This window comes from Miscanthus floridulus, chromosome 15, assembly GCF_019320115.1.
Source record: "Miscanthus floridulus cultivar M001 chromosome 15, ASM1932011v1, whole genome shotgun sequence".
Classification (NCBI taxonomy): domain Eukaryota; kingdom Viridiplantae; phylum Streptophyta; class Magnoliopsida; order Poales; family Poaceae; genus Miscanthus; species Miscanthus floridulus.
In genome coordinates, this window is record NC_089594.1 from 56,929,059 (window position 1) to 57,054,134 (window position 125,076).

Genomic DNA, 125,076 nt, shown 5'->3' on the forward strand with positions numbered 1-125,076 from the left:
CTTTCTTCTTTAGTAGTTTAAAGAAAGGTAACCCTTTTTCGCCGAGTCTTGATATGAAGTGATTGAGGGCCGCCATGCAGCCTGTTAGTTTCTGCACATCTTTGACACTTCGAGGAGGGCCCATCTCTATTATGGCTCAAATTTCCTTGGCACTTGCTTCGATTCCGCGATGACTGACCAAGAATCCGAGTAGTTGTCCTGAAGGAACCCTGAATACACACTTGTTCGGGTTCAATTTCCACCTCCATCTTTTTAGGTTTTCAAAGGTTTGCTTCAAGTCTTTAATTAGTGTGTTCGGGTTCTTTGTTTTTACTACTACATCATCCACGTATGCCTCCACATTTTCTCTAATCTGTTCACCGAGGCATGTTTGTATAGCTCTTTGATAAGTGGCACCAGCATTCTTTAGTCCAAATGACATTGTCTTGTAGCAGTAGGCACCGAATGGAGTGATGAAAGATGTCTTGCTCTGGTCTTGTTCCTTTAATGCGATCTGGTGATATCCTAAATAGCAATCGAGAAAGGATAATAGGGTAGATCCTGCTGTTGAATCAACTATCTGATCAATGCATGGTAGCCTGAATGGATCTTTCGGGCAGTGTTTGTTGAGGTCTGTGTAGTCGACGCACATGCACCACTCGTCCGTATTCTTTTTCTATACTAGAACTGAGTTTGCTAGCCAATCTGGATGAAGGATCTCTCTGATGAACTCGGCCGCCATTAGCTTTGTGATTTCTTTTTTAATTGCTGCCTTCTTGTCGGGTGAGAATCGTCGTAGCCATTGCTTCACAGGCTTGGAGCCTTCATTGGTATCAATTCTGTGCTCAGCCAACTCTCTTGGGACACCTTGCATGTCGACCGGCTTCCAAGCGAAGATATCTTTGTTATCCCGAAGAAAGTTGGTGAGCACGAGTTCCTATTTTGTCGAGAGGTGGGCGCTGATGGTTGCTGTTTTGGAGGGATCACCGGTGCCCAAGTCGATTTGCTTGACGTCGGCTTCTTTTGGTGGTGCGAGTATGCTGGGTTTTTTAGCTGGTATCTCTAGCTCTTCTGGGCTTATTTCTGCTGCAATAGTGGCTATTTCTTTTCTACCATTGTCGGCTTGTGCTTTTGCTGCAATTTGGATTGCCTGAACGTCGCAGTCAAAAGCGCACTTCAAATCACTTCGAAGAGAAAGGACACTGTTGGGCCCTGGCATCTTAAGAAATAGGTATGAATAATGCGGTATCGCCATGAATTTTGCTAGTACTGGGCGCCCGAGGATTGCGTGATATGATGAATCGAAGTCTGCATCTTTAAACTTGATGAATTCTGTACGGTAGTTCGAGGGAGTTCCAAAAGTAACTGGTAGAGTGATTTGTCCAAGTGGCATTGCTTCCTTGCCAGGTACTATGCCATAAAAAGGAGTGCTCATTGGTGTAATCATTCCATCGAGTTGTAGTCCCATCTTCCTTAGAGTTTCTGAAAAAATGATGTTGAGTCTGGCTCCCCCATTGATTAGTACTTTTATGACAGTCATTCCGGCAATAGTTGGATCTAGAACCAGTAGGTAATGGCTTGTGTTTCCTATGCTAGTCCATTGGTCTTCTCTTGAAAATTGGATTGGATACTATGACCAATTGAGATATCTTAGAGTAGCCGGTTCTGCTGCCATGATGGTTCGTAGTGCTAGCTTTTCTTGATGTTTGCTTCTAGAATCTGGAACACCGATGAAGATCACTACTACTGTCCCCCTGGATTTTTGGAATCCCTTGTCTTCTTCTTTTTCCTGATTGTCTTCTTTAGTGTTCCCCTTACTATCTTTCCTTGTGTATCGATCATTGAAGGTGTAGCAATTTCCGATGGTGTGATTTCCTTTGGGGTGCAAGATGCAACGCATGTTTTCAATGTCGCCATACCTTTTGGGTCTAGAAAACTTCCTTGATTTGTCAGTTACCGCAACAGTGTTGTCTAGTCCACGTTTTCTCCCTTGATGTCTGTTGTTTCGATAATTTTGCTTGTCCAGGTTGTCTCGGTTGTTTTTATCCGGGAACCTTTCTCATGTCTACTCCTCTGCAGTAATCATCTTTTCTATTATTTGTCTGAATTCTTCATTGTTTCTCGAGTTTTCTTAGCAGAAGTCCTGAAATTGCCACCTAGCCATGATTCCATGAGAGAAAGCTTCAATTACTTCTCATTCGGTGATGTCATGTACTTGAGCACGTAGTTCGCCAAATCGTTGATAGTAATTTCTAAGACTTTCACCTCCTTTTTGCTTGAGTCCTTTTAACTCTGCATGGGTGATTGGGTGTGTAATCATACCCGCGAAATTTTCATAGAAAGCTCTTTGCAAGTCCTCCCAATTTCTGATTGATCCTGGATTCAATTTGTTGAACCATTGGAAGGGCATGGTCTCTAGGGCCATGGGAAAGAACAGGGTCTTGATATCGTTGTCTCCTCCGGCCAATTCAATCTATTGTGAGTAAATCCTTAGCCACTGCCTTAGTTTGGTCTTGCCATCATATTTAGAGTGGTTGGATAGCTTGAACTTGTGAGGTAGTCGTATTAAAGCAAGTCTGTTTGCAAAGCAGGGGAATCTATCGTGCGTTTTGGCTTCTGTGTATTCTGATTCAGCACCCCCTTCTTGCCAACTGTTGTCTTGGTGAGAGTAGTTCTGCGTGGCTGTCTGAATAGGTGCTTTGCTTCTGACCTTTCTTGGTTGTTCGACTCGGTCATTTTGAGTATGGTCTCTTCTACTTTCTCTGTTGTGACTTCCACTTGGTCCAAGTCTCTTGAAAGTGGACTTCCTTTGATTTTGATCTTCCTGCTCATGAGATATTGACCTGGCAGGTAGTCTTGAGCGGGTCCTTCTATCGTGTGTTCTTAGGACTGTTGATCAGAGAAAGTCCCGGAGCTATTCTTGCTTTTCACTGGGATGTGAGGTCGCTCTGAGTTCTTCTAGTGCTTCTCGAATCTTATCATAGGGAGTATTCGTTGTGCGTCTTTCTTTGACTTCTCGTTCTGATTTTCTTCTATTGTACTCGGCCAGATCTGACTCATATCTGATCCAAGGTTCCTTGCGCTGCCTAGCATGGTGTTGATGTCCCTGTTTCAATTTGTTCTTTCTTTCTCTGGCTTGCTTCTGATTCTCGGTCTCACCATCGTGCCGCTGGGTAAAGGGTGATATGTTGGACTCAGATTCATCTGATGACCTGATGTCGGGCGCTTCTGGGGGGACCAATGGTGATCGAGGGCGGCAAACCATGAGTACTTCTCGTGCGTGAATTGCTCCACTTTCAGCATCGGTTTCCACACTATCATAGCAGTTGATAACTTTAGTAGAGGCTTCGAGGTCACAGATCGAGTCTCCTTCCTGGTAGGGTAGAATTGTTGTTGTCGTAGTGCCGACTAGTTGGGTGCCGCTGTCCTCAGGAACGGAACCTAGCCAGTGGATGATGTAGTCTTGAGATATTATAGTTAGTATGAGACCTTCCTGAGCTCCTTTCAGTGGCATTCTAAGCACCGGATCGAGGAATCCTTCGGGCCATGTCTAATAAGACGTTGCCATGTTGTGGAGTCCGAACAAAAAAGGACCCGACTTCTTGAAAAGACTCTGAGTGTACTCCAAGTTGTATTCTTGATAGGCCAAGGCCGCGTTCTTAAGCCCCATCAGAAAAGAACTCGGTTTCTCGGAAGAACTCGGGTAAGACTCCATTTCGGATGCAAAACCTGAGTTTGAGTCGAATGCGCAAAGTCGTGAAATCTGAGTTGGATCAGACATCGCGAGCTGCGCAAATCTTCCACCAAGTTGATCTGTCGTAGTCGCCGAAATAGAATGGTCTTCATGGTGATCCAAATCTTCGAGGAGACAACTTTGGAGCCTGCCATTGTCATCTGCCTCGTAGATCCATGAACCGAAGATGAAGGTTGATCCCATTGGGAAGATCATGTTGTCGAGGTCCATCGAGCTCTCGGATGCAAAGTCGTCGAAAAACCCCTACCTAGCACGCCAGCTGTCGATGTTTGACCACCGATAGCCTACCACGGGGGTACCCAGGGCAGTATGTTTGGGCTTTAGTGTATGCGGAACTCGATGGTAAATGCAAGAGACAGTCGATTTATCCTGGTTCGGACCCTCGATCGTAGATCGAGTAATAGCCCTACGTCCAGTTGGCGTTAGCCTTTGCATTGGATTGATTGTAAAGTGTTGTGTCATCTCCTCTCTAGGAACCCTGCCCTCCTTTATATAGCCAGGAGGTCAGAATCCTAGTCAGTTTATAATGAGAGTTCCTAGTAGGATTATAGAATAATAATACTACTAAGATTACATGGGAAGAATCCTAGTTGGACTAGATCTTCTTCCTTCCTTGCGGGGTATCCCATGGGTCCCGTACCGACATTGTCATCTCGATAAATCTCATTAGTTCTCTAATTGCATGGTCATTATCATCAAAACACACAATTAGGGCTTGATTGCACTTTTAAGGTGGGGGTCGGGGCGCTAGGTACGAGGTTCACTGTAGCCACTAGCAGCCCACCGAGGTTCCTAGCCCTAGTCCAATCTAAAAGGGCGCGCTATAAGCAACAGAAGTCCACACCGCCTTCACTGTCGCCACTGGTCTAGGCCTGTGTTGTTGCTACCGTTGATGACCTAGCGGGCGCCTGCATGGCTTCCCCTACACTAACACGTCGTGGCCACCTTGTTGGCGGCACCACGGCCGCAACTACACTCAACGAGGTATATTTACAAGTCTGCTTATCTAAGTTAAGAATTTCCCCACTGATCTGCACCTAGAGGTCCTACAAGTCTATCAATGGTATCAGAACCGTTACTAGGTGTAGATCTAGCTTTTGGGGTAGATCAGAATGAGAAATTTAGAATGAGGTGATTCAAATCGGATCAAACTCCAACCCTAACCCTAACCCTAACCCTAGAAGAATTGACGGAGAGGGGAGGGATCTACCTGGTTTTCTTGCCGTCATCACCACCATCATCGCGTGGGAAGAAGCCCCACCACCGCCTCGCTTGCACGCGGGGAGATAGCCAAGCCACGCTTGTCGTCATACGCGCGAGCTACGGCCAAGGGCACCATCACAGGACTGCTCGACGACGGTGCGCTCACCCACTGAGGAGCGCGCGCTCCGATAAGGGGACCCATGGCGACGCCGCACTTCTTGTCTGGTGTCTGTTGCACTGAGGGATGACAAAGGAGAAAGGGAAGGAGCTAGGGTTTAGGGCGAGCCCCACCGCAGCGCGTGTGGGGGACTAGGGCACTGTTGTCCAGACCGCTCGATGGCGGCACACTCATCCTAGGGCGAGCGTGTGCACCGGCGAGGGGACCGGCAGCGGTGCTGCTCCGCTGCTCTTTCCTTTCCATGTGCATTGAAGAGAGAGAAGGCAGGGGAAGAAATGAAACTAGGGTTTGGGTGACCGGTGTGGCGGGGTTTTTTTATTCCGCCGAGATCATCGCCCAACCGTCCGATCGCGATGAACGGCTTTGGGCGCTTGGGCTAGATTCGGCTCAGTCGAGCGAGGAAAATCCCAGCCCAGGCCAAGGTTGTGCCCTGGGCGCGGGGAAGCGCGGCACGAGCTACCGCCGTGAGCCAGATTTTGCTACTAGGCCGCGACAACGTGCAGCGCGCGAGTGTGTTTCGGCCCAAAATGCATAGTAAAGTTTATGAATTATTTTATCATTTTTAGAAGCAAATTTTTTATTATTTTTGTTTAGTTTAAATCTCTGTCAAAATTTGAACCAACGGGATAATTTTTTAGAGAGTAGATGAGTACAATAAAATGCTTCTGAAAAGTAGATCAATTATTTTTTATATTTCCGCTGCAAAGTTTAATGCCGATTATCTTCTAATTAAATTCAAACCAATGGAAGAATTTAATTTGAAGAGTAGTTACTTTTAGTAAATTATGATTATGTTTATCCTCTAATTAGGAAAGAATAGCAACAAAGAAAGTCAACTTGAAGTCTGATCTTTCTTATGAAGAGAAGCCCGTGCAAGTTCTGGATACTCAAGAAAGAGTGACTCGTACACGAGTGGTTAAATTATACAAGGTAGTTTGGAGTAATCATAGTGAACGGGATGCAACTTGGGAGCGGGAAGATTATTTAAAGGAAAACTATCCAGCTTTCTATACTGATTGGTACGCTTTCCAAATCTTGGAACGAGATTTTTCTAAGGGGGAAGGCTGTAACACCCTAGGTGTTTGGCTTCCACTAATTGCATTTCATTTCATAAACATGTGCATCATCTATCTCATCATGCCATTATCAGTGAAACATACATATGCAACATTTTAAATTGTATGTGTTTCATGCTTGATTGCTTAGAGTGGTAGTAATGTGCCAAGTATAAAATAATCACAAAGTCATGAAACATGCGAAACATTTCATTGCAACCTTGGGTAAATTGCTTGTTTTTGATTGTTTCATCACAGGTGATCAATTGAAATGGTATAACAATTATGTAAAGTGGTTGATCATGATCTAATACCCCTTAACTACACTTAGAGTAATTGTTTGGACATTGTTCATGTAGGTCAAAATGACAAAATTGCCCTTGAATGGAGGTTTGACTAGAATTTACCCTAGGAGTCTCACTGTTTGACTGAGTCAAAAGTCAAACCTAGAGACTTTGCATGGCTGTACACTCTTTACAAAAGTTGTAGCTAATTTATTAAGGAACAAAAGTTGTTTTATGATCATCTCATGAAAATGGCTAGAACATGCTCAAACATGGCCCACAAGTCAGAAATACATGCTGATTTCAACACTGAAAAATATGCTAAGTCTTAACTGCATTTCAGTTGCATCGAGCTCACTTTGGCTTCATGTAACTTCTGATCCATGGCGAATAAGAGGATGGTCTTTGAAAGGAAATTGTAGATGGATAGTAGGTCTACATTTTTCATGTACACAGTTTGTGCAAAGGATCATTGATTAAGCCGTGTTGATGTGTTGAAATGGCGCTGTCAGTCACCGTCGATGTTTACTGAATCACGATTTTTCAGAAAATGGTCAGTGACCGTCATGGCTGACCGGCGCAGAAGCTGGACGCTGCGTGTTCGACACCCATCGCCGGCCTTCTGTCGCGCAGGCCACGCGCCGTGGATGCCCTGGCACGGACAGCCGCGTCTTGAAGCCACCCCGCGCCTGCTCACCGAGTCGCCGCTCCATTTCTCCCTTCCTTCGCCTCCTCCGCTCACCGTAGCTCTGCTGGATCACCGAAGCTACCGAGCCAAAAATCCACTATAACCAAGCTTCATTGCCCGATTCGTCCAAGCCATAGCCCCGCAGTGAGCTTCTCCCCCTCCGCGACCACACCATCACCGCGTTTTCGTGCCAGGTAGAGATCAACGTGTAGGCGGCTCCACCGGGTCGCCATGACCGCCACCGGCCGAGAGCGCACGTGGCCGTGCTGCTCAAGCCCCTTCCATCCCTTTCTCCCCCTTGTGCTGGCTTCTGTGAACCCTACTGAAGCTCGAAGAACCACCATGTAGGTCCTAGTCGCCGTAGCGTCGTCAGAGCCGGCTGTGCCATGGCTGAGCGCCGCCGTGACCATCGCCACCCCCCCTAGTTGCATCAATAGCTGCAAATAAGGGTTCCCCTAGGTCTGCTAGGATGAGGCGAGCACATAGACACCCTTGCCTTCGCCGGAGAAGCTACCGACGGTGAGCTTCGCCGCCGTCTCCTTCTCCTCTCCTGCCTGTCTCGCTGTCACGCGGGACCCGGCTGTCAGCCACCGAGGCTCAGGCGGGAGTCCAGCGTGGGCTGCGCCGCGTCTTGGGCCACGCCAGCGTTGTTCGCGGGCCACCGTTCCTCGGGCCGGCCCAATAGTAGTGAAAGAAATTCTTGATTTGTTTTGTTTATTTTTGTTTTCACATATTTGTGTGCATGATTCAAAAATATGTATTTCCTAGTTGGTAGATCCAAATGCTATGGTTCCAATTTTGTTGAGTTCCTAGTATTGTCTAGTATTTAATAAAAATATTATATGAGCACATGTTTTAGAAATTCTGGATGAATTAAATAAGACTTTGAAAGGTGTTTTTAAATGCATGCAAACTTGTTTGAATTTTATCTTGAGTTTCTTTGGTCCAAAAATTATGAAATTTTGTGGGTCATCTATGTTTGCTTAGTAGAGTCTTTGGTTAAAATTTCAGAGCTAGTGCATGTGTAGTTTTTAAGTTATAGAAATTCCTTTTATTAATGGATGGATCTTGTGTGAATTTTCATAATTTTTCTATAGATCCAGTATGGGTAAAATTTGGTGAGTAAGGTTCTTATGCTAGAATGATGTTAGGAAAAATGTGAAATATGTTGCTTGACACTTTTCATTAGGGTTTCCTAATTATGCTCAAACTAGACATGTCATCTGTTATTTTGGATACAGCAAGTTATGTTTGTCCTATGGCTTTGAAATTTTTATGATGTTCTATGTGCAGCATGAGATAGCTACTATAATGTTTGTAGATTTTTATGAATAGTTTTATTATATATTGCTTAAATCACCTAATTAACTAAATAAATTGAAAAAGGATATTAAATAAATTATTTAGAAGTTGGCACTATACTTTCTGATGTTTCTTAGGTATGAAAAACAAGTTGGTAAACTTGGTTTGATCTAAGTATGCTTTTGCACAATCATTAAATAATTACGTTAGTAACCCTGTCATTTCTGGATAGATTCTAGGTTTACTGGAATTTGATTTAGTTAATGTAAGAATCATGTTGTGATGTTTACAAATGAATTGTAGAGAATTTTATAAGCTTTCCATAATATCCTCATGCAAGTCAATTGGATTTATAGAACTCAGGTTATGATTGAATTAAGGAACTACTTGTGTGCATATGAAACTTTAAATGTTGATTTATGTATGCCGTCACTATTTCTAAGTTTGTGGTAATGTTCCTAGGTGTTAGGCCTTTAACCAAAGATGAGCATCTTTATCTTAGGTTATGCAAGTTAGGTAAGTTGATCTTGTTCTCTAAGTTAAGTTGGATACATGCTTAAAGTGATTTGAATAGGGCTAGTCTTACTCGGTAAACGAGTGTCCAGTGATGTTTTCGGTAAACGTTTACTGTGATTCATTCATCATGAGCATCATGTCATTCCTTATGCATCCATGGTATTTATCTTTTGCATCGGCATGCAATAGGTGTACCGGAGGGAGTGACCCTGCGGGAATTCAAGGAACCGAGCGAGCAGCAGCAGCCGACACCGGATATTCAGGAGGAGCAGCCTTCAGGAGAAGTGCTAGACGAGGTCGCCGTTGAGTGCCCGGATCACCGTCCTTGCAACTTTGTGAAAGGCAAGCCCCGGAGCATATTAAGCCTCCTAATTTCCAAAATGCAGTTACAGTATTATTATTACATATATTGTTGCATTAAGTTTAGGTGTTGAATGCAAACACTTGCTGCATTGGTTATCCGATCCTTGTCCAGATATTGTTACCCTGAATCCTATGTAGCTCAGGCTCGTGTAGTGCTTAGCCCTGCTTAAAAACGGTAGAAGTCAGGTGATTTCCTGTCACCTGTGAGATATAGGAAGATACATATGGCACGGTTGGCTATATTTGCTATCATGGAAAAGAACCAGTCTTAATTTGAAATGAAGACCGGGCGGAGGCTTGCCGGTTTGTAGTGACTCCGTCTGTGTCGCTTAAGGACTGATTCTTGGAGCCTTTCCTATTCATGTTGAACGCATGCCTCTCTCTTAGTTGGCCGTGTCCGATGACCGACCGCAAAGCCGAGTAGCTCAACTCAGGCCAGGAGTCAATAAGTATAAAGTACGCCTCAGAAGGGAGCCGTAGGCGTGAGTCCAAGGGCAGATGATTTAAAAGTCCTGATCATCCTGGCAGAAGGGTAATCCCTGAGAGCACTGGCGCTGATCGAACCCGCGAATTTGGTTCCTGAGTTGTCCCAAAGGTAACCTATGGCTACCCTTGCTAAGTATGCCAGGGTGAGAGTTAGGAATACCCCCTCAGCTGAGTTGTAATTCGATTTGAGTCGCCGTCTCTCCCGGTTAGTGAGAACTTGACGGGCTTATCTCCAATGTAGATACACTTAATAACTTAATGGTTCAGAAATGATGATATGATGATGACAACCTTATTATACCTGCTATGGTTAATATTGTTTGCTCCTAATAAGTGAGTGCTCTAGTACAGGTGCTAATCTAGTGGACAGGTAAATAATGATAAGCTTGATGCTAAGTTTAAATTGATTACTATAATCATAAGCTCTTTTATGCAACTGTGTCAAGCTAGCCCACCTGAAAAGCCTTGCATGATCCTTGGTGTCTTTAATTTCTGGTTTTGGCAGGTAAGTCTAGCTGAGTACCTTCTCGTACTCAGGGTTTATCTTCCACCTGTTGCAGATGACCAGTTCTACTTTGGTTGCTGCAAGTACTGCCTTCTCCCAGCTGGGGATGAAGACTAGACCGTTGGGCGTGGTCTCTACTAGTTCTCGTACCTGATAATGCTTTTGTGGGACATGACTCAGACTTGGCAATGTAATTAAAAACTATGATGTTTGTATCAAACTATGTTGCTTCCGCACACTCAAACTTGGTTTGTAATATTCTATTTCAACTCTGATGGATGTAATCCGAATGCTACTTGTGAAATGTTGTAACGGATGATGTGTTGTGTTGAATCACTATGATCTTGGTTGTATGTCAAGAGTTGGTTGAAATCCTTCGTGATTTCTGGACTACCAGGATTATGGGAGCTTAAGTACAGGAATTTGATCACTCCGGTGATTGTTTTTGTACTTACGTTCTTATGATTTGGTCGGTTCTGTTACAGCTGGCATCAGAGCAAGATTTGACACTAAACATGTCATTTGTGTATTTAAAACAAAAGTATTTGTGAAAATCCTAAATTAAACACTAAGTATTGCCAGTGGTCATATCCCTTATGCCCAAATAAGGACTCTTAGGTGGCTTAATAAAGTACTAACTTGGGGGTTGGGTGGTAATGTATGGATCAAAATACCTCTACGCTCTGGTAAGTGGGAGTTGTGAGAGCATGACCGTCCAATCGTCAGTCTAGGGGAGAGTAGTGGTGGTTGCTCGCATACTTACATGTTCAATCATGTATCTATGAGAGTACTTAAATGTGGGTATCTCTGACGGGTAGCTGTGATACTAGAGTATATGCATCAGGGGATGTATGTATGAAAGTATTTAGTTTACTACTTGCTTTATGCATTTTGGGAAATTGCTGGGCTGAGATGAAATTTTCTGCAGGTACACTAACAACGTATCGTTGTAGATCGACTATCTACCGTATACGAGAGAACGTATGTATGCCACCGTATATTTCGCTAGCCTTTAAATTTTCTAGGTTTGTGAGGACGTACGGATCGTGCATGCATCATGTTCAAGCATACATGGCATTCTTGCATTATTCCCTCCCTTAAAATTTGATGGTCCCGACTAATTAAATTTCGTATCCCTTAAATGATTCTCCCCTTACGTTGCAACTTTTTGCTACAGATGGCGCGCACGAAACGCACTGCTCGCAAGTCCACTGGAGGCAGGGCGCCTCGTCACTGGTTAGCTCCTCGTGAGCCCTGTCCTGAGCCTACGGAGGTGGAAAGGCTGAGGACAGAGCTGGCTCGGGTGACTGCGGAGAGGACTGTAGCTTAGCACCATTTGGAGCAAGTAACACAGGAAAGGGACCAAGAGACCCTTGAGGTTCAGAGGTTGACAGTTGCTCACCGCAACTGTGAACGCATGTTGATTCACGTGATGAACCAACGGAATGAAGCCTGGCACGAAGAGAATGTGTTGAGAGCGCGACAGATGGAGCTAGAGCAGCAAGTGGCAGTTGCTGAAGAGTACAATGACAATCTCCATGAGGAGGTCCACCTGTTACACAATCAACTTCACCCTCTCCTGCCACCTGAGGATGAGGATGAGATGGGTTCTAGTGTCATCATGGCTGAAGGTGATGATGACATGGAGGTCAATGGACCCGAGGACGTCCCACCTGATGAGGAGGAAGATGAGGAGTTAGAGCCTGCTAGTGATGAAGATGGAGGAGAGATCTTCGACACTGACTCCGAGGACGATGCGTAGTTTAGCTTACTACTTAGCTAATGCGCTAGAGCTAGTCTTTTGTTGATCCTCATGCATGAACAAGTAGCTTTGTATCAAGTTAATCGTTGGAATGTAATATCGAACCCTATGTTACCTTGATGTAAGTTTGGAACCACTGGCTTGGATGTAACCTATCGAACGTGTTGTGCTCCACGTATGTGAGCTTTTGCTGAATTTCGTCCTTGCGATCTATGGATCTCGTTGTTGGTTAAGTTCATCGCATTTATGTGTCAATTGATACGCTTGATGAGTTGTGTGATTGTGATGAATGATTGTGCCTCTGTCGATTATAGAAATGCATTCTCTCCAATGGAATCAGTTTGGCATAATTATATAATTCATCTACAAAAATTTCCACATCGTCAGTGCTCATTGGCTATACCTTTTGCAGATGGCTTATAACCTTTGTCGTGGTCGTAGCATGGGAGATGAGTAACAACCACCTCCTCCACCGCCCACACCAGCTGAGCTAATGCAGACGGTCGTGGAAAGTCAGCGCATGCTAGCGGAGGCGATGCGCCAGATGGCTAACCGTGAGGATCGGCATGTCCACCAGGGACCCGAGCCGAACCAGTACAGCAGCTTTAAGGACTTCATGGACACAAAGCCTCCTATCTTTCATGAGGTAGAAGAACCCTTACAAGCGGATGAATGGTTGAGCACGATAGAGCAAAGATTTGGATTGCTCCATTTAACTGAAGGCATGAAGGCTTCGTATGCAGGACACCAGCTCTAAGGCCCTGCAGGCATCTGGTGGACCCATCACAGGACCACCTTCCCTGCTAACATTGAGATCATTTGGAACCAGTTCCAGGCAGCCTTTAGGGGACACTTTATCCCTCCTGGTCTCATGGCCATTAAGCATACTGAGTTTATGAAGCTCACCCAAGGCAATAAGAGTCTCAATGAGTACCTCCAGGCATTCAACAACCTGGCAAGATATGCTCTTGAGTTCGTCGATACTGACGCCAAGAGAATAGCTAGCTTCAAGAGGGGACTTTCCCCAAAACTGATGAAGTCAATGGGCAACTGCAAGTCTGTCACCTTCAATGAGTTTATCAGTGACACTCTGACTCAGGAGAACAATGACAAGATATATGCTGCTTCCAAGAACCATAAAAGGAACTTTGAGGCTGGTGCTTCCTAGTCCAAGGCTCCAATGGTATCTAAGACCCCATACCGTTCACCCAATGCTAATGTTCGGTACCGCCCACCTCAAAAGAAGAACCAAGCTAAAACTGGTTTCCGCAAGGGGTATACAATTTCCTTGCCGAAGAATACATCTGGGCAGGGTAGCTCCAATGTTCCACCCACAAATAGGCCATGCTGGAATTGTAACCAGCCTGGTCATTGGGCAAATAGATGTCCCCATCCTCCCAAGAATGCTCAAGGAAACGTCCGTCAGGGGCGTGTTCACTATACTACAGTGGAGGAAATTCCTGCTGGTGGAGTGGTCACCGCTGGTAAGTTCCTTGTTAATGATCACCCTGCAGTTGTGCTCTTTGATTCGGGTGCTTCGCACTCCTTTGTGAGTTCTACTTTTGCATCTAAGCATAATATGAATGTGATTACAATTGTTAAGGGTGGGTATTGTATTAGTGCTGCTGGAAATAATATCCTGACTAACCAAGTAGTTAAAGATGTAAAGATTGAGATTGGGGATCGAGAGTTCCGTACGGATCTTGTGGTTCTACCGGGGGTAGGAATTGATATAATCCTAGGAATGAAGTGGATGAGCGGGAATGGAGTGTTGATCGATACATCAACCCATGTGGTAATGTTGAGGGATCCTGTGGATAAGAAGGGTTTTCTAGTGTAGTTACCTCGTGATATCTCTATCCACAATACAGCCAATGCTACCCTAGCCAAAGCCATTAAGGATCTACCAGTTGTCTGTGAGTTTCCAGATGTCTTTCCTGATGACTTGCCTGGATTACCTCCGGACCATGATGTAGAATTCAAGATAGAACTCATTCTAGGTATGGCTCCTATTTCTCGAAGGCCCTATAGAATGCCACCCAATGAGTTGGCCGAGTTGAAGAGTCAATTGAATGAGCTATTGAAGAAAGGGTTGATTCGGCCTAGTTCTTCTACTTGGGGTTGTCCGGCTATATTTGTGAAGAAGAAGGATGAGTCTCTACGCATGTGCGTGGATTATCGCCCCCTCAACGCTGTTACTATCAAGAACAAATACCCTCTTCCTCGCATCGATATTCTGTTTGATCAGCTCTCCAAGGCTAAGGTATTCTCCAAGATCGATTTGAGGTCTGGCTACCATCAGATCAAAATTCGTCCTGAAGATATACCTAAGACAGCTTTCTCTACTCGTTATGGCTTGTTCGAATACCTCATCATGTCATTCGGGTTGACAAATGCTCCGGCACACTTTATGTACCTGATGAATTCTGTATTCATGCCAGAATTGGACAAATTTGTCGTCGTGTTCATTGATGATATCCTGGTATATTCTCAGAATGAAGAAGAGCATGCTGAACATCTGAGAATTGTTTTAACTTAGTTACGTGACAACCAGCTTTATGCTAAGTTCAGCAAGTGCGAATTCTAGTTGAACAAGATACCTTTTCTAGGTCATGTATTATCTGGTGATGGAATTTCGGTTGACCCTACTAAGGTGCAAGAAGTCCTTGAGTGGAAGGCACCTACTACGGTCACAGAAGTCCAAAGTTTCCTGGGATTGGCTGGCTATTATCGTCGCTTTATCCGGATTTCTCAAAAATCGCCAAGCCCATGACTCGACTACTGCAAAAGGATGAGAAGTTTGTGTGGACTCCGAAGTGTGAAGAGGCTTTCCACACTTTGCGGACCCTACTAACCTCTGCTCCTGTATTGGCACAGCCTGACATCGAGAAGCCTTTTGATGTCTACAGCGATGCATGTGGCACCGGTTTGGGGTGCGTTCTTATGCAGGAAGGCCGAGTAATTGCTTATGCTTCGCGCCAGCTCCGAAAGCATGAAGTCAACTATCCTACCCATGACTTAGAGCTAGCCGCAGTTGTTCATGCCCTGAAGATTTGGAGACATTACTTGCTGGGTAATGTGTGCAACATCTATACTGACCATAAAAGCCTCAAGTACATCTTTACTCAACCCGAGTTGAACATGCGTCAACGACGATGGTTAGAATTAATCAAAGACTACAACCTTCAAGTGCACTACCATCCTGGTAAGGCAAATGTGGTTGCTGATGCCTTAAGCAGAAAGGCCCATTGCAATTCCTTAGTTAGTGAAGACTTTCATCTGGCACACCTCCTTCATCCTGTAGTACTCCACAATATCACTGTGGATTGCTCTCTTAGAAGTCGAATTATCGAACTCCAGAAGACGGATGTGGGTGTATTTCACATCAAGCGGAAAATGAAAGAGAAAGAGACCAAGCACTTTAGGGTCGATGACAAGGGAATTCTCTGGTTTAATGATAGGCTTGTGGTACCCAAAGATAAAGAACTTAGAAATCAAATTATGGATGAAGCCCATTCTTCAAAATTGTCCATCCATCCTGGTAGCAGTAAAATGTATCAAGATCTCAAGCTGTATTATTGGTGGACCAAGATGAAGAAAGAAATCACAGCTTACGTGGCAAGGTGTGATAACTGTTGCAGAGTCAAGGCTATTCACATAAGGCCCGGACTATTGCAGCCACTCTCTATTCCTGGCTAGAAGTGGGAAGAAATTAGCATGGATTTTATTGTTGGACTACCCACTACCAAAAAGGGTTGTGATTCCATCTGGGTTATCGTAGATCGTCTAACTAAATCTGCTCACTTTATTCCGGTCAAGTCTACCTATCACCCTCACAATTATGCTGAGATTTATTTTCAACAAGTGGTACGTCTCCATGATGTACCCAAATCCATTGTTTCTGATAGAGGACCTCAGTTCACGGCTCGCTTTTGGGAGAGCTTACATCAGAATCTTGGCACTCATCTAATCCGTAGTTCTGCCTACCATCCGCAAACATTAGGACAGACTGAGCGTGTTAATCAAATTCTTGAAGACATGCTTAGAGCTTGTCTTATCTCTTGCAAAGTTTCTTGGGAAGACTGGTTACCTCTCGCTGAATTCTCTTATAACAACAGTTATCAAGAGAGTATCAAAATGGCTCCTTTTGAAGCTCTTTATGGCCGCAAGTGTAGAACTCCTTTGAACTAGGTGGAACCCGGAGAAAGAAGATTCTATGGTATTGACTTTGTAAAAGAAGCCGAAGAGCAAGTCCGAACTATACAGAAGAATATGACTGCCGCTCAGGCTAGACAAAAGAGCTATGCTGACAAGAGAAGAAAACCTATTGAGTTTGAAGTAGGTGATCATGTTTATTTGAAGGTATCCCCTATGAAAGGAGTCAAGCGCTTTGGAATTAAAAGGAAGCTTGAGCCTCGATATGTTGGACCCTACCGCATTATCGAGAAAAGTGGAAGAGTTGCCTATAAGCTCGATCTACCACGTGAGATGGGAGCTATATTCCCGGTATTCCATGTGTCCCAGCTGAAGAAGTGTCTTCGCATTCCTGAGGAAAGAATAGCAACAAGGAAAGTCAACTTGAAGTCTGATCTTTCTTATGAAGAGAAGCCCGTGCAAGTTATGGATACTCAAGAAAGAGTGACTCGTACATGAGTGGTTAAATTATACAAGGTAGTTTGGAGTAATCATAGTGAACGGGATGCAACTTGGGAGTGGGAAGATTATTTAAAGGAAAACTATCTAGCTTTCTATACTGATTGGTACGCTTTCCAAATCTCAGGACGAGATTTTTCTAAGGGGGGAAGGCTGTAACACCCTAGGTGTTTGGCTTCCACTAATTGCATTTCATTTCATAAACATGTGCATCATCTATCTCATCATGCCATTATCAGTGAAACATACATATGCAACATTTTAAATTGTATGTGTTTCATGCTTGATTGCTTAGAGTGGTAGTAATGTGCCAAGTATAAAATAATCACAAAGTCATGAAACATGCGAAACATTTCATTGCAACCTTGGGTAAATTGCTTGTTTTTTATTGTTTCATCACAGGTGATCAATTGAAATGGTATAACAATTATGTAAAGTGGTTGATCATGATCTAATACCCCTTAACTACACTTAGAGTAATTGTTTGGACATTGTTCATGTAGGTCAAAATGACAAAATTGCCCTTGAATGGAGGTTTGACTAGAATTTACCCTAGGAGTCTCACTGTTTGATTGAGTCAAAAGTCAAACTTAGAGACTTTGCATGGCTGTACACTCTTTACAAAAGTTGTAGCTAATTTATTAAGGAACAAAAGTTGTTTTATGATCATCTCATGAAAATGGCTAGAACATGCTCAAACATGGCCCACAATTTAGAAATACATGCTGATTTCAACACTGAAAAAATATGCTAAGTCTTAACTGCATTTCAGTTGCATCGAGCTCACTTTGGCTTCATGTAACTTCTGATCCATGGCAAATAAGAGGATGGTCTTTGAAAGGAAATTGTAGATGGATAGTAGGTCTACATTTTTCATGTACACAGTTTGTGCAAAGGATCATTGATTAAGCCGTGTTGACGCGTTGAAATGGCGCTGTCAGTCACTGTCGATGTTTACTGAATCGCGATTTTTCAGAAAATGGTCAGTGACCGTCATGGCCGACCGGCGTAGAAGCTGGATGCCACATGTCTGACACCCATCACCGGCCTTCTGTCGCGCAGGCCACGCGCCGTGGATGCCCTGGCACGGACAGCCGCGTCTTGAAGCCACCCCGCGCCTGCTCACCGAGTCGCCACTCCATTTCTCCCTTCCTTCGCCTCCTCCGCTCACCGTAGCTCTGCTGGATCACCGAAGCCGCCAAGCCAAAAATCCATCGTAACCAAGCTTCATTGCCCGATTCGTCCAAGCCATAGCCCCGCAGTGAGCTTCTCCCCGTCCGCGACCGCACCATCACCGTGTTTTCGTGCCAGGTAGAGATCACCGCGTAGGCGGCTCCACTGGGTCGCCATGACCGCCGCCGGCCGAGAGCGCGCATGGCCGTGCTGCTCAAGCCCCTTCCATCCCTTTCTCCCCCTTGTGCTGGCTTCTATGAACCCTACTGAAGCTCGAAGAGCCACCATGTAGGTCCTAGTCGCCGTAGCGTCGTCGGAGCCGGCCGTGCCGTGGCCGAGCGCCGCCGTGGCCATCGCCACCCCCCCTAGTTGCGTCAATAGCTGCGAATAAGGGTTCCCCTAGGTCCGCTAGGATGAGGCGAGCACGTAGACACCCTTGCCTTCGCCGGAGAAGCTACCGATGGCGAGCTTCGCCGCCGTCTCCTTCTCCCCTGCCTGTCTCGCTGTCACGTGGGACCCGGCTGTCAGCCACCGAGGCTCAGGCGAGAGTCCAGCGTGGGCCGCGCCGCGTCTTGGGCCACGCCAGCGTTGTTCGTGGGCCGCCGTTCCTCGGGCCGGCCCAACAGCAGTGAAAGAAATTCTTGATTTGTTTTGTTTATTTTTGTTTTCACAGATTTGTGTGCATGATTCAAAAATATGTATTTCCTAGTTAGTAGATCCAAATGCTATGGTTCCAATTTTGTTGAGTTCCTAGTATTGTCTAGTATTTAATAAAAATATTATATGAGCACATGTTTTAGAAATTCTGGATGAATTAAATAAGACTTTGAAAGGTGTTTTTAAATGCATGCAAACTTGTTTGAATTTTATCTTGAGTTTTTGTGGTCCAAAAATTATGAAATTTTGTGGGTCATCTATGTTTGCTTAGTAGAGTCTCTGGTTAAAATTTCAGAGCTAGTGCATGTGTAGTTTTTAAGTTATAGAAATTCCTTTTATTAATGGATGGATCTTGTGTGAATTTTCATAATTTTTCTATAGATCCAGTATGGGTAAAATTTGGTGAGTAAGGTTCTTATGCTAGAATGATGTTAGGAAAAATGTGAAATATGTTGCTTGACACTTTTCATTAGGGTTTCCTAATTATGCTCAAACTAGACATGTCATCTGTTATTTTGGATACAGCAAGTTATGTTTGTCCTATGGCTTTGAAATTTTTATGATGGTCTATGTGCAGCATGAGATAGCTACTGTAATTTTTGTAGATTTTTATGAATAGTTTTATTATATATTGCTTAAATCACCTAATTAACTAAATAAATTGAAAAAGGATATTAAATAAATTATTTAGAAGTTGGCACTATACTTTCTGATGTTTCTTAGGTATGAAAAACAAGTTGGTAAACTTGGTTTGATCTAAGTATGCTTTTGCACAATCATTAAATAATTACGTTAGTAACCCTGTCATTTCTGAATAGATTCTAGGTTTACTGGAATTTGATTTGGTTAACGTAAGAATCATGTTGTGATGTTTACAAATGAATTGTAGAGAATTTCATAAGCTTTCCAGAATGTCCTCATGCAAGTCAATTGGATTTATAGAACTCAGGTTATGATTGAATTAAGGAACTACTTGTGTGCATATGAAACTTTAAATGTTGATTTATGTATGCCGTCACTATTTCTAAGTTTGTGGTAATGTTCCTAGGTGTTAGGCCTTTAACCGAAGATGAGCATCTTTATCTTAGGTTATGCAAGTTAGGTAAGTTGATCTTGTTCTCTAAGTTAAGTTGGATACATGCTTAAAGTGATTTGAATAGGGCTAGTCTTACTCGGTAAACAAGTGTCCAGTGATGTTTTCGGTAAACGTTTACTGTGATTCATTCATCATGAGCATCATGTCATTCCTTATGCATCCATGGTATTTATCTTTTGCATCGGCATGCAATAGGTGTACCGGAGGGAGTGACCCTGCTGGAATTCGAGGAACCGAGCGAGCAGCAGCAGCCGACACCGGATATTCAGGAGGAGCAGCCTTCAGGAGAAGTGCTAGACGAGGTCGCCGTTGAGTGCCCGGATCACCGTCCTTGCAACTTTGTGAAAGGCAAGCCCCGGAGCATATTAAGCCTCCTAATTTCCGAAATGCAGTTACAGTATTATTATTACATATATTGTTGCATTAAGTTTAGGTGTTGAATGCAAACACTTGCTGCATTGGTTATCCGATCCTTGTCCAGATATTGTTACCCTGAATCCTATGTAGCTCAGGCTCGTGTAGTGCTTAGCCCTGCTTAAAAACGGTAGAAGTCAGGTGATTTCCTGTCACCTGCGAGATATAGGAAGATACATATGGCACAGTTGGCTATATTTGCTATCGTGGAAAAGAACCAGTCTTAATTTGAAATGAAGACCGGGCGGAGGCTTGCCGGTTTGTAGTGACTCCATCTGTGTCGCTTAAGGACTGATTCTTGGAGCCTTTCCTGTTCATGTTGAACGCATGCCTCTCTCTTAGTTGGCCGTGTCCGATGACCGACCGCGAAGCCGAGTAGCTCAACTCAGGCCGGGAGTCAATAAGTATAAAGTACGCCTCGGAAGGGAGCCGTAGGCGTGAGTCCAAGGGCAGGTGATTTAAAAGTCCTGATCGTCCTGGCAGAAGGGTAATCCCTGAGAGCGCTGGCGCTGATCGAACCCGCGAATTTGGTTCCTGAGTTGTCCCAAAGGTAACCTATGGCTACCCTTGCTAAGTATGTCAGGATGAGAGTTAGGAATACCCCCTCAGCTGAGTTGTAATTCGATTCGAGTCGCCGTCTCTCCCGGTTAGTGAGAACTTGACGGGCTTATCTCCAATGTAGATACACTTAATAACTTAATGGTTCGGAAATGATGATATGATGATGACAGCCTTATTATACCTGCTATGGTTAATATTGTTTGCTCCTAATAAGTGAGTGCTCTAGTACAGGTGCTAATCTAGTGGATAGGTAAATAATGATAAGCTTGATGCTAAGTTTAAATTGATTACTATAATCATAAGCTCTTTTATGCAACTATGTCAAGCTAGCCCACCTGAAAAGCCTTGCATGATCCTTGGTGTCTTTAATTTCTGGTTTTGGCAGGTAAGTCTAGCTGAGTACCTTCTCGTACTCAGGGTTTATCTTCCACCTGTTGCAGATGACCAGTTCTACTTTGGTTGCTGCAAGTACTGCCTTCTCCCAGCTGGGGATGAAGACTAGACCGTTGGGCGCGGTCTCTACTAGTTCTCATACCTGATAATGCTTTTGTGGGACATGACTCAGACTTGGCAATGTAATTGAAAACTATGATGTTTGTATCAAACTATGTTGCTTCCGCACACTCAAACTTGGTTTGTAATATTCTATTTCAACTCTGATGGATGTAATCCGAATGCTACTTGTGAAATGTTGTAACGGATGATGTGTTTTGTTGAATCACTATGATCTTGGTTGTATGTCAAGCGTTGGTTGAAATCCTTCGTGATTTCTGGACTACCAGGATTATGGGAGCTTAAGTACAGGAATTTGATCACTCCGGTGATTGTTTTTGTACTTACGTTCTTATGATTTGGTCGGTTCTGTTACAGTCATGGTTATTACTAATCAAAGGATAAGAAAAAGATGCAAGCGTGACTTGCAAAAGTACAATTAATAAAAGACCTCATCGAGTTCTTGAAGTGGAATGAGAAAAGTGTACCCCTATACGGATCAAGAAATAACTTTATTTACATGGCATAATCATGTGAATGAAGTAAGTCATAAGTGTCTCCTCGTTCACAGCTTTCTGAATAGTTCTCGAAATTATGGCAGTATAGTTCATGCCATATTTTGAGGTTGGAGAATTGTGAGATAAATTAAGAGTAAGAATTAAGATCAATTAAGAAACTACTCTTCATTAAGAGTGAGATAAAGATGTTGATGAATGTGGCCGTCGGTCATAACAATGATACCCCTAAGCAGAGAAACAACTAAGTTCCTAGATTTTTTAAAGTTCAGAGAGGAAGATAGCATAGTCACCATCAAAGATATTAAAACGATGCTTAAAGCGCCATATAAGGTTTTAACAAATTGAACCCAAATAAGAAATTGGAAGATACACTATCTTTATAAAAGATGGGACGATCTGGGAGAGTACGGTATGTAGAGACCTATGACTTGAAGAGAAGCGAGACTGTGTGCCCACTTCAGTGATTTAAAATAACGAATTTCTCGATACCTGTTGATGTTGTATGACTTATACAACACCTGTTGTTAGCTCTTCGAAGAAGATAAATAATGTAAACAAGGATCTTGTGATACAGGAGCCTGTAGAATCAATTGTCTCTTGGCAATGAAGAGCAACAACAGCCCCACATGAAAGTGCCAATAGTAGAGGCCCTAGAAGGTCTCAAAGAATTAGTAAACTAGTTTTCTGATGACTATGAAGTCTATGTTAGTGAAGAAATTCAAATAAGGGTGATCCCACCTCATTTGAAGAAGCCATGAGAAAACTTTACTCGTTTGAATGGCAAGAAGCTATGAAAGTTGAAATGAATTCGATGAATACCAACGATGTTTGGGACTTAGAAGAAATTCCTAATGGAGCCAAAACAGTAGGCTGTGAAAGGGTCTACAAGACAAAATATGACTCCAAAGGGAATATGGAAAGATATAAAGCATGACTTATAGCAAAAGGCTTTACGCAAAGAGAATGAATAGATTACAATGAGAGTTTTCTCTCTAGTCTCATGCAAGGATTCTTTTAGAATCATAAGGGTGTTATTGGCACTTTATAATTTAGAGTTACAACAGATGGATGTAAAGATGGCATTCCTCAACGGGGATTTGTATGAAAACGTTTACATGGCACAACCCAAAGGTTTTGTCGTGGAAGAAAAAGAACGTATGGAATGCCGCCTGTAGAAATCCATTTATGGGTTAAAACAAGTCTCTAGACAGTAGTATTTGAAGTTGATGAAACGATAAGAAAGTTTGGGTTTAAAGAAAATGAGAAGGACAATAGTATTTATGAGAAGTTCAAGAATAGAAAATTCTTTTCCACATCTTGTGTATAGATGACATCCTACTCACTAGTAGTAATGTTAATCTGCCATTGGAGAAGAAGTCTTTGTCCTCAAGTTTCAATGTGAATGATCTTGGTGAAGCCTCATTGATTCTAGGAATTTAAATTCACCGAGATAGATAAAAATAGGGTATTAGGACTATCGCAAAGGCATACTTAGAAAATATTCTAAAGAAATAAAGTATGCATGTGAGTAAACCTACGCCTGCTCCCATAGTCAAGGGTAATAGATTTGAGAATTTTTAGTGTTCTAGGAACCGATATGAGATCGATCAAATGAACATGGTTCTATATGCTTCAGCTGTTGAAAGCTTAATGAATGTACAAGTAAGAACTTACCCTGATGTAGCTTATGTATTCGGGATATTTTGGTAGAAGTCCAGTCCAGATATAGATCACTAGAATGGAGTTAAGAATGTCTTGCAATTTTTGCAAAATATCATAGGCCTCATGCTGAGTAAGAAAGAACAAGTACTCTCAAATAGTTGTGGGTACAAATGTTAAGTTTTGGCGAGATGTGTAGTGAAATCAACAGTAGTTGCTAACACTCGCAGTTAGAGTATTATTGTGGAAAAGCTCCAATAAAACAGTTGTGGTATCATCAATAATGCATACCATAGTATAGCTTGTCATGAGGCCTCAGGAACAGGCAAAAGTGGTTAAAGGAATATGTACCCGGATTTAACAATGATAGTCAACGGCAATAAACATTTAAAGTAGTAACTCCTAAGACAACAGGTCAAGTGTGCTGCCAAATACATTGACATTAAGTTATATGTTGTAAAGGAGAAAATCCAGAATTATTTTGAAAGCATTGAGCATATAAGTACCAAGCAAGTACTTGTGGATTCGCTTACCAAAGGCTAACCACCCAGTGCGTTCAGAGAACACACAGTCGACATGAGTTTATGGGGAAGCCTATGATTTCTAGATACTAAGGGCCTAGTTGAGAACCTGTTTCAAAACAAAGAGGTGCATTGTAGCTGTTTAATCTAATGGCAACTGACCGTGACGATGAGGTACGCTCTATGCACTGATCTGCGATGGAATGGGAAAAAGATAAAGTAAGTTAAGTTTAAGTCATAAGGTGAGATCAAGGGGGAGAATGTTAGATTGATCTCCACCAGTTGGCCCAACGGCCAATTGGGCCCTTAATCCGCGCCCTGATCGAGGGCGCCAGCCGTTCTCCTGGCTGCTGGGCCCCGTCGCGCAGCGCTATAAAGAGGAAGGTGGGGGCCGGGGTGCAAGGTATGAGGTTCACCGTAGCCGCCAGCGTCCCACCGAGGTTCCTAACCCTAATCCGATCTAGAAGGACGCGCTGTAAGCAACAGGAAATCCACACCGCCTTCATCGTCACCACTGGTCCACGCCTACGCTGACGCTACCGTCGATGACCTAGCGGGCGCCTGCATTGCTTCCCCTACACCGACACGTCATGGCCACCTTGTTAGCGGCGCCATGGCCGCGACTGCACTCGACGAGGTACATTACCAAGTCTGCTTATCTAAGTTAAGAATTTTTCCACTGATCTGCACCTAGAGGTCCTACAAGTCTATCACCGTCCACTCGAAGAGCTCGACGCCGGTGGTGGTGTACTCCACGTGCTCCGGCCGGGGCTGCAGACGCACGGCGGCACAACCGCCCTGCTCGGCGTCGCCGGCGTCGTGGAGACGTCATCCCACTCCCACGCGTCGACGCGCCCCGCGGCGTCCATTGTGTACACCGGCTCCCGTCAACATTGAACTGGCAGAACGGCGCCATAGTTACCTGTAGTTTGCTAGCACATCAGCATTCTGAATCTGAAGTAGGAAGACTGGATGAGAAGAATTTGATCAGATCATTTAGGCTTTGTTTGGATGCGCATGTATTCATCTCAATCCACGTGTGTTAAAGTGGATTAGAGTGAAATTAAACTAAGTTCCATTACAATCCACTCCAACACATATGGATTGGAGTGGATACACATTCATCAAACAAGACCTTAACTGTGTAGGAAGCGTTCTTCTCAGGGTAATCCACGAGAACATCTATCTATATGAAAAACACAGAGCGCCACCGAGCGTAGAATGCTGAAAGCAAATGATATAGATGAGAAACGGCTTAGCAAAGGCGAATTTGATTAAACAGCAAGCTAAATTTATGCACAACTTGGCATGTTCCTTCAATATGTCGTCTTCGTACATCGCCCAGTTTTTTCAGAGAAGAAGAAAACGCAGGTTGCCACAAGAACAAAGGACTGGAGGGCCGTCATGTCGGTACCGTCGGCGTCGGCCGCGTCGTGCCTGCCGCGCCGCCCGTGCGAGAGCTCCACGAGGTACTTGCGGCACCCCGCCGACGTGGCGCACGAGAGGGCAGAGCAGACGCACGGCGGAGCAACTGCCCTGCTGGGCGTCGCCAGCGTCGCGGATACGTCGTCCCACTCCCACGCGTCGACGTGCCCCGCGGCGTCCATCGTGTACACCGGCTGCTGTCCGCGCCGGAGGACAACGCGGGCACGACGTCCACCCAGCACCGCCCGAGCGCGTCGGCGTCGAGCAGCGCCCACTCCGAGCCCACGGCCCACGCGATGGCGAGGCGGGACAACAATAGGGGATGGCAGATGAGTAGCACGGCGTATCCTCGCTGCCATCGTCGGCAAAGCAGAACCGCAGCCAGATGCTCTCAGCGCAGCCGTCCACGCCGCGGCGAGCGGGAGGAGGACTTGCGCGCCCGTGACTAGGTTCAGGAGGCTCAGCGGCGGCTGACGGATCAGGTACGCCCGGCCCTCCGCCACGCTTAGGAACCACGCCACCGAGAGCTTGGCGCTCCCGTCGTCGTCGCCGTCGCCGTCGCCGCGGCTGGCCTACGCCAAAACGGTTCCCAAGAGCAACGTACTCTCGGCGGTGTCATACAAGGAACCACTGAACTTTTTGCATGACACGTCAGCAGAGGGCAGAATGGACATTTCATCCTCCAGTTAAGGCATGTTAGAGGCAAAGTTCACGGTAGTGGCTCATGGGGAGACGAAATATGTGAAGCGGTGGTTCACAAGGAAGAACTTTTCCGGTGTCGTATAAGAAAGTTATATCTTTTATAATGGTCTAGAGAATTCTCTAAAAAAACCTGAGACGTCCTCTTCGTAAGAAAAATAAGCCATTTTTTCAAACGGGATAATGTACAGTCATGGACTCATGGGATGGGATACATATGCATTGGCATTTTCCTTAAAGGCTTAAACCAGCGTTACCTGTGCACAGTACAATTTCTGAGGCCTTGTTTAGTTTTAAAAAGTTTTCTTAAAAAGTGCTACAGTAGGCATCACATCGAATCTTGCGATACATGCATGAAGTATTAAATATAGACGAAAAAAACTAATTGCATAATTTGGTTAAAAATCGCGAGACAAACGTTTTAAGCCTAATTAGTCCATGATTGAACATTAATTGCTAAATAAAAATAAAAGTGCTATAATAGTGAAATTCCTAAATTTCATCCGACTAATCCAAGCCTGAAACGGCCTTTCATTGTCCAATAAATATTGCAGTGCAGCATCGACTCCATCGACTGTAGCAGTACTATCACATGTGTACTAAACTTTTCTCAACTGTTTGTTCTAGCACAAATAATAAACATAAAACTTTTGTTAAAAAAAATCTTTTTTTGTTTAAAAAAATAAACATAAAACCGGGTACGTACTGTACAGCGGAGAAAAAATCGAATATATCCAGAAACCGAGGGCGAGGGTACGCCAGCCCTTGACTTTTCCGTCTCGATTCCTTCTGTTTTTCTCAGAAGTCTCCCAAACCACGCAACGTCTCGTCGTTTCACCGTTCTGCTAGGGCCATGTTTAGATGGTAAAAAATTGCAACCCGATGAATAGTAGTATTTTCGTCTTATTTAATAAATATTGTTCAATCGTGGACCAACTAAGCTCAAAAGATTCATCTCGTGATTTCCAACTAAACTGTGTAATTAGTTTTTTTTTTACCTATATTTAATGCTCTATGCAAGTGGCTAAAAATTAATGTGATAAAGAGAGTGAAAAAACTTGAAATTTGGAGGTGATCTAAACCAGGCCTAGCTTTTGCCGCCTGTTCCCTGTTTCCTGCGTGGGCCACCTCCCCATGCACAAGAAGCTGCCAAAAGCCGGCGCGCGCACAGAGGCGCGTCGTCGTCCCTCGTCCGCCGGCGTGGCGTCGTCGCGACGCTGAATCTTGCCGCGCGTCGACTGGCGACTGGCGGTGTGCCGGGGCGCGAACCCGCGGCGGACAGGTCGGCGCCGTCGCGCGTGCCGAGGCGAGGTCGATCTGACACGCACACGATGGGGGCCCAGGCGACGTTTGCGTACGTGGGCTTCGGCCGTTTTGGTTCCGTGGATTGGACGCGCGGGCAAACGGCAACGCATGCATGTGTCCCTGTCCCGGTGATGATGCATGTGTGGCTTCGACGCACGCTGGCAACTCCAATCGGAATCCGAGGGACGTCGTCGATGGGCGGGTCACGGTAAGGGGTTCGCATTCTTTACCTGCTTCCAAGTCAAAGCCTGCCTCGAGTCTCGGGCGTCGACGCAGTTCTCTTGTCGCGAGAAATTTGGATGTCGGGACATACAGTCACGACTAACGAGTGCTCAAACACTTGGTTACCCTTCTTCCTCCCTTACTTTTGTTTTTGAAAACAACTAGTACTCCTATACAAATGTTCCTTTAACGATCATATACCAAATTACCAGCCATACATTTATCCAAATTGTATTACAAATTTAATATATTTGCAAATACTCCCTATGTTCCTGAGTAGATACCTATAGTTGTCTTAAGTCAAACTTTTTAAACTTTGACTTAATCTGTAGAAAACCCAATCCAGATTTAAAACATCAAATTAGTATCACCGATATACCATAGAATATATATTTTTATATTATACTTATTTTATATCATAAATATTGTTACTTTTTTCTATAAAGTTAGTCAGACTAATTTTTTTTACTTGCACGATACCATAGAATATATATTTTTATATTGTACTTATTTTATATCATAAATGTTGTTACTTTGTTCTATAAAATTAGTCAAACTATTTTTTTTACTTGCACGGATTTAGAAATTAATTTATTTGAAGACGGAGGAAGTAATTTGTGTACCAATAGGTTCAGGCAATAGCGGATCCAGAAACTTTTCAAGGCTAGGCCACTTTTCAGTTACAAGTACTACTCCATGGAGGTGAAATGATTGGAAACGATCGATAAAAGACTAAGGGGGTGTTTGTGACTGGTCCACTCTATATTTTTAGTTTCGCTCCACGTTTTTTTAGCTAGCTCCATGCACTCTGCTTGAAGAAAATATGTGGAGTTGTGACTTGTGAGAGCACCTAAAGGGGTGCTCCACAAACTTCAGGTTTTTTTGTGGAGTTGTTCCACGGTAGAGTCATGGAGCTGAGTTTGTGAAGGAGTCTCAATCACACCCTAAATCATGGAACAGTTGTAAATGATCAATAACAGGTTAAATCACTTTTAGTTTTAATTTTATTTAAGATACTGTCAAAATGAGAGAGAGAGAGAGAGAGAGAGAGAGAGAGAGAGCAGCGTTGGTAGTCCAATAATATTGGAAACAAAACAATCTTAGGGGTCGTTTGGATCACTTTATTCTGGAGGAATTGAAATCTACATAATGGATTAGACTATTTGGCTTGGAATTTGACATTCCATAACAATTCAAGCTCACAAATAAGTCTATCTCAAATTCATAAGGTGGGAGATGAAAATGGATTCTATAGATCACTATACTATAATTCTATTCTCCAACTTATAGCACACTCTTCAACTCACTTCCTTACCATAGAAATGCAACATATAAGTTTGTCCCTTATATGCCTAACAATAAATATACAAATATATTCCATATATAACTATATTAGCGTAATTAATCTATGTCTAAATTATAACTATTAGAATGAATTCAAATTCAAGATCCAAACGGGCCCTTATTGAAATCACATCGATAACGATCCAAAGCAATAAAAATGGTAATATTCTTGCTTCGTTAGTTTGTTTCATTATCTTCTTTTAACCAAAATTGTTTTCAGTCTCTTCAATTATACCGGCGCTGAGCTGAACACCAAATCCCCAATTTCTTCTCTCTCTATATTAAGGATGAGAACGACCACTCCTGATTTCATATTTTCACGTGAAAATGGAAACGAAATAGAGAATGTCAGTCGGGAAAACAGAAACGGGAAACTCAGAATATCGGAAAAGAAACAATTCAGTCGAATATACGTCAATAACGATCGAGAACGGTAATTTAAATCAGAACATATAATAATAATGTCAAACATATAAATAATAAAAACTACAAATGATATATGACAACACAAAAATGTTTACATAAATTATTTTAAATAGTATGTTGTCACAAATCAATTGGGACGTTGAATATATCAACACAGGAAAACAATGTAACATGCCCAATTGACGCATGCATACAGCCATGCATGAGGCTGTCGGTTGTCTTCTGTTATCTACAACACAGACTACAGAGCTCTCCAGCTAAGCACGGTAGCCGGTAGCAACAGCAAACAGGCCGGCAGATCGTGCCGGAGCTTCCTCGTTCCTTCTATTCCACCTCGCGCAATCAGTCCAGGTTGAAGAGCTGACAATCTTATATAGGGTCTATTTAGGACTACTCTAACAACTCTACTCCACAAACTCTATCATGGAGCTACTTAAAAAAAACTTGAGTTTCTGAAACGCCTCTTTAGATGCTTGAATTTGCGAACCTACAAAACTCCGCTACACCATGCTAAAAAACATGGAGTGAAAAAGTCCTAATAATACGCGGTACGTAGGAACAGGACCATGACAGAGCCGTATACAAAGCTGTGGTGTTCTTCTACTACTAAAACGGAAAACGGTCAGAAAGAAAAGCAATCAGGAAACCAAAAAACGGTGACGATCGGGACGGGAATCTACCATCCTGTTTTCATCCCTGCTCTACATGAAGCAACGTTCGTAGCTTAACACTTGCTACCCAAAGATAGCACAATATAGATTCCCAACTCTATAAAACACCGGTTTCTCTCTCATAAGACACAAATGCAAGCTCCTCACGACCAAAATTGATTTGTCGCCCTTCCACACCTCCGTCTGTACGACTCTACCTATTGCTGCAGCCATAAACCCCACCCCCACTATCAGCCGATGCGTTTGCTTCACCTTCACAGCCAGCCGTCCAAGGTTGAGCCTTCACTTCATTTCAATCCAATTGAATTGATACTAGTACAATCACGTCTGTAAATGGTTGGGATTTGAAAATTGGAGTAGAAAAATACGTCAAATGAGGCCGAATCTGTGCTCTGCATCTGTGTGCCCGCTGGTCTCCATGAAAATCTGTGCTCTGCATCTCTGTGTGCCCGCTGGTCTCCATGACCACGAGCCACGACCGAGGGTGAGCAGCCGAGCAGTGCGCACGAATCGATCAGAGCGCTGGGCGGACTTCCATTGGATAGACAGATGCAGTGATCCAGCGGCCGGTGGTTGAGCAGCGGAGGCATCGGCACGGGTGTAGGTCCCTGTTGATTGAGCTGTGGCTGTGAGAATAAATTGTTGTGAACTGTGGACGGTGGAAAAGCTGTTGTGGGATATCAGCTGTGAGAAAGCTGAAAGCCGTTTGCCTGAAGCAGCTGTGGACAAGCTGCTATGACGGTAAGCTATGTAAAAGGTCTATAATACTTCGGTCTATTTTAGACGCTGTTTGTATGCAAATTGGTTGTAAAATACTACGTTATTCATTGATTCGCTATATATAGCAATTTTAGAAAAGGGAAATTAATTTTGTAAGTTTTGTATAGAAATGAAGTTCTGAACTTGGACATGCATTCCAATTGGGTATCAAATTTACCAAACTTTGAAGCTCTAGATCTCTCAAACCGTTGAGAATTCGATCTTTGCCCTTGAAACAAACTGGTAGAGTTATATACAAAGAACAAAATTGGTTAAGGTCGATTAAGATTTTTACATGCAAATTTGAGAGAAATTTGAGAAAGAACAGCGCCACTGCCTCTCCTCTGAAAAGAACAAAGCACGCTGCTGCTGCCTGTCCGGGAGCTGGGCACAGGGGAGGAGCCATGGCGTCGCCTCCCCATGGTGGGCGCGCAGGAGCCCTATATTTTTCCATTTCGCACTAACACGATGGGCCGGTCCAGGCACGGCACGAAAAAGCATGGCCCAAGCACGGCTAGCATCGTGGCCGTGCCAGGCCCGGCCCGGCCGTAGTGCCGTGTCTGGGCCGCTAAGTCGGCCCGCAGTACCGGCCCAAGCACGGCACGGCTGCGGCACAGCTCAGAGCCATTGATCTGCCTCCCCCGCTCATCTCGACCATTGGATGTGCCCGTTAGAGGGGGAGGGATATATAAACACCCTCGCCCCGTATCCCACCTAAACCCTAATTCATTTTGAGCGTCACTCTCTCTCTCCTGTCTCGCTCTCCTCTTTGGCTCTCTCTGCTGCGACGGTGACTCTCCTCTCCCGCCTCCAACCTCCTCTCTTCTTCTCCCCCTCCGGTGGCCTCTTGAGCCACCGGTGGCTGGCACTGGCACACGGCACGGCATAGTACCCCACTCTTCTTGATCTCGCATCGTCGATGTAGCCTCGTCCTCTCCTTGTCGTCCTCCTCTTCGTCTCCGTCGACCTCACCGAATGCCGGCTGCTCTGGTGCTCCGGATTCAAATCCATTGAGGAACCAGAGGGACGGATCCGTGTTTCATCAATGTCGTCGGGGATTCTGGTGCTCCGGCTGCAAAGGTAAGCCTAACCCTAACCCTAACCCTAACTTGCTAATCCTTGCTAACCCTAACCCTAGATTTGTACTGACGCTTCTTTTTTGTAGCTGTTGAGGAACCGGGCGCCGGCGAGTGACGATGCCCGGCTCCGACGACGAAACGGTTGAGGTCGGCACCAATGAAGAGAGGCAGTTGTGCGGGTTGGCCGGAGATGACGATGAGGACGACCTGTGCGAGGACGCCGAGGAGCTGTTCGGCCGTAGCGCTCAGGCTCCCATTGATGTCGGCGATGGTCAAGAAGGCGGGGCAGCAAACGACGAGCAAGGTGAAGAGGACGAGAACAGCGCCAAGCGCTCTCGTCCCTCTACCTCGATAGTGTGGCTGGATTTTAAGAAGCTCTTCAAAAAAGTCAACGGTAAGAAGGTCACGTATGCCGCTAAGTGCATCCATTGCTCTAAGCAATATTCTGCTATCTCTAGTGGTGGCACTGGTCACCTCATCCGACATAGGGATGAATGCCCCAGGGGTTAGATTCAATACGGCCAAAGCGGAATGACTCCCACCAATCAAGTGCAGCCCCCTGCTGTTGCCCAGCTGCATACAACACTTTCTCTTTGTCATCACATTGTGCAATCTCAAGTTACCTCTCAACTGCACGTAACCAGTCATCAGCTTGGAGAGGGTTAGTGGAATGCTTGAAGACAGGCGGATGTCCCTTCAGAAACTCTCTCCTCATGTCTCTAACTTGAGGGGGGTGCATTCCCATTCCCATTATTCTGCATGCTCTAAGCCATCTGCTGAAGCAATTGAGTTTGCATCATCATCAGTTGCTCCATGGTGATAGGGGGTGGCGGTGGCAAGTTCTCGCCTCCTTGGTTGTTCCTCCTGGTGTTCACCATCTGTAGATACATTATATAAGTCTCATATGTCCAAAACATATAATCTTTAAGAGATAATGGCCTAATGAGAGTAGGTATCACAAGATCAAGGACAAGATATATATATATATATAGAGTATACAAGAAGATAATTGTTCTGAACTTTCCGGCGAGTTGGACAAACAGTAGTACAGTAAAATGAGCATATCTCACTCTTTTGTTTATCATCTGAATGCAAATTTTACCTTTCTGGAAAGCTTAAGGAATTATCTACAACTTTCATTTCGAACACACTCTCAGATTCTACGTTTAATCAGGCAAAAATAGATGACAAGCAGTACTGCTCTATATTTCTGACAGCACAGAAACATCAACTTACAACAGCTGTATCTCACAATTCGTAATAGGTATTTAGGTGATTCTAGAGCCAAAAGAAAGATGTAGAAGTCTATTTATCACCATAAAATTTTCATGACCATTGAACATCCAGAGCATGAGATATGAACTGATAAAGGTGGACTGCTCAGAATAATACAGAATAGACAACAAGATAAAAAAAGAAACCCAACTATTTATTCATATCATCCTTAAGCCCTAGTCTTAACTAAATGACTATGGACATAACCATAATCATCACAATCATGACAAAAATCCAAATCAAACATTATCCATCATGACAATCATCCAACCACTCAATTAAACTCAATTAACAATTGTTCTACCATTGAAAAGAAAAGAAACTAAACACACTCTCGCACATCTATGCATGTTTATTACATTTTTATGAGAAATCCTCCTATGGGTCGATGTTGGTGCTGGTGTTGGGGTCTCCATAGCCTCCTCTGTTCCTTGGGGGTGATTCGGTAGGAATTCTTGGCATCTCCACATCAGGACCACCTTGCTGCTGCTTCAACGTAGCATTCTCAAGAGCAAGTTGTAGGTATGCCTTCCCCATGACATCTAGCTCATCCAAGGTTTGATCCAAGTCAGTGTTGGTCTGGGCCAAGCTCACCAGGGTAGGCCTAAGCCTATTGTTCTCCTCCCCGAGTTGTGCGGCGATGTTGTAGGTGGATTGGCCGCTTCGACGGCGTGGAAGATAACGATCCTCCTCCCATGCAATGTCGTCGAAGTGGCGGTCACGATTGACCATCAACGCCTGTCGAGCAGCATCCCGGATGATGGCTGCACGTGTGAGCTGTGCAGTGATAGCATGGTGGATGTAGCGCACCTGACTCCCTTCGCGGATGTACACCTCTATCTCCTAGAAGCCAGTTTAGTCGGGGTGGGTCCAATGCTCCGTCTGGTACTGCACGGTGCACCTGGTGTGGTAGCAACGTACAAGGGAGAGAAGCTTTGGGTGGCAGTAGGCATCGCCCTACAAATCATAGTGGATCTCCACGGTCCACCCCTTAGCCAACAGTGCGGCATGGTAGTCATCACCATTACCTCCACCATCTCCTCCATCTCCGTCACCATCACCATCATCATCTCCACTGTCATCACCATCATCACTACCATCTCCATCATCACCACCATCCCCTATCATCAGAATCAGAGTTGTCAGAAGCATCACCATCCATAAGATCACCAGCTCCGTCCTGACCCCCCTTGTTCATCTTCCTCCATGGGCTCCTCCTCAGATTATTCTATCTCTATAGGCTCCTCATACATGGGCCCCTCTTTAGTCTCCTCATCTATATATCCTCCATCATGTCCTCTAGAGGTTCCTCCATGGGCACCTCCATAGGCAGTTTCTCCCGGGGCTCCTCCGCCATGTTCCTCAATGCCTCAACTAGGTGTGGAGACCTTTATAGTAAATTAAAAGTAGCAAAATAAAGATAATGTGATCCTAAAACGTCTATTTCTAACTAGGTTGATCGTCCTACAGTCAGTTATAGCTCTAATACCAATTTGTCATAACTGACTGTAGGAGGTGCCCATGGAGGAACTGCCTGTGGAGGTGCGTTCCTCCACACCTAGTTGAGGCATTGAGGAACATGGCGGAGAAGCCCCAGGAGGAACTGCCTGTGGAGGTGCTCATGGAGGAACCTCTGAAGGACATGATGGAGGATGAACCTATGGATAAGGAGACTAAAGAGGGGCCCATGTATGAGGAGCCTGTGGAGATAGAAAAATCTGAGGAGGAGCCTATGGAGGAAGGTGAACAGGGGGGTCAGGATGGAGCTAGTGATCCTAAAGATGGTGATGCTTCTGACAACTCTAATTCTGATGATGGAGGGAATGGTGGTGGAGAAGATGGTGATGACAGTGGAGATGATGGTGGTGATGGTGATGGAGATGGAGGAGACGGTGGAGATAATGGTGATGACTACCATGCCGCACTGTTGGCTAAGGGGTGGATCACGGAGATCCACTATGATTTGTAGGGTGATGCCTACTACCACCCAAAGCTTCTCTTCCTTGTACGCAGCTACCACATCAGGTGCACCGTGCAGTACAGGACGGAGCACTGGATCCACCCTGACTACACCAACTTCTAGGAGATAGAGGTGTACATCCACAAAGGGAGTCAGGTGCGCTACATCCATCGTGCTATCACTGCACGGCTCACATGTGTAGCCACCATCTGGGATATTGCTCGACAGGCGTTGGTGGTCAATCGCGACCGCCACTTCGATGACATTGCATGGGAGGAGAATCATTATCTTCCCCGCCGTCGAAGCGGCCAATCCACCTGCAACATCGCTGCACCACTTGGGGAGGAGAACCATAGGCTTAGGCCTACCCTAGTGAGCTTGGCCCAGACCAACACTAACTTAGATCAAACCTTGGATGAGCTAGATGTCATGGGGAAGGCATACCTATAGCTTGCTCTTGAGAATGCTACATTGAAGTAGCAGCAAGGTGGTCCTGATGTGGAGACGTTAAGAATTCCTACTGAATCACCCCCAAGAAATAGAGGAGGCTATGGAGACCCCAATACCAGCACCAACATTGACCCATAGGAGGATTTCTCAAAAATATATAATAAACACGCATAGATGTGCGAGAGTGTGTTAGTTTCTTTTCTTTTCAATGGTTAAACAATTGTTACTTGGGTGGTTGGATGATTGTCATGATGGATAATGTTTGATTTGGATTTTTGTCATGATTGTGATGATTGTGGACATGTCCATAGTCATTTAGTTAAGACTAAGGCTTAAGGATGATATGAATAAATAGTTGTGTTTCTTTTTTTATCTTGCTGTCCATTCCGTATCATTCTGAGCAGTCCACCTTTATCAGTTCATATCTCATGCTCTAGATGTTCAATGGTCATGAAAATTTTATGGTGATAAATAGACTTCTACATTTTTCTTTTGGCTCTAGAATCACCTAAATACCTATTACGAATTGTGAGATACAGCTGTTGTAAGTTGATGTTTCTGTGCTGTTAGAAATATAGAGCAGTACTGCTTGTCATCTATTTTTGTCTGATTAAACGTCAGAATCTGAGAATGTGTGCTAAATGAAAGTTGTAGATAATTTCTTAAGCTTTCCAGAAAGGTAAAATTCGCATTCAGATGATAAACAAAGAGTGAGATATGCTCATTTTACTGCACTGCTGTTTGTCTAACTCGCTGGAAAGTTCAGAACAATTATCTTCTTGTATAATCTATAGGCCATTATCTCTTAAAGGTTATATATTTTGGACATATGAGACTTATATGATGTATCTACAGATGGTGAACATCAGGAGGAACAACCAAGGAAGCGAGAACTTACCACCGCCGCCCCCTATCACCATGGAGCAACTGATGAAGATGCAAACTCAATTGCTTCAGCAGATGGCTTAGAGCATGCAGAATAATGGGAATGGGAATGCACCCCCTCAAGTTAGAGATAAGAGGAGAGAGTTTCTGAAGGGACATCAGCCTATCTTCAAGCATTCCACTGACCCTCTCCAAGCTGATGACTGGTTACGTGCAGTTGAGAGGTAACTTGAGATTGCACAATGTGATGACAAAGAGAAAGTGTTGTATGCAGCTGGGCAACTGCAGGGGGCTGCACTTGATTGGTGGGAGTCATTCCGCTTTGGACATATTGAATCTAACCCCATAACTTGGCAAGAATTTCGCAATGCTTTCTGCTCTCACCATGTTCCTGCTGGGTTGATGAAGCTGAAAAAGAAGGAATTCCTTGCTCTCAAACAGGGAGGCATGACCATGGCTGGGTATCATGACAAATTGATACAATTGTCACGGTACGCACCTACTGAAGTGAAAGATGATGAAAAAAGATAGGAGCTGTTCATGGAAGGTCTGAATGATGGTCTCCAGTACCAACTATTGTCATATACCTTTGTTAGTTTCCAGCAGCTAGTGGACAAGGTCTTGGTTGTAGAGAACAAGCACCATCAAATGGAGGACAAGAAGAGGAAATTCTAGGGGCAATAGCCCGGGAGCAACACTCATGTCCGCACTATTCCTCAGCAAGCCTACCCACAACAGCGCTATCAAGGTCAGTCCAGTCTGATCAACCGCAACTAGCAACTACAGCGTGCATAGCAGCAGCAGCAATACAGGGCACTAGTTCAGCGCCAGCAGCAAGCTAACAATGTTCCTATGAAGGGCAATGTTCCTAATGCTCCACCAAAGAATGGCGCACCAAAGGCGCCAAATGCAGTCAATGACAACAGATGTTTCAACTGTGGAGAACCAGGACATTACTCCAACAGATGTCCTAAGAAGACGGCTAATATGCAGTAGAACTATGTCCATGGAAAGATCAATCATGTGACCGCAGAGATAGCTTAGGAGGCACCTGATGTAGTGATCGGTACGTTTTCGGTCAACTCAAACTCAGCTACAGTTCTTTTCAATTATGGTGCTTTGCATTCCTTTATAGCATATACTTTCATAAAGAAGCATGGTATTCTCATATGTGTTATGAAGAAGCCCATGTTAGTAAACTCACCTGGAGTGGAAATAAAAGCAAATTGGATATGCTTAGCTTCTAGTCTCATCATAAGGGGGTAGAATTTCAAGCCAACCTTGTAGTCATAGGCTCATCTGGAATTGATGTTATCTTGGGGATGGATTTGTTGAGGTCCCGGAAGGCAGTTATAAATTGTGGAAGAGTTCCGTGAATCTAACCACTCCATCTAGAGAGAAAGTTGAGTATGTAGCAACAGAGTTAGCCTCGGAAATCTGTCGGGTTAATCAATTGAAGGGCACAATCATAGAGGATATACGGATAGTAAATGAGTATCTAGATATCTTCCCTGATGAGTTACCATGTATGTCACTTGAACGAGATATTGAGTTTATAATTAAACTTTTACATGGAACTGCACCCATAGCTAAGAGACCTTATAGAATGGGAGTGAATGAATTAGCGGAACTTAAGAAATAAATAAGGGAACTGCTAGATAAGAGTTATGTCCAACCTAGTTCTTCACCTTAGGATGCACCAGTATTGTTTGTAGAGAAGAAAGATGGTACACAAAGAATGTGCATAGATTACAGGTCACTTAATGAGGTCACAATTAAGAACAAGTATCCACTGCCTAGAATCGATGACCTGTTTGACCAGTTGAAAGGAGCTTATGTATTTTCCAAGATCGACCTCCGATCTGCATACCATCAGTTGGGAATAAGATGTTCGGACATTCCCAAAATCGCTTTTGTGACCCGATATGGATTATATGAGCTCACAGTCATGTCTTTTGGTCAGACAAATGCACCTGCTTACTTCATGTATTTGATGAATAAAGTATTCATGGAGTACCTTGACAAGTTTGTTGTTGTGTTTATTGATGATATATTAGTCTACTCTAAGAATGAAGAAGAACATGAGGAACATTTGAGGCTAGTATTGTAAAAGCTTAGAGAACATCAGCTCTATGCTAAGTTTAGTAAATGTGAGTTCTGGTTAAAAGTATCTTTCTTTGGCCACATAATCTCTAATGGAGGAGTAGTAGTAGATCCCAAGAAGGTTAGAGATGTGTTGAGTTGGAAGCCACCTTAGGATGTTAGTGAGATTTAGAGTTTCCTTGGTATGGCTGGGTACTATAGGAGATTCATCGAGTGATTCTCTAAATTAGCCAAACCTATGATTGCCCCGTTAGAGAAGAATGCCAAATTTGTATGGTCTAGATAATGTCAGGATAGTTTTGAGGAGTTAAAAAAGAGACTGACTTCTGCCCTAGTGCTTGTCTTACCTGATCTTACCAAAAGCTTCTCTATCTATTGTGATGCCTCACGGCAAGGTCTAGGCTGCGTTCTTATGCAAGAGGATAGAGTTGTTGCCTACGCATCCAGACAACTAAGAAAACATGAGTTAAATTATCTGACTCATGATCTAGAGTTAGCAGCTATGGTACATGTTCTCAAGATTTGAAGGCATTACTTCATTGGTCACAAGTGTGAGATTTATACCGACCACAAGAGTTTGAAGTATATATTCACTCAGTCAGATCCAAATTTGAGGCAGCACAGGTGGCAAGAGTTGATCAAGGATTACGACTTAGAAATACACTATCATCCGGGAAAAGCTAACGTTGTAGCAGATGCTTTGAGTAGGAAGAATTATGTTAACATGGCCTATGCAACTCAATTACCTAGAGAGTTGTGTGAGGAGTTCGAACATCTAAATTTGGCTATTGTGGCTAACACTATGGAGTTAGAGGTAAAACCTACTTTAGAATGAGAGATCCGTAAGGGACAGTTGAATGATGAGAAAATCAAAGATATTGCTGAACGTATAGTGATTCGTAAAGCCCCAGGTTTCCACATGGATGAACAAGAAATAGTATGGTTTGGTAAAAGGAATTGTGTGCCAGAAGTGAAGTCTATTAGAGAGTCTATTCTGAGGGAAGCTCATGACTCGGCCTATTCTATACACCCAGGGAGTACTAAAATGTATCTTGATCTTAAAGAGAGATATTGGTGGTACGGACTAAAAAGAGATGTAGCAGAATATGTGGCCATATGTGATACGTGCCAAAGGATAAAGGTAGAGCATCAGAGGCTAGTAGGTTTACTTCAACCTATGAAGATACCCGAGTGGAAATGGGAAGAAGTTGAAATGAAATATAGTGGGATTACCCCGTACACAGCGAGGATATGACTCTATTTGGGTAATTGTAGACCGTCTAACAAAAGTAGCACATTTCATCCCTGTCAAGACAACTTACTCTGGAGCAAAGTTAGCAGAGCTATACATGGAAAGGATTGTATGTTTACATGGAGTACCGAAGAAGATTGTTTCAAATAGGGGTACACAGTTCACATCTCATTTTTTTACAGAAGTTGCATGAGTCCATGGACACGAAGTTGAACTTTAGCTCAGCTTATCTTTCTCAGATAGATGGGCAGACCGAGAGAACAAATCAAATTTTAGAGGATATGTTGAGAGCTTGTGCTTTATAGTACGGGACAAGTTGGGATAAGAGTTTACCCTATGCTGAATTCTCTTATAATAATAGCTACCAAAAAAGTCTTAAGATGTCACCATTTGAAGTGTTGTATGGCAGAAAGTGCAGGACACCACTGTTTTGGAATTAAACGGGGAAAGTCAAGTCTTTGAACCAAAAGTTTTGCAACAGGCGGAGAAACAGGTACAAACAATAAGGCAAAACTTAAAGGTCGCACAGTCTCGACAGAAAAGCTACCCTAACACAAGAAGAAGGGATTTGGCGTTTGAGATTGGTGATTTTGTTTATCTCAAAGTTTCACCTGTGAGAGGAGTTAAGAGGTTTCATACCAAGGGAAAGTTGTCACCCAGGTATGTCGGACCCTTCAAGGTCATCAACAGGAGAGGAGAAGTTGCTTACCAGCTGGAATTACCGGAACAACTCTTAGGTGTTCATGATGTTTTCCATGTATCACAGCTTAAGAAATGTTTGAGAGTACCTGAGAAACAGTTACCTTTGGATGAACTGGATATCCAAGAGGATCTCTCATATAAAGAATATCCAGTGAGAATTTTAGAAACAACTGAGAGAATCACAAGGAGCGGGATTATAAGAATGTGTAAAGTTTAGTGGAACAGGCATTCGGTGGATGAGGCAACCTGGGAAAGAGCTGAAATCTGACTATCCTAATCTTTTCGAATCATCCGAAGCTCGGGGGACAAGATTCATCTTAAGGGGGTAGGTTTGTAACACCCTAAAAATTTATTACAATTTAGTAATTAAAATTGAGCATTTAATTAATTTTTATGCATTTTAAACTAGGCTAAATAATAACTTTTGGCTAATTAAAATTTACTATAAGATTTAGTAACATGATTGCCGCATTCATGCCGAGGCATTTTGGTTTTTGTCTGAGTGTAGGGTTAGAGTTGAGTGGCTTTGAATTCAAATCTAATTTGAATTTGGAGCAAGTTTGTAAAAACCAGAAAATAAAAAAGTTTTCTTTTTTCTATCTTCACCCACACCCCATTCCGGCCCAGGGCCTGCTCGACAGCCCAGCCCCGCATGCCCTTCCTTCCCTCCTTTGTGCACGCAACCCGGCAGCGTGGCCTGCTCGACGGCCCGCTCCAACGCCTTCGCTTCGCACGCGCGCGCACCGCGCCCTAGTTCGGCGTCGTTCGGCCCAGGCGAAGCCTGCTCCGTGCCCACGCCCACACGCTGCTGAATCCCCCTCTCTCACTACATTGCAAGACCCCCACGTTAGTTGCCCCCTTCCCCTTCCTTCTTCATTCCTAGTGATGGCGCTTGCCATCCACAACAACTCGCCTGGCGCGCCCGCGCCAGCCATGCAAGGCATTCAAAATCCATTGATTCCGCAGCTTCGCCACGCCTGCTTCCCATTTCTGTCGCGCCTGCTCACCCATAAAACCCGCTACTGAGCCCCTTCCTCTCCCCTTTTTCCCCATCCACAGTCGAGCTCGCACCGCCACCTCGTAATTCGCCCACTCCGGTGCCCAATCGTCGTCGCCGTCTGTCCCAGGAGCTCCGCCGTGCCTCGCCGCATCCATAGGTGCCTTCCTCTCTTCGTTTTGGTAACCAATCGCATGGATTCACACTCACCGGCAATGGTTTCTCCCTCCACCTCGCCGTCCCCGTCGACCAGATCCTTCGGAGCCCTCCCGGACGCCGCGAACACCTTCCTCGAACTCGCGGTGAGCCACTCGATCTTCCCGTACCCTCCTTTCTGTGAATGTCGCTCTAGAGCACCGTATCGCGCGAGCTCTAGATTGCGCCGTCCATGGTGCCGCCATAGGGCCGTCGTCCTAACGTGCTTCCCTGCCCTCCGTTTATGCCATGTCGGACTCGCGTTGTTGCGCTCGTCACTTCTGTGCCCTTGGTTGGGTCTGAGGCGGCCAGAATCGCCATACCGGTGATCACCGGTGAGCTCGGGTCGTCGGCATTCATGGCGCCGTCGTGCTAGCACTACATGCCGGCAAGGGAAGTCCTCCCTTTCCTCTGCGCCATTCGATCATGGATAGACGGCTCAGATTAGATACCCCTTTGGAGTATGTAATCGGTCCACCGTGGACCATAGACATGGTGCACAGCGCCCACGTCAGCAAGTCCACCGCACACATGGTGCACTGAGCCAATCAGAGCACGCCACGTGGCACCCAATCAGCGGCCACGCGGGTCAACCCGCAGTCAGCCGTGCACTTTTGCGGTTTAGCCCCTAGGTTTTCAAGGAATCAACCCGCAGTCCAGCCGTAGTTCAAAATCATTTCTATTCAGTCCTGTTTTCTTTTGATTTAGCCCCTGTATTTCTAAGTAATAGTGCGCACAGTCCAAGAACACGTTACAGTTCAGTTTTATTCAAATTTGAGTTTGTTTTATTTACAAGAATGCCACTGGAACCTTATTTCATGCATAACTTTTGCGTTTTAAGTCCAATTAGAGTGATTCTTTAGCTCATGTGTTCGTAGCAGTACGTAGATTAGTTCTATAAGCTTTTCGGTCTATGTTTCTACTGTTTGGTGTACTGTTCTAATAGAAGTCTATGCATGTAATGATTGGATTGGATGCTTGATTGGTGGATTTGATCACTTATAGGAGGTGAACAAGTCGAGTTTGTTGAGGAGCCCGCCGCCGATTAGTACCAAGAGAACTTTGAGGAAGGCAAGTGTAGCAAAGGCCCCTTGTACCTATGAGCTCTACAATTCATATACATGCATATGTTTAAATTTGAAGTACCTTTAATGACTTTACCTAGATTACTACTTGTACCACATATCCTTGATACCTTTGGTTTGGGATGCATTTTGGATAGATGCTGCAGCGCTCAACATAAAATAATTGTTAAACATGGCTAAAGGTATTATGCAATATGTTAAAATGGAGCTTTTTAGCAACAATTAGGGGGCTAGAGTACTGGGTTGAGTGCTCTAGTGCCTCTCCATAAGGACTTAATGCTGAAGTGGCCACCTAGGAGGTTTCGTACAACCCCGAGTGTCATATGGCTCTAACTTTAACCTGTTAACTAGATTGTACTAGCTCGTCTGTAGCTTTTCATAAGGGCAAGAGGGGGACACTAGTTGGTATGTTTCTTTTCCTGCTAGGGTGTGTACTGTGCCGCGACCATGAGTGCCACTCCTAGAGGAGGGCCACATACGGCTAGACGGCTGAAACCTTAGCAGCTACGACTTGTTAGTGCGACTAGCGAAGGGTTACGTAGTGAAACCCTGCCACACTTCCTAGGTAGAGGTGATGTGGGCTTTGCAAACCCTGGCATTGGGAATCATAGGTAAAGTTGTACAATTTCTGCAGAAATATTTAACCTGTTATAACAGCCGTGCTCACGGATACGAGCGATCTAGATCATTCATGATTAGTGGTTACTATGGATGGTTGGGAATTGACATAATCTTGAATATTCATTATTACCACTTGGGTTGGGTTTACTCACTAAAGTAGTGATTCAGGATGCTAAAACTTGACCAACTAAAATTGCTAACCGCAGCCAAACCGTGTCTAGCCTTTGAGCCTCATAGATCCCTTTGATATACTTACTAAGCATGGTGCACTTACACTTGTTTACATTCAATGAAAATCCCGAATGGGTAACAGATAATACATATGAAGAGTTTCCAGAGGATGTCCAGGACTACTAGGAAGATGTCCCCCAGTTAGAGTCCCTGTGGCATATTGGGCTTAATTATCTACTCTATGTAATAATATTGCCGACGAGCAAGACTTGTGACAATTATGTGATGAAATTATGCGATGTAATAAAGTACTTTACTTTGATATTATTGCAATTTGAGATTATATGTGTGTTTGACATCCTGGGCGCATATATATGAGCACTTGGTTTTGTTATACAAAATTGAGTGTGACAAATTAGTAGGGGGGGAAATTAGCATGAAGAAAAACAAAACCAGAAAGCACCTTTTTTCTTGATATAATGAATGAGCCATGGCCTCAGAGTTTACCTGATCAGCCATCCAGATCAGATTGTTAAGAAATCCCAATGGCTTTATCTGCATTGCCCTTGCACTACAAAGGAAAGGACCAACCCTCAACAGAACTCTAAATATATGGTTAGACAAACCCATTATAAATATGTATCCCTTCAAAGAGTAGTACCACAATCCATAGCTGGCTGGATTTAAAATAATATCATATGCATAAATATTTGAGCTGTCTCAGACAGGGAAGTCCTAACAATTTTTCAACTGAATAAGATTCTTAACTAACCCTGAAGCTACTTTCACATGTCCTGAAATATTAAATGGCAATACTGGTGTCATGTGCGGACGGGCTTACGCCCGGCGCAGGCGCACCCGCGACATACGCAGGGCTGCCGAGCGCGCGTCCCAGGCGCGGCACGCGCCCAGCGAGGCCGATCAGGCCATCGTGGCTGGGGGGCCTCAGTTGGAAAGTTATCAGGATTAGTTTCCTTATTATTATTAGCATCTATTTGTTACCTTAAGATTAGGAGTTTGGTTTCCTTTTGTTGGCAGCCGCAAGGCTATATATATTATTGTAACTGGACTTAAAGAAGGCAAGCAAGATTATTATCCTATCTCCTATCTAATCTCAAGCCTACGGTAGAGGGGCAAAACCTCACCGGAGAAGACGGCCGAAGGCTACGAGCTTCGCAGCCGAGGCCCTGCGCGTCGAGGGTTCGACGCCCTTGACAGCCTGGTATCAGTGGTCAGCCGCTCATCCTCACAGTCCGCCGCGCCAGCCACCTCCCGCAACCAGCCGCCGCCCACCCACAAAACAACCAACGCGCCCAGTCAGTCGCCGTCCATGGCCGAGCCTACCCTGACCGATCTCTTCAATGAGATGAAGAAGGTGTCCGCCAAGATCTCCACCCTGGAGGCCGATGTCGCCTCACTCAAGGAAAAGGCGCCCACGGCTGAGAGCTTCGACAACCGTCGCACCAACAATCAGCGCGATCTCGAGTTCCATCCGAAGCACAAGAAGTGGGATTTTCCCCACTATGATGGCACGTCCGACCCCATGTCGTTCCTCCACAAGTGTGAGGCGTACTTCCGGCAACATCTCACCATGCCGGAGGAGCGCGTGCGCATGGCGGCCTACCACTTGGATGACGCCGCACAGCTGTGGTTCATCCAGCTGCAGGAGGACGAAGGCACGCCGTCCTGGGGGAATTTCAAGGATCTCCTGGACCTGCGCTTCGGTCCCCCCCTGCGCTCAGCCCCCATGTTTGAGTTGGCGCAGTGCCGCCGCTCCGGCACCGTGGAGGAGTATGCCAACCGGTTCCAAGCCCTGATCCCTCGCGCTGGCCGGCTCGACGAGGCACAGCGAGTCCAACTCTTCACCGGCGGCCTCGGACCTCCGCTCAGCAACGCCGTCCGCATCCATCCATCCGGACACCCTCGTCGCCGCTATCAGCCTTGCCCGCCAGGTCGAGTTGATGGAGTTGGACCGCCCGGTGCTTCCACCCCCGAGAGCAGGCGCACGCGGGCCTCCACCGCCTCCACCGGCCGCGGCCAGAGCCGCCCTGCCGGGCCCACCGCCCCTCCTGGCTCTCCCTGCGCCGCCGGCGGCTGCGCAGCCGGGCCGACCCGAGGGCTCCCAGCGCCGTCTTACGCAGGAGGAGATGGCCGAACGCCGCCGCCTCGGTTTGTGCTTCAACTGCAATGAGAGGTACACCCGTGGCCATAACCGCTTCTGCAGACGCATCTTCTTCGTCGAAGGGGTTGAATTGGAGGCTGAGGGCGAGGACGCCGCCGCCGTGGACAACGCCGAGGCGCCCTGTTTCTCCCTGCAGGCGCTGGCTGGGGTGCCGATGGCGGGCACCATGCAGATCACGGTGGGCCTGGGGCCCCTGTGGCTCGTGGCTCTCCTCGACTCGGGCAGCACGCACAACTACATCGCGGAAGACGCAGCAAGGCGCTCCGGCCTGCCCCTCCACTAGTGCCCTCGCCTTACGGCGCTGGTCGCCAACCGGGAGCGCGTCGCGTGCGCGGGCGTCCTCCGCGCCGCGCCCCTGCTCGTCGACGGCGAGTCATTCCCGGCCGACCTCTTCGTCATGCCGTTGGTGGGGTACGACATCATCCTCGGCACGCACTGGCTTGGCGCGCTCGGGGCCGTCGTCTGGGACCTCAGCCGCCAGCGCCTATCGTTTCAGCGCCGCAGCTGCACCTTCTCCTGGACCAGCGTTGCCCCACCGTCATCTCCGGCACTGCGCGCAACACTCGACACCGACTCCCTCCTCGAGGCGCTGCTGCTCGCGTACGGGGGGGTCTTCGCCGACCCGACCAGTCTGCCCCTGTGCGCGCACACGACCATCGCATCATGCTCAAGCCGGACGCGCAGCCGGTGGCCGTCCGACCCTACCGGTACCCGGCGACCCACAAGGACGAACTGGAACGCAGTGCGCCGCCATGATGGAGCAGGGCATCGTCCGCCGGAGCGACTCCCCATTCTCGTCGCCCGTCCTCCTCGTCAAGAAACCAGATGGGTCGTGGCGTTTCTGCGTCGGCTACCGGGCGCTGAACGCGCTGACAGTCAAGGATGCCTTTCCCATCCCGGTGGTCGATGAGCTCCTCGACGAGCTCCACGGGGCTCAGTTCTTCACCAAGCTGGACCTGCGCTCGGGCTATCACCAAGTCCGCATGCGCCTAGAGGACATCCACAAGACGGCGTTCCGCACCCATGACGGCTTGTACGAGTTCCTGGTCATGGCGTTCGGCCTGTGCAACGCCCCGGCGACCTTTCAAGCCCTGATGAATGATGTGCTCCGGCCGTTCCTCCGCCGCTTCGTTCTGGTATTTTTTGACGATATTTTGATCTACAGCACGACGTGGGCGGACCATCTGCGACACCTCCGGACCGTCCTCGATACACTCCGCCGCCACCAGTTGTTCGTCAAGCGGTCCAAGTGCTCCTTCGGGGCGCCCAGTGTTGCCTACCTCGGCCACATCATCTCGGCGGCTGGGGTGGCCATGGACCCGACGAAGGTCCAGGCGATCGTCGACTGGCCCACTCCTCGCTCCCCCCGGGCGGTGCGCGGCTTCCTCGGCCTCGCCGGGTACTACCGCAAGTTCGTCCACAGTTATGGGCCGATTGCGGCACCGCTGACGGCCCTGCTCAAGAAGGAAGGATTCTCGTGGGACGACTCCACCGCAGCGGCGTTCGTGGCTCTCAAGGCCGCTGTGACGACGGCGCCTGTGCTCGCCATGCCCGACTTTGACAAACTCTTCATCGTCGAGTGTGACGCCTCTACATCCGGGTTCGGCGCCGTGCTGGTCCAGGAGGGCCATCCCGTCGCATTCTTTAGCCGGCCGGTGGCGCCCCGCCACTCCTCGCTCGCTGCGTACGAGCGCGAACTGATCGGGCTGGTCCAGGCGGTCCGGCACTGGCGGCCGTACCTTTGGGGGCGGCGCTTCATAGTCAAGACCGACCACTACAGCCTCAAGTACCTCCTCAATCAACGCCTCGCTACGATCCCCCAGCATCATTGGGTCGGCAAGCTCCTCGGGTTCGATTTCTCGGTAGAGTACCGGTCGGGCGCCACCAACGTCGTCGCCGACGCCCTCTCGCGGCGCGATCAGGAGGACGGGTCGCTGCTGGCCATCTCTGCTCCTCGCTTTGATTTCGTCGACCGCCTCCGTCACACCCAGGCCACGGATCCGGCCTTGGTCGCCATGCACGATGAGCTGCGGTCGGGCGCCCGTTCTGCGCCGTGGGCGCTGCTAGATGGCATGGTCACCCACGCAGGGCGCCTGTACATCCCGCCGGCGTCGCCGCTGCTGTAGGAGATTGTGGCCGCCGTCCACAATGACAGTCACGAGGGGATCCACCGCACCCTCCATCGGCTCCGACGTGACTTTCATTTTCCCAACATGCGTGCTTTGGTGCAGGAATTCGTCAAGGCCTGCGTCACCTGCCAGCAGTACAAGGCTGACCACCTGCAGCCGGCCGGCCTGCTGCAGCCGCTGCCGGTGCCATCGGCGGTCTGGGCTGACCTTGGCATCGACTTCATCGAGGCGCTTCCCAAGGTCCAGGGCAAGACGGTCATCCTCTCCGTGGTGGATCGCTTCAGCAAGTACTGCCATTTTATTCCTTTGGCACATCCCTACACTGTCGAGTCCGTCGCATCCGCCTTCTTCGCCGACATCGTCCGTCTCCACGGGGTGCCGCAGTCCATCACGTCGGACCGCGACCCGGTCTTCACATCGGCGTTCTGGCAGGAGCTCATGCGGCTCACCGGGACAAAGCTATACATGTCCTCCGCCTTCCACCCACAAACGGATGGCCAGACGGAGGCCGCCAATCGGGTCATCGTCATGTACCTGCGATGTTTCACCGGCGATCGCCCCCGCCAGTGGATCCGATGGCTGCCGTGGGCGGAGTACACCTACAACACCGCCTTTCAGTCGTCCCTGCGTGAGACCCCATTCCGTGTGGTTTACGGCAGGGACCCGCCGACCATTCGGTCCTACGAGCAGGGCGAAGCTCGGGTCGCGGCCGTCGCTCAAGAGATGGAGGAGTGGGCCGCCTTCCTGGACGACATTCGTGTCCATCTGGAGCAGGCCCAGGCGGTCCACAAGCGCGTCTACGATCAGCATCATCGTTGCGTCATCTTCACCGTTGGGGATTGGGCGCTGCTGTGTCTCCGGCAGCGTCCTGCTGCGTCCATGCCCCGTGCGGTGCGTGGCAAGCTGAAGCCGCGCTTCGTTGGCCCGTATAAGGTCACCGAGGTCATCAATGAGGTGGCCGTGCGCCTGGAGCTACCCCCGGATGCCCGTCTCCACGATGTGTTCCACGTGGGCGTCCTCAAGAAGTTTGTGGGGTCAACGCCAGTTGCTCCACCGGCGTTGCCGCCACTCTCCAATGGTGCTGTCGTACCCGTGCCATCACGAGTGACACAGGGTCGCCTGGCTCGTGGAGTTCGCCAAGTCCTCGTCGAATGGGAAGGTCACGACCCCGCTGCAGCCTCCTGGGAAGACCTCGACGATTTCCGCACTAGGTTTCCTTCGTTTCAGCTCGAGGACGAGCTGGACTTCGAGGCGGGGAGAGATGTCATGTGCGGACGGGCTTACGCCCGGCGCAGGCGCACCCGCGACATACGCAGGGCTGCCGAGCGCGCGTCCCAGGCGCGGCACGCGCCCAGCGAGGCCGATCAGGCCATCGTGGCTGGGGGGCCTCAGTTGGAAAGTTATCAGGATTAGTTTCCTTATTATTATTAGCATCTATTTGTTACCTTAAGATTAGGAGTTTGGTTTCCTTTTGTTGGCAGCCGCAAGGCTATATATATTATTGTAACCGGACTTAAAGAAGGCAAGCAAGATTATTATCCTATCTCCTATCTAATCTCAAGCCTACGGTAGAGGGGCAAAACCTCACCGGAGAAGACGGCCGAAGGCTACGAGCTTCGCAGCCGAGGCCCTGCGCGTCGAGGGTTCGACGCCCTTGACAACTGGTGTCACATCAAAATTTCTATGATTGAACCATTTCATTTCATACTTGAAATAGGAGAGGAGAGGTCAGCCCATGCATTATATTTGCTAAACCACTGATAAACATCTGTGCATGACACAACAATGCATCTGTACATAGCAACCAAAAATGGACGGACAAGAGTGCAGGAGCAATCGAGCTGCACCATTTCTGTTCCAAGGTTGTGCTTGGATAAAGCAGGTGGTCCGTTGTGCCCAGCTGCTGCTAACCATAAATAAATTTTTATCAAGCAAGCGGCATGAAGTCGCAGCCAGCGAAGAGGACGCCAGGTGTTCAGGCGGCAGCTACAACAGATGCGACCCCCACCAAAAAATGCATGGGAGGTTTGCAAATTCTAGATCTTTTCTTTTAATGATATTGCTGAGAGAATTTAATGAATGAAAGATAGGCAGTGGTTACAGTTTAAGTTAAATACAGGTGATATGTTCAAAATTTCTTAAGCAACATCATTTTGTTGAATGACTTGTTTCAGACCATGTGCAAACTTTGGCAAACTAACTTCCAAAACAAGAATGACAAAAAAAAACTACATTCATTTCAGAAGTGGAAGAAAAAAAAAAGATTCAGATATTAATGTGCAGGGGGGTAGTTTTAAATAATAGTTAATATAGATGATGATAAGTTTCTGTCCTCGCCATTGGCCTAACCATATATGTGGGATAGGCGACGCGAACATTACACACCCCAAAAAACCAAAAGACCATGCTAATAATAAACAAGCGTAGACATGCACATGTGAGGTAACACGTCGAATAGCTTACCTGCGCTGAAGTCGCCCTCCCTAAGTCCCTAGCAGGAAGTGAAACATGATGCAGCTGGTGGCCAACATCTCAAAAATGCCTCGTCGCATTTTGGAGTTCTTTAAATGGGATTCAATGCTTCACGGTGTTAACTATCTATGCCCTGCAAAACAACTGTATTTAGCAAATCATATTGGGGGAAAAATCAATATTACAGCCAGCCTCATAAGTCACGAATGCAAATCATATGTTCAAATCATGTCTGTATACTTTAAAACTGAAATTGCGACACATCTAGGTGACCAGTGTCAGTAAAATGAAAAGAACCAGCTCATGCTCAATTCAAGATGACGAATACCAACCTCATGTGAGTGACTTAGCACGTGCTGCTTCAGATGAGCTGGTTTCTGGAAACAAGAGGCACACTCTTGGCACCTATGGTCCTCGTGAACAATGTTTTCCCCATTTGAGTTGCATATTTCTAATTTATCCAGTTCATCCTGCAGATAAATTTTGGGGAAAAATTAGAGATGCTATGTATTGCTCTAAAACAACAGTAATACAAAGGCAGACATCAAAAGGTAAATGATGCATCATGATATAGATGGCTCATAACTATGTAATCAGACAAGATATATATTGACCAATGCATCTATATGTCACAGAATGCTTATACCGTATGATGTGCAACCATGTGAGCTTGAATTAGGCATTTCTTTGATATGACAAAGGTGCCAAACTAACGTTTGTAACGCCTTATATCCTTACAATCCTTCTGTCCAACACTTGTATCTCCGTCAACATCAACTTCAGAACACACCTGACATTGAGGAAATCACAGTTAAAATTTTTTGACGCGCATAATCATGTATCATGCTGTAGGGACGAACCATTTATTTCCAGGTTTAGAAATTAGAATACAATGCAATAAAATAGATAAAAAATCTTGATATTTAGACGAAATTTCTCTGTAATCCAGAACTTGCAATTTAAAACCTTAGTAAGTTTGTATAACTTCTGACTGGCGAAAGTAAATCCAAACTCAACATATATCTAAATATCTAACAATTTCTTGCCACCAACTTACAGCAGTGAATTTCTACACTATAATCTTGATCTAGAGACACCGGACGCTGCGAGAGGACGCATCCCTCGACGCCGGACGCTGCGAGAGGATGCCACCAAGCCAGATCCGGTGGGGGAACAAAGGATCCGGCCATGGAGGCCCTGGATCCAATCATGGATGCCCCGGATCGACCCAACAAAAAAAGGCCGACAAGCACAGACCGACGCTCGACCCCGGCGCCGGCGAGTGATGGAGAGGAGGAGCAAGGGAGAAAGGCTACCTTCACTTGGGTCTGCTCGCGCTAGAATCCTCGCGTGCTGGCGGTCGCTCGCGCCCGAGATGCCGCGTAGTGCTTGCCCACACCGGGGCGCCACCGCACCAAGAGACGCCCGCGCGCAGCACCGCGCCGGGGGTGCGCTCGCCCCGCACCCATGGCCACTGGGGGGGAGAATTTTTTTAACACTTTTTATAAACTAATTTTAAATCTAACATTGTTTATTTTTTATTTTCAAAACTAACACTTTTGGCCGCGCCTATTGCCATGGCGCGGCGAAACGCCTGTGCCACGCCATGCATGGTGGCACACGCGGGAGGATGACGTGGCGAAGACCGGGGGCGCTGACCGGTGACGTGGCAGGGCTTGCCGCGCCATCGATCTTGGCGCGGCACTGACGCGCCCTGATCGGTGGCGCGGCAGAGCCGGCTAAATAGCGCCCGCGAGCCGCCATATGGACGCAATAATGGCCTATTCCAAACTCCGAAGGGACTAGACCGTAGTTGAATTTAACACCACATTCGCACTTGATTGTAGGTGCTTTGTAAATTAACATTTCTTTCTTCTTTTGCTTTACCTTTGGCGGTTCTTCCGACCATTGGTTCTTAGGACCATACAACTACTCCTTGAAACGATACTTCGTCATTGAAAACACCTAAATAAGATGACATTAGTACATGAACACATATAGCTCAGCATTTCAACACATACACTTTGCACTTACTTCATGCTTGTTTGGACACACAAACTCCAACGTATTCTTAGGGTTTATCACAGCTCGATCTCTGCAATCGCACAGAGGAGGTTCATCAAGTTGTCTAACTGTGGCTAAGTGCTTCTCCTTAGCCGTCATTGGAGGGGGGTTAGGGGGAGGTGGAACCCACCACTCGAAGTGCTCTCGTGGATATTGTCCTCTCCACCAATCGTCGAAAAGGAGGTACCTAGGGTCAAACTTGTCTGCACCGTCGATCCACTGAAAGAAAAAGCACCTCTCATAGGCCTACACAACAAAATTCCAACAAAATATTAGTAACCTAGTAATACAAATGGAGAAAAAAACATACGGAAACAATTAATTACATTAAAACGACTGCATGTGTAGAAGCAACGAGCCGTTGTGTCTGGATGCCTCGATTGAAACACGTCGGCCGGACGACCACAATCACAGTTAGGGACAAGGAGGTCAGGAGGGACGGGGACATCTTTGCTAGACTCGTCGGGGTACAATTCTCTAGGACGATCCCGTTTTTGCCACGACTACTCCCAAAACATGTCTTCCATCTAATAAAACAGTTCAAATTAAGCATCAATCAAAATAACGCAAATTAATGTAAAATATAATCATTTGCATTGCAACTAAGCTTGGGCAAAATACCCGATACCCATTACCCATACCCGAATTACCCGAACCCGGACCCGAATTACCCAAATCTGAGGTACCCGATCCCAAATTCAGATAGCGATTTTGATTATCCGAAATTAGTTCGGGTAATTCGGGTAATATCCCTTTGTACCTAAACTAACCGAACTATCCAAACATTTGTCCATGTCTTTGTATTTATCATGTGCTTTTAGTTGAACACTTGAACTTATCACTTTATTAGAATATAATTATCTCTGTTTCAACAAGTGACTGTAATACATTATTCTTTACAAAATGCTATTGAAATTCTATACAAATTGCTGCTGAAATTATATATAAGTTGCTACTAAAATTTTATGTAGTTTGTTGTTTTGTGTAAATTCAGGTATATCGGGAATACCCGAACCCGAACCCGAATTATCGGGTACCCGAAATTGCGGGTAATGTTTTTTCGGAATTAATATCGGGTAGTAGTTTTCATTACCCGAATTTTGAATTACCCGAATTATTCGACCCAAAAAAAATCAGGTAACCCGAACGCCCAGGCCTAATTGCAACTCAAATAATATAACCAACACTTATAGCAACAAAAATATACACGGTAAACATACTTCTAACTAAATAATTAACCTTAACATTGACAAAATCAAACTAATATCTTCCTCCAAACCATAGCCCATAGTTCCTGAACATAATTTTTCTCCTAACCTTAACTCCCATTCATAATATTCCAATCCACCATTCAAACGAAAATAAAAAGTGCGTCATTACCTTGAACGAGGCCGAGGAGCGAGGGAGGTGGCCGGGAAATGGAAGGGAAGGGAGGGAGGGAGGGAGGCAGCAACGGAGGGCCGGGCGCCGATAGCACTTGGGAGTGGCGGGAGGGCGCGACGCGACGGGTAGGCGGGTGGACGCAGCGGGCAGACAGAGCGAAGGCGCGGCGGGCAGGCAGGATTGGTCCGCGCGCTATTTAGCCGGCTCTACCGCGCCACCGATCAGGGTGCGTTAGTGCCGCGTCAAGATCAGTGGCGCGGAAGGCCCTACCACGTCACTGGTCAGTGTCCCCGATCTTTGCCACGTCATCCTCCCGCCGCGCTATGGCGCGGCACAGGCGTTTCGCCGCGTCATGACAATAGGCGCGACCAAAAGTGTTAGTTTTGAAAATAAAAAATAAACAGTGTTAGATTTAAAATTAGTTTAAAAAAATGTTAAAAATAAAAAAAAATTCCCGACGGAGCCCACACTGGCTCCTTCGCCAATGGGTGCTCGACAATGGCCTTCTGGCCAGGCTTTTCGGGCCAGAGGCTGTCCTCCGGCCAATCCTTGGTCAACCAGAGGGCACAGGCCAGCTGATCGAGCTCTGATCCAACTCCATGGTCAACGAAAGCACCACCGATCATCAGGAATCCAATGGCCGGCATTTGATTCATCGACGTGGCCATCCTGAGGCCGCGCCGGCTCCTGATGTTCTCTTGTCTATAGATGGTGATATGAGCAGATTTGTCTTTTTCTGAGCAACTCCAAGAGACTAGTTAAAACATTTTGTAAAGCTAAATATGGCTATTATTGAGGAAAAAGCTTCTCCAACAGATTGTGCAAATGCCTCTCCAAAATAGCTCGCTGTCCATCCCGGAAATTTCGCTCGCTAGCATTGGCTAGCCAATGTCGCTCGCTATCGTGGCTCTGCGTGCGCTCGGCAGCCCGTTCCCGTGTATGGTCGCCCCTTCCCTCGCGAACGCGCCTCGATCGCACGCTTGACTGGTTATTACATACGCACGCTCCCGGCTGGCCGGAAAGCAGCCATCGGTGCTTCGCTCGTAGCTTCTTCTCTTTGTTTCTTCCACTCGATTCGGAGCAGTGGCATCCATGGTGTGGCCTCTTCGTCTTGTTCCTGTGCAACCACCTCGCTGGCTCCCTGCATGCACGTACGTATGCATGGGCATGGCAGACAGGCATGCAAAGCTGTCTACCGAGAGCTGTCGGTCAAGCAAGCATGCTATGCACGAAGAACGACTGCCGGTGAACAGAGCGACGGAGCCTTGTGGCGGAGAAATTCCTACGCGATGCTATGATCCGAAAAAGTCCACATGACGTGGCAGCTTTGAATATACATAATGAAAAACTTTTACAGAGGCTTTTGGATTGATCTAGTTTTTTTAGGTGGATTCTATTTTAGAGAATAGCTAAATTAGTAAATTTAGAAAATATTTTTAGATAGTCTTGGAGATGCTTTTAGGTGCCATTCACGTAAAGTTTTAATTGGCCCAGAAGAAAAAGGACAGCCCACTAGAAAAAATCTGCCATCAGCAGCCCACGCGGAGGCATGGTTGGCACGGTGCTGGCGCGTTTTTCCTGCTTAATTTGGGTCTGGGCTGTCCGGAACGGTGGAACCGAATTCAGGGCTTGTAGATTGGCCCGGCCCGGCCTATCAGAGGTCTACCGTCTGCATCATTTGTTTCAGGGGAAATTCACGGCCGCGTCGCTTGCACTTGCACGAGCACAGGGGTGGAGCGGATCGCCGCCGAGCACTGCACGACGCTGGGGTGGTCCCCCTCCCTCTTGGCGGATCCCCATCTCTCCGTCTAGTTGGGGGCGGGGAGATCCGAGTCCAGGTGAGGTCTGCTCTGGTCATCTCCGGTGATCCTCCTTCCTCGCCCATCTCCAGGTCCTCGTCAATTCCCTTCGCTGGGCGCTCAGAGATCGGCGCCCTCCTCCCGTCTTCCCACACTTGCGGGTATGCTTCTGCTAATCCTAGTGTAGCAGCGGTTCCTTTCTGTATAGATAGTTCCCGCAACGGTGCCAGCTTTGTTTGATCTTTTCCGTGATTCGGCTCAGCGAAATGGATGGAGATTTGATTTTTCTGATTCAGCCACTTATGATGTATAATTCTACCTTCAAGCATCACAGAAGCCAGAAAACGTTGATGCAATTGGCCATGGCTAAGCTGTAGCATAGCCTTCTTTGGATTTGCCCGCATGAGTTCAGTTTAATTTCAGTTCAGTTCAAGAACGTAACATGGATGGTGGTTGCAAAACCATTTTCTTCTTCAGCGTAAAGCACAAATTGGCAGATGCATTAGTCAACCGTGGGCTTGGTTTTGCTCTCAGTGAATGCTAAATTTCGCCATTCTTTATCTCCATTCAGATCCAGTTACTTGTGGGTTTGGTGCTGCTGCCTTGGTGTTACCATACTGATGTAGTCCAATCCATGATCCATTTAGTAGTACCTTGTCCGACTGGACTTGAAAATGCTGTGTTAAAAATGTCCTCTGTTTTTTTATTATGTGACGCTAAACTGCAAATTACCAGATCAAGGTGTGGATCTGTCTGTTTACCCTTCTGCTGTCATTTGCTCTGCAGGGGCTAACTCGAGTAGTGTCGCTCAATGAATTTCCTCTACCGAACTACGCAGCCTGCAGCACCTGAGCTTCCAAGAATTTCAGAGCAAGATCAACTCAGGGATGCCTTACAAAAGCCGACTACAACACTGGAGAGTCTCATCGCGGACGATTCATACCAGCCCTCCTCCACCCACAGCGAAGATGGTGCTGCTAATAATGGTTCTAGGGATATCAGTGGGGATCCTTCATCTCTAGATTCGAAAAGCCTGGTCCCCAGTGGGACACATGCCGATGTCGCGGAGGATGAAGGATGGATAACAATTCCATGCAGTTCGGTGCTTTTGACTTGCTCGTTTCGTTTTTTGTTATATATCATAAAGGCATAAACACACCGATGCTTTTTATTAATCAGACCTATCTTTCATCAGCCAAGTGATCACTCCTTAGTCCTTATCTCCATCCTTGATCTGCATTGCATAATTAAGGTTATATAGCTTTTTTTTCCTTTACTACTAACTAATTGACCATTAATTGTTTTCAGTGTGGAAGTGTAACCCTAACAGTTACCTGCTAAACACTTTAAGTCCAATAATTTGTTTTCCTTGTGACATGCTACTGGTAGCTTCTTCATGCTAGTAAAACCATCTTAACATCTCAGCGAGTTAGTAACATCTACAATTTTCTTACAGAGGCACTTCCTGAAAGTTTGAATGACATATCAGAAATGGTTCAGTTGCAGACTCTGGACCGTTCCTTCCTTTTCCCTGGTAAATGTGTTTTCCTTGTGACTTTAGTACAAGTTTCTGGTTCTATTGCATCTTAGTTATTACATATTTTCTGGAATTGACTTGGTTCAGTTATCAGGCGAGCAGGTCCATATACTGGTGTGCCTGTCAGCTTCTAAGCAAGATGTACAGGTTATATCCCCCTTTAGAATTGCTGCAGTGATGTCTAAGAATGGAAATTCTTTGCAAAACTCTACAAATAAATCTAGCCCTGTCAGTGCAAATGGTCATGATAATGGAGCAGCTGGAGAAAGTGGCTATCAGGATGTTGAACTCAATGGTGAAGCCTCTCCTTCAGAACATGATATTTTGGAGACTCAATCTCTCCTTCAGATGGAGGACCATAAGCAGCAGATCGAACATGTCTTGCGAAGATTTAGGGAATCCAATTTTTTTGTCCGGATTGCGGAGTCAGATGAGCCTCTCTGGTCCAAGAAAAGAGTAACTTCAGCTACGACGGCAGATAAACGATCAGATAACCAGGGAAATAGTAAGAGCTCAAAGAGTAATGTTTACAATACCATTTCTGATAAAGGGATTTTTGATGGTAGCACATCTGGGGGAGTCGCTCGAGATGTTGTCAAGTGTTATTCTCTGCAGAACGGAGACATAGTGGTATGTTTTGAAGGGTTCTTTTTAATTACTGTGTGACATTGTATACTACAACTTCTTGTACTGCATGATCACTGGCCACTAGACATTGATGGGCATTGCATAAATAATAACTGCAAGTTTTGTGCTCCAACCTAAGCTTAGCCAAGCAGCAAGCACCTACTGGAAATTGACTTAAATCTGCTACTAACTCAAATTCAATGTCAATTGTCAATCACCCAATTTAATTTATATTTTTACACTTGTCATTTTGATTTCTTTAGGCAATATTTCCTTTAAATGGCTTTACTAAATGGTGGGAAGTATAAATATCTTCCCAATTAATAAGGGCAAACATGTAAAGAACTTGCCACCTGATGCTATTGTAGACTGGAATGGCACATTTAATCAGTTTTAGCAATTTAGCAGCACTGATCAATCTTACTGATGTGTTCTGGAAACTTTTAAATATCACATTGCCTTCTATAAAGAGTTAAATGCACCATAGGTCCATTAAATTTTGCCTGTGTGTCACCTAGGTCCATGAACTTTGAAAGTACAGTCTATAAACTAATTAGAGTAAATTTCAGAAAACTACACTATAGGTAGAATAAATTTTGCAAAACTACACGACACTTCTTGCAACCAATTTTGCAATACACTTATATTCTCATGCATCACAAAACTACACTTCTTAGAATTAATTCAAAACAGTGTACTTTTTTCACTTCATATTGCAGAACTACACATTTCTTGGTATTCCATATCGTGAAACTGCATTTTTGTTTGGGCTTAAAAATTAAACGCGTAGTTCTGTGATATGTGAAACAACATGAAATGTGTAGTTACGTAGTATGCAATACAGTATTGTAATAGAAGTTCAGTTTGCAATTTTTATTAAAAATGTTAGTTTAGCAATATAGAATGCCAATAGAAGTGTAGTTTTGTTAAATTGATTCTTGTCGTTTTGTGATTGTTTTAGAAACTTATACCTTACTTTAGTTTTCTCAAATTTCTCAATTAATTAAGTCATTTTTGTAAAATCTATGTGAATCCTTCTATGCTACTACATATGGAGTAATACATTAATATATTAGATACAGAGAAAATAATGATTTTTTAAATTAAAAATAAACGTGTATAAGAAGTTAGTGGTGTTACTATTTGGCTATGTTTTTTTTGTTGTAATTCTCGTTGGTTTAAATGCATGCTGATTTAGTAATGATGTTTTCTGGTGGAAGGATGCAGGTTGTTTTGCAAGTGAATGTTGGCATTAACAAATTGGAAGATCCTGTGCTTGAAGTCCTTCAGTTTGAGAAAAGTATATCGAACAATTGTATGCCTCAGAATCTTGTGGATGGACTTTCTGACAGTAATAATGACCCATGTCAGGAGCTGCTTAGTTGGCTGCTCCCTTTAGATCGCACATTACCGCCTCGTTCTTTGGCACCCCCTACTCTCAATCCAAGTGTATCACACAAGCAATCTTATTCTGCTTCTGGTTCTCAAATATTCAATTTCAGAAGTTACTCCATGCCTTCAGCCTCTTCTGTTCAGACACCGAATAATATAAGACCACCACCAATATCTGAAAGTCAAGAATTTATGCCTGAAAAACCTGCAAAAACCCCAGACATTATAAATGATGGGCAGCTTTCATTTAGAGGAGTTCCTTTAGAACCTGAACGGTATTCTGTACGTTGTGGTTTAGAAGGTGTGTATCTACCAGGGAAAAGATGGAGGAGAAAAGTTGAAATCATTCAACCCATTGAGGTTCATTCTTTTGCTGCAAAATGTACTGTGGAGAATCTTCTCTGTGTCACAGTAAAGGTGTGTGGAATATTATCAAAACATCTATTCATTTTTCATTTTGTGAACTAATGTTCCAAAGATAATGTTTATATCATGAATTCCTGTTGCAGAATATTGCTCCTACTCATGCGAAAGATATAGTTGTATTCATTGACGCAATTACTATTGTATTTGAGGAGGCATCCAAAGGAGGTGCTCCTTTGTCATTACCAATTGCTAGTATTGAGGTTGGACATGGTCACAGCTTACCAAATCTAGCACTCAGGTATATGCAAGTTTTCTAATTGATTCTGCTCATGATCTACCTGCTATTACAGCTTTATGTAAAGTTCAAGCACAACATGATTACAAGCAGAAGAAATTTTATTCCCCTTGGAAAATGCTAAAGCTAGCGGCTTAAGATACAAAATAACAACAACAACAACAACAACAACAACAACAACAAAGCCTTTAAGTCCCAAACAAGTTGGGGTGGGCTAGAGTTGAAACCCAGCAGAAACAATCAAGGTTCAGGCACGTGAATAGCTGTTTTCCAAGCACTCCTATCTAAGGCTAAGTCTTTGGGTATATTCCATCCTTTCAAGTCTCCTTTTATTACCTCTACCCAAGTCAACTTCGGTCTTCCTCTGCCTCTCTTCACGTTACTATCCTAGCTTAGGATTCCACTACGCACCGGTGCCTCTAGAGGTCTCCGTTGGACATGTCCAAACCATCTCAACCGGTGTTGGACAAGCTTTTCTTCAATTGGTGCTACCCCTAATCTATCACGTATATCATCGTTCCGAACTCGATCCCTTCTTGTATGACCGCAAATCCAACGTAACATACGCATTTCCACGACACTTATCTATTGAACATGTCGTCTTTTCGTAGGTCAACATTCTGCACCATACAACATAGCAGGTCTAATCGCCGTCCTATAAAACTTGCTTTTTAACTTCTGTGGTACCATTTTGTCACATAGGACACCAGATGCTTGGCGCCACTTCATCCACCCTGCTTTGATTCTATGGCTAACATCTTCATCAATATCCCCGTCTCTCTGTACCATTGATCCTAAATATCGAAAGGTATCCTTCCTAGGCACTACTTGACCTTCCAAACTAATATCTTCCTTCTCCCAAGTAGTAGTGTCGAAGTCACATCTCATATACTCAGTTTTAGTTCTATTGAGCTAAAACCTTTGGACTCTAAAGTCTTCCGCCATAACTCCAGTTTCTGATTCACTCATGTTCGGCTTTCATCAACTAGCACCACATCGTCCGCGAAAAGCATACACCAAGGGATGTCCCCTTATATGTCCCTTGTGACCTCATCCATCACTAAGGCAAACAGATAAGGGCTCAAAGCTGACCCTTGATGTAGTCCTATCCTAATCGAGAAGTCATCCGTGTCTCCATCACTTGTTCGAACACTAGTTACAACATTGTTGTACATGTCCTTAATGAGCCCGACGTACTTCGTTAAGATACAAAATAAGACCATAATTGATCCCCCCCCCCCCCCCCCCCCCCCCCCCCCCCCCCCCCACACACACACACACATGCACACACTTCATTCCCTAAATTTCCACTTTCTGCTTTTAAGAACTCAAAAATTAACTTCTTATGGTGGTGCAGAATTGTGGTTTCTTCAATGGTGGAGGGAACAAAGTCCACAAATGTTGTTTCCATATCCAAGATTCACTTTATTGTCGTGTGCTTGTAATAAAGTGTGTGACAATTGTTTTAAACATTCTACATTATTTCTTATCTTTCTAGGAGGGGCGAGGAGCACTCTTTTATTCTCAAGCCAGCAACTATGTCCTCAAGGGAACGTAAGACCAGCGGTTATGCACCTCCAGCCTTGTCACTCCCAACGATGACCGGTGCTACTTTAAATACTCATACACCAAAGGTTGGTGAGCCATACGCTGATCTAAGCGACCAATATGCTGTACTGGTATCTTATCGCTGCAATTACACAGGTAAGCTATTAAAACAAATAGATTCTTCAAAACAGGAATGGAGTGGATTTTTCTGATTAGCCCTTTTATCTTTGTAGAATCTAAACTTTTTTTCAAGCAAGCAACAAGCTGGCGACCCTCTGCAGCCAGCGATCTTATGATCTCTGTATCATCCGAACTGTCTTTACGAAATCCTAGTCTTGGTGCTCGAGTTCCTCAACTTCCCGTGCAGGTTATTGCAGTATCTCCTCACTTATTTTATGAAAATTCTCCAATTTATCACTATGATAATGATATATCATTTCCTGCAGATACTAACACTCGAAGCTACTAATATGACATCCGAAAACCTTACATTAAATGTCCTTGCTCCTGAAGCATCTGGTTCTTCTTCAGTTGTGTCCTTAAACTCAGCCCCAACCACCCCAAATGGTTCTTTTGATGGTGTTAATGAGTCAGCAAAAAGATCTGGGCTGGGAAAACATGGAATTGGCTTTCGAAGATTGAATTCTGTCCTAGCTACATCTCCAAAAGAAGGTGATAATGGAGGAAATAGAATGAGTAATGCTTCAGGCTGTACTCATCTGTGGTTGCAAAGTGCAGTGCCCCTAGGGTATTGACCCTTAACTGTTTTCACTTACTTAAAAGAGCCAACTCACAACTGAGCTACCTATATTCCAAAACATTGCAGAATGACATTTGGTTGTGATCAATGTTTCTAACAGGTGTGTTCCTCCTCGTTCAAGCACCACTGTCAAACTTGAGCTGCTTCCATTAACAGATGGAATTGTCACACTTGATACACTGCAAATAACCGCAAGGGAGAAAGGTAATATTTTCATTAAAAAAATAAATTTGCAAAGAAGTGCTGATTTGGCAGCTAGATGTAGACTGTTACCAACACAGCAAGTGGTACTTTTGCAGCTAGACATAGAGTGGACACAGATTGTCAATTTTAAGAAAGGAGTTTGTTATTTGCATCATCCTGGCTTGAAGTGACTTGGGAATGTTAATGCAGTGGATTTAGTAGACTACCAAATGTCTTGAATACATTCAGTGCTGTGGCTGGTTCATACCATATATTTTTTATCCTTTTAAGACTTGAGAAGTGATTGTTGTCCTGCAGGCCTTGCTTACGTACCGGAGCATTCCTTGGAGATACATGCCACCTCTGGCATGTCATCAGGAAGGTCATAGGATAGGAGAACATCAAGTATACTGTTGTATATATTGGGGGTCTGGGACTCGGCCTGTCCAAGAGACAACCAGGCCGATCATGTTTTGCTCATTTATATTGGATGGACATAGGCGCTCACCTTGGAGCGAAACTACTCCAGAATCCAGATATTTGATGCCATTATTGTTGTTGTGGTGTTCATTTTGTCATGTTGCTGAGTTGTACCATATGCGGGCTCTGACTCTGATCATAATATACTGGAGAATTAGAAACATGTGTATCCATTGCTCATCTTCATAATAGTATATCAGTTGCTCATGATTTTTAATCTTTGCCGCGCTTCTATTAGATTTGCTAATCTAGATTTGCAACTCAGCCTCTTGAGTGTGGCACGCAGTATTCTTGGCAGGCAATGACCACACAGCTGCCCAGCTGAGTGCGCTTTTGGTCTAAACAGTAGTAGCAGACTCCCAAATCATGGCCTTGGATTGAACCGTAGTCCATCTGTTTCAAATTATAATTCATTCCAACTTGAGTCGAAGCATCTCAAATTCGACCAAATTTATATAATAAAAAAATAACATTTATGATACCAAATTTATATAAGTATCGTTATATTCTTCATTAATTATATTTTTATAGTTCCAACTTGAGTCAAAGCATCTCAAATTCGACCAAATTTATATAATAAAAAAATAACATTTATGATACCAAATTTATATAAGTATCGTTATATTCTTCATTAATTATATTTTTATAGTATACCCCATTTTACGATTATTGTAGTATACTTATTTGATGTCATAACTCTTCGTAATTATCTCTATAATTTTAAATTTGAGATGTTTTGACTCTCCAAAAAAGCTGGAATGACTTATAATTTGGAATTGAAAGAGTAGGAGGCTAAATTACAATAACTGTTACGGCGTGGCTAGCGCCGGGGCAGGGAGGCAGCGGCCTCACGCCGCGCCTGGCAGGGCCGGTAGCCGAGCGTCGCGACTCACAGGCGGTTGCGCACCTGGCAGGGCCGGCAACCGTGCCGCCGTGACTTGCAGGTAGCCGCGCGCGCATCTGGTAGGGCTGGTAATCGAGCGCCACATGCGGGAGCGGAGCCAACGCCACGTGCGGTAGCGAAGCGGAGCGCATCGAGGCGTGCAGGAGTTGATTTTGGTTTTTTTAGGTGAGCGGCACACGTGGTAGTGAGTGGAGTGAGACGTTGGCACAAGTGGTAGTGAGTGGAGCGAGACGTCGGATCTTTTAGACGTTTTATGGTAGCATTATATTGAAAATGTAGTTGAGGAAGGTTACAAAATTACAGGAGGAAAGACGATACACAGGCCTTTCTATAAGTTGATCAACTGTAAGATCGTTTAAAGCAATTGAATTTTAGCATCTTGATTATTTGAATTTGAATTTGAATAAAGGAGCAACACCAATGCACCACGGTAGCAGCGCGGTGCCGCCGCCACCTAGCGCTCGTCTGCACGCCGTTGCACTCCTGCCCGGCCTCGCCCGCCGCGCGACGACGCCGGCGGCGGCGAGGCAGCTCCAAGCGCAGCTCCTCGTCCGGGGCCTCCCTCTCCCCGCCCGCGCCGCCGTCGCCCTCATAGCCTCGGCCCATTCTCCGCGCCACGCCCGCGCCGTCTTCGACAGCGCCGTCCCCGCCGCCTCCGAGAACGTCTACCTCTGGACCGCCACCATCGCCGCTTACGCCAGGCACGCCTCGTCCTCGCCGTCGGCGGCCGAGCAGGCGCTCGCGCTGTTCCGGCTCATGCTTCGGCGCGGCGTCCCTCGCCCGAACGCCTTCACGGCGAGCTCCGTGGTCAGGTGCTGCTCGGCGCTGCGGGCCGTACGAGTGGGGATCCAGGTGCAAGGGTTCTTGTCGAATGCCGGACTCGGACGCGCAGCGCACGTGGGCGCCGCGTTGGTTGACATGTACGGCAACCTTGGCCGGGTGGCGGATGCGAGGAGGGTGTTCGACGAAATGCCTACCACAAGCGTGGTCCTGGGGAATACCATGGTGGCGTGCTACGTCAGGTCAGGGGATGTGGAGGCCGGGCGGGCTGTGTTTGACAGGATGGTGGAAAGGGACCCAATCTCTTGGAACACGCTGATGATGGGGTACTTGCGGCAGGGGGAAGCAGGTGCGGCAAGGGGCTTGTTTGAAGAGATGCTGGACAGGAATGTGAACAGCTGGAACATGGTGATTGCTGCATGCTCGCAGGAGGGGTCGTGGGCTGATGCGGTCGCAGTGTTCAATCGGATGCGCCTCGCAAGGTTCCAACCTGATCCCGCTACGATGGCGGTGCTGATGTCCGCCTGTGCACAGCTTGGTTCTCTGTCAGTTGCAAGTCAGGTGCATGGGATTTTGAGGAAAGGCTGTGTTGAAATGAACTTCCATGTGCTGAATTCATTGATCGACATGTATGCTAAATGTGGTAGTGTCAGCCAAGCTTATTTGTTGTTTGTTGAGACACGTCTAAAGGACACAGTGTCTTACAATGTGATGATCTGTGCTCTTGCACACCATGGACATGGTAGGGATGCACTTCAGATCTTTAATGAGATGGCTGAGGAAGGGTTGCAGCCAGGTGCGGTCACTTTTCTTGGCGTTCTGTCAGCTTGTGCTCATGCTGGACTAGTTCATGATGGAAAGTTATACTTTGAATCTATGAGAACAAATTATGCAATTGAGCAATCCCCGGATCACTATGCGTGCATGGTGGATATCTATGGCCGAGCTGGACTCATTGAGGAAGCATACCAGTTAGCACGGGCGATGCCAATGAAACCACATGCAGGTGTCTGGGGAGCCTTGATCAATGCCTGCAGGAAGCATTGCAATGTTGAAGTTGGTAAGGTTGCAGCGAGAGAGCTCATTGCTATTGAACCTGGGAATCCTGGAACCTATGTACTCCTTGCCAACACGTTGGCTCGTGGTCAGCAATGGGATTTTGTTGAGACTGTGTGGCAGTCAATGAGAGGAAAGGGTATTGAGAAAACGGCAGGGTGCAGTTGGCTTGAAGTGGATAATGTTGTTCATGAGTTCTTGATGGGGGAGTCCAGCCACCCTAATTCCGATGAGATTTACAGTATCCTTGAGCATCTGTATCTGCAACTGACTTAAGTTTGGTCTTTTGCTGTGAAGGAGTCTAGAGGTGATCATTTCTTATGCTGGATGCCTCCATGCATATGCAGTGTCAGGATGTACAAAGAAATTTGTATCTGCCAATTTTAACAAGTAGGAGTCTGAGATGTTGAAGGCTGGGACTTCAAATGTAAACTTCTAGGAGCAGCTGCATCAAGGATGGTTTCATTTCAAAATGACTGAAGATACATGATTATTTCTTGAATTCAGTCTCTGATAGATGCATTTAAACTTCAGAAGTTCGTAGTTTTTCTGGTAACTTTCCTTCACCTTTTTTTTCCTCGATATCTTTTGTGCAGTATTACATTTGTGGCATCTAGCTAGTGATTGTTTTCTGCTGCTGTAAGCAGATACTCTGCCACAGAACTTTACATAGCAAGAGCATGGTATTATTTTTCAGGACATCATGGTTCTCTCTAAAATGTTCAGACATTTTATCCCATGCAGAAATTATATAGCGATGTCTCTCTTTCCAGGTACTACTCCATTACTAGTATGATTCAAGGCATTCTTTTTGGTAGTAAGAGGGAGCACGCCGAGTCCAATTTTTGTATCAGCTCTACCTCCTCTGTGAGATGATCCGCGTCAATGGCATGGGCTGGCAATCGAGCAACTTTGGCATATGCTGAGCAACCAATCTGCAGGATTTTCCATGACCTGATGCCGTGCAAGAGCATGGTTTCCCATGAGTCCATGCAGAGCAGAGCTGAACATCCTGAAGCGGCGAAGCTCCTCCCATCCACTGAAACTCCAGACGATAACATAATGGCCGCAGTCGATTAGTCTTGTTGCCGCAGAAAACTTGGCGTCAACGGCAAATTGACGGCATCAAGGAGGCAGTGGTGACCAGTGGTGCTTGGACCTTTGATGTCAGTGGCCACTGGGCTTCAGATCAATGAAACCACATGCAGGTGTCTAGGGAGCCTTGATCAATGCCTGCAGGAAGCGTTGAAATGTTGAAGTTGGTAAGGTTGCAGCGAGAGAGCTCATTGCTATTGAACCCGGGAATCCTGGAACCAATGTACTCCTTGCCAACACGTTGGCTCGTGGTCAGCAATGGGATTTTGTTGAGACTGTGTGGCAATCAATGAGGAAAGGGTATTGAGAAAATGGCAGGGTCGTTGGTGGGCGCCAAGCACGTCTGGAGAGCTGCCGTTCCGCCCAAGGTGAAATTCTTCTTTTGGCTCGCGTTACACGGTCGCTTGTGGACAGCCGAACGCCGGAAACGCCATGGATTGCAGCAAGAGGTCATCTGCATTCTGTGTCATCAACAAGACGAAACCACCGACCACCTGCTGGCGTCGTGCACCTTCACGCGCGAGATCTGGCACCGCCTGTTGGCGAGAGCAGGTATGCAGCACTTGGGGCCGGGCCATGGATCGTGCTTGTCCGTCTGGTGGCAGCAGACACGATTGGCCGTCCCTGAGATCCTCAAGCGCGGCTTCGACTCGCTCGTCCTACTCGTCTGTTGGGTCGTCTGGAAGGAGCGCAACAGGCGGACATTCGACAATGACGCTAGTTCGCCGGCTCAGGTCTTCGCCATCATCTGTGAGGAGGCCGGCTCCTGGATCGCCGCTGGGTACCAGAGCTTGGCGGCGCTGTTCGCAGCAGTCAGCTAGTGGGCTACGGTGCTGCTACTTAATCGCAAAAAACTTGGTTTCTTAGTTAGAACGCATTTACAGCACCACCGTTTGAGCCGGTGACCTTTGTCAGTGTAACTCCGGTTGGCGGCCACGACACCTCGCCGTCGTACTCCGCCGGTCTGTGTATGGACCCACTCTAACCTCTCTTAATGAAGCACGTGCCAAGCACGCTTTCGAAAAAAAAATGGCAGGGTGCAGTTGGCTTGAAGTGGATAATGTTGTTCATGAGTTCTTGATGGGGGAGTCCAGCCACCCTAATTCTGATGAGATTTACAGTATCTTGAGCATCTGTATCTGCAACTGACTTAAGTTTGGTCTTTTGCTGTAAAAAGGAGTGTAGAGGTGATCATTTCTTATGCTGGATGCCTCCATATGCCGTGTCAGGATGTACAACCATGAAGAAATTCGTATCCATCAATTTTAACTAGGAGTCTGAGATGTTGAAGGCTATGACTTGAAAACTTGAAATGTAAACTTCTTGGAGCAGCTGCATCAAGGATGGTTTCATTTCATAATGACTGAAGACACAGTGCAATGTACTTGAAAATGTCGCAAATAGTGGTATTCTGCAGAATCCATGACACAGAAGGATAAAACCAAGTCAAGGTATGGTGCTGTGATATTGTGTTTATTGTGCCTAATTTATATCAGAACTGCACATTCTTACTAACTTTCTAAAATAAAGCTGCATTGCAGAAAATATTTTATCATTTTTATGAGCAGATCAGCAGACATTGTAGAGAGATTGATAAATAGAGAGTAGCAGATATTCATAACCTGTTTGTGTTTCATATCTTTTGCGATTCAGGTTTCCATTCATCTTTAACTGCTCTCATGAGGTGGAGGTTTAGAACCTGAGTCTCTAGTGGAGCTGACATTTAGAGCTGGTGGATCTTAAGGCAGCATTAACACAGATGGATTCAGTGCTTCAGATTTCTTGATTTTATCTTGGCACAACTATGGAAACCTAAATAGAAGAAAATTTGGCACAAGAAACATGGTTATTTCTTGAATTCAGTCTCTGATAGATGCATTCAAACTTCAGAAGTTCAGAGTTTTTCTGGTAACTTTTCTTCACCTTTTTTCCCTCGATATCTTTTGTGCAGTATCACATTTGTGGCATCTAGCTAGTGGAATATTGTTTTCTGTTGCTATAAGCAGATGCTCTGCAACAGAACTTTGCATAGCAAGAGCATGGTATTATTTTTCAGGACATCATGGTTCTCTCCAAGTGTTCAGACATTGTATCCCATGTAGAAATTACATAGCGATGTCTTTCTTTCCAGGTACTCCATTACTACTATGATTCAAGGCCTTCTTTTTGGTAGTGAGAGGGAGCACGCCGAGTCCAAAGTTTGGTATCAGCTCTACAGCTCTACCTCTACCTCTTCTGTGAGATGATCGGCGTCAATGGCATGGGCTGGCAATCGAGCAACTTTGGCATATGCTAAGCAACCAATCTGCAGGCTTTTCCATGACCTGATGGCTGATGCCGTGCAAGAGCAGGGTTTCCCATGAGTCCAAGTTGCTTGTTCGAAAGCTAATTCGCGTGTAGGCAGCGCTGTCTGTCTACCGTTGACTATATCTATTGGAAAAAGTTTACATAGCCCCCCAACTATTTAGGGTGGACTACTTCACCCCTCAAACTATAAAACCAGATTTTCTATCCTCTGAACTTTCCAAAACCGATCAAATAACCCCTGGGCGGTTTTGGACGGTTGTTTTGCTACAGTGGCTGTGGTTTTGTCTTTTTCTTTTTTTATTTATTTTCACTGAATCTTTGAAAAATCATAGTACATCACCGAAAAATCATAAAATGGAAAATCCAATTTTGTTGGACTCTACATGAGTAGATCTACGCAGTGAACATATAATATTGTATGCTTTAGTACAAAGTTTTTGTTGTAGCTTTATATTTATACTTTTATGTAATTAAATAGAATAATTCATAGCTGCAGCTTCTATGGTCTAATTGTGGTGAAATTTTTATGATGGACTAATTATTGTATGCTTGAATTATAGTAAACATTTCATACTCATTGGATCAAGTATAACTTAGTTATAGATAAAGCATAGATTTATAGATGACCAATTAAGCTGAGACCAACGGCAAGCATGCCGCCGCCGTGGGTGCTGCTGCAGACTCGCAAGTAAAAACAAGCTGCCAGCAACATTTTGCACTGGACAGCGGACATGGCGAAAGAGCATTTCTTTTCCTTTTTGCAATTTTATTATTTTGAAGGCCACTTATTAGCTTTGTAGAACTCTCTGTATTTTGTGCCCACAGTGTCTTTCTGCCTTTTCAAGTTTCAAACACAGCTTGGACAACTTCGAGCGGTTCGCATCTTTCTCAATTGGAGGTTTGTTTCTTTCATCTGAGAACTGCTGGCGATTATAGCGACACTAATAATGTGATTAGCAAATAGCAAAACGGAACCATCTGACACCGAGGCTTGCCTCCAGATTCGTGTGCAACAAGGATAGAGGACATCTGGGCTGTTAAATCAGGCTTGCGTTGCCAATTGGGCCCAGCCCATGGAGCCCATAGCGCGCTCGGTCCACTAGGGTTTTGGGGTGGCATATAAAGGCTGCGCTCCCGACCTAGCGCCACTCCCAGCGACTCCGCCACAGAAGCGGCGGCGGCGGAGCAAGAGGAGGAGGAGGCGAAGGCGAAGGCGAGGGCACGAGGGAGGGAGAGGAGCACCAGCCATGGTGCACGTCAACTTCTACCGCAACTGTAAGCCCGCGCTGAAGATCCTCCCTCACTCCTCTCTGTCCGTTACGCTTCGTTCCCCTTTCATTTTCGTTGCTGGGGCGCCGTGATCTGGTGCCGAACGGGGGGCGCCTAGGCCTAGTGCGTCGATTTCCTGGCTAGTCGGCTGTACCTTACCTTTGTAGGACTTGTCTCGGTTTGAGTCCCCACCTGCGCCGTACTTGCGAGGCGAGTTGAATGGTTTTGACGGCGCGACATGGAGCTCGGTGATTTAGCGTGTCCACTGCTCTTGGTGTCAGTCGATCTGATCTGAGTTTTGTAGATCAAGGCGTTGCTCTGGATCTGATTCATGGGAAGTGATTATAAGTGGAGGTTAGCTTTGGTCTGAGATGGGCTTTGAGGCCAATTCTTTTGTTTGCTTATGTGGAGTAAAAATGTTATGGTTGAACTGTTTGGTTGTGCACATCGCCAGGTAGTAAATAGCCCTGGTATGCTCTTGCAAGGGGCCCTGTTAGGCTTGCGTCAACCCAAAAAAAAATTCTATTATGGTGCCAGTTTGTGTTTGTTTAACAAACAATTAAGTTATTGGGTTATGTCACCTGATTCTTTAGTATGGTCCATGCTGCTGTCATATCTGAATGCCAAAATTAAGCATTCTATGTTAGGTCATCATGAAACTTGATATTCGTTCAATATAATGTTCCGTTTTGTAATTAAAATTGCTCATATGTACATTTTGTAGCTTGTTTGCTCAAATGGTTACTTAATGCTCTCTAATCTGTTCATTGTGATTGAAAAGGATATCTTTAAACTAGCTGTCCATTTAGTTTCTAGCTTTTTGCCCTTATTAAGCTTTTTCGTATGTTTCATGAATATCCCTAGTTATGTTTATGGTGAATGGCTTTTTTATGCAGATGGTAAAACATTCAAGAAACCAAGGCGTCCTTATGAGAAGGAGCGTCTTGATGCTGAACTGAAGCTGGTTGGTGAGTATGGTCTGAGGTGCAAGCGTGAGCTTTGGAGGGTCCAGTATGCACTGAGCAGGATCCGTAATGCTGCAAGGCACTTGCTCACCCTTGATGAGAAGAACCCCCGCCGTATCTTTGAGGGTGAGGCGCTTCTCCGCCGCATGAACCGCTATGGGCTGCTTGCTGAGGGTCAGAACAAGCTTGATTATGTCCTTGCCCTCACTGCTGAGAACTTCCTTGCAAGGCGCCTTCAAACACTTGTCTTCAAGGCTGGCATGGCCAAGTCCATTCACCATGCTCGTGTCTTGATCAAGCAGCGTCACATCAGGTATGCTTATGTGGCTGCTTGTAATAAAATTGTATTTGGTAGTGTTTATCTGAAAACCTGGATTTCAATGGAAGGGCCTGATGATAAGAATATGCAAGTTATCTCACAGTACTTTTTGATGCCAAAGAAAAAAAAACTCTGAAGCCCATTTCCCCTTTTAATATATACGAGTATAGGGAGTAATAATGATGCTGTGTTCTGATAAATGAGTTCGTCAGTTATTATTCGCATGTCTTGTCATTTCATGATTTCTTCGTTCCCTGCTTGTCTGTAAATGCTTGTGCCAATTTGGTACTGGATTCTGGACTAGATTATATTGCCTATGTATGTCTTTCTCAAAGCAGCACATTATTTTAGTTTATCTTGTTCATTGCATCATTGACCATCCCCTGAATGTTTTCTCATTTTTATAAGTAATTTTGTACTCATTTCATGCAGTGATTAGAACAATAGTTTTATGCCCGTATCTGTGTTTCTCTTGAGCTGTTTCTGAAACTTTGAAGAACTAGTGATATAACTTTTTTGAAAATATTGTCATCTTTAGATTAAACTAGCATGGTTAGCTGTCCCTTGAATGTATTATCTCGCTTAATGTTTCTAAACTGTATGTTAAAGTAGATATCAATGTTTCTTTCAAACTGTTCCTTGATTGAAATTTCTGTTTGTGGAACCTTGCAGGGTTGGCAGGCAAATCGTCAATGTCCCATCATTCATGGTGAGGGTGGAGTCTGAGAAGCACATTGACTTTTCACTGTCAAGCCCGTTCGGTGGAGGCCCACCAGGCAGGGTGAAGAGAAAGAACCAGAAGAAGGCAAGTGGCGGTGGTGGCGATGGTGGTGATGAGGATGAGGAGTGAGGATGAACAAGTAGCATCACCCAATATAATATTATCTAGTTTTCATAAACATGTTCGTATCATGAGTACTTAGCTGTGTGACCTGATGCTCAGTCCCCAGTGCTGACTCTGCGTCATGGATGGTTGTCATTTTATCTTGTGTTATTAGCCTATACTTAGCTGCTATGTTTGGAGATGTTTAATCCTGTTATTGGTTTTGACTTAAGCTCTGTTGCTATTAAGCTGTTCCTGTTTTCTTTCGGCCAATGATTTGCTGGAACATCGTTCATAATTTGCCTCGGTTTCTGGTTGTATTGATCGTGGTACATAGGGTGCTGAAAATTTTGTTGCTGTGAGAGTATTAACGACTGTTTGTGAACATTTAATGTCACCATATACTTATGTGTCGTTGTAGCATGCTGCGGTCGGATGTGGCTGTTTTGTGTTGGTTGATCATTGTAGCATGCTTCTGTCGGATGTGGCTAATGTTTTGTGTTGGTTGATCGAAGTTAGCCTTGAGTGGTCGGCAAGGGCAGTGTAGAAATGGATACTGGAGTGCTAGTTCTTTTTTTTATGAGTACTACAAACCTACTATGATATGATTACATTGACAAAATATCATTGCGTTGACAGTGTACTCAGTGTCATTAGTATATTGCACATGCTAACGCTATGGGTCACATTAACCTCAAAGTTAATTTTGAAGTACTTAGCTAAGCCGCACCTTCAACTGAAACCTTTTACTCGGCCTTGTCCCAGAGAACAGAGAGATACGGATGGTGCCAGTGCTCTCCTCCTTCACCTATGTCATTGTTGGCACTGTCCACCACATCTTCCATGCCTGGGCACCAAGAGATACAAGTTGTGAATATGGAGAGACGAGAGAAATTTCATGTCGACAATGGCCAAGTGCAATCGAGCAAGCATGTAAAAATGGAGTATCATTCACTGTCAGATTAATGCTAGATGCAGCATGTAATTCCACAAATCTAATAACGTTATAAAAATCACGTTGGCATGGCATCATTCTATCATAAAAGCACGATCTTATTGCAAATTCATTAGGTCCATGACATTAGCATAAATCAACATGTCTAACTTCGGAATTTCTATATTCTTGAACCGTGACACTTGTGCTCTGGATCCTCGATAAGCACAAAGCTACAAATATAACGCACAACTTAACATGACACGGACATGAGAAATTTCATGTCGACAATGTTCAAGTGAGAGCAAGCATGTAAAAATGAAGTATCATTCACTGTCAGATTAATGCTAGATTGCGGCATGTAATGCCACAAATCTGATAACGTTATAAAAATCACGCTGGCATGGCATCATTCTATCATAAAAGCATGATCTTTGCAAATTCATTAGGTTACTACCATGACATTAGCATAAATCAACATGTCAACTTCGGAATTTCTACATTCTTGAACTAGCGTGACACGTGTGCTCTAGATCCTTGATAAGCACAAAGCTACAGAGTATAACACACAACTTAACTTGACACGGACATGGTCTCTAAAATTACATTTTGATTATCTTTTTTTTATATTATTTATACTTGTAAGCTTATGGCAATTGGATAGTAGATTTACTTACAAATCTAATCATATCAAGTTTGAGTTATAATAATTATTGGTCACATATTTTGAAGTTTGAATCTTGATATGTGTCCGCGCTTTATAAAAAAGAATGGAAGTAGTAGATCTGTTTTTAAATTGATTTGCTTAATATAAACAGAGACACGTAAGACTGAGAGTGCTTGACATGTAATAGAAATTATGTTGAAGTCATAAGGCCTGTTTGGTAGAGATTATGGGAGCTTCACAAAAGAACTACCACATCAAAATATCATTTTCACTACCCAACAAAAAGCACTTAGCGCCAAAAACATAAGGCATGTTTTTCTTACACGATCATGGACTCATGGTAAAACCAAAACTTGAAACAAATGGTTGCAGACGCTATTTTTTGTAATGCATGTGCCATAAAGGCTACTAACCACCAGAGAAGTGAGGAGAGGAGTTGCTTGATCTCAACAAGGAACGTTCTGAAACATGAAGAAGAAGAAGAAGATGATGTAAATTGCAGATACAAATGACATGGTTCCAGCATGTTTAAAAATAAATGTTCTAATTTTGAATATAACAATCAATTTACTTATAGCATAGCCAAAGAAAATGTCACGTGCAGGACCACGATCATTTAAAAAGCTTGTATAAAAGGAATACATCTACTCGAGATCATTTCAGCATTTATCATGGCAAGTACATGAAAAAGTAGATTAAAAACATAAACATTGTCGTTTATATATATTTTGCTCTGAAAAAAACTCGACCCGCGGGGAGCAAGACAGCTCATGGCGCCGCAGCTCCCGTGAGACTAGGCTGGCCTTAGATCAGTGCTTTGGCATAGGGCAGGCGATGGAATTTTTTTTCAACGCGTAGATAAATTGCGTCTCTTCCGACCAACAAATCCGCCATCGAGGTGGTTCGAACTCTGGACGGCAGGATGCAAAGCGCATAGCCAGACCAACTAGTCTAGTGTTCACTTGCTTTGCTCTCAAAACAGTGGGTTGTTACTCTCTATATGAGCAAAGTTTTTGTTTTTAGATGCACGTACGGCTTATGAGCAAATTTGAGACAAAACATGTAGTGCGAAAACCTATGTATAGGTGGAAACATAGACTCATTTCAAAAATATACTTTCAGCGCTTGAAAATTTTTAAGACAATGCACATCCAAAGTGTATCCGTGTATGTAGTTTGGTGCAAAACTTGGAATTCAAATTGAATCTAGAAAATAATGCAAAACTGACAAAATAGGAACGCATGTACACTAGAAGCCAAAAAAGAAACTAGAAATTAGTGTCAAGAACATGCACTTGAACTTTTACAAGCTGTTCAGCATTATTCCATAACTGATAAATCAGATTGATAAGTTCAAACGAATTAATTTTTCTATAAATTTTTATAAATGAGTTTGAATCCAACTTTTACAACAAAACACATATTTTGAAACTACAATGAGTACACTATAGATGTACATCATTTAAAAAAAAATCTAAGTGATGAAAATATGTGTCCACCTTTAAAATAAATTTACATATTTCCACCTTTGCACTGCATATTTTGTCCAAATTTGACGATGCTTGCGTCAGAAGCCACAAGCTAGCTGTTCAGACTCCAGACCCGAACCCAAACTACGTAAACTGTCGACCTATGCAGGAACTTAAACATAAAATAGGTCTCTTACATAATATTTAAAGTATTCGACACTAATTTTAGGTATTAGGAGAGACATAACCTAAATCTAAGTATCATCTCTTCTGGAGACCCTTTTGTAGAAAGGGGTGTCTTTTGGGTCTTGTTGTTGGAGAAGACAAAAAAAAAAGTATTGAACTATTTGCCTGTAGCGCTACCTAAAGGACGAATGTGTCTTGTATTTTGGATCGCGGCAATAAAAACTCATATGGACATCAAAACTCAAAATGGGTAGCAAGAGACCTAAAATCAGCCTTCAACAGAGTACCTATATAGGAGATTTATTTTGGATTGTCTGAGAGGTACACCCTAAATATGAATATCCTCTTTCCTGAAAATCCATTTACAGAAATAATCCTTTTTTGAATCTTGGGCCATGTTTAGATTGCAAAAAATTTCAACCCGATAAATAGTAGCACTTTCGTTTTATTTGGTAAATATTGTCCAATCGTGGACCAACTAAGCTCAAAAGATTCATCTTGTGATTTCGAACTAAACTGTGCAATTAGTTATTTTTTTACCTATATTTAATGCTCCATACAAGTGGCTAAAAATTGATGTGATGAAAAAAGAGTGAAAAAACTTAGAAATTTAAAGGTGATCTAAACAAGACCTTCGTGCCGAAGAAGACGTTGAATATGTATTGAATGTCTATAATGTTACCGAACAACGAATGTATCTTATATTTTGGGCGCTCCTGTTCGAGACAGCCTCAGCTCCCCCTCTTTGCATACCCGCCCTGTTCCTCTCCTCACCGCGCGCGTACGCCGCCGCCGCTGCTCACCTCACCGAACCCTAAACCCCAACCACCGTCTCCCCCCGCCCCGAGGTCCGCCGCTCCGGACGACACCCTAGGCGTTGCCGGAGGCCCCCGCGGCCGGGGCGCGCGGCGGAGGAACCCGGAAAGCGACTCCCCCTCCCCTCCCCTTACCGGGGGAGGGAGAAACTAGTGGAGGAGGCGAATCAAGGCAGAGGGGGGCAAGATGAGGATCATGATCAAGGGAGGCGTGTGGAAGAACACGGAGGACGAGATCCTCAAGGCAGCCGTGATGAAGTACGGCAAGAACCAGTGGGCGCGCATCTCGTCGCTGCTCGTCCGCAAGTCCGCCAAGCAGTGCAAGGCCCGATGGTACGAGTGGCTCGACCCGTCCATCAAGAAGGTAACCGATTACTCGCCTGTCTCACGGATCTTTCATTCCTCTCTCGGTAGACTAGCCTCTCAGCCCGGTCGCCATTCTATTACTGATTTTTGCCGGTGTATGGAGTGTCATTCTGCTAAGGACGCCATTCTATTACTGATTTTTGCCGGTGTTTGGAGTGTCATTCTGCTAAGGATCTAGTGGTACAAGCGCTGTGAGGTGTGAACTGCTCATTTGTGTGGAGTGAGATGCCAATCTAACGATTTTGTGCTATTTGAAACCTTATCTTCTCTACTATATGCAGTGTTCTAAAAATCAGTAGCTGATATTTGTTGGGATTGGCTGGGTTACCCTTCTGATAGGGATTATATGTGGTAATTAGGTAGCACACTTTCCTTTAAAATGGGTCTAGCAGCCACGTTTAGAACACTGTCTTTATGTTTTTCTGAATCCTGCTGCATTGGCAGGGCCGCAATTCACAATGAGAGTCAGCTGTCACTGGATGGTGTCTGGTTCACCCAAATCAGTAGAGATGCGATTATTAAGTATTCTGGAGTGGTGTTGTGATGACACAGTTTAGTTGTTTTAAATTAAACTTTTCAGCAGCCCAGCATGTTGTGTGCCGAGAAAGTAGAAAGCACTAGAAGTGAATAAGTGATTTCCTCCTCTGAAATCTTGCGTGCTTAATACTTGACTTAGGCCCTGTTTAGTTGCCAAAAATTTTTGCATAGTACCCGTCACATCGAATCTTGCGGCACATGCATGGAGTACTAAATGTAGACGAAAAAAAAAACTAATTGCACAGTTGGGTGAGAAATCACGAGACGAAACTTTTGAACCTAATTAGTCCATAATTAGACACTAATTACCAAATACAAACGAAAGTGCTACAGTAGCCAAAACCCAAAATTTTTTGGATCTAAACGCGCCCTTAGTTCTTTGCACTTTCGTGTCATGATGCAAAGTAGCCAGTGGACTCTTCCTTTATCTTGCTTTTCCCATATGGCTGACCAGATCCCTCCCAGCCTTTGTAACAATGATCCCTGCATGCTAAAAGGAAAAAAAAAGACATGATTTTTTGTATGCATTTATGCAATGGAACAACAACATGATTTATGTTCTATGAACCTTGTTTAGTATGCTGGTTATGGATTGTGACAATCTCTATCATTGGATGACTAAGTGTTATCCTTTTGCAAGCATCCGAACCGGCGAACGTTAGAATCAGATAAAAGAATATCTGCTTTCATCTTGAACATCTGCTTTCATCTTGAACATCTTGAGCTTCAAGTTGTTGGTAATATAAAATATTGGCATCCTTACTTTAGTAGGTTATTGATTCTAATGCCTTTTGGAGCCAGATAGCAAATTGTTTTCTTTTTGTTTTGTCTTGGTAAGCATCCATGTTTACATGCTATGGATTCAGCATCAGCTTATAACATCTATTATTTCTACTAGCTAGACAACTTACATTTCAACATAGATATTAACTAAATGAAAAGTTTTAGTCAATTAGTATAGTGGTCACGATATGTAACTGGACTAAGCACCTGAATCATTTTTTTTTCTTGCCAAAAGAGAAATTTTGCACTGTTTTAAGTAAAATTTGATATTTTGGTTGCGAGAAATGTCTATAGCGGATGTAAACTACTAAAAGAAGGTTTGGTCCACTGGGTAGATTATTTTATCTGAAATTATGCTGAAGGACAGCTCTTTTAATTGGATTTGGTTATTCAAAGTGGTCCACTGTGTCGCGATCAGCGGCATGCCACTTCTACAGTTAGGTTCTCAGTGACCAAATAGCTTTATCAGCAGCAGTGGTTCCATGCTGACTACCTATTGTAATCTGTCTAAAATTTTATCATACTGTGAAAATGCACCTAGATAGTTTATTAAGTTTGAATTAATAAGGTAAACAGGCTGATACAACACTTAATTGGTAAAGTGAGTTCTAATTTTACTTTCTATAGTCTTAATGTATTTAATTGCAAGAACAGGGTGAAATATGAATATTAATTAATGGACCATTAACATACTGTAGTTAATAAAGAGTCTACTTATCTTGTTTTGGAACTGGTTAGCTTCTGGAAATTTTTAGTGTTCATAGATTTCTAGTTGTTGCTGTGCAAATGATTGGTTATTACTGGCTGCTGGCTTGCAGCTATTTTGCAAATGTCAGTTTTTAATTGACAAGTGTTCCTTGGTAACGCAGAGCTATTAAACTTTTTCACGCTTTAATATTTATAAGATGAATGTCTGCTGTAAGTTTATCAGTCAATATTTTTCTGATATATAAAATCAATACAACCTATAGCATTTTCATCATTGTATTGATAATTTGATATAACTTGGAATGCTACTAGCAACAATGCTTCATATTTATAAGCAGTGCATTAACGACGCTTATAAGAAGTACTGTCTCTATATTTTTATCTCTTCCTGTGACTATTCACGTTTTTGCTGCTTAAAAATAGAAGACAAAGCCTTTCAGTTTTCTCTTAGGATATTCTGTTATGTGTCCAGAAGATTGCTATATTTGATGCAGCTTTTGGTTTCTTGCTGTGTTGAGTGTTAATACTTAATACCTTTTCCATGTAACATGCTTTTACACTGTTTATTTTTTTTTTTAATAAAGAAAACACATATTTGGGTCCACATGTGAAAGAACCTCATGAATGTTGAAGACTGCTACAGAGTTGAAACACATTCCAATATTTGAATTCTGCAGACCAGGACCTATATCATTGCCAAGATAAACGCCTTTTCTTCATTTATTGAAATGTGGACCCATGTTGCTAAAAGTATAATGCACCCATTAATGCCTTTTTCTTAATAATACGCTCTAAAATCTAAATGAATGTGTGGTACACTAGTATTTGTAATTTGTAAATATGGTGTTGGATTACAATCATCTAATTTTTAACTTTACTGAAGTTCTCGGAGTTCATGTTGTCTGCAACGTATTGAAGTGAATGATTTAAATAACCCATAACCTTCAAAATAGTTCTTTCATTGGTCATGCGCTGTATTATGGCATAGGTCTGTCTTGTTTACTGATGTCTGTCATGAAGATGATTCTTTTATCATTCGCTCACTGTGCTAACTCATCTATGTTAATTTCAGACCGAGTGGACAAGGGAAGAGGATGAGAAGCTACTTCATCTTGCTAAACTCATGCCTACCCAGTGGAGGACAATTGCACCTATTGTAGGTCGAACACCATCTCAGTGTCTTGAACGTTATGAAAAATTGCTTGATGCTGCATGTGCAAAGGACGAAAACTATGAGGCCAATGATGACCCTAGGAAACTGCGGCCTGGTGAGATTGACCCAAACCCTGAGTCAAAGCCTGCACGTCCTGATCCTGTTGATATGGATGAAGATGAAAAAGAAATGCTTTCTGAGGCTAGGGCTCGCTTAGCTAACACTAGGGGTAAAAAGGCAAAACGGAAGGCAAGAGAGAAACAACTTGAAGAAGCAAGACGGCTTGCCTCACTACAAAAAAGGAGAGAATTGAAGGCGGCTGGTATTGATACACGCCACAGAAAAAGAAAGAGAAAGGGGATTGACTACAATGCTGAGATCCCATTTGAAAAGAGACCACCTCCAGGTTTTTATGACACTGTTGGTGAAGACAGGCCACTAGAACATTTACAGTTTCCAACAACCATTGAGGAGCTTGAAGGGAAGAGGAGAGCAGATATAGAGGCACATTTAAGAAAACAAGATATCGCCAGGAACAAGATCCTGCAGCGACAGGATGCCCCTGCTGCTATAATGCAAGCGAATAAACTAAATGACCCAGAAGCTGTCACAAAGAGGTCAAAGCTAATGCTGCCACCTCCCCAAATTTCTGACCATGAGTTAGAGGAGATAGCAAAGATGGGCAATACTGGTGATCCTGCTTTAGCTGATGAGCTTGGTGAAGGAAGTACTGCCACAAGAACTTTGCTTGCCAGCTATTCTCAGACTCCAAGGCTTGGTATGACACCATTGCGAACTCCGCAACGAACTCCAGCTGGGAAGGGTGATGCAATTATGATGGAGGCAGAAAATCTGGCACGTCTTAGAGAATCACAAACACCTCTATTAGGAGGTGACAACCCAGAGCTTCATCCATCAGATTTCTCTGGTGTTACACCACGTAAGGAGATACAGACACCGAATCCAATGGCAACACCTTTGGCAAGCCCTGGACCTGGTATTACTCCAAGGATTGGTATGACACCATCTAGAGAGGGGCACAGTTTTGGTTTAACACCAAGAGGAACTCCTTTTCGTGATGAACTGCGCATAAATGAAGAGGTGGAAATGCAGGACAGCACTAAACTTGAGCTTCGTAGGCAAGCTGAACTGAAAAAAAGCCTGCGATCTGGTTTTGCTTCTATTCCACAGCCAAGGAATGAGTACCAGATAGTCATGCCACCTATTACAGAGGATGAGACAGAAGAAGCTGAAGAGAAAATTGAAGAGGACATGTCAGACAGACTGGCACGAGAAAGGGCTGAGGAACAGGCTAGGCAGGAGGCATTGCTCAGAAAGAGATCCAAAGTGTTGCAGAGGAGTCTACCTAGGCCACCTGCTGCTTCAGTAGAAATTATCGGGCAATCTCTTATTAGAAGTGGAGAAAGCAGAAGCAGAAGCACCTTTGTGCCTCCTACATCACTTGAACAAGCTGATGAACTAATAAATGAGGAGCTCCTTAGGCTTCTTGAGCATGATAATGCAAAATATCCTCTTGATGAAAAAACTCAAAAAGAGAAAAAGAAAGGGAGCAAGCGTCAGCAAAATGGGGGAGCTCTTGTCCCTGAAATTGATGATTTTGATGAAGATGAACTAAAAGAGGTGCTATTCTTTTTCTCTGCTCTCCTATTGGCATTTGACTATTCATGATGAACTCTTATCTCCTCTTTCCTCGTAATTTTGCCATTATTTTTTTAGACCCACCAGTCCACCATACGTACAGTTTCACGGTAGGTGGACAAACAGTAACTTGAGAACCTATGTGCACATCTGCCTGTATCTCACTGACATCATAATGTTCGTTATTTGCATTACTTAATTACCAATCACATTGAGTTTGTTGAACCGAGGTCAAGTAGATGCACAATGAATTATGAAAACATGCTTTTCAAGTTCTCATTTTGATTTAATAGCAAATGCATAGATTTGTGAGTAATAAATATCCTGTAAGGAAGAAGACTTAGTTAACATAAATTATAAGAAATTTCAGGTATAGCATATTCTTTAAGAGTTAAGATAAATTATAAGAAATTTCTGGTACACAATATTTGAGCATATTCTTTAAGAGTTACGACATTTATTTTACAATTAGAATCTTCTCTTTGAGTGCAGATGACTAGAATTGTCATATGCAAGTGATGTGTGAATTAGAACTGTCATTTTTATGACATTCAACTTTGCACACTAGACTACTAGAGTACTCTATATGCACTGCAATGTTGTCAACTATAGTTTGAACTTTGCATTCTAGTTTTCATGAAATTGATACAACATACACACATGTATTTGTGTTGAAATTCATGCCAATAACACTAAATTAGACATTTCAATGGATAAAAGAAATACAGAGATTGCAATACTTAATCTACAAGCATGGTAGTTATCAAACCATTAGTGCATAAGTTTGTATGCTCCTTCATTTTGATTGTTGTTCTCTTATTCTATGGGATGATGGAATAAGTTGTTTAAATGGCTTTAGTTTTATTTTTTAAATTGACAGGCTAGTTCTATGGTTGAAGAGGAGATTCAATATCTTCGAGTGGCCATGGGTCATGAAAATGAATCTTTTGAGGACTTTGTGAAAGCACATGATGCATGCCAAGAGGACCTTATGTTTTTTCCTACCAACAATAGCTATGGTTTAGCTAGTGTTGCTGGAAATGCTGATAAGATTTCTGCTTTGCAAAATGAGTTCGAAACTGTGAAGAAGCGAATGGATGATGAAGCTAAGAAGGCTTCTCGGCTTGAGCAGAAGATTAAGCTTCTGACACAAGGATATCAGGTAAACTTGGCATGTACATCATCTGCAATCAAGATCATCTATATTCAAGTAATATGTCATATAGCATGGCTTCTTTTGAGTTCTCTTTATTTGGTTTACTGGAAAATTTTAAGTGTGCTTTGCATGCCCTACCAGCCCAGACTGTGGAGCATATTTTAAGCAAGTGGTGCCACAAAATATTCAAATGATAACGAGTCTCAGACCATCAATATCTACAGCTTATAGAAAGCTCAATACGACAGTACACAATAAACTGAAATTTGCCATTTCTAGCAACTGTGTTGGATCCCTAATATTCGCTAGAGCTTCCATAGACCCTAGGACATCACTTAAAACAATGAAATGATTGGATGCAGGCACAAACCTGGAAAACTGTAGTGCTTTGTTGCCCACTGGATTGGCGCTGGAGATAAGTGATACATGGCAGCTGTTGTGGGGGAGGACATGTGATAGACCGGTATTCTAGTAGTACATAAATACACAAAACTTCTACAGAGATAGGCTCCAATAGACAACAGTAGGTTTGTGCCACCATGATGCCTTCCAAACACTGCGGAAAGTATCTTTTGCCTTAGACGTACTATAGCTAGAACATCACAAATGATGTGTGCAAGTTAGAATCAAGAGAGATTAAATTTTAACCCCTGTTAACATCATTAGCATTTATCTCTTTAAAAAACCACTCAATCAGTCAAATCCACTATTATTGGACATTAGCCATTTACCAAGGCAACGTCAGGTGGCATTGCTGAAAGCACACTTTGTCCTTATACTGAAACAAAGAACAATGTTTGCCTTCAAATACTGAACTAAGAACTTAATGCTTAGAAGCCTTAGATTTCTAGGATCAACAGATATAACTGCAGGTACATGGTCGTCGAACCCAACATAACATTTGGTGACTGTTTCTTATGAGTACGAGTAGTGCATAATTCATAACACATATCAGCAGGCTGCAGTAAATGAATAATCAAAATTTTTATGGTCAATGTATTTTTTTTAGCTAGGTAGAGAAGGTGAGATGCAACCAGTTAATGCTTCCACCACCAGTAAACACGAATCATTTAAAATACATGTACCAGAATCAACCATCACAATGGATTTCTTTGGCATTTCCTCACATCAGCTTCCCCATACATGCTTCGGTGGATGTTTTTCACCTTCAACGACCTCTTGAGCACAAGAATCTTCATATGGCTTTCCTTGAGCCCCTTCTCAGGCGACAAACGGACCTCTGCCACGCTCCTGTCTGAATCGGCCTGGTCAACTCCTGATGTGGAGAAAGGGAAGGGAAATTGGGAAGGAGTGTGAGAGAGATGGACAAGGTAAAAGGAAGCAAGATCAGCAGGTTCACCAAATCTTGCTTCTACCGCTGCGTTCGAGAAACGCAGCCCTGCTCGCCACCACCTGCGGATGGAGGCCAGATGCCCAGATCCAATGGCAGACACCAGACTTGCTAGTGGCAGTCTCTCGGCGAACCAAGATCTCGGCAGCATGACGAACAGCGCTGCTCCACTCGTCAAGTTGCACGTGCTGCCGGTCATCGCCGCTTGCATAGTTGCGGTGCTCAAAGGGCTTACCGCTTACCGCAAGCGGTGACATAGCTGCAGCGCACTGCACAGGTGACGGTATCAGGGCTGTAGCGGCGTGGCTGTGTGAGCGGATGGCTGAGCCTCCCCTGAGCTTCGCGCGACCTGTGAACCACATATCTGGAATGATGTTGGCTGCCAGAGGGCAGCTTGGCCAACAGGCCGCTTGGATTGTATTGCAAAAATGACTTAGTGATACAAAGATGCTAACCACTGCATATATAGGCAAGTGGTGTACCTACTCCTTAGCATATTCTAACTGCATAAAGCAGATGCTATGATTCATACTTGGTTGCCAAGGCACCATGATCAACTTGGTTGCCAAGGAAACACATTATAGTGAATAGTAAATATCTATAGTAGGTAACTTAGAAAAACAAGAACACTAGGCTAACTACTGACAATTCTCCCCTTTAGCCTTGTGGTCCTTGGAAGTGATGTGCTTGAGCCCAATTCTTCCCCTCATCTCTTCAAATTTTGATCTTCCAAGAGACTTGGTTAGAATGTCAGCTAGCTGATTAGTGGTGGATATGTGATCAGCCTTGATACTTCCATCTTCCAAGCAGTTTCTGATGAAATGGTACTTGATTCTGATGTGTTTACTGCGCTCATGAAAGACTGGATTCTTGGCTAGAGCAAGTGCAGACTTACTGTCAACCTTCAGTTCGACCACTTCCACATTCCTTCCAAGGAGGTCTGCTAGCAGCCTGGATAGCCAAATAGCTTGTTTTGCAGCTGTGGTAGTGGCAATGTACTCAGCTTCACAACTAGATAGAGCCACCACCTTCTGCTTCACAGACTGCCAGCACACAAGATTGCTTCCCAGGAAGAACAGAGTGCCGCTAGTGCTTTTGCTGGTGTCAATGTCCCCAGCCAAGTCACTGTCGCAGTATCCAACAAACCTTGCTCTCCCTGGAGCTTTAGTGTAGTGAAGTCCGAATTCCAGAGTACCAGCCACATATCTCAGGATGCGCTTGATGGCAGCTTGGTGCTCTGCTGTTGGCCTCTCCATGAATCGACTGACAAAGCCAACTGAGAAGGCTAAGTCAGGTCTTGTGTGGACCAAGTATCGCAGGCTGCCCACCAATCTTCTGTATTGGGTAGGATCAACTTCTGCAGCCGTGCTCTGCCTGCTCAACCTCAGCCGCTCCTCCATTGGTGTATGGGCAGGGTTGCAGGCATCCATGCCTCCTAGCTCAAGGATCCCCTTGGCATAATGGGTCTGCCTCAGAGTGATCCCAGCTGAATCTTGATGTACTTCGACTCCCAGGTAGAAGGACAGAAGGCCGAGGTCGCTCATGTCGAAGACCTTCTTCATCTGAGCCTTGAAGCCACGGGAGCAAACGCGTCGTCGAAGTCGATCCCTTCCTGCTGGACGAAGCCCCGCGCCACCAAACGCGCCTTGTACTTGGTCACCGCGCCCCGCTCGTCCTTCTTGAGCTTGTAGACCCACTTCAGAGTGATGGGCCGATGACCGGGAGGAAGCTCCACAAGTTCCCAAGTGCAGTTCTGCTCAACTGCCTTGATCTCCTGCTCCATGGCGGCCTGCCAGGCAGGATCGCCTTCAGTCTCCGTGAAGTTGGCCGGCTCGCCGGCATGCGTGAGGTGAAGCTCGACGAAGAGACGTGAAGCCGGCAACGGTGTGGGTGCGTCCCTGATGATGTTGGGCATGGTACGGTACCGCAGCTGCTCGCCACCGTAGGAAGCATCAAGGCGATCGTCGTCGTCCTCGAGCGGTGACGCGAACTCAACTGGGTCCGCCTGCTCGGTTTCTGCTGCTGGTGAAGCAGAGGAAGCTGGTGAAGCAGAGGAGGCTTGTGGATCGTGCTCCCCTGGAGCTGGTGACGGCGTGTGCGGCGGAGCTCTGTCTGTGTTGACTCCCCAGAACTCGATGTCGAAGTCACTGGAGGCGGAAGCAGACGTCCCGACGGCCGAATTGGACCAATCCCAGCCGCGCCCTTCATCAAACACCACGTCGCGGCTCACCTTAACGCGTCCCGTCGCCGGATCGAGGACCCGGTAGGCCTTGGCGCCCTCGGCGTAGCCGATGAAGACCCCAGCCTTGCCGCGGTCGTCGAGCTTGCGCAGGTGCCCGAGCTCCCTTGTGTAGGCGACGCAGCCGAATGTACGCAGGTAGCTCACCGCCGGCGCTCGTCCGTGCCAGGCTTCATAGGGGGTCTTGCCTTACAAGCTTCTTGTCGGCGCGCGGTTGAGCAGATGCACCGCCGTCATTACCGCCTCCCCCCAGAATTTGGTCGGCATGGACCTCTGCTTCAGGAGCGCGCGCGCGGTCGCCACGACCGTCTGATTGCGCCGTTCCACAACATCGTTTTGCTGCGGTGAGTGTGGTGCAGAGTAGTGCCGCTTGACTCCTTCGGCGGCGAAGTACTGCGCCAGCTCGCCGACGGTGAACTCTCCTCCATTGTCGGTCCGCAGTACCTTGAGCTCACGGCCGGTCTCCTTCTCTGCTTCGGCCTTCACCCGCTTCACGGCATCCGCAGCAGCATCCTTGGTCGGCAGAAGCACTGCCCACATGAAGCGGGTGGCGTCGTCCACCATCAGCAAGAAGTAGCGGCGCCCTCCTGGCGTCGCCGGCGTCACCGGCCCACATAAGTCGCCGTGGACGAGGTCCAAGGGCGCCTGCGCGCGGTACTGCGCCTGCTGCGGAAATGGCTTGCGGCGGAGCTTGGTAGTGACGCAGGTGTCGCAGACTTGCTCCGCATGCTTGATCACCGGCATCCCCCTCACCATCTCCTTCTTGCCGAGCTGGTGCAGCGCCTCGAAGCTGAGATGCCCGTAGCGCTCATGCCACCTCCATGACTCGTCCTCTTTCGTGGCGGCAAGACATATCGGCCGCGCGGCCTCCAAGTGCAGGACGTACAGCCGACTGGGCCCGCGATGTACCTTGGCGAGAAGACGACTACGCCGGTCCCAGATGCGGAGCACTCCATGATCAATCTCCACCCTGGAGCCTCCTTCGTCGAGCTGCCCCAAACTCATAATCGAGTTCCGGAGCGCTGGGATGTAGAAGACGCCGTGGAGGACGCGCTGATCTCCGTTTTTGGCCTGGAAGACGATGGAGCCGGTCCCCTTGATTTCCACTCGAGACGAGTCGCCGAAACGCACCGTGCCGCGCGCCGTGGTGTCGAGCTCGGCGAAGAGCTCCCGGCGGCTGGTCATGTGATGCGTGGCCCCGCTGTCGAGGTACCATCCGTCGAGCGCCTCGTTGGCGCTGGTGTTGAGGAAGACGCGCGCGCGGCTCGTTGATGTCGAGGGAGACCGTGGCCTTGGAGCAGACGGCTTCGTCCTTCTCGTCAAGCTTGAGGAAGTCGTGGGCGAAAAACAGAGCACCATCATCGTCCTCTGCTTCTGCGACGTGCGCAGCACCGCCACGCCCTCCACCGCGCCGTACACCTCGATCACCTCCAACACGGTTGCCTCCTCCGCCGCCGCGGTCACCACCACCACGGCGCGGCTGGCGGCAGTCGCGCGCCCAGTGGCCGCGATCACCACAGTTGAGGCAGGTGTCGTCGTTTACCCCGCGATCGTCGCCACCGCCTTTGTCTCCTCCACCGCGATTTCCCTTCCCGCGCTGCTTCTTGCCACCGCGTGGATGACGTCGTGGTTCCTTGCCCGACGTGGAAGCGGCAGCCTCCTCCTTCTCCTTGGCACGCCACTGCTCCCTTGTCAGCAGCAGTCCACCGATGGCGGCCGGTTCCGCGTCCAACGCCTCCATGTCGTCCACCGTCTTCAAGCGTCCAGACACCTCCTCGATGGTGAGGTCCTGGAAGTCCAGAAGCGTCTCGATGCCGATCCGGAGCTGAGCGTACTTTGGCGGCACGGCGCGCAGGAGTCTCTCCACCGCGCGCTCTTCATCGATGTCGTTGTCGCCGTGGAGAAGAAGCTGCTGCTTCAGGGCCATCAAGCGAAGGGTGAAGTCCTCGATCTGCTCACCTGGACGGAAGGCGAGCTTCTCCCAGTCGCTGCGGAGTCGCTGGAGCGTGGCGCGGCGCACTCGATGGACACCGATCCGCGCGGCGGCGATGGAGTCCCAGGCCTCCTTGGTCGATCCCTTCTCGGACAGCGGCATCTGCATCTCCTGTGGCACGGCGGCGATGATCGCCTCCACCGTGCGCCTGTCCTCATGGTATGGCAGGTCCTGGTACTCGATCGCATCCCAGAGTTGCCGCGCCTGGAGCTTCAGCTTCATGATCGAGGCCCACTCATGGTAATTTGTCTTGTTGAGCATCGGCCAGGTGGAACTTGCGCCAGAGTCCTTGTACACGGTCTGGATCACCGGCGAGCGGCCCCTGGCCCGTCCGCGGCGGCGATCCTGATCCCGATCGGGCGACCGCGTCTGCCTGCGCTCGCGCTCCGGACTCCTCCGTGGAAACGGGCGGCGATCACGCGGCGGATCCTCCTCCACCAACTCTCGACGCAGAGCCGCGGCCGTGGCGGCTGCGTTCCGAGCTGCTGCTGCGGCGGCCTCCGCGGCCTGCTGCGCCTACGCGGCTACGGCCTCTGCCGCGGCCAGACGCTGCGCCCGCTGCTTGGCGGCGGCGGCGGCTGCTGCTGCTCTCTCTGCGGAGGTGGCCATGCTCTTCCCTGTCTCTCAACCGACTCTAGATACCAATTGTTGGCTGCCAGAGGGCAGCTTGGCCAACAGGCCGCTTGGATTGTATTGCAAAAATGACTTAGTGATACAAAGATGCTAACCACTGCATATATAGGCAAGTGGTGTACCTACTCCTTAGCATATTCTAACTGCATAAAGCAGATGCTATGATTCCTACTTGGTTGCTAAGGCACCATGATCAACTTGGTTGCCAAGGAAACACATTACAGTGAATAGTAAATATCTATAGTAGGTAACTTAGAAAAACAAGAACACTAGGCTAACTACTGACAAATGACGCCCGCGAGGCAGCACCGGGAGACACGTGCAGCGAGGGGCGGCGGCGGGGAGAACCGGAGAAGAAAAGGATTGCTGGATTGGAGAGATGAACAACGAATGTGGGGAGCGAGGGTTGCCTAGGGGGTCCTCCACAAAATGGCCAGCAGGGTTTTATGCAAAATGGAGATCATGAATTTTCTCTTCATGTAGAAATACAATTTAATTCAAGGGGTTAACTGAAAATATATGAACACGTACACTGTCGGTGCAGAAAGTGACCAATATGTAAATATTTGTAGTTTTACCGTACGTTGTGATCGGATGTGGCCTAGCACTCAATGACACAGGGTTTATACTAGTTCTGGCAACGTGTCCTACATCCAGTTTGAGTCGGTCGGTGACTTTATTCTTGAGCCTAGGTGCTCGAAGTTTGCTGTGGGGTTACAAACGGAAGGGAGAAAGAGGTCCGGTAGGACTCTGGTCTGAAGGGCTGAGAGTAACGGTATCTCCGTTATGTGCTAAGTGTTTGAGCGTGTGCTTGATGTTTGAACCTAGTGTTGTGGTGTGTGAGTGAACTGAGGGATCCCCTGTTGGGAGAGAGCGCATCCCCTTTTATAGATGAAGGGGACGACCTTACAAACGAGAGAGAGACTACGTATGCTACTAAGTCTTGTTGCCCACGTCGTCAGGTACAAGATGATTGTAGGCGCTCATAACACTGTCGATGTCAGATGCATGTGGGAGGTTTTTACCGTGTTCTCCATGCAGGGCAAATGATGGCGCCCACAACACTGTTGGTGCCCAGAGGCATGTGGGGGGAGCCTTACCGTGTTTGTCATGGTGTGGGAGTTGATGACGCCCACAACACTGTAGGGCAAATGTCGACGTCCACAACACTGCTTGGGTTCGGATATGCCTGTAAGGTTGCAGGGCACCCTCCTGACATGCCCTGTTGGTGCTGTCCTGCAGGTGTTTAGTGTATGGTCCTTGGTATTGTGGTTGACTTGAGTGTCCTGTTTTACCTGCTCCGTCCGTTACATGGTCCTTATCGAGCGGGCGTCTTCGGTCGGTCGGTCCTAGTCGGCTCCGATTGTGCCAGTCGGAGAAGAGCTGTAAGCAGAGGTTCGGTGGATCCTCGGTCGGAGAGGCGGGCCAGAGTCGGAAGCGAGTGCTGTTCCTCCTTGGCCAGGCCTTCCCGTCGTAGAGACGAGCCGAAGTCGGAAGCGAGTGCTGTTCCTCCTTAGCGAGGCCTTCCGGTCGGAGATTGGATCGCCTTTCTGGCCTGTCGTTTAGGTATTTGGGCTGGCCCAGTAGTTGAGCGTTGTTTGCGACGTCGTTTGTTGGGCCGAGCCTTTGCTGGGAAGCCGGTCCGTGAGTGACCCCGGGTTTATGAACCCGACATGAGCCCCCAAGCCCCCGGGCGATTCGGCTAGAATCGTCTGGGAGATTTTTGTCTTGACGGCGGGTGTGCACGAGCGCACCTGCGGGTGTAGCCCCCGAGCCCCCGGGCGATTCGGGTAGAATCGTCTGGGGGGTTTTCATGTTGCCAACGGGGGAAGTTTTGTTTCGTCAGCGGGTGCGTGCGAGCGCACCCGCAGGTGTAGCCCCCGGGCGATTCGGGCAGAATCGCCTGGGGGGTTTTGTCAGCGGGCGTGTTTTAGGGACCGGGCGAGACGGACTCGCGAATCCTGGCGTCGGGCGCAGCCGCAGTAGTTTAGGGATCGGGCGAGATGGAGTCGCGGATTCTGGCGTCGGGCGCAACCGAGGCGTTTTAGGGACCGGACGGGACGGAGTCACGGATCCTGGCGTCGGACGCAGCCGAGGCAGTTTAGAGATCCTGACTTTATTTCTGAGCCTAGGTGCTCGAAGTTTGCTGTGGGGTTATAAACGGAAGGGGGAAAGATGAGGGGTGCAAGAGGTCCGGTCGAACTCTGGTCTGAAGGGCCGAGAGTGACGGGAGCTCCGCTATGTGCTAAGTGTTCGAGCGTGTGCTCTTGGTTTGAACCTAGTGGTTCTGTTGTGGTGTGTGAGTGAACTGAGGGATCCCCTGTTGGGAGAGAGCGCATCCCCTTTTATAGATGAAGGGGACGGCCTTACAAACGAGAGAGGGAGTACATATGCTACTAAGTCTTGTTGTCCACGCCGTCGGGTACAAGATGATTGTAGGCGCCCATAACATTGTCGATGTCAGACGCATATGGGAGTTTTTTACTGTGTTCTCCATGCAGGCCAAATGATGGCGCCTATAACACTGTTAGTGCCAAGAGGCATGTGGGGGAGCCTTACCGTGTTTGTCATGGTGTGGGAGTTGATGACGTCCACAACACTGTAGGGCAAATGTCGGCGCCCACAACACTGCTTGGGTTCTGATATGCATGGAAGGTTGCAGGGCACCCCTCCTAACATGTCCTGTTGGTACTGTCTTGCAGGTGTATAGGGTATGGTCCTTGGTATTGCGGTTGACTTGAGTGTCCTGTTTTCCTGCTCCGCCCGTTACCTGGTCTTTACCGAGCGGGCGTCCTCGGTCGGTCGGTCCCGGTCGGCTCCGATTGTGCCAGTCGGAGAAGAGCTGTAAGCAGAGGTTCGGTGGATCTCCGGTCGGAGACGCGGGTCGGAGTCGGAAGCGGTGTTTGGTCAGGCCTTCCAGTCGGAGAGGCGGGCCGGAGTTGGAAGTGAGTGCTGTTCCTCCTTGGCCAGGCCTTCCTGTCGGAGAGACGGGCCGAAGTCGGAAGCGAGTGTTGTTCCTCCTTAGCGAGGCCTTCTGGTCGGAGATTGGATCGTCCTTCTGGCCTGTCGTTTAGGTATTTGGCTGGCCCAGTAGTTGCGCGTTGTTCGCGACATCGTCTGCTGGGCCGAGCCTTTGCTGGGAATCCGGTCCGTGAGGGACCCCGGGTTTATGAACCCGACATACACTGGACGGGCTGGTTGGATAGGACCGCGGGTTGAATTAAGAAAATATGGAGGGCTTTTGTGCAAAAACAGCTGAAGTCATGAGCACTTCCGTGAAACGCTCTCGTGGAGGCAAACCAGAGTAGGTTTGAAGGAACCTGATGCATTCTTCTCTTTCATCTGCCCCATTTTTTGAATTGTAATCAAATACTGGACCCTGTTGAAGCCAGCGTGAATAATTGAATTTGATAGATACTGGACTGCTACAAACTAGTATTATTAGGTCTTGCTTTTTGACTGACTAAATTTGCTCCCTTGTTCATTGAAACAAAATTGTTGACCATACAGATTACATCTTGTCTCACTGCATATCCTATTCGAGTGCTGATGTTTTGCTAACATGCTGTTTGCTTTTTATTAGGTACGGGCTGGAAAACTGTGGTCACAGGTCCAAGATACATTCAAGCAAATGGACACTGCTGCAACAGAACTCGAATGCTTCCAAGAGCTGCAGAAACAGGAACATCTTGCTGCTTCATATCGAATCCTAAATCTGACTGAAGAAGTAAATAAACAGAAAACACTAGAAAGGACCCTCCAGAGCCGCTATGGTGAGCTGGTTTCTGGTTTTCAGAGGATCCAAGAACAGCTCGAGGAGCACAAGAAGCAACTCAAGGTACAGGAGGCAATAGAAGCCGAAAATCGTGCTCAGGAAGAGGAAGTTGTGGCACCGAATCATGCTGCTGAGGAAGAGGATGAAAAGAAGCCTCTCAGCTCTGAAGAGAAATCACAGCAGACAAATAGAGCTACTGATGAAGAGGCTGCAGGAAGCAAAGGAACCACCGAGGATCAGATGGATGTGGACAGCGGGAACGTAGACGGTGGATTCGTAGGGCCTATCCCACCAGCACCAGACACTGAAGGGAATAATGATGAGGTATCAGTTCAAGAGAACACTTCTAACACCCAGAGTAGTGAGTGTGCCTCCAGGAATGATGGGGCTGACAAGATCGATCAAGCCAAGTTAGGTCAGGATAAAGCAGATGACATTATGGCTGCTGATGCTGGCCCTCAGGAAGAGGGCAAGGATGAACTTGCACCTGTTGGCACCAGCATAAGTGAAGAAAACACCACTGTATCTTTGGATCAAGCTGTCTCAAAGGAGGATGAAGGCAGGGCTCCTGAATGAAATATTGTTTGATGACTAATTGACTACCTCCAGCAGCAGCAGCAGTCTACTTGAGGGGTAACAGAGTGTCAAATTCATATAGTATGCCTCTCAAAAAGGGGACACCAAATTTGTTTTCTTTAGCCGCTTGACGTGTCCCCTTATTCTCCAACGTGTTTTCAAACCTAGCTCAAGCTGTGTTTCCTTTGGAGATTCGAATTTTATCTTGATGTTGATTTTCAATTCTGGCTGTTACAAACCTGCTATGTTAAATTTTCTGTCAACAATTTCACCTGGACTAGAGAAGAAAAAACATGCAAATATCTAAAGCAACATTGTACGTGTCATGAGGCATCCTTACAAGATCTGTTTTCAACTGATATCTTGATGTGATGCTCAAGAGCACACTGCCTAGTGTACACAACTTGTGTACGAAAAAGTGCAAGAGCCCTGGTCCATGGCCAAGCATGAGGTTCAGCCAGGGCATACTAGCGTCCGGATAACCTGAGGTTTATCCACTTCTTGGTCGCGTCGCGTCCAAATGCCTGCCCATCCTTTGGACCCAACCTGCATCCCAAGCACAACAAATATCTCCTCTCCTTCGTGAGTAGGCAGGCAGACACCCGGCCAAGAAATATCCTATACAAGAGATATTTTTAGCTGCTGAAAAAGGTGCAGGCATGTGTCGCTGACAGCAGGGCCAAAAGCGCACCGGTTGGATCCAAGTCATGTCTTCTTGTCAGTATCAGCAGGGCACATTTGGGCAACACTGGACCACAGGAATGGTCAGTTTGAAGGAGTGGGCCACATCGTTGTGCAACCGTTAACCTCAAAATAGATTGCTCTGAGTGGGTAAACTGGCAGATATTCAGTGTCTTAAGTCTTTATTACAATATATGTATGTATATATAAAAGGAGTGGCCTCCTTCACAGGTTTAACTTTTGATGAGAGTGAAAAATATACCAGGGCACACTAGGCTTCGTTTTTTTTATAAGTACACTAGGCTTCGGTTAGAAATCCCCTGTTTTGCTTGAGACTGATTTTGTTCAGTTCAAATGCATGGTAGTCATTCATATCTTCATCTGAATATCTCAAAGAAGATGGACAAATATATCATGGAAAGGACTTGAGAACTATAAAAGGGATCCGATTATAAACACAACACACGCTGACATTTTTCTCAAGTATATGTCGCACATATTTTTCTTTCACCAAAAGCTCAACTGGAACATGGTTTTCTCCTATTATGTTAGGATAGTTAAATTGTAAACTTTAGCATCCGAAACATGCAAAAATAAACGAGGGAGCTAAAGTGAAAAAAAGGTCAGGGCAGGGCAATGCCCAAATAAAGAAAATGAGACTCGGTAAGAAAACCCTGAACAGTAGGCACTCTCCTCACCTCAGTCACTACTTTCCCGCTCTATCCATATATAAACCCCCTCCTTCCTCCTCTGCATGCCTCAACAACCCGTCTCCAAGAAACCACCTCCCCTCGCTCCAATCCCAATCCAAATCCTTCACCGCGAACCAACCTCCCCTCGCTCCAATCCCAATCCAAATCCTTCACCGCGAACCAATAGAACCCAATCTGATCAGTCGCTCACGCAAATTTCCCATCTGAGTTTTATCTCTCTCTTTTTTTTCCGATAATAAAGATCCGATCGGAGTCCGGCAGCTTGGCCGGGATTGGAAATGAAGGTCGACAGGGAAATGGAGATTCTGCTCAACGAGATCCCCCTCCTCCACCACGGTGGCCTCCTCGGCGGCAGCGAGGCCGCCGACGCGGACGACGACGCCGACCTCTCTTTCCTCATCCACGAACTCGCCGCGATGGGCGTCGTCGACGGCGATGACGAGCCGCCGTCGGTGCCGGGCGATGCCAACGGCGGCTTCGGCTTCGGCTTCTCCGGCATGATTTACCCCAAGAAAGGCGGCGAGAATCTGGTCGCCCTGCACCCGTTCTCCATGGCCAGCCACTGCGCGCACATGCCGTCTCTGTTTGATCTCGTCACCTTCGACGCCGCCGCCGCTGCCGCCGACGGCTGGGACATCCGGTGCTCCCCGCCGCCTTCTGTTTCTGTGCCGCCTCCACCCGCCACGCCGAGGGCCCGGTGCAAGAACGTGAGGAGGAAGAACGGCGGCTGCGGCGCGGTGACGACGACGAGCCCCAAGAAGTGCGGAGCCGCGGCGGCGGCCAACAAGTCGCACGGCGAGAGCCTGGCCGGCCTGCGCGGGGTCATGTCCCACATCGCGCGCGACCAGCACGGGTGCCGGCTGCTGCAGCAGGGGCTCGACCACGGCAAGCGCGAGGTCGACCATATCTTCGCCGGCGTGTCGCGCCACGCCGCGCAGCTGATGGTGGACCCGTTCGGGAACTACCTCATGCAGAAGCTGCTCGCCGTCTGCGATGCCGGGCAGAGGATGGCGCTTGTGCTCACCCTCACCACTGACGCCTTCGTGCTCGTCAGGATATCCCTCAACGTCCATGGGTATAATTGTCAATTCACTTGTTGATTTTTTAATTGCTAATAATGTGCATATTTTTGCTCTTGTTGATGTGTGGTTTTGGTTGAACCCCGTGATGGGTGTTTCATCAGGACACGGGCAGTGCAGAAGCTGATTGAGAGCCTCAGGACAAGGGAAGAGATTAGTCTTGTCATCGACGCTCTGCGCCCCGGGTTCTTGGAGCTCATCAAGGATCCCAATGGCAATCATGTCGTGCAAAAGTGTTTGCAGTCGTTTGAAGCCGATGATAACAAGGTATGTATGTGTGTGCATCTGAAGTTTAGAGATATTTTCTGTTCCAGTGCTTACATTTTCTGTAGATGAGTTCTTTGTTACAAAATTTAGACGAAACAATTCGATTCAGAGAAGCGATGATGGGTAAGAGTGATGAAGGTAGATAGAAGTATTCTGTAGCTGTATGCCATTGACATACTCTTGATACTGATTGATGACAGATTTGTCTTGGACTGCTTTCACATGTCTGAATTTTGCAGCTTCACTTTTTGTTTAAGATTAGATATTAACTGACAAATTGCAATCTCCAGGCGATCTTTGATGCTGCTGCACTTCACTGTCTCGATATCGGGATGCAGTGCCACGGTTGCTGTGTCCTACAGCGGTGTATTGCACGGTCGCGTGGTGAGCACAGGGACAAGCTGGTTGCTGCCATTGCTTGCAATGGATTTAAACTTGCCCAAGATGCATATGGGTAATAGTCTATCCAAAAATCTTCAAGATCCATTAGATAGTCTGCATTTCCAAACATAAAGAAAACTCTGTGCATTTTCATACTTGGATCTCTTGAGCCAACTTGCAACATTTTTATGTACTTTTATCTGCTTTAAGCCTTGTGTGCTATGGTTGCAGGAACTATGTTGTCCAATATGTAATAGACTTGAAGATACCAAATGCAAATTCAAGTCTTGCACGACAGTTTGAAGGCAAGTATATCCACCTGTCCATGCAGAAGTTCAGTAGCAATGTGGTTGAGAAATGCCTGAAAGTCTTCAAGGAGGTTGACAAGGCCAAGATCATACTGGAAATCCTTGCCACGCCACACTTGGAGCAATTGCTTCAGCACCCCTATGCAAACTATGTCATTTACTCTGCTCTCCAGAATTCCAAGGTAAACCTGATGAAAAGGATACCATCGTTAGTATTTTTATAGTAACTAATTTGTTGAAATTTATTACTGTGAGGAAATTTATTAGTGTGATGGGAATTTCAGGGTTCACTTCATTCTGCACTGACAAATGCAATCCGACCTCATGTGGAACTACTTAGGACCAGTCCATACTGCAAGAGGATATACTCTCGAGCTTTGCTGAAGAAATGATGAATTGATGACAGGTTTTCAGCTTGTAACAAGAACGATTGCTCTCTTGTGCTATTTTTTTTTCAGTTTCAAAAGGCATAAAGATGATCACAAAATAGATCTGTATAAATTAGTATTCTTTGGTCATGTACTTCTACCTGTACCTGTAAGTGATGCACGGCTTGTGCCTGGTGCTGCATAATCATCTGGGACGGAATAAGTTCAATCGAAAGTATTCTACAGACTATTTCATATATATGCAATGTTTTACGTTGTTGAAGGCTTGAAGCATGCAGAGATATTATTGCTGTTGTTACCTATTGATGCTGTTCATCATTAATTCCATTGCAACTGCGGATGGAAATGAGTAAATGACACCCAACAAGACAGAAATTGTGTTGCAACTTGGTGTCATCCCCATAGTTTTTAAGGCGGTAAGGCGAGGTGTGGTGCTCCACCCCCTTCCTGCCTAGGCGAATTAGGTGCGTGGCGAGGCGACGCCATACACATACTGCTGTTCACAATCAGAGCCTCAGAGGCACATATAACAATGACACGGATCAATAAATTAACCTCTCTTATGCAGCAAAGTTCAAACATCAAAGAGACAAATAGTCAAGCATATATTAATTATTCACATCAATTAGGCAACCACATCAGAAGAGCGCACATGTGAGCTATCCATTCCAACTATCAAACTGTAACACATAAATAGGAGAAACGAGCAGAACAGAGAAAGCAAAGTAGAGCACAGGAAGGAGCAGAGCATGAGAACGAGGCGGAAGAAGAGCAGAGGAAGAAGGGGGAGCAAGAGGAGAGCCGCAGAGCAGCAGAGGAAAGAGGAGGGAAGGACGTAACTGCCAATCGCGCTGTCGCAGAGCAAAGTCGTGGTTGGGGACGGGGCCGGAGTTGGCCGCGGGGCTGCTCGCGGGTCGCGGCGGACGGAGTGGGAGTCGGTCGCAGACAGGGCTGGAGTCGCGGACGGGACAGAGTCGCGCTCGCGCAGGCGGGTCGCGGACGGGCCAGACTCGCGCGGGGGCAGTCACCTGCGCCGGATTCCAGGTGCGCCGCCGCCCTCCTCTCTCTTCCTCTCTCCTTCCTTTCCCTCTCCCTCTCTCAACTGACACGATGGGGATTGGGTTGGCGGGAGGTGTAGGCGCGCAACTGCTTCTTTTCCCACGCGCGCGCATCGATTCGCTCTTTTCCCGCGCGCTTTTCCGTCCAGCGGCGTCCGCCTAGGTGACGTCTTCAGCCGCGAGGCGACACCATACGTGATGAGGGCGCGGCGACCGCGACGTCCCGTTTGGAATCCCGCTCGAACGACTAGGAAAGGCGATGCCTTAAAAACTATGGTCATCCCATTTTGTACAAGAACTAAAAGAACTACACGAGGGCATGACAATAACTTCGTTGTCTGAAATAACAATGGAAGCACTTAACTTTTCTTAAGATTCATAACATCCAATTATTTATAGCAGTAAAGCACCTACAAGAAATCACTCAGATTTTATCAATGCCTCAATCATTTAAAATTGTTGCAAAGGAACTGTTGCTAGAACAATAGCAAACGGAGTAGGAACAAGAATGAAGCGAAGTGAATTTACTGAAGAACAGATTTAACAAATCACAAAAGGAGACTAGCACATAGGAAATAAAATATTCATTTTTTAGGAAACGGGAAATAAAATATTCATATTAACCCAATAATGAAAAATAAGGGAGAAAGTACACGTCCAGCACTGCAGAGGGAAGTAATTTTTTTATGTACTGCTCATCCTGCATTGATTTGTACTAGTATGTCATTGAATTATAGTAAAATACTACGATTTGTTTCAGCGCGGAGCTCGAGCAGAAACTAGCACAACCAAGTGGCTTCATAGACGGCATTAGCCACGGTGCGATACTCAGACTTAGCAGGACACTGTCGCCTGGCACTTGAGGACCAGGTGATGAGATTGTCGCCAAGGAACACTGCATAGACCGATGTGGGACTTGCGTGTATTCGGACAACCTGCCCAATCGGCATCGGAGTAGACCACCACCTTGGACAGAGAGGAGGCACGAAGAACCAGTCCCAAGTTGAGGGTGCCCCTGATGTACCGAAGGATGTGCAGCCAGATGAGGTTCCCATGAATCGTGCATGTGGAGGCAAGCCTGCTGAATAGCATAGGAGATGTCTGGCCGAGTGAAGGTCAGGTACTGTAAGGCACCGGTCAGGATGCAGAAGTCACTGGGATCCTGAGTAGGAGTGCCGGCGTCAGCGGACACCTTCAGCTTAGCGTCCACCAGACTGTTACAAGGCTTGCAGACAGCAACAGTCCCCCCTCACTGTTCTCAGAAATGTTGAACCTGTCCATAGCATGTGCCTGATCAAGGAGAGAAGCTCTACATTACCTATGGTTTTTTGATAATCATGACTCAAACAACTCTTTTTATTTGGGAGTTGGGAGTTGGGACACTAACAATTTTTGGATACAACTAAAATAATTCTTTACCAACTGATGATAAAAATACCTAACACAAGTCATATTGTTGAAGCATATATTTTTCTTCTTGTGTTTCCTTTCAGTGAAAAAAAAACTGTGGCGTACAGAAGCTTGTGTAGCAACCATATCTAAGTAACACATGTGAATTATGTCACTGTGATGCCGCTGTTGCTGGTATGGCAAAACTCAGATGCAAGAAATATAAGTTAGAACCAATGAATTCCCTTAGTTATGGCAGCTATTTGATGCTACTGGTGCAGAACAACTTGCATCTAAAATCCCTTGACATGTACATGTAACTAATGTCTCTCAAGCCTGCATAGAAATGCACAGAACACAGAACATTCCACAGCTAATCACTGACTGCTTCATCCCGGCTTTGATTGTTTCTATTGATACATAAATTATACTAGAAAGCAAGCACAACACACCTATCTTTATAAAGCATTATTTTTTAGGCCAAATGTGGTAAAATCCTAATACATTATTTGAATATCGTTATAATGCTTCCGGTACTTGGGGGTTGGTATTTTGCAGCTAATGGTACACCTGACATGTTATGCAATAAATCTTATTTCCAATTAATGTAAGACCATGAATCTTGATCCATAAGTTCTATTACAATCAGGACAAGATACAAACTTCTGCAGTAATGTCACCTTCTCAATGCTGTGTTGACTGTTGAGGTCGAGTACTGGTAGTTTCAGTCGGCAGCGACAATTCCTTTCCTTAACTAGGGTTCCTTTTCCTGAACAAATTCTGCTCAATCACTGTGCAATACCACATGTCCAGAAAATAAATCTGCATCTAGAGGAGGATAATCAGAGGCTTAGAATGCAATGAAATGGTAGGTTAATACCTGGAGATAGCACACAGCATGAAAGCTGCCCAGTTGGAAGCTGGATGTCAATTTGTTCTAGGGAGGTGAAAAGCTGATAGTAACCGGAGTGGAGGACAAAAGCTGACATTTAGCAAAAAGCAAAAGGGCAGTACTAAATATTGTCATGAAGTGAGTTCAGGGTGAAGCCACTGCTGAACAGTGAAAAAAGCGCCTGGTTAAGCAATCTGCAGCTGATAAAGCTTGACACCTTTCCATCCTTAATTTTCTATGGACATACCATATGTATCAAGAACAAAACAAAAGTATGTGCTCTCTAATATTCTTGATATAGAACATTGCATCTTTCTTTAGACCACCCCATAGGTTGCCCCCACCCATGAACCAATAACAAAGTGTGTAAACATTAGAATGTGTTTGTAAACAAATATTCAGTTATTTCCCTTTTCTAGATTTATGCCTAGATCTTGATTGAAACAACAAGAGTTATAAACTTATAATACTAGCTTCTATCTTCATCATATGATTGTACAATCATGCCAGTCAACAAAATGGCATAATGATCTACTAATTTTGTTGTCTGTCATCTCACAAGGGAAAAACTTTCCTGCATATAGAAGATCCAAGCACAAGGACCATCAACAGCAAACAGAATTATGAAGCATACAATCCCATAAACATATTTCTACTCTTGGAGGAAATGATGCTCTGTGCATATCCCCTGAGACAGCAGAAAACTTCTCATGGTGACCAAAAGTAACATTAACCTATTCCAAGCAAATGATGGGATCAGTGAAGAATCAAGCATCGAAACTCTGATTAGTGCTTACCCCAACAAGTTACCATTTAGAGAAGTTTATCATTTCCCTTTCCTCTCATTTTATCACAATGCGAATCAGTTGGTTTGAGGCACCTGTTGTACCACTCGATGGCATCAGACACCAGAGCTACTTCTGTTGCAGTGGGGTTAGAGAATACATTTCTTGCCTTCAATGAACCACCCTTCTTTCTCACACCCTTGCACAGTGGCACTTCATGCTTGAGCACAGTACTTCAGATCTGATCGTGAGTTCCATCTTCCAAGTCCTCTAGAACTTAGCAGAACAACACAGAAAATAACTTGCTGCACATCATAAAAAAATGTTCATGTGCAGCACAGTGACAATCAAGTCAGAATGGTTGCTTTATCCTCAAACCAAAATGACTCTGCAATACTGGATTTGTACCATCACAAATTCAGTACCCAATTATCTCATAGCACATGCTCAGATATTCATCTTCATATTCTGAAGCAGCCATATCCTCAAGTAAATGACCTAAAACCCATAGCATCTGTCTCCTCAAGTACCGTGGTATGCACCCCTGGTAGAAGGCATGGGCTCTTCCCTTCACATGAACCCAACTGCAACCAGGTATCTTCACCATGCCAAGTTCTCTCATCCTTGACCTTATGCCTGCAACACTATCAGACCGACCAATTGCATCATATATGCCACAGAGAGTAACATAGTTGCTAGCATTGCTTTCTTCTAACTCAAATAACTTATAAGCCGCAACCTCTCCAACATCGACATTATTATGGATAGCGCAAGCAGAGAGCAACGCTCCCCACAGACTGGCACCAGGCTCCATAGGCATCTTCCTTATGATTCCAACAGCTTCTTCAATGGCTCCAGCACGCCCCAAGAGGTCAACCATACATGCATAGTGGTCAGCAGTGGGCTCTACATCGTGAACCTTGCTCATCGACTCAAAGATCCTCCGGCCATCATTCACAAGCCCTGAGTGGCTGCAACTTGACAGGATCGAGATGAACGTGATGCAGTTTGGCTTCACCCCTCTGGACACCATCTCATCATAAATCCTCAATGCTTCTTTTCCCATGCCATGGACACCATAGTTAGATATCAGCGTCGACCAGCTCACCACGTTCCTCACCTTCATGCTTGCAAACACTGCTTGCGCTCCGTCAACTTGACCACACTTAGCATACATGTCTACCAATGCATTCCCCACAGCGATATCTGAATCAAAAGCAAAGCACCGCACCATCCTACCATGGATCTCTCTCCCTTTCATCAGCTGCCCTTCATTTGCACAGACATTCAACACATTTGGCACAGCCCGCAGATCCCTTGCCATATCCACGGATTCAATCTGTGCCTTCCTAAAAAGTTCCAGAGTTTCTTCTGAGCTCCCAGCCCTCGCATACCCAGTAACCATGCAGTTCCATACAACAGTGTCTCTCTCTGGCATCTCGTTAAACACTCTGGCCGCATCAGCCAGCATCCCGGTCTTAGCGTACATGTCCAGCAGCGCGCCGGAAACTACAACATTAGCTAGCAACCCGAGCCGGAGAGCGAAGCCATGGAACACAGTGCCAAGGAGCGTGTCCCGCAGCTCAGCGCAAGCGCGGAGCACGGCGGGGATGGAGTACCTGTCGGGGCGCAACCCCGAGGCGAGGAGGCGGGAGATGAGCTCCACGGCCGCCCCTGGCGGGGAGGCCGCGAGGAGGACGTTGTAAGCGTGCATGGACGGAAAGGACATTCCGTCGAACACCTGGCGGGCGCGATGGAGCGCCCCGCAGCGGCTGTAGAGCAGGACGAAATCGGTGTCCAGGGTGGCGTCCGGAAGGAGCCCGCCGACCAGGCCCTGCGCGTGGACCTGCGCGCCCGGGGAAAGCGCTCCGCCCGCCGCGCACCGGCGGATAAAGGCCGAGAGACGGCCGGCGGTGGGCGGCGGCATTTCGACGACCGCCGTACAGGCGGTACTGGGCTGCTGCTGGCGTTTAATGAGCGGAGCGGCCTGCGGGCCGTGCCAATGATCGAGTGGGCCGAGCTGAAGAAAATCACTATCTGGGCCTCGTTTGGATTGCGAAAAAATTTCAACTCGATGAATAGTAGTATTTTCGTCTTATTTGATAAATATTGTCCAATCGTGGACCAACTAGGCTCAAAAGATTCATCTCGTGATTTCGAACTAAACTGTGCAATTAGTTATTTTTTTTACCTACATTTAATACTCCATGCAAGCGGCTAAAAATTGATGTGATGAAGAGAGAGTAAAAAAACTTGGAATTTAGATGGCATCTAAACAAGGCCCTGTTTAGTACAAGGTGCCTCATGTCAAAATTATTTGGTCTTGGGATTCAAAAAAAAAAAATTTGTCTTGTCAAATCGGAAAGAAAGAACAAGCCCTTAATTTGACAAATCAAATTTATCTTTCAGAAATCATGCCGTGAATAGAACCACGATTCACGAACCACACAGATCGCTCAAATGCTTTGTCCTATTATATCAGATGGGTAAATCGAGATCATCACGGGGAAATATAGCAAGTACTACAGTTCAGCAGAACCAGCATCATAACACTGTTTTCTCCAACAAAACGAAAAGGTATCAAGATCCTGTTAAACAGACTTTAGACATCAATGCTTGCCGGTCCATTAACCCTCTTCCTTGACATCACTGCTTGCAGGGCCATTAACCCTTCCTCCTGGTCACTTTTAAACCCAAGCAAGCATTCCAGCTAAATGATCTGGAATAAAAACTTCTAATTATGCTGTCAGGTGAAAGTTATGTGAAAACCAGGTACAAAAGATCCAGAGCAAGCATAAATATAACATAAGGATCAACAAGAAGAAAAAAAATAAGGGAAGAAACAATGTCGACACACTCAAAACAACATACTATATTCTGTAAATCAGAAAAAAACATTTCATCATGCAGCTATATATTACTTACTCCATTCCAAATTATAAATCATTTTTTGCTTTTTCACCTAGATATACGTTATGTTTAGATACATAGTAAAAACTAGAAAAACGCCTCGCGCGTTGCTGCGGGAATCTCTGGTAAAATTATATTACTTATATTTACTAATATGATTAAATAAATATCCTAATACATGTTAGTGGATGATTTTTAGCATTCTGATGTGGACAACTGAATATATGTTAATAAATGATGTGGTTTGCTAATGTGAATAACTTAAATGAAGACATAAGCCCTGTTCGCTGGTCTGAAACTTGGCTAAAACTGGCTGAAAAACACTGTTCCGGCTGAATTGTTGTGAGAGAAAAACACTGTTCCGGCTGAAAAAAGAAGCCGAACAAGCCATTTTTAAGACAAGCGAACGGGGCCATAATGTCATAGTCAGATGTGTTAGTGGATGCTGACGTTGACACTTTGTATGGCGAGATAGTTGAATGTGCTAGTAGGATGTTCCAGTGGATGCTGATGTTGACACTTTGCATGACAAGATAAATTGCTAGTAAGATTTATTGAGATATAGATAACTCGGTTAAAAAAGAACGGTTTTGTAATGGAACAGCTTTGAAGTCACATGCACACCGAGGACACGAGTGGCTTTCTTACCTTGACTCCCTGAGCAGCGGTACTTGGGCAGTGCAATGCACGGCCACAAGGAGAGCAGATCCTGTGATCTCGAGGGCGGTGACCTACCTGTAACATGCCATATGGATGAGCAAAGGGGCAACCGCATGCACTATACCACAACTAATCTATAGCGTCGGACAATGTTCGCTAAAACGTAATATTAACGATCAATAATCGGTTGCTATAAATTTCTAACAGATCATCGATCACTATTTTTACTCATATCGACGGTACATCGGTCGCTACATATATTTAGCTGTTTACTTCAGATAATCGATCAATAAAAACACTTATTAGAGTCAAACTATCGGTCGCTATAGCCTATTTTTATTTTGACGCGTCCAGCCCAGCTCACTCACGCTCACAGAAAATTACATAGCCCACAGGTTAGAGTGTAACACACTAGGTCCACCCCTAAAATAACCAAACCCTATCTTCGACACCCACCCGTGACCCACCCAACCCAGCAACGTCGCCACACATGCTCTCTCACCTCACGGACTCAGGGCGTGTTTGGATGCAGCCCTAACTCAGTTGTCTGGAGAAAGATGCTGCCTGCATATTGCCTATAACTGCATTCAATTTTGCCTGGCCAGGCAACCGCAAAAAGTGACTGTTTGGTTGAAGTTTATTGCCCGAAAAAAAGGGCTGTGGGCCTCTAGAGAGTTCTCACGTTGATTAATGCCCAGGCAACGGCATGCAGCAGTCAATTTTGATCGCCTGGGGAAGAAGCATAGCAAATAGCTTCCAGGCAGACTACATGCTATAGATTTTTCAGGCAAAACTGACCCAGCGCTGCATCCAAACACGCCCTCAGCAACCCAGATGCCGCTCGTAGTTGCCTCGGGTGTTCTTCTCCACCACCGGCGTGAGCTCGCCGTGACCACCGTCCCTACCGCGGCCGTTGTCCCCGCCGCCGCGGTCGTCTGGGTCGCCGTCCACGCTGCGTGCTCGACAGGGTCGCTGCTCGGGGCCGCGTGAGGGGGGCGCTGCTCGGAGCCGCTAGAGGGGCACGCGAGGAGGCCGCCGCTGGGTGGCAGCCACCTCGGGGCCGCGCTCGAGACCGCCATGCTCGAGGTCTAGGGCCAGCCGCGACCAACAAAAAGGTGACGAGCTGAGATCCATCGACGCACTCTTCCCCTTCACTTCTCTCTCCTTTCCATGTTCCAAACTTAGATCTGTCGCACCGTATCCTCACCTCACCCCCAGCTCTGCCCCCCCCCCCCCTCTTCTGCCGCAGCGACGAGGACCTTCTCTGCAGTGCGAGCAGTGGCGGCCTCCTCAGCAGTGCGGGCGATGGTAGCCTTGATCCACCAGCCCATGGTGTCCTCGATGGTGCGACGTGCAAGCTCGGACTCAAGCAACGCCCTGGCCTCCTGGATTTGAAGGACTCTGCTTTTCTCTCTCTGCCCTCCAGTTGTTGGCGCAGCTGCAGCCTTCAACATGGTTGGCACGGGCGGTGGCTGACCAGAAGCAAAGCGCAGTGCAAATGTTCCTTCCACAGTGGATGCACATCAGGTATGATCTTCCCCGTGCAGTTTTTTTTTATGGCTAGTTGCTGCTGCTAGAATTGATCTAGATGCCGAGCAGCGGAGGTATTTTATAATTGCAGTCACATAGGTAACTAAGCGTAAGAAAATGATTTTTGCTGAAAACAAAAAAATTGTTAGTTAACTTGTATGACCTGAATGAATGTTTTGTATTTTCAGGGACTCAATCCTTTGTATGATACTACTGAACACAAAGATTCCTTCTCTGCTGCATCCCTGTTATGCGAAAACTGCAAGGTCAACATAACTTATAATACATAAAGCACAAAGTAGAATGGGATTTTATTCTTAGGAAATTGTAGAAGGTTATGTTGGTGTATAAAATACAGTAACTGAGTGATTGGTAGCTGTGGTTATTTGGATATTCGAAAGAAGGAATTGCTGAATTCTATGGAACCAAGTTGTCAGTAGCTGTGGTCACTTAATTTGCTCCTATCTATCTGCTTCAAATATAAATATGTGTTTCTGAATAGATGATATTTGTGTTTGATGATGGTTAGGTAGGGTCCAAATTTAAGTCATTCCAAAATAATAAAGTACACTTTTCTTTTCTTTAAAAAACCCTCAGCTTTGATCCCATTGCCAAACCATTAAAATCATGATGTAAATCACAAATTCAACGGTAATGATGGCATCATGCAGAAATATGCATATAATTTTCAGGCTTGAGGGTGTACTGAATTCAGACACCTTTCAGCATCATGTAGATGCAGTGAACCTGTGTGGCTGCATGTGTTTTTGTGTGAAGTGAGACCATATTTCATTTTGTCACTATTGTATACTTTATCTCAACAACTGAAGTGCCTTGATCGAATTTGGAAATGTTGGCTTCACACCAAGTGCCTGAGAAAATGCCTTGATGGATCATATGAATTTCAGGTCTTAACTGATTCATAGAACTATGAAGTAGACTTTCTTAGGTGTTTAATTTTTAAGGGATTCTCATGAACACATTGTCCCATTGAGTTCAGGTAATGCTGCTGATGATAGTATCTTTTTCAAATTGGAGGTATTAGCATCAGTTACAAAGGGTATGTGGGGCTAAGAGTAGCTAATGATAAACTTCATATACAACCTGTATTGTGTACGACAAGAAACTTCTGTGTCAAACATATGACAGTTAGCTACTCTTATCAGTTCTTTTTTATCTTCACATGATCTCAGGTAGTGTGATTATATTGATTGTATCTTAGCTAAATTCTCATATGAGATGTATTATGGCACAAATATCATAGGAAGACGGAAGACTTAAGAAGGATGAAGAAGAAATAGTAACAGATCATCAACAATAGAGCATTGTCGCCCCATTGCACACCTGATGGATGAACGAGGTTTATGCTCTAGAACAACCACAATCCTCATCAAATTGGCAACGAAACTCTTTTGCATTTACAAATCAGGTATCTGTTTTGCCAGCTGCTATCACTTGTCAACTATTGCCATCCTACATTCTTTTAGAAAACATGCAAATTTTGTTGCACTATCATATTATTTTCAATTCACAGATACAAGTCGTTACTCCATTTCTGAATCCACCACCTGTTTCAAATTTTGACTTTTAATAAGTGCAGTGTTGACTTGTGCTTGGTGTGCCTTATGCTCTGAAATGAATTCCATGAGAAAACCAAATGGTGGTAGTCCCCCGTTGATGAGAAAATCAAGTGGTGGTCATTCCTGTTGAAACCGTTGCCATTCACTGAGGCGAATGAATTACAAGGCTTTAACTTCATTTTTCTCATAATTAAATAGACAATTGATGGGTGTGAAAGGAGGTTTTGTTGATCACGAACTGAAATATGACAGGCCTTTTCCGTCAGCTGATTTGCCAAAGAAGTTAGTCTTTACCCTTGATGCAAAGACCAAAAGACCAAAGCTGTTTTATGTACTTTAATTTTGGATGTGCTTACTTCCTGCTACTTTATTTACTGCAATGTACACAAGTTGACATGGTGCATTGTCAGAATGTGCACCTATCCATTTTTATGCTTGCTAATGTGAATGCTACTTGCCAATTTGGGACTCTGTCAGACTGAGGTTGACACATGTAACACCCTAAAATTTGAATAAATTTAATTTGGCTAAAGTGATTTATTTTTATTTATGTGAGCATTTAACGTAGGCCAAATAATAAATTTATAAAAATAAAATCAATCTCAAAGTTAGATACATGTATGAGCATTCATGTTGGTGCATACTTTTTGTTGAGTTGGTTTGGTTTTGTTCAAATTAAAAAGGGATTCAAATCTGTTTGAAAATGGATTCAAAAGTTTGAAAAAAAGTAAAACCCTCACCCTCTCTCTGCCTGGCTTCTGGCCCACTCGGCCCGTTTCCCTTCCTTCTGGCCCAGTCCAGCAGCGCGCCAGCGGGCTGCCCGGCTACTTCCTCCTTGGGCCGTAGGCCAACCTAGCCGCGAGCGCTAGCAGCAGCAGCCGCCTACTTCCTCTGTGTGCCGCCGACAGCTGGGGCCCACACCCCATCTTCCTCCTCCGGCTCGGTGTCGAACTCGAGTCCGACTGAATCACGCGGTCCACGCGCCTAGGCGTCCGCGCCACGTCCTGCCCCTATAAAGGCCGAATCACCGCGCCCATAATCTGTTTTCCCGAGCCCTAGCGCATGCGCCGCCCTCGCCCGAGCTCTCCTCGCGAGCCAAAACCCTAGGCCGCCACGTCATCTAATTCCACCGCTACGGTCCTTCATCATCTCGGTAAGCTAGCTAGGTAGCTTCATCTTGACCCCGCGCATCTTCTTGAGTCTTTTCCCGGTCCAATTTTGCCTGAACGGCGACTTCATCGTGCACAGGAGCTTCGTCGCCGCCGCGTTGAGCCGCACGCCATCTGTGACTGCCATCCGCCTCCATCACCTAGCTAGGTGAGTTCGCTTCGAGCTCCTCGTTCGAATGGACCCGGTCCCGTGCCAAATGGTGGCCGGAATCGCCCGAACCGACAGCGCCGGCGAGAACCTCACCGCCGGCCATGTCGCGCCGTCGCGCTGGCCTTCTTCTCCGGTCGGCAGCGCCGCCCCTCCCTCCCGATCAAATCCGGTCCGTTCGGATTGGATCCAACGGTCCGAAACGCACCGTACCCCTTCGGTTGGCCTTTTGGCTAAAGAGCCCCTGGGTTCTTTAGATGTTGAACCCGCAGTCCAAAGCGGATTCCATAGAATACGCTTTCTCTTTTGGAAAACGTATTTTTCATTTAACAGATTCAAAATCAAGTTCCATCTAATTACAGTTTTGCCACTACCTTTAATTGCTCATAACTTATTCGTTTTAACTCCAAATTGGACCGTTCAACTTACGTTAGATTCGTCTTCTCGAGATCTATCTGTTCATATAGTTTGTCACCATGTTTTTGAACTTTAAATTTCGAGTTTAGATTTAATCTATTTCTTTCATAGGAAAACTTGTTTTAATCCTAACTTTCTCGTTGTAACTCCGTTTTTCGTGATCTTCGCGTCTGTGTGATCGTAGCAACATGTAGAATAGTTTTATGAACTTTTCAAAACTGTTTGTCTCTGTTGGTGTACTGTTCTAATTAAATTTATTTGTTTGCCTCGTGTATGATTACTCGGATGATTGTATGTTGCTGCTTGGTGATGTTGATCGAGTTCAGACGGTGTGGTTTACGTTTGTGATCAAGAGAACTTCTACGATCAGCAAGACCAGCAAGACTTTCAGGAGAACTTTGATCAAGGCAAGTATAGCTAAGGACCTTCCTTGTTGTCCTATTCATGATGCTTACTAAAGTACATATGCATGTGTCTTCCTTGCTACCTATGGTAGGATTTTCTAGATTTTGAATACTCAATTACCTTGTTACCCTGGGAGGTTTGCATTGGGTAGTTCTATTGCTAGTGCAACAATCATGATCTTGAAACTTGATTAATGAATATGCTATAAACATAAACAAGATGACTTTTTAGCAACATAAGAACTTGTCTTGTAACTGATTATCCGGGATTAACGTACAGCTGTGAGGGCTATATGGCTCTGACTCTAGTTATTTGAGAAACCCTTTTCTAGCTGGTTAGAGGTCTGCGAGTTGGGTATAGGATAACCTCTGTCCTGTTGAGCCTAGCTTTGGAAGCGGCCTTTTACTTTATTTTTGGAAGGGGGGTTCCTATATCTAATGACCCTGCGGCCCTGGCCGGTTAGACGAGCTCTTGGGTGGCTTTATATGGTTTCCGGTGTTTTGGACCTTGCAAACCCATACATTTGGAAATCATGACTCACAGTGAAAGTGTACACCTCTGCGCAGAGTTAATAATCTGGTATACTAGCCGTGCTCATGGATACGAGCGACCTTGGAACACTTATATTAAGGGATAATAACTTTTACTTGTTAAGATGATCATTTATGTTAATTATTTAAGATATTGATTATTCATGTTCATTGATCATGTGTTATGGGATTATTGCTACCTTGATGTTAATAAATGCTAAACTTGAAAATGATTTAAATGCTAACCGCAGAAAACCAGTGTCAGCTATTTGAGCCTCATGAACCCTTAGTTATCTTGTTAAGTACGACATGTACTTATGCCTTGCTTTATCTTTTATGTTGGAAAAAAAATCCCGGATGGGTAACAGATCAAGATTGGATTGAAGATTATCGTGATGAGTATTAGGCTTGGTGTTCACCAGTTGACGTCTCTGTTGGAGCTTCCGCAAGAGAGTTATCTTAGTAGCTATTATATCTATGTTTGAGACTATGTGTTGAATATTTATTCGCTATGTAATAAACATTGTGTTGGTCCAATTCACAATTTGTCCACTTATGTGTGCGATCGTTCTTGGGGTGCACATAAGACTTTATACATCCTTTTTTGTTCTTAAAACTGGGTGTGACAGATTGGTATCAGAGCACTGTTGACTATAGAACACAAGCCTAGTTAGAATGGTCGTTTTTAGTTTCCTTTGCTTCACTTGTTTCATGCTTTCCACCTCAATCTTGATATTTGCTAAGTTTTGTGCTTCTTTTGTCTTATTCTATTATAAAATCAATTGATTCTATTCTAATTAATTTAAAACTTCTGTAGATGACACGTGACCGCAAGTCTGCCCGCTTGTACGTTGGATGCTTTCAACCACAGCGTGCTGTGTATGAGCCAATGGAGCCTAGAGAGGACGTCTAGAGGAAGAACTGGAAGAATGAGGTTGGAGAAGAGGTCCATTCCTCACCAACTCTGATAGCTCAATCCCTAGTACGTGTGGAGGCCATTGACTTGACCAATGATGATAAAGATGAAGACTCCAGCCACTGCCTCGTATAGGTTGGACTGACAAGTTAAGCATCAAGAAGCCTGATGACAATGCCTTCTACCATGATTTGTTGACAATGATGTTGGAGTGCTATTATCCAGACCTGCAAGCCACTCTGGAGTACCATACTACGGAGCACAGTCATCCTCTGGTTGGTTCATCGTGGGATACTCGGTTGCTGATCAAGACCCCAAATACTCGCAAGATAGATGCAGTTGTCACCCACCATGTAAATCGAGCTACCGCGGAAAGAAGCATGGAGGATGCTGCTTCCATTGCACTTGCCTACTACCGAGGCCGACTCTCTGATGATAAGAAGGACGATGGACTCTTGTATTATCCATGCTATCTTCCGAAGGAAAATAGTTGGACCATAGAGGTCGTGGTAAAAGGATCGAAGACTCTTGAGGCCACCATTGAGTTAAACCGTGAACTCACAAATAAGGTGGGAGCGTTAAAAGAAGAGCTGAAGAAGGCACAAGACATGATCAAAGAATACCAGAAAGAGATCGATGGCCTTAATGCCGAGTTAGGCCGTCCCAAGCTGTTTGAGAAGTTAGATGAGCCCTCCACAAAGTAGAACGCCGCCCCTTAAGTTTATGAAACCATTGTAATAAGCATGTTTTTAGTATCGTGAGTCGTGTCGAGTCTTTTAAGTGTTTGTAAACTATTGGTGTGCTTGCTGGATTATTATTATGATTTATGTGTGATTTGGATCTTTGTGATGAGTGCTGGAACTTTGTGGGCATGTCCACAAGTTCCTTAGCTAAAATAGTAAGGTTAAAAGTGCTATAATAAATAATTTGGGTTGGTCTATCCTGTCTCTTTGCTTGCTGTTTTCTAGAGCAGTCAGTGATGTTTTGGTTATAACTTTTCACTTGCTCGAGCAATGGTTATGAAATTTTACTGGGAGTATATAGACTTCTGTGTCTTTCCAATGGCACAAGAATCACCTTTTTATCTGTTCGTATCTGAGAGTTATGACTGTCACAGTATGAACTTTTGTGCTGTCTGGAATCTGAGGACAGTTTCTGTTGTGGTCTGTTTTTAATTAATGTAACGTCAGAATCAGAATATGTGGTCTAAATGAAAGTTGTAGATAATTTCTTAAGCTTTCCAACCGTATAAAGATCATCTTATTTGGATATCTGGAACTCGAGTTATGACAGTTTTTCTGACCTGCTGATTCTGCATCACGTCCAGAAATTTTCAGAAATTGCTTATCTCTTACATATTGGTGATGTTTCATGTTGGATTACAGATGTCTGGCCGTGGAAGAGGTAGAGGACGTGGGAGAGATGCTCCACCACCCCCACCACCACCCATGACCGCAGCAGAGGTGTTGGCGATGCAAGGACAGTTCATGCAGTCCATGATGTAGTTCTTTCAGAACCAACCTATTGGAGCACCAGCACCTCCACCACCAAGAGACAAGCGGAGGGAATTCATGCAAGGACATCTTCCAGTTTTCTCTCATGCCGTTGACCCTTTGGAGGTAGATGATTGGCTACGCGTAGTGGGGAAACAACTCAACATCGCTCAGTGTGATGATCAACAAAAGGTGTTGTATGCGTCGGGACAGCTTCAGGGAGCAGCTCAGACTTGGTGGGAGTCATATCAGTCTGCTCATCCCAACAATGCTCCTGCTATCACTTGGCTAGAATTTGTGAGGGATTTCAAGGCACACCATATTCCAGATGGTTTGATAGAGCTTAAGCAGGAGGAATTTAGATCTCTCAGGATGGGTACTATGTCTGTCAGTGAGTATCACGACAAGTTTGCTCAGTTGGCTCGCTATGCTCCTAATGACGTGAGGGAGGATGCAGACAAGCAACGTCTCTTCCTCAAGGGAATTTACTATGATCTCCGGTTGTAGTTGGCTGGTAACACATATGCTAATTTCCAGCAGTTGGTGAATCGCGCTATTGTGCTTGACAATATGCGATTGGAGAGGAACAGGAAGAGAAAGATGAAGGGACAGGTCTTCGGAAGCAACACACGCCCGCGTTATAATAATCAGCAGAGGTATCAAGGTCCAGTCAGTCAGTGGAACTGTGGCTAGTTTCCACAACGCTCTCAGAACCAACAGCAGAATTGGAACCAGCGTACCCCGCAGCAAATGGGCAATCAGACTCCACGCCAGGGAATGCCCAACAGTACCCCGATTAAGAGCAGTGTACCTAGTACTCCTAATAGGTGTTTTCGGTGTGGAGATGTGGGACACTATGCTAACCATTGCCCCCAGAAGCCGAATCAATAGACACCTCAGAAGCAGAATAGCAACCAGAAGCCCGCGTACAACACTAGAAGAGTGAACCATGTGGCGCCTAAGACTGTGGTTGGAGCACCAGAAGTTATGATGGGTACGTTCAACATCAACTCTATCCCCGCTAATGTTCTTTTTGACTCTGGAGCTTCGCATTCCTTTATTTCATAAGCATTTGTTAGAACACATAGCATACCTTTAATTGCAATGAAGACCCAAATGCTAGTAAATTCACCGGGGGATCAATACCTGCTGCACATTGTTGCCCTTCCGCAAGTCTTACCTTAAGGGGGGTAGACTTCTCAGTCAGTCCTATTGTGTTGAGAACTTTTGGGATCGATGTGATTCTGGGTATGGATTGGATGAAAGAACACCGAGCTGTGATTTAGTGTCAGGAGAGAGTTGTAGCAGTGACAATACCAAAGGGAGATCGAATCAGTGTTGGCGTGACAGTGCAACCACCACCAACAACTACAGTGAATCAACTAGATGATGATGCTAATCCCCAGGACCGTATTGTGGAGGAGTTTCCAGATGTCTTTCCTAATGATTTGCCAGGTATGCCACCTGACCGTGACATTGAGTTTATAATTGAATTATTACCTGGTACTGCACCTATAGCTAAGAGACCATATAGAATGAGGGTTAACGAATTAGAAGAACTTAAGAAACAATTGAAAGAGTTGTTAGATAAAGGTTTCATTCGTCCTAGTGCATCACCTTGGGGAGCGCCTGTGATCTTTGTTGACAAGAAGGATGGAACACAGCGTATGTGTGTGGATTATCGATCTCTTAATGAGGTAACTATCAAGAACAAGTACCAGTTGCCTAGAATTGATGACTTGTTTGATTAGTTGAGAGGTGCTTGTGTGTTTTCTAAAATTGATCTGCGTTATGGTTATCATCAGTTGAAGATTCGGAGTACTGATATACCAAAAACAGCTTTTACTACGAGGTATGGGTTATATGAGTATACAGTTATGTCGTTTGGTTTGACCAATGCACCTGCCTACTTTATGTATATGATGAATAAGGTGTTTATGGAGTATCTTGATAAGTTTATGGTAGTATTCATTGATGATATATTGGTATTCTCTAAGACTGAAGATGATCATGCTGAACATCTGAGATTGGTGCTGCAGAAGCTTAGAGAGCATAAGCTGTATGCTAAGCGTAGTAAGTGTGAATTCTGGTTAAGAGAAGTCTCTTTTCTTGGACATGTGGTTTCTAATGGTGGTATAGCAGTGGATCCAGGCAAGGTGAAGAATGTACTGAATTGGAAGCCACCTACTGATGTAAGTGAGATCCATAGTTTTCTTGGTTTAGCTGGTTATTATCGAAGGTTCATTGAAGGTTTCTCCAAGCTTGCTAAACCCATGACAGCCCTGTTAGAGAAGAATGCTAAGTTTGAGTGGTCTAATCAGTGTCAAGCTAGTTTTGAAGAATTAAAGAAGCGGTTGACCACAGCGCCAGTGCTGATTTTGCCTGATCTAAATAAGAAGTTCTCTATCTATTGTGATGCGTCTCGTCAAGGTTTGGGATGTGTTCTTATGCAAGAGGGTAGAGTTGTTGCTTATGCATCTAGACAGCTGAGGAAACATGAGTTGAATTATCCTACTCATGACTTGGAGTTAGCAGCTATGGTTCATGCATTAAAAATTTGGAGACACTATCTGATTGGGCATAAGAGTGATATCTTTACCGATCATAAGAGTTTGAAGTACATATTCACTCAGACGGATCTGAATTTGAGACAACATCGTTGGTTGGAACTAATCAAGGATTATGATCTAGAGGTGCACTATCATCCTAGTAAAGTGAATGTTGTGGCCGATGCACTTAGTAGGAAGAGGTACACCAATGAGCTTGAGATGGCGCCTGTGCCAAAGGAGTTATGGGAAGAGCTTCAGCACTTGAACCTTGGTATTGCTTATAATGCTATGGAGATAGAAGTGACACCTACACTAGAGCTTGAGATACGTAAGGGTCAGTTGGAGGATGAGAAACTAAGGGAGATAACAGGTAATGTAGCGCTTGGGAAAGCTCTAGGTTTCAGCATAGATGAGAATGGGACCCTATGGTTTGGAAAAAGAATCTGTGTGCCTAAAGTGAAAGCCATTCGTGATGCAATTCTACGTGAAGCACATGATTCAACTTATTCTATCCATCCTGACAGTACTAAGATGTATCTAGATCTTAAAGAGAAGTATTGGTGGTATGGTCTGAAGAAAGATGTAGCTGAGTATGTTGCCATATGTGATACTTGTCAGAGAGTGAAAGCTGAGCATCAGTGACCTGCAGGATTGTTGCAACCTATGAAGATACCTGAGTGGAAGTGGGAAGAAGTTGGAATGGACTTCATAGTGGGGTTACCACGTACTCAGAAAGATTATGATTCAATATGGGTGATTGTGGATCGTTTGACTAAAGTTGCTCACTTCTTACCTGTCAAGACCACTTATAGAGGACCAAAGTTAGCAGAACTATACATGGAAAGGATAGTGAGTTTGCATGGTGTTCCAAAGAAGATTGTGTCTGATAGAGGTTCGCAGTTCACTTCTCATTTTTGGAAACAGGTACACACTTCGCTGGGCACAAAGTTGAATTTTAGCACAACCTACCATCCTCATACTGCTGGGCAGACAGAGAGACTTAATCAGATTTTAGAAGACATGTTGAGAGCATGTGCGTTGCAGCATGGTACTAGTTGGGATACGAGTTTGTGTTATGCAGAGTTCTCATACAACAGCTATCAACAGAGTCTCAAGATGTCACCGTTTGAAGCTTTGTATGGGCGTAAGTGTAGAACACCCTTGTTTTGGAATCAAACAGGTGAAAGTCAAGTGTTTGGACCAGATGTGCTTAGAAACGCTGAAGAGCAGGTGAGAAAGATTAGAGAGAACCTGAGAGTGGCACAAACCCGTCAGAAGAGCTATGCAGATAATCGAAGAAGAGACTTGGTATTCGAAGAAGGAGATTATGTCTATTTAAAAGTATCACCTATGAGAATGTGAAAAGGTTCAACATGAAAGGTAAACTAGCCCCAAGGTATGTTGGTCCGTTTAAAGTTTTAAAGAGATGTGGAGAAGTGGCTTATCAGTTAGAATTGCCTGAGAGCCTGTCTGGTGTCCACGATGTGTTCCATGTGTCTCAACTTAAGAAGTGTTTGCGTGTGCCTGAGGAGCAAATACCATTAGAGGAACTTGCTGTTAAGGATGATCTGACATATGAGGAGTTTCCAATTAAGATTTTGGATATAGCTGAGAAAGTTACGAGAAGCAAAACAATTAGGATGTGCAAGGTTCAGTGGAATCGGTATTCGGAAGCAGAGGCAACTTGGGAAAGAGAAGATGATTTGAGAAAGACATACCCGCAGTTGTTTGAGTAAGCACAGCCTAATCTCGAGGACGAGACTCTCTTAAGGGGGGTAGATTTGTAACACCCTAAAATTTGAATAAATTTAATTTGGCTAAAGTGATTTATTTTTATTTATGTGAGCATTTAACGTAGGCCAAATAATAAATTTATAAAAATAAAATCAATCTCAAAGTTAGATACATGTTTGAGCATTCATGTTGGTGCATACTTTTTGTTGAGTTGGTTTGGTTTTGTTCAAATTAAAAAGGGATTCAAATCTGTTTGAAAATGGATTCAAAAGTTTGAAAAAAAAGTAAAACCCTCACCCTCTCTCTGCCTGGATTCTGGCCCACTCGGCCTGTTTCCCTTCCTTTTGGCCTAGTCCAGTAGCGCGCCAGCGGGCTGCCCGGCTACTTCCTCCTTGGGCCGCAGGCCAACCTAGTCACGAGCGCTAGCAGCAGCAGCCGCCTACTTCCTCTGTGTGCCGCCGACAGCTGGGGCCCACACCCCATCTTCCTCCTCCAGCTCGGTGTCGAACTCGAGTCCGACCGAATCACGCGGTCCACGCGCCTGGGCGTCCGCGCCACGTCCTGCCCCTATAAAGGCCGAATCACCGCGCCCATAATCTGTTTTCCCGAGCCCTAGCGCATGCGCCGCCCTCGCCCGAGCTCTCCTCACGAGCCAAAACCCTAGGCCGCCGCGCCGTCTAATTCCACCGCTACGGTCCTTCATCATCTCGGTAAGCTAGCTAGGTAGCTTCATCTTGACCCCGCGCATCTTCTTGAGTCTTTTCCCGGTCCAATTTTGCCTGAACGGCGACTTCATCGTGCACAGGAGCTTCATCGCTGCCACGTTGAGCCGCACGCCATCGGTGACTGCCATCCGCCTCCATCACCTAGCTAGGTGAGTCCGCTTCGAGCTCCTCGTTCGAATGGACCCGGTCCCATGCCAAATGGTGGCCGGAATCGCCCGAACCGGCAGCGTCGGCGAGAACCTCACCGCCGGCCATGTCGCGCCGCCGCGCTGGCCTTCTTCTCCGGTCGGCAGCGCCGCCCCTCCCTCCCGATCTAATCCAGTCCGTTCGGATTGGATCCAACGGCCCGAAACGCACCGTACCCCTTCGGTTGGCCTTTTGGCTAAAGAGCCCCTGGGTTCTTTAGATGCTGAACCCACAGTCCAAAGCGGATTCCATAGAATACGCTTTCTCTTTTGGAAAATGTATTTTTTATTTAACAGATTCAAAATCAAGTTTCATCTAATTACAGTTTTGCCACTACCTTTAATTGCTCATAACTTATTCGTTTTAACTCTAAATTGGACCGTTCAACTAGCGTTAGATTCGTCTTCTTGAGATCTATCTGTTCATATAGTTTGTCACCATGTTTTTGAACTTTAAATTTTGAGTTTAGATTTAATCTATTTCTTTCATAGGAAAACTTGTTTTAATCCTAACTTTCTCGTTGTAACTCCGTTTTTCGTGATCTTCGCGTCTATGTGATCGTAGCAACGTGTAGAATAGTTTTATGAACTTTTCAAAACTGTTTGTCTCTGTTGGTGTACTGTTTTAATTAAATTTATTTGTTTGCCTCGTGTATGATTGCTCGGATGATTGTATGTTGCTGCTTGGTGATGTTGATCGAGTTCAGACGGTGAGGTTTACGTTTGTGATCAAGAGAACTTCTACGATCAGCAAGACCAACAAGACTTTCAGGAGAACTTTTATCAAGGCAAGTATAGCTAAGGACCTTCCTTGTTGTCCTATTTATGATGCTCACTAATGTGCATATGCATGTGTCTTCCTTGTTACCTATGGTAGGATTTCCTAGATTTTGAATACTCAATTACCTTGTTACCCTGGGAGGTTTGCATTGGGCAGTTCTATTGCTAGTGCAACAATCATGATCTTGAAACTTGATTAATGAATATGCTATAAACATAAACAAGATGACTTTTTAGCAACAGAAGGACTTGTCTTGTAACTGATTATCCGGGATTAACGTACAACTGTGAGGGCTATATGGCTCTGGCTCTAGTTATTTGAGAAACCCTTTTCTAGCTGGTTAGAGGTCTGCGAGTTGGGTATAGGATAGCCTCTGTCCTGTTGAGCCTAGCTTTGAAAGCGGCCTTTTACTTTATTTTTGGAAGGGGGGTTCCTATATCTAATGACCCTGCGGCCCTGGCCGATTAGACGAGCTCTTGGGTGGCTTTATATGGTTTCCGGTGTTTTGGACCTTGCAAACCCATACATTTGGAAATCATGACTCATAGTGAAAGTGTACACCTCTGCGCAGAGTTAACAATCTGGTATACTAGCCGTGCTCACGGATACGAGCGACCTTGGAACACTTACATTAAGGGATAATGACTTTTACTTGTTAAGATCATTTATGTTAATTGTTTAAGATATTGATTATTCATGTTCATTGATCATGTGTTATGGGATTATTGCTACCTTGATGTTAATAAATGCTAAACTTAAAGATGATTTAAATGCTAACCGTAGAAAACTAGTGTCAGCTATTTGAGCCTCATGAACCCTTAGTTATCTTGTTAAGTACGACATGTACTTATGCCTTGCTTTATCTTTTATGTTGGAAAAAAAATCCCGAATGGGTAACAGATCAAGATTGGATTGAAGATTATCGTGATGAGTATTAGGCTTGGTGTTCACCAGTTGACGTCCCTGTTGGAGCTTCCGCAAGAGAGTTATCTTAGTAGCTATTATATCTATGTTTGAGACTATGTGTTGAATATTTATTCGCTATGTAATAAACATTGTGTTGGTACAATTCACAATTTGTCCACTTATGTGTGCGATCGTTCCTGGGGTGCACATAAGACTTTATACATCCTCTTTTGTTCTTAAAACTGGGTGTGACAACACTATCATGTCTCTAATCTTTGATTCATTTAGATGGAAAAAGGATCCATATTTTGGATTTTTCATTAAAATTGTTTCATGACAATAGCCTTTTGGATCAGTAGTGTGCATAATTAAAATAGGGTAGACTAGAGCCATCTCCTGAACTAAATATGGTGAGATATATTATTTGCCCTAGAATTATTGTTCTTTGGATCTGCATCACTTTGCTGAGCGAGAATTTTTTGGCTTCATGGTTGGCGGTCAAGAATTAATATTCAGATGGCACTAGTCTGTTCTTCAATCTGTGGTGTGTTGGCTTTAATATAAGAAAAGTAAATAAATACTTTTCTTACTGCACCTGCACCTGTCTACTTATTGGATCCTAGCTGAATACCAGAATACTTAGGCCCCGTTTGACAGGGCTTCTCCACCGGCTTCAGGAGCTGTTTGGAACCGTTTTGTATCAAACGGGGTAAAGTAAAATAGCTTCACTTGTGAAGCCCTTAAAAACATGCTCTCACAGTAATTTGGAGTGGAATGGAGCCAAAAAAAGTGGCTCCTCCCGGCTCCTCCTCCAGGCCCCTAAAAATATGCTCTCACAGGAAAGCCATTTTGCCAAACGGTTTACCAAAACCGCTTCAGCTCCACCGGTGGAACTGTTCGTGGAGCTGAAGAAGAAAAAAAAATGGCTTCACTAGTGAAGTGAAGCTCTGCCAAACGGGGCCTTATATTGGATTGCATGTGGATTTCAGGCATGTAATTCTGGGAGGTGCCAGTAAAGCAGCATGCTTGATGGTGTCGACAAGCTATTTAGAGTTCTCATGGAAGATGGTCTAAAAGGTGTGGAGTGCTCAGATGTGTTTATAGCATGTAGTTTCTGGATTGCTAGGGTACTTGGTGTTCTGTATAGTGAACTCTTTAGAAGTTCATGGGTTGTGTGCCTGTGTGGTAGGTGCCTTGTAGGATTTATCCAAAATACAATTGTACAAATATTAATTTCAATGAATATATGAGATCTGTTTATACAATTATGTGGTTGATGTGTACTGTGAACTTGTATCGATGTTAAACAAGCCTAAAATTATATGGTATAATGTGAAATTAAATATATAATTGTGCCAGTTCATAGCGACAAATTATCGGTTGCTAAAAAGTTTGATATCCTCAAACCATTGGTCGCTAGATCATCGGTAGGTATAAATATTTGCGTCTAACTATCGGTTGCTATAAACCCTGTCGGTTGCTATAGACAGCGACGCCACTTACATCGACTTATACATCGGTCGCTATAACGTTATAGCGACTGATGATTGATCGCTATAATGGCTTATAGCGACCGATTTAGAGTCTCTATATAGATTGGCTGTGGTATAGTGATGGTCACTAACTCACTGCCAATGTCAGACGATGTTGTCCCAATCGAGATGTAAAGCAGGTTTCTTTATAACTGACTGGAACTCTGGAAGCAGGAGAAACCAAACGACTCAGTGACGCGGGAGGCTTGAAGCTAATAACGCCATCAGTTTTGAATCTACCTGTGTGGAGCTTGCGGTTTCTAGTGGGGAGAGGGAACGTTGCCTGTTTTCAGTTGCTGGAAACGTTTGCTAGGATTGCAAGGCTCGTAGAACCGAGCAGAACTGGACGAAGGTCGCGGTCAGACGAAAGGACCTTGAGACTATTAGACTGCCGCAGTTGTTGGCGGTGGCATTTTTGTAGCACTATAAGATCAGTTACCAATAGCCTTGAATCTAAAGACGAAGGCATAAAAGTGGGATTATTGCAGAAACAACTGACGCCCAGGATGGCACAACGTGGAAGCAGATAGAAGCATTAGTGGGCCAGGAGGGAACGATGACGTGGAGAGCTGTGGAATAAGAAAAATAGGTTAGTGGGGTTTTGCTTTATAAGAGTTTAAGATTATGTATCTTGAAAAGATGACTTATAATTTGGAATGGAGGGAGTAAAAGGTTAGTAACAAGTATTAAAAAAGGTCTGACATGCAAATGCTTAGGCCCAGTATGGATGTTGCGGTTTCCTAAAACCAAAGTATAGGATAGCATGGTTTACTATACTAGTAGTTTCTTGCAGTTTTGTTAAAAATATCTGTTTGGATGCTATTGTAATAGTAATATTGCATTGGAAGATTGTTGGGGGGCGTTATATTATAGTAATGTTTATTTTAAATCAGCCTTCAAATCCAAGAAGAGATTACCAATATATTTTGTTATTTTTTTGAACTTCAGCTCAGTAGCTTAAAATGAAATTCACAGGTGCAAGAATCTAATTTCAGTTGGAATCAAAATTTCAGAAATCAGAATAAAACATGAAGTATGTCTATAAAATGAAGTGCACATGACTAAGGGGGCTTTTGCACTCGTGCATGCTTGGAGGCATATGCTGACTACTGGGGGCCTGTACAAGGAACTACCGCTAGAGATGCTCACCACACACACAAACAAAGTACAAAAATGCTTCCCAATCACGGCCCTACTCTAAAAAACAAATGTAGGCAAAAATGCTAATAAAATCGAACCAGCCAAGGCCAACAAAAATCGTAAAGTACAGGTAACCGAAATTTCTGCTGACTTAGCTGCATTCTCATATGCTTTTCGACTAACATTTTTGTGCTCCCATCATCATTTTTGTTGGATGTTTTGTCATCCTCCACATAAGAATTTGAGGTAGCACAAAAATAACCACTAGCCTTTTGCTTCTGGTCCTTTCCACTATGTTGTATCGTTTTACTCCTGTCTATCAGATTCACGATTGAATGTGTTTCATGGACAAGTTCCACAATAGAAACATAAGAGTAAAGAACATTTTTTATTGAAGTCTGTACCTTGTTACTTTGCCCGGTCTCATTCGTCTCCACAAGGCTGCCTTGTTTATCCGTCATTGGATTCATCCTAGTTCAATCCACATTATTAGTAAACAGTTCCACATACGATATATAAAAGGTCTAAATATTGAGCTAACAGACCAACTTTCTGTCAAGTCTCTACCTTGGTATTTTTATCAAGCTCATCTCTTTTTTGCTCATTGTACTTTCCTACTAGACTCTTCTCAGAATAATTCTCGTCAGCAGATCCATTAAATATAGATTCTTTAGCAATGCTCCTACCATCTGCGTTGTCTTCTTTTACTTCTAGCATCCAAGAACTGACCTAGTCATCAGATACATAACGATTGAATGTGTTTTAGTAATAAGTTCCAGAAGAGAAAAAAGTGCACAGTTTCTTTGAAATCCATACCTTGGTACTTTGCTGCTTGGTCTTATCCGTGTCCACAGGGCAAATTTCATTTTCTAGGCCCTTCATAGGGCAGTTCTTGTAGTTGAGAATACACATTAGTAAGGAGTTCCCACAAGTGAAATAAAGACTACATAAATATTGGGCTATCAGACCAAATACATTGCTATTTTGATTGATATTGTCCCTTTCCTGCTTGTCGTCCGTTTGCACTAGGTTCTTCTGTTCAGCAGATCTATCAAATAGAGGTTCTTCACCATTTTTCCTTCCCACTGTGTCATCTTTTTTTACCCCTTCCATCTCAGAACCGATCTTGTAATCAGATTCATCTCGATTGAATTAGTGTACGTAACAAGTTCCACAAGAGAAACATAAAAGAGCGAAGACAATTTCTTTGAAGTCTGTACCTTGGTACTTCCGGTGTCATTCATGTCCACACTATACCCGTCATAGAGAAGTTGTCGGCATTTGATTCATCCTAGTTCAATGCACATTAGTAAACAGTTCCACATGCGAAATATAAAAGTTCTAGAAATTGAGCTAACAGGCCATGTTTCTGTCAAGTCTCCACCATGGTATTTTACTTATACTGTTTCTTACCTCCATCTTATCAGAAAAGTTATTGCCATCAGATTCATTAGAAATACGTTCTCCAGCAATGCTGCCCCAGATAGTAGAACAACAATACATCAATATGATTTTCACCAAAGGAGACAGAATCTGTATAGAATACTGTCATGCATATAATGATAATAAGAAAATATCTGCAAAACAAGAGACATGCGTAGTTATGCAAATTGTAGATCATACCTTGCAGAGTCCTTCACAGCAGAACACTCATCATATATGTCAAACATAACTCCCAAGGTACGATCCCGGATCTTCATGCTCATTTCCACAGAGCCATTCTTGACCTCAAGATTCCATAAATACCGGCACAGGGCCTATTTCATGATGCCCTATAAGTTATTTTGCAAGAAACATCAATATGTCCATAAGCATCAAAGAGTCAATACTAAAGATTAAGTCAAAGCTTATTTCAGTAGAGAAAAGGCATGTACCATCATAGCGGCCATGACAAAAACATATTTCGGTTCAGGCCTTTTGTAGAACATAAAGCTTAAGGCACACTCGCGGATTTCATTGCAGTCGCGGATATAGGAGATGGGTGAAGCGTCCTCCAATATTAGCCAGCCACACATCAGCTCAGCCTCCTTAGTGAGACACTTGAAATCAAACAATGATAGATATAAGAATATCATCACTGAACATATCTCCAAACAGAGGATTTGACCTGGTTTTTTCTAGAGGGGAGGGACGGAGACATACCTTTAAAGCCACAGCAGCAGCAGGAAATTCAGCTTTGAGTGCATTAACCAACATTTCCTGCGCATGCTTGGTGACCTTGTCACTCACTTGCCTGATCTCTTGTTCATCATTTGGGAATAATGTAGCATATTTATTCCACAGAAGCAAAAGATGTCCCTCAATCTCGACACTATTAGAGCACAGTTTCGCAAATTGTTATGCATCTGTATACCAACTGGAAGATCAAGCAAGAGATGTATATTTTTAGAACTAAACAGGACAAGAAAGTCGCAGGCAGGAAGCTACCGAGCGGGCTAGAGATGCCAGGTCATTCCCATCATCATCTGCATTGGCTTCCTTTATGTTGTGATTGTAATATGTCGATAGGTATTCCTTGTATTGGGACCAAGGATCGGTAGCACGGATCGGCAGTAACATATCCCAGCCCCATGCTCTTTCAAAGAGATCTGCACAAGACAGCGAGCGATGAGTTTGGATGAAACTCTTCTCCTTAGTAAGGACTA

The 125,076-nt window shown here is 45.2% G+C and overlaps 7 protein-coding genes and 2 long non-coding RNA genes across 21 annotated transcripts; 7 read left to right on the plus strand and 2 right to left on the minus strand.

Moving 5' to 3' along the window:
• Positions 1–50,662: 50,662 nt before the first annotated feature.
• LOC136509126 (uncharacterized) lies at positions 50,663–51,253 on the minus strand. The gene is made up of 2 exons (XR_010772235.1): positions 50,875–51,253; positions 50,663–50,698 (listed from the first exon to the last, which is right to left on the minus strand). It is a non-coding gene; the product is annotated as an uncharacterized lncRNA (long non-coding RNA).
• Positions 51,254–55,357: 4,104 nt separating this feature from the next.
• On the plus strand, positions 55,358–62,825 carry LOC136506696 (uncharacterized). Of its 5 annotated transcripts, none has more exons than XR_010771700.1 (11): positions 55,358–55,635; positions 56,261–56,571; positions 56,931–57,008; positions 57,106–57,641; positions 58,866–59,447; positions 59,540–59,694; positions 61,190–61,395; positions 61,473–61,606; positions 61,686–61,911; positions 62,100–62,203; positions 62,501–62,825. XR_010771700.1 is itself a non-coding variant. In XM_066501592.1 (11 exons), the coding sequence occupies exons 2-11, from the start codon at positions 56,286–56,288 to the stop codon at positions 62,569–62,571; spliced, it is 2,454 nt and encodes an 817-aa protein (XP_066357689.1). In that variant the 5' UTR covers positions 55,358–55,635; positions 56,261–56,285; the 3' UTR covers positions 62,572–62,825. The 5 variants fall into 5 exon arrangements, 3 of the variants coding, with proteins under 3 accessions (XP_066357689.1, XP_066357690.1, XP_066357691.1); XR_010771701.1 differs by lacking the exon at positions 62,501–62,825 and adding an exon at positions 62,299–62,494; XM_066501592.1 differs by having other exon boundaries at positions 61,686–61,987.
• Positions 62,826–63,986: 1,161 nt separating this feature from the next.
• On the plus strand, positions 63,987–69,299 carry LOC136507488 (pentatricopeptide repeat-containing protein At3g29230-like). Its single transcript, XM_066502197.1, has 4 exons — positions 63,987–65,954; positions 66,176–67,948; positions 68,151–68,405; positions 68,629–69,299. The coding sequence occupies exon 1, from the start codon at positions 63,987–63,989 to the stop codon at positions 65,676–65,678; it is 1,692 nt and encodes a 563-aa protein (XP_066358294.1). The 3' UTR covers positions 65,679–65,954; positions 66,176–67,948; positions 68,151–68,405; positions 68,629–69,299.
• On the plus strand, positions 66,809–67,318 carry LOC136507489 (uncharacterized). Its single transcript, XM_066502198.1, has one exon. The coding sequence runs from the start codon at positions 66,809–66,811 to the stop codon at positions 67,316–67,318; it is 510 nt and encodes a 169-aa protein (XP_066358295.1).
• Positions 69,300–69,923: 624 nt separating the features above from the next.
• On the plus strand, positions 69,924–72,453 carry LOC136508163 (small ribosomal subunit protein uS4y-like). The gene is made up of 3 exons (XM_066502791.1): positions 69,924–70,079; positions 70,970–71,351; positions 72,030–72,453. The coding sequence occupies exons 1-3, from the start codon at positions 70,052–70,054 to the stop codon at positions 72,205–72,207; spliced, it is 588 nt and encodes a 195-aa protein (XP_066358888.1). The 5' UTR covers positions 69,924–70,051; the 3' UTR covers positions 72,208–72,453.
• Positions 72,454–76,159: 3,706 nt separating this feature from the next.
• LOC136506631 (cell division cycle 5-like protein) lies at positions 76,160–93,388 on the plus strand. The gene is made up of 4 exons (XM_066501533.1): positions 76,160–76,614; positions 79,717–81,438; positions 82,337–82,618; positions 92,412–93,388. The coding sequence occupies exons 1-4, from the start codon at positions 76,438–76,440 to the stop codon at positions 93,177–93,179; spliced, it is 2,949 nt and encodes a 982-aa protein (XP_066357630.1). The 5' UTR covers positions 76,160–76,437; the 3' UTR covers positions 93,180–93,388.
• Positions 93,389–94,635: 1,247 nt separating this feature from the next.
• LOC136506632 (putative pumilio homolog 7, chloroplastic) lies at positions 94,636–97,254 on the plus strand. Its single transcript, XM_066501534.1, has 5 exons — positions 94,636–95,648; positions 95,757–95,919; positions 96,210–96,373; positions 96,532–96,790; positions 96,893–97,254. Exons 1-5 carry the CDS (start codon positions 94,852–94,854, stop codon positions 96,998–97,000), a joined length of 1,491 nt encoding a protein of 496 aa, XP_066357631.1. The 5' UTR covers positions 94,636–94,851; the 3' UTR covers positions 97,001–97,254.
• Positions 97,255–97,525: 271 nt separating this feature from the next.
• LOC136509305 (pentatricopeptide repeat-containing protein CRR2, chloroplastic-like) lies at positions 97,526–103,150 on the minus strand. Of its 9 annotated transcripts, XM_066504120.1 has the most exons (4): positions 101,134–103,150; positions 100,325–100,397; positions 100,125–100,213; positions 97,526–99,345 (listed from the first exon to the last, which is right to left on the minus strand). In XM_066504120.1, the coding sequence occupies exon 1, from the start codon at positions 103,046–103,048 to the stop codon at positions 101,540–101,542; it is 1,509 nt and encodes a 502-aa protein (XP_066360217.1). In that variant the 5' UTR covers positions 103,049–103,150; the 3' UTR covers positions 97,526–99,345; positions 100,125–100,213; positions 100,325–100,397; positions 101,134–101,539. The 9 variants fall into 9 exon arrangements, with proteins under 9 accessions (XP_066360217.1, XP_066360216.1, XP_066360215.1 ...); XM_066504119.1 differs by lacking the exon at positions 100,325–100,397 and having other exon boundaries at positions 100,125–100,272; XM_066504118.1 differs by having other exon boundaries at positions 100,125–100,397.
• Positions 103,151–105,433: 2,283 nt separating this feature from the next.
• On the plus strand, positions 105,434–121,053 carry LOC136508361 (uncharacterized). Its single transcript, XR_010771932.1, has 5 exons — positions 105,434–105,806; positions 105,941–106,218; positions 106,410–107,650; positions 107,822–108,083; positions 120,749–121,053. It is a non-coding gene; the product is annotated as an uncharacterized lncRNA (long non-coding RNA).
• Positions 121,054–125,076: the final 4,023 nt, after the last annotated feature.

Excerpts from the sequence above, each read along its gene's own strand:
- LOC136506696 (XM_066501592.1), top strand. The coding sequence starts at position 56,286 with ATGAATTTCCTCTACCGAACTACGCAGCCTGCAGCACCTGAGCTTCCA. Across the intron at positions 56,572-56,930 it reads ATGGATAACAATTCCATGCA|AGGCACTTCCTGAAAGTTTG; the intron begins GTTCGGTGCTTT and ends ATTTTCTTACAG. Across the intron at positions 61,988-62,099 it reads CAAAGTGCAGTGCCCCTAGG|GTGTGTTCCTCCTCGTTCAA; the intron begins GTATTGACCCTT and ends TGTTTCTAACAG.
- LOC136507488 (XM_066502197.1), top strand. The coding sequence starts at position 63,987 with ATGCACCACGGTAGCAGCGCGGTGCCGCCGCCACCTAGCGCTCGTCTG.
- LOC136507489 (XM_066502198.1), top strand. The coding sequence starts at position 66,809 with ATGGCAGGGTCGTTGGTGGGCGCCAAGCACGTCTGGAGAGCTGCCGTT.
- LOC136508163 (XM_066502791.1), top strand. The coding sequence starts at position 70,052 with ATGGTGCACGTCAACTTCTACCGCAACT. Across the intron at positions 70,080-70,969 it reads CGTCAACTTCTACCGCAACT|ATGGTAAAACATTCAAGAAA; the intron begins GTAAGCCCGCGC and ends TTTTTTATGCAG. Across the intron at positions 71,352-72,029 it reads ATCAAGCAGCGTCACATCAG|GGTTGGCAGGCAAATCGTCA; the intron begins GTATGCTTATGT and ends GGAACCTTGCAG.
- LOC136506631 (XM_066501533.1), top strand. The coding sequence starts at position 76,438 with ATGAGGATCATGATCAAGGGAGGCGTGTGGAAGAACACGGAGGACGAG. Across the intron at positions 81,439-82,336 it reads ATGAAGATGAACTAAAAGAG|GCTAGTTCTATGGTTGAAGA; the intron begins GTGCTATTCTTT and ends TTAAATTGACAG. Across the intron at positions 82,619-92,411 it reads TTCTGACACAAGGATATCAG|GTACGGGCTGGAAAACTGTG; the intron begins GTAAACTTGGCA and ends GCTTTTTATTAG.
- LOC136506632 (XM_066501534.1), top strand. The coding sequence starts at position 94,852 with ATGAAGGTCGACAGGGAAATGGAGATTCTGCTCAACGAGATCCCCCTC. Across the intron at positions 95,649-95,756 it reads ATATCCCTCAACGTCCATGG|GACACGGGCAGTGCAGAAGC; the intron begins GTATAATTGTCA and ends GTGTTTCATCAG. Across the intron at positions 96,791-96,892 it reads CTGCTCTCCAGAATTCCAAG|GGTTCACTTCATTCTGCACT; the intron begins GTAAACCTGATG and ends TGGGAATTTCAG.
- LOC136509305 (XM_066504119.1), bottom strand. The coding sequence starts at position 103,048 with ATGCCGCCGCCCACCGCCGGCCGTCTCTCGGCCTTTATCCGCCGGTGC.